This window comes from Jaculus jaculus, chromosome 16 (assembly GCF_020740685.1).
Source record: "Jaculus jaculus isolate mJacJac1 chromosome 16, mJacJac1.mat.Y.cur, whole genome shotgun sequence".
In the NCBI taxonomy this organism is placed as follows: domain Eukaryota; kingdom Metazoa; phylum Chordata; class Mammalia; order Rodentia; family Dipodidae; genus Jaculus; species Jaculus jaculus.
In genome coordinates this window covers 53868223-54012401 of record NC_059117.1, presented here as the reverse complement: position 1 = coordinate 54012401, position 144179 = coordinate 53868223, and the positions used below count along the sequence as shown (strand labels likewise).

The window sequence follows — 144179 nt, the reverse complement described above, 5'->3', positions numbered from 1 at the left end:
TCTCTCTCTCTCTGTTGCTCTCAAATAAATAAATAAAAATTTAAAAAAAAACTGTTACAAAAAAAGTGTTCAAAATCCTGATTCTACAGTAACTTAAACTGCCTTCAGAGTCTCTAATTCTAAATTAAATATGCTCTGTTTTTATGGTGTAGTATTTTATTAAGACTTTCCATCATCTACAGGTCAGTAGGGTTATATTGATATATAAAATAAGGTCAACCAGACTCAGGAACCATTGTAGAAGAGGTGGCAGAAAGAACGTAAAAGCAAAAGGAAGGGGAGGAGTGCTTACAATACTGTCTTCCAGACACAAAGTAGCCTTGATCTTCATGACTCCACAGTGGCTGATGCTTCCTACACAAGACCTGCATAATAGGAGGAGAGACATGAGGACATCAAAGGAGAAGAGAAACTAGTTGGAAAGAGGAAGGGATTCAGTAGAGGGGAATTTTAAAGTGGAGGGTGATGGGGGAGGATTATGATTATGGTATATTGTTTATATGTATGTGGGTTTTCAATTACAAAGCATTTTAGAAAGTATCAAAGAATAAAAATAAGTCTGTCATATATGAAGTCAAAATAATAATAATAATAATGTCAAAATAATAATAGTAATAATGTCATGTGTGGTAGCACATGCTTGATATTTCACCACTCAGAAAGAGAAGATGGTAGAATCTTGAGCCTTAGGTCAACCTGGGCTACACAGTAAAACTCCATCTCAAAAACCAAATCAGAGGTAGGATGATCACCATGAGTTTGAGGCCAACTTAGGGCTACAGAGTGAGTTCTGGGTCAGCCTGGGATAGCGTAAGGCCCTCCTCAGAAAAATTAAAATAATAATCAATATTTTCATCATTACTATTACTAAAAGAAATCTACATGTTTAACACAATCACTATCAAAATTTAAATGACTTCACTCAAGTATTAAAAAAATTTTAAGGGGGCTGGAGAGATGGCTCAGCAGTTAAGGTGCTTGCCTGCAAAGCCAAAGGACCCAGATTCAATTCCCCAGGACCTACATAAGCCAGATGCACAAGGTGGCACATGTGTCTGGAGTTGGTTTGCAGTGGCTGATGGCCCTCTTGTGCCTATTCTCTCTGTCTCTATCTGCCTCTCTCTCTCTTTCTCTAATAAATAAAATTTTAAAAAAGAAAAATCTCAAACTAGGAGATGGCTCAGTGGTCAAAGGCACTTGCTTGCAAAGCTTGAGAGCCTAGGCTCACGTAAAGCCAGATACACAAAGGGGTGCATGTGTCTGTAGTTGGTTTGCAGCGGGAAGAGGCCATGATAGGCCCATATTCATTCATTCTCTCCCCCCGGCCCCCCTTCCTTCCTTCCTTTATTTTCTTGCAAATAAATAAATATTTTTTAATGTGCAGTTCATATGAAAAAGTTAGAGAATAATAAAAAAGAAAGAGAAAACACTTTGAATAAAAGCACCAAGAGGAGGGATGAGAGGAAGGGGTGGGAAGACGGTTAATCACAGTTTGAAATGTTATGAATAATCTATGTGGAAACCTAGTTCTTTGCCAGCTAATAATATCCTGTGGAGGTGGATAATGTTGTGCCCAGAAGCCATAGATAGTTATTAGATAATTTTAGTGCCAGGCATGGGATACCTTCCAGCGTGTTTTTGGCCAGGGAGGGCCCTGACACCCCCCCCCCCCGCCAAACATTACAGGCTATTGCCAAGGCTCTTGGTGGCCCAATCAGAACTAAATGGTGAGATCCTGTTGCTGAGGACTCCATGTGTGGGGCGGCAGGTCACTGGGAATTCAAGCTGGAGCTGAGCTGGAAGCTTCTTCCCTGGTGACTAGCTGTCAGGATGCTGGAAAGAGCTGTTGGAGGAGAAAAGTCATCTGCAGTGTTGCAGTTACCTTGTCCTTGCTGGGGCAAACACCAGAACCAGAAGTGGCCTATGGGAGGAAGGAGTTTCTATCAGGCTTATAGATTCTATTTTGAGATATTGATTATTATTTTAATTTTTCTGAGGAGGGCCTTACGCTATCCCAGGCTGACCCAGAACTCACTCTGTAGCCCTAAGTTGGCCTCAAACTCATGGTGATCATCCTACCTCTGATTTGGGTTTTGAGATGGCCTATGGGAGGAAGGAGTTTCTATTCAGGCTTACAGGGGAAGCTTCGTCATGGTGGAAGCTGGCTCACTTCATACATCCACTGCAGAGAAGCAGAACCAGTAGTCAGAGCTCAAGCTGGCTCTCTATATACACCGAGAAGAGCTGGACTCAAGGTCCACCCCCCAGTGACACACCTCTCCCAATGGGGCTCTGCCTGCTGGAGGCTTAAGAAGAATGCTTAGTCTTAATCAAAAATACCTCAGGCCGGGTATGATAGCACACGCCTTTAAACCCAGCATTCGGGAGGCAGAGGTAGGAGGATCACTGAGTTCAAGGCCATCCTGAGACTACATAGTGAATTCCAGGTCAACCTGGGCTAGAGCATAACCCTAACTTGGGAGAAAAAAAAAATCTCAGGCTGCGGGGCACATGCATTTACATTCAAACCACCATAAACAGTGCTGACCAGTGTTGGACTCTGCAAGCTCCACATCTTGCCAGCCAGGCTAAATGTACCAACTGGTGCAGTGGTGGCATGTTTGTTATGGGAGGAACCAGCTGCTCTCTGATTGGACTTGAGACCAACCTCATGGTAAGGAATTCATGCCTGGTATTGAAAACCTAATCAAAAGCCTAGGACTGGGCTGGAGAGATGGCTTAGTGGTTAAGCACTTGCTTGTGAAGCCTAAGGACCCCGGTTCAAGGCTCAATTCCCCAGTACTCACATAAGCCAGATGCACAAGGTGGCACGTGCATCTGGAGTTCGTTTTCAGTGGCTGGAGGCCCTGGTGCACCCATTCTCTCTCTCTCTCTCTCTCTCTCTCTCTCTCTCTCTCTCTCTCTCTCTCTTTCAAATAAATAATTAAAAAATAAAAAAGCCTGTGGCTGGGGAGGTCATAAGCTCTAAGTGGAAAACCACTTCTGTTGTCTGGCTAAACAAATATATTATGCCTATCAAAGTGCTCTCTAAATACTTATGCTTATGCCCATATATTAATGCTGCTCTCAGTTTTGGTTAGAGAAGCTTCTCTTTTCAGATGACAATGACTGACCACTAGGGTGGCTCAAAACTCACCAAAGGACTGAGAAGTGACAGTGGAGTGTTCATCACTAAGTAAGACATCTCTACCCTACATGGCTCAGGGACCATTGAGAAAGAGGTGGCAGAAAAATGTAAGAGCCAGAGGAGGAGGAGGAGTGCTTGAAATACTGTCTTCCACATAGAAAGTGACCTTGGCATTCATAACCTCACAGTAGCTGATGCTCCCTACATTTTGCAGTCAGGTTCACATTGCTGGCAGAAATCACCCAACCAAGAGCAGCTTTGGGGGAAAAGGGGTTTCTTTTGACTTATAGACTCAAGGGGAAGCTCCAAGATGGCAGGGGAAAATGATGGCATGAGCAGAGGGTGGACATAACCCCCTGGTCAACATTAGGTGGACAACAGCAACAGGAGAGTGTGCCAAACACTGGCAAGGGGACACTGGCTGTAACACCTATAAGCCCACCCCCAACAATACACCGCCTCCAGGAGACGTTAATTCCCAAATCTCCGTCAGCTGGGAACCTAGCATTCAGAACACCTAAGTTTATGGGGGACACCTGAATCAAAGCACCACAATACACAAGACCTGTATGATGGGAGGGAAAATGGTGACATCAAAATAGAAAAGAGACTATTTGAAGGCAAAAGGAAGTCAGTGGAGGGGGATATGGGCAGGGAAAGAGCATGGCGCGAAGGGATTTATGATCATGGAATATTGTTGATAGAAGTTGTCCAAAAAAAGCTTTTTAAAACCTGATAAGGATCTCTGCTTCCATAATGATTATATTCTAGTGGGATAAGACAAATAATCAAATAAATAAGCAAACAAAACAGCCCGCTAGATTCTATTCAGCGCTACAGAGAAAGCATGGCAAAAAAAAAAAAAGAGCGAGAGACCAACAATTACATTCCTCTGTTTTTAACACTTAACACAACAACATAATTTCTGTGATATTAACATGATGAAAATCAAATTTTATTAAATAGATAGGCCACAATTGACTCAACTATTCTCCCCTCACTAAAAATTGACACTCTAACTTTTCACTTTTTAAGTTATTTTGTAGTTACTTTTCACCGCGTCTGGTCTTTAGAGCAGGAATTGGGGCTTTGTTGATGCTCTTGTTTTAGGGAGGAATGATTGGTGATTCTGGGATTCAAACCCACAGTCTGGTAAATGCTGGGGAAGCTCGCTACCTCTGAGCTACATCTTCCCAGCACCTCTATGCAAGTTGTTCTTTTTTTTTTTTTTTTTTAATCAATTCACTTACAGGGATGAATTCATCTTGGATCTGTCCAAAGAGCTACCTGTCCCATGCTGGGATGAGCATCCACACCAAACACAGTTGAGAGGAGGAAGGGATTCGTTTCAAGCTTACAAACCCAGAGCAAGTTCCATGGATGGTGAAAAAGCTGTCTCCCTTTCACAGACCCAAGCGGAGAGAAAAAGTGCAACAAGGAAAACACCAGCACGCGCGCACACACACACACACACACACACACACACACACACACACACACCAAAAAGCCGCAAGCAGCAGGGAGCCAGGCAGAGCTCAAACTTCTCTGCACACCTTGGGGCTGGAAATCAGATCTGTCCCCAGAGACACTTTAGGGCTGAACCCAAGGAGGATCCATCCCCAGTGACGCCTCCTCCAACCGGGTGGCTGAAGACCGTTTGTTTTTGTTGCATTTTTTTAATTTTTTTTTTTTGTTTATTTATTTGAGAGCGACAGGCAGAGAGAGAGAGAATGGGTGCACCAGGCCACCAGCCTCTGCAAACGAACTCCAGACACGAGCGCCCCCTTGTGCATCTGGCTAACGTGGGTGGGGAGGATCGAGCCTTGAACCAGGGTCCTTAGGCTTCACGGGCAAGCACTTAACCGCTAAGCCATCTCTCCAGCCCAAGTTACAAGTTTTAATAAAACTATGGGGGACACACATTTAAACTACCACACACGCAGAATGCGTGACACTCAGCGAATGCTCTCTGAATGAGTGTACAGAGTCTAATGATAAATTAGAAATTAACTGTAGAATGACCAGTTCTTAGGTCATCCAATATTCTGGACTGCTGTATTCTGACCTGACCTGAGAGCACAGTGTAACCTGCCTCACACTACACGAGGCTGACTGCATGGACAGGTCGGAGCGCCCACACCTTCATCCTACCTGCAGAGATGGAGAGCTTTCAGACTTACAGTTACTATTATTCCACCACTAGGAGAAAAGGGGAAATCTGTTTCAAATGACTAAAGACGATTAAGTGACATGAATGCTTTATTTTATTATTTTTTTTATTTTTTGAGGTAGGGTTTTGCTCTAGCCCAGGCTGACCTGCAATTCACCATGTAATCTTAGGGTGGCCTCAAACTCACAGCCATCCTCCTACCTCTGCCTCCGGAGTGCTGAGATTAAAGGCATGTGCCACCATGCCTGGCTAAGTTTTTTTACTTTTTGAAAGAGAGAAAGAGGCGAAGAGAAAGAGAGAGAGAATGGGTGTGCCAGGGCCTTTCAGCCACAGTGAATGAACTCCAGATGTGTGCGCCCCCTTGTGTGCATGTGCAACATTGCACGTTTGTGTCACTGTGCATCTAACTACATGAGACCTGGAGATTCAAACACACATTCTTAGGCCTCACAGGCAAGTGCCTCGTCTCTCTAGCCCCATGAATGTTTCTAAATGAGTAAATGTCTAGGCTGGAGAGATGACTCAGTGGTTAAGGCACTTGCCTACAAAGCCTAATAACCCCAGTTCAATTCTTCAGTACCCACATAAAGCCAGATATACAAGGTGCATGTATGTATCCGGAGTTCATTTGCAGTGGCTGGATGTCCTGGTGTTCTCTCTCTTCCTCTCTCTTTATCCCTCTATCTATCTATCTCTGCCAAATATGGTGATGTATGCCTTTAGTCCCAGCATTCAGGAGGCAAAGGTAGGAGGATTGCTGTGATTTCAAGACCAGCCTGAGACTACATAGGTAATTCCAGATCCACCTGGGCTAAAGTGAGGCCCTACCTTGAAAAACAAAAACAATTAAAATAAAAATTTAAAAGTGATCCAGGCATGGTGGCGCACACCTTTAATCCCAGCACTCGGAAGGCAGAGGTAGGAGGATCGCCATGAGTTCAAGGCTACCCTGAGGCTACATAGTGAATTCCATGTCAGCCTGTGCTAGAGTGAGACCATACCTCAGAAAAAAAAAAAAAAAGAGTGAATATCTTTCTCTCTGACTGTCTCTTTCTGTGTGTGTTAAATTGCCGGGTAGGGAACAGGGAGCATATGTGGAGGAGACAAGCACTGAAGGTCTTTAAACAACCTTCTTGATTATCATGTGTCAGAGATAACTTACCTGTATTTACTTGGCCAAATCTCCATGGGGTGCCTACCATCCTCCAGGCATGCTAGCAATCACTGGGAGAAATAATCATGTCTTGTTGTTTAGAAGTAGACATGGGGGCTGAAGAGATGGCTTAGTGGTTAAAGATGCTTCCTTCCAATGCTGTGTTCAATTCCCCAGTACCTACATAAAGCCAAATGCACAAAGTAGCAGACACGCCTGAACTTTGTTTGAAGTAGCAAGAGGCCCTAGTGGGCCCATTCATTCTCTCTCTCTCTCTCTCTCTCTCCTTTCATAAATAAGTCAATAATTTTAAAAAGAAGAAGAGGGATAGAGAAATGGCTTAGTGGTTGAGGCACTTGCCTGCAAAGCCTGAAGAGCCAGGTTTAATTCCCCAGCACCCACATGAGCCAGATGCATAGGATGGCACGTGCATCCAAAGTTTGTTTGCAGTAGCTGGAGGTTCTGGCTGCCCATTCTCTCTCTCCTTCGCCCCCTCCTTTCTCTCTCTCTTTCTCTCAAGTAAATACAAAAAATGTTTTTAAAAACAAGTAAGTAGTGGTGCTGGAGAGGTGGATCAGCTGTTAAGGAGCTTTCAGGCAAAACTAATGGCCAGGATTTAATTCCCCAGGACCCACATAAGTATGGATGCACAAATTGGCACATGCATCTCAAGTTCATTTGCTGTGGCAGGAGAACCTGGTACACTCATTCTCCCCCCCACCCCCATGCACGCACACACACACACACACACACTCACACACAAATAAATAAAGTATTTTAAAGAGGAGTAAAAATGGAACGGATGTAGACACTGGGGAAGGACAACGACCCACTACCATATCAGCAAACAGGATGGAAAACTGTGATGAACGCTATCGCAGAGACAAAGGGGGAGGGGCATTCATTTGAAGGGGGTCAGGTAATGACTTCAAGAACGGTACCATCTGCTATGAAAAGACATCAGATCTGAGAGAGGTACTAGGGAATCAAACCTGGGTCCTTAGGCTTTGCAAGCAAGTGCCTTAACCACTAAGCCATCTCTACAACCCGGAGAAATTCCTTTTGATGGTCTCAGACTAGATGGTGATTCGTGTTGAGCATTCCCTGCTCACCTTTTAATTTTGTTGATAACAGTAATCATACCTGGATTAGGTGGAGTGTCGATTTATATGTAAAAGCACGTTATGGACCAGAGAGAAGGCTCAGCACTTAAGGCACCTGCCTGCCAAACCTAATGACCTGGGTTCCACTCTCCAGTACCCACATAAAGCCAGATGCACAAAGTGGCACATGAGTCTGGAGATCATTTGCAGTAACTAGAGGCCATAGTGTGTCCATTCTCTCCCTGTCTCACTCTCTGTCTCTGTCTGTGTATCTCTCTCGGTGTCTCTGTGTGTGTCTGTCTGTCTGTCTATCTCTCCTTGTTTCCCTCTCTTTCTCTCTCTCCCTCTCTCTCTCTCTCTCTCTCTCTCTCTCTCTCTCTCTCTCTCTCTCTCCCTCTCTCCTTGCAAATAAGTAAATAAAATACTTAAAAAAAAAAGAGGAAAAATCACTTTGACAGTATTTCCAGAGTAGCTAGGAATAAGATTCATGTGTTTCCTTTAAACTAAAAAGCACCCAAGCATCTAATGATCACACTAAAATTCTAATTTGTAAGTGTTGATAGGTTCTCAGAAAAGAGAAAAAAAAATCAAGAGTCTACATAGGTTTTTAAAGGACCATATCACTTCAGCACTTGTAAAGTAAGTCTTACAAGTTAGGTCTTTTGATATTTTCTTAATGAAGAAAAATGTCATTAGAGCCTCTTTAAACAGTTCAGACTCATTCAAGTTATTAAACGGGTCAATGAGTTAATTATCACAAAGTTAATGTCTAAAACCGATGTGCTCTGGCAAACATAATCTACAAATTCATATGAATAAAAATAAACTTTCTGGGGCTGGAGAGATTGCTTAGCAGCTAAAAGTATTTGTTTGCAAAGCCTGATGGCCTAGGTTTGATTCCCCAGTACCCATGTAAGGTCAGATGCACAAAGTGGTGCGTGTGTCTGGAGTTCATTTGTTTGCAGTGGGTAGAGGCCATGACTTGCTAATAGTCTCCCTCTCTCTCTGTCTCTCTCTCTCTGTCTCTCTCTCTCTCTTCTCTTCTCTCTCTGCTTACAAACAAATTTTTAAAAATTGAAAAAAGTCTCCCTCTCTCTCTCAAATAAATAAATAAAATATTTAAAATAAATAAATTATCTGCCATATTCAACAAATGCATTTTCCCATAAAAATACTCAATTTTGGCCAACAAGTCAGTCCTAGGCTTGTCAAAATAAAAATTTAAAATTGGAAGGAATATTTGAGTATAGAACTTTTAGGAGTAGACAAATTCACAAAAGATAAATATTGATGAATCTGAACAGTACAGTAAGTCTGAGTGCTATAGTTACCTTCTCATTGCTAGGACAAACACCTGACTGAGAGCAGCTTGTTAGGGGAAAAAGATTTATTTTGGCTTACAGACTTGAGGGGAAGCTCCATGACGGCAGGGGAGAACAAGCCCTGAACCGAGGCTGGACATCACCTCCTGGCCAACATCAGGTGGACAACAGCAGCAGAAGAACAAGCCAAGCTCTAGCAAGGAGGAGCTGGCTGTGACACCCCTAAGCCCATTCCCATCAACACAGCCCCTCCAGCAAGGCAGCACCTTCCAAAGCGACAGCAGGTGGAGTGAAGCACGCAGAGACATGAGTTTAGGGGACACATGATTCCAACCACCACAGTAAGCAAATAACTTTTTTCTTTAAATATATATGTATTCATTTGCTTGCAAGCAGAGACAGACAGAGGGGGGAAAGGAGGAGAGGGGATGGGCCAGGGCCTCTAAGCCTTTGCAAATAAATTCCAGATGTAAGCAACACTTTGTGCATGCATCTGGCTCTAGTTGGGTACTGGGGAAACAACCCTGGGACATTAGACTTTGCAGGCAAACACTTTAACCAGTGAACCATTTCTCAGTCCCCAGAAGTAATTTTTTCTATCAATGAAAACAAATATAGTACCTAATAATGGACTCACAGTTCTCACAGTCTCTGGCACTCATAGCTCTCCTCAGACTTATTTCCCTTCTGACCTGACCTAACTGGCCTCGATTTGATCTTTAGCATTTCTATGAAATAAACAAGTGAAACTACATCCAACCAAAATGCTTCATCACTGCAAAATAATTACTATTTGAGGGAAAAGAAGCCTAAGAGGGGAAGAAAATCTTTATAAACCATAAGACAATAACAAGCACATGAAGAACCAGCCAGGTATGGGGGCGCACGCCCGTAATCCCAGCACTCGGGAGGCAGAGGTGGGAGGATCACCATGAGTTCGAGGCCACCCTGAGACTGCATAGTGAATTCCAGGTCAGCCTGGGCCAGAGTGAGTCCCTATCTTGCAAATATCACCCCCTCCCCCCACCGCCAACAAAAATAAAAGAAAAGAAGAACTAATAACCCGGCGGCTAGGGACATGATTTAGTGGTTAAGGCTCTTGCCTGAGAAACCTGAGGACCCATTTCAGACTTTCCAGGTCTCACATAAGTCAGGCACAAGGCGACACAAGCGTACAATGTTACACATTCATACTAGGTGGCACACCCATCTGAGTTCAATTACAGTGGCTGGAGGCCCTGGCATGCCAATTCTCTCCCTCTCCTTTCCTCTCCTCTCCTCCTCCTCTTCTTCTTCTCCTTCTTCTTCTCTTTCTCTCCCCCTCTCTCATTAAAAATAAAAAGGCCAGGTCTGGCAAGATAGCTTAGCAATTAAGGCACTTGCTTGTGCGGCCTAAGGACCTATGTTCGACTCTCCAGGTCCCACAGTAGCCAGACACACAAGGTGATACAAGCATGCCAGGTCACACATGCACACAAGGTGGTACACATGTCTGGAGTTCAATTATAGTAACTGGAGGCCCTGCTGTGCTAATTCTCTCTCTCCCTCTCTGTCACTCTCTCACAGTTTTATAAAAAGGCCAGTCTATTGGGTTTGCTTCAAAAAATATATATACAAGCTGAATTGAAGAGGCTTTTTTTTCATAGAAGACATACAAATGGCCAACAAGTACATAAAAATTGGGATTTCAGGGCTGGAGAGATGACTCAGTGGTTAAGGCACTTGCAACAAAGCTTAATAACCTGGGTTTGATTCCCCCAATGCCCACATAAAGCCATATACGCAAATTACCACATGTGTCTGAGTTCATTTGTAATGGCTGAATGCCCATTCTCTCTCTCTGATTACAAATAAATAAATAATTTTTATAAAGCTTGAATGGCTGGAAAGATGGCTCATTGGGTAAGGCACTTTTCTGCAAAGCCTAAGGACCCAGATTCAATTCCTCAGTACCCACATAAAGCTAGATGCACAATGTGGTACATGTCCATAGTTGGTTTGCAATGGCTAAAGGCACTGGAGTACCTATTAGTGCTCTCTCTCTCTCTCTGTCTCTCTCTCTCTGTCTCTCTCTCTCTCTCTCAAATAAACAAATGAACCTAGGATGATGCTGATGGCAGTGAAAGATTGGTTTCCAGGTGTCTATTTGAAGACACAAGAACTGCTCATAAATTGGTGGACATCAGAGATAAAGTATATCAAAAGAAAGAATCAAGGGTAATTTCTATATGTCTGCACATGTAGTGGATATTTCATGACCAAAAAATAAATAAATAATGTTTATGGGCCAGGCATGGTCCTTTAATGCCAGGACTTGGGAGCCAAGGTAGGAGGATCGCTGTGAATTTGAGGCCACCCTGAGATTACATAGTGAATTCCAGGTCAACGTGGGCTAGAGCAAGACCCTATCTCATAAAACCAAAAAAAAAAAAAACAAACAAAGTTTACAGGGCTGGGGAGGAGATGGCTTAGCAGTAAGGCCCTTTCCTGTGAAGCCCAGATGAAGCTAAGCCAGGTACACATGGCGGCACAGGCATCTGGAATTTGTTTGCAGTGGCTACAGACCCATTATCTATCTCTCTCAAATAAACAAGATATTTTTTAAATGTTTACAGAAGCCAGGCACGGTGGTGCACACCTTTAATCCCAGCACTCAGGAGGCAGAGATGGGAGGATCACCATGAGTTCAAGACCACCTTGAGACTACATAGTGAATTCAAGACAGCCTGGGCTAGAGCGAGACACTACCTCAAAAAAGAAAAAAAAAAAAGTTTACAGAAGCATGGGTTGGACGGCACAGAGAACAAAGATTTCAGAACACATTAAATCTGAAATATAAGTGCATAGCCAAGTGTAAATGCCAAGCATGGAACAGATAAAATAGCTGGAGGAATAAACTTGAGTACATCTGAATGTAAAGTTTTTGAAGCCATGGGAATGGATGAAATATCTCAGTGAAAATGCTGGAAGAGAAAGAGAGGATTTCCTGCCGACCCAAGAAAAAACTCAAAATGTGAAGCAAATGATCTAAATCTGTGTGCTTTTATTCTACCAAATATGTGGCAATGAACCAGGCTGGAAACCACGATTGTAATTTTTTTCCAGGGACTGGAGAGATGGCCTAGCAGTTAAGGAGCTTGCCTGCAAAGCCTAAAGACCCAGGTTTGATTGCCCAGTACCCACATCAAATAAGATGTACAAACAGACACATGTATCTGGAGCTAATTTGCAGTGGCTGGAGACCCTGGCACATCCATTGTATCTGTCTCTTGTTTATCTCTCTCTGCTTGCAACTAATAATTTTTAAATAATAATAAAATAATAAATAATTTTAATTAATTTTTTCCAATAAAATATCTGTCAACGTACTTCTGTTATGTTTCAGTTAGTCCCAAGGATGTTATAAAAGGGAATATAATTCTCTAAAAATTCAGTAAGGATAATTACAGAAGATGTGTTGGGGGACATTAAGAAAGAGAACACAATGCAAAAAGATGGTGTGTATTGTAACTAGATTTTTTTTTTTTTTTCGTTTTTCAAGGTGGGGTCTCTCGCTAGCCCAAGCTGACCTGGAACTCACACTGTAGTCTCAGGTTGGCCTCGAACTCAGAGCTATCCTCCCACCTCTTCCTCCCAAGTGCTAGGATTAAAGGCATGTGCCACCACACTGGGCAGATTTCTTAGAATAGGAAAGATAAGTAATTGGAGTGACATCAACAACATGAATTACCTTGACTTTTCTCTTTTTACAAACTATTTTATTTATTTATTTGAGAGACAGTATGTGTGATAACAGGTACGCCAGGGCCTCTAGTCACTGAAAATGAACTGCAGACACACGCGCCTCCTTGTGCATCTGGCGTATGTGGGTCCTGGGGAATGGAACCTTCGGTCCTTAGGCTGCACAGGCAAATGCCTTAACCACTAACCCATCTCTCCAGCTCTCCCTTGACTTTTCACCAGCCATCTCAGAGCAGGTAATTAAACCAGTGCTTTTGAGATATCTAGTCTTGTTTGTTTCTAGAGGCTTGTCCCAGACATCTTGAATCTTGTTAGTGTCAGAAGGAATCATGAAAGAGCTGACAGGAATTCTCAGGTGGAACAATAATCACGGTAGGAAAGTATAACGCTACTTATAACGACAGGGCTCTGCAGAGGAGAACTCCTGCCTTCCGGCGAGGGAGTCTTGACCTTTGCTGAGGCGGAGCACTTGTACATGCCAGGCCAGGAAGACATATCTAACGATTATCTGTCACCGGATGGGGAATCATTTTAAGAAATGTTTATATCTTCATCCAAAGAGATTTTTTGAAAAAACAGTGAAAACTTTCTTAAGAAATAAATACTAATGCCAGGATGGAGAGATGGCTTAGCATTTAAGTCACTTGCCTGAAAGCCAAACAACTTGGGTTCAATTCCCCAGTACCCACCTAAAGCCAGACTCACAAAGTGACACATACGCCTGGAGCTCATTTGCAGCAGCTGGAGGCCCTGGTACATCTGTTCTCTCTGTCTCTTTTCTCCCTCCCTCCCTCCCTCTCTCTCTCTCTCTCTCTCTCTCTCTCTCTCTCTGCTTGCAAATAAATAAATAAAATTTTTAAAAGAAATAAAAAGTATTAAAGGGCTAGAGAGATGGTTCAGCAGTTAAAGACGCTCGCTTGCAAAGCCTGATGACATGATTCCCCAGTACCCATGTAAAGCTAAATGTACAAAGTGGTACAAATGTCTGGAGGTCGCTGGCAATGGGTAGAAGCCCTGGTGTGCCCATTCATATTCTCTCTCTTCTCTCTCTCTCTCTCTCTTTTTCTCTCAAACAAGTAAATGGATAAATAGATGAATTTTTAGAAGACTACATATTAAAATAACCTATTTAAATGTTACATGTGAGCTGGAGACATGGCTTAGCAGTTAAGGTGTTTTCCTACAAAGCCAAAGGACCCTGGTTCAATTCCCCAGGGCCCACATAAGCTAAATGTATAAGGTGGAGCATGTGTCTGAAGTTCATTTGCAGTGGAGAACCTGGTGCTTCCATTCTCTCTCTCTCTCTCCCTCCCTCTCTCTCTCAAATAAATAAATTAAAAATAAAATATAAAAATAAATGCTACATGCCAGGGGAATACCTACAACTTCTAATGAATAATAAAGTAGCATAAAAGGTGGTTTCAAGCTAGGCATAGTGGTGCAACCCATAATGCCAACAGGAAGATGAGGCAGAAGGATCTTGAATTTGAAGGCCATCCTAGGCTACATACAGGAAGCTCTGTCTCAAAGGAACCAAAAAAAATTTTGTTTCAAAAAATTTCTTTCCAGGATATAAATAAATCATATGGAATCCTACTTTTTTGGACAATGGAACACTCAGGAGGCATATATTGTTGCTAGAAAATTTTCAGTGCCAGATATGGGATACTTTCCAGTGAAATGTTGGCCAGGGAGGTCCCTATTGCCTCCAAAACATTATAGGCCATTGCCAACGTCCTTGGTTTCCCACCAGGAGTAGATGGTAAGACCCTATTGCTGAAGACTATACATACTTCGGCTGCAAGACCACTGAGAAATCCTGCTGGAACTGAACTGATAACCTCCTCCATGTAGACCAGCTGACAGAAAGCTGGAAGAAGCCATTCTGCATGCAGTTCAATGGGAGAAAGAGAAATCACCAGTGAAGATACTCAACAGTGGACACTGCTAGCCTTATATTTGGCCAGCCAGGCCAAATGAGCCAACAGGTGCAATAGTGGCATGTCTGTTGTGGGGGAAATCAACTGCTTTCTCATTGAACTGGAGGCCCTCTCCATGGGAGGGAATACATCCCTGATACTGAAAACTTAAAACAGGGGTAGTGATGAGCTCTAGGGGTGAAACATCTGCTGCTATCTGGCTAAATGTATATACTGTGCTTATCAAACTTCCCAGTAAGCACTTCTGTTAATGTTCACACCCTTATATTAATTATACTCTCACTTTTGGTAGAGAACCTTCTCTTTTCAGATGGCAGTGACCTTGGGACGACACAGAAGGTATCATGGTGATGGAAAGAAGTGACCGCAGTGCTCAGTACTGCAATATCTGTATCACACCCTCCAAGGCTCAGGGTCTAATGCAGAAGAGGTGGCAGAAAGAATGTAAGAGCCAAAGGAAGGGCAGGACTCCATACAACATGCTCCCTCCAGACACAAAATGGCCTGGATATCCATGGCCTTACAGTGCCTGACACTACCTACACAAGACCATCATAAAAGGAGGAAAAGATCATGACATCAAAATTAAAAGAGAGACTGATTGAGATGGGGAGTGGATATGATGGAGAATGGAGTTTTAAAGGGAAAAGTGGGGGGAGGGGGAGAGGGAGGGTATTACCATGGGGTATTTTTTATAATCATTGAAGTTGTTAATAAAAATTTGGAAGAAAAAAGAAGTTTCTTTTCTTTCTTTTTTTTTTTATTTTTTTATTTATTTATTTGAGAGCGACAGACACAGAAAGACAGATAGAGGGAGAGAGAGAATGGGCGCGCCAGGGCTTCCAGCCTCTGCAAACGAACTCCAGACGCGTGCCCCCGCCCCCGTGCATCGGGCTAACGTGGGACCTGGGGAACCAAGCCTCAAACCAGGGTCCTTAGGCTTCACAGGCAAGCGCTTAACCGCTAAGCCATCTCTCCAGCCCAGAAGTTTCGTTTCTAAATAATCGGTTAGGACTGGAGGGATGGCTTAGTGGTTAAGGCACTTGCCTGCAAAGCCAAAGGACCTAGGTTCAATTCCCCAGTTCCCACGTTAGCCAGATGCACAAGAGGGCACACACATCTGGAGTTCATCTGCAGTGGCTAGAGGCACTGGCGCACCCATTCCCCCCCTCTCTCTCAGATAAATAACTAAATAAAAATAAAAATACTAAATAATCTGTTAAAGAGAATTCAATAGAAGATGATTTAGAGGTGGTGCAGGAAGGGGGCTGAGAGGAGATTATAATAATAATATATTTTCTGTGTATATATATATGGAGACTGTCAATGAAGAGTTAAAAGGGGGTAGGCTGAAGATATTGCTCAGTGGTTAAGGTGTTTGCCTGCAAAGTCTAATGACCTGAGTCCAATTCCCCAGTACCCACATAAAGCCAGATGTACAAGGTGTTTATTTGCAGTAGCTAGAGATCCTGAGGTGCCTATTCTTTGTATCTGTCTCTGTCTCTCTGTCTCTCTGTGTCTCTCCCTGTCTCCAACCCCCCATAAATAAATAAATAAATATTTTTTAAGTTAAAAAGGGTGTCTGAAGGGATGGTTTAGCAGTTAAGGCACTTGCTTATGAAACCCAGGCCCCAGGTTCTATTCCCCACTTCCTATGTGTGGTGGTTTGATTCAGGTGTCCCCCATAAACTTAGGTGTTTTGAATACTAGGTTCCCAGCTGATAGATATTTGGGAATTAACACCTCCTGGAGGCAGTGTATTGTTGGGGGTAGGGTTATGGGTATTATAGCCAGTGTCGCCATACCAATGTTTGGCAGACTCTCCTGTTGCTATTGTCCACCTTATGTTGGCCAGGGGGTGATGTCCGCCCTCCGCTTATGCCATTGTTTCCCCCTGCCATATTGGAGCTTCCCCTCAAGTCTGTAAGCCAAAATAAACCTCTTTTTCTGCCCACAAGCTGTCCTTGGTCAGGTGATTCCTGCCAGCAATGTGAACCTGACTGCAACACCATGTAAGCCAGAAGCAAAAGGTGGTACATGTGGCTGGAATTCAGTTTACAACGGCTAGAGGCTGTGGCATGTCCCTCCCACCTCAAATAAGTAAATAAAATAGTGAGGTAACCCAGGCCCAGGAAGCCAAGCATCTCATGTTCTCTCTCATATGTGGATCGTAGCTTTTGTTTGTACTTGTATGTGAATTGCAGTAAAACTCAGTCGTAGAGGCCAGTAAGCTAAAAAGGGGCTATTGGGGCGGAAGAAGGGGGTCATACGGGGATGGTATGGTATGTATGTAGTAAAGGAACAGATTACTGGAGGTGGAAAGGCCTGAGTGAGGGCCAGGAGACGAGATTAAGTAAAGGTAAGGTGGGGGAGGGCTAATCAAAATCTAACGGTATGAATAAGTCATATGTAAACCCACTTTTTTTAAACAAGGGCACACCAGAAGCCATAGATTGTTACTAGAAAATTTTCAGGATAGTGAGAAGATGGTGGCATAGGTACCACGCCACAGCGGCGTAGGGGGGGAAGGAAAAAAAAAAAAAAACAGAATACACACTTTTACTAAAAAGTGAGATGTATAGAAAATGGAAACAGCAGCGGAGAAGTAGGAGAGATCCAGAGCACCCAGAGCCCGCACGCCAGCAGAAGCGCCCCCGGCGGGCGGGCCCTTGCCACACTGGCGGCGCTCGGCTTGAGCCACAGGAAAAGCCAGTGAGGGGATTTTCCACTCACGCCAGAGCTCTCCGCAAACTCAAGAAACGTGAATGGAGATGGCAGTGAACGATGGAGGAGCAGATCACCAGGTAGAAGAACACGTGGAACAGTGGGCAAACTGAGCAGTATCAGCTCCCTCCCCTCCACACCGCCAGTGCCCAGCCCCCGAGAACAGCACGGGTGGTCCGGACCCAGCCCCGGGTACTGAACTGACAGAGCACCAAACAGGGACCCGATCAAGAGCTCAGCTGAGGGCTGGAGAGATGGCATAGCGGTTAAGCACTTGCCTGTGAAGCCTAAGGACCCCGGTTCGAGGCTCGGTTCCCCAGGTCCCACGTTAGCCAGATGCACAAGGGGGCGCACACGTCTGGAGTTTGTTTGCAGAGGCTGGAAGCCCTGGCACGCCCATTCTGTCTCTCTCCCTCTATCTGTCTTTCTCTCTGTGTCTGTCGCTCTCAAATAAATAAATAAATTTAAAAAAAAAAAAAAAAAAAAGAACTCAGCTGAATCGCTCCTTGGCCTTTTGGCTAAAATCAAGTGTGAAGAGCGCAGCTGAGACCAAAATCATCCCAAAAGGTAACTGGGATTGCGCCAGGTCAGTACCCACCTAATAAACCTGGTATATATGCCTGAACCAGAAGTGCTAATTGCACTTTCCATATCAGGATAAATTATATGTTAAATCAGATTGATGGTCAAATTTGCCATTCTTAAATAAGCTGTAATTTGGGCTTGTTATTTGTTGCTTCTTGAGTTATAGTGGCTTTGTTTACTCTTCAGTTATACATTAGGGAAGGGTCTCACCTGGTCACAAGTTGATGTGAGCTGTCATTCCTTGATAGTGGACATTGTTTAGTTAAATTTCAGAATCTGCCTATATTTTGTTCCTCTTAGCCTACTTGAATACTCTCATAGCAGGCACACCCAACACCTAGAGTCACTTTTGTACATACTCTGAGAGTCTTCAAAGCCACACCTAGTGCCTTAAGCTCCTATCCTGAAGATATATAACAACAGATTGATTGATATATCTCATAATACACAGCTAACTGGAAAATCCAATCATTAAATAATCCAAGATGCAAAAATATATACATTATAACACAAGAAACACCAAAAATCAAGACAATATAAACCCACCAAAAATTATTAATGCAACAGAAATGACCTCTAGTGAGAACGAGTTAGAGGAAATGCCTGAGAAAGATTTCAAAAGAATGATTATAAATACGCTCAAAGAACTCAAAAAACAATTCAAAGGAAGCAAAGAAGACACAGAACACCAATTTAATGAAATAAAGAGGTCAATACTAGACATAAATAAGGAAATAGAAATAATAAAGAAAAACCAGTTAGAATTACTAGCAATAAATAACACAGTTAATGAAATAAAAAAAATTCTGTAGAAAATCTCACCAGAAGAATGGATGAAGGAGAGGACAGAATATCTAAGCTAGAAGACCAGGTAGCAGATCTAACACAGTCCAGCAAAGAGAAAGAAAAAATTATAGAAAAGTATGAGTGGGAATTTCAAGATATTTGAGACACTATGAAAAGATCAAACATAAGAATTCAGGGCATAGTAGAAGGAGAAGAATTTCACTCCAAAGGCATAGTTGGCATCTTCAACAAAATCATAGAAGAAAACTTCCCCTAAATTGTGAAAGAGGTGCCAATATAGATACAGGAATCCTTTAGAACACCAGCCAGACAAAACCTGGAAAGAACCTCTCCTCACCATATTATAATCAAACTACCTACAAACCAAAGAAAAAATATTGTAAGCAGTCAGAGAGAAAAATCAGGTTATCTACAAAGGCAATCCTATCAGGATTACAGCAGATTACTCAAAACAAACTTTAAAAGCCACAACAGCATGGAGTGATGTATTCCAAGTTCTGAAAGATAACAACTGTCAACCAATGTTACTTTAACCTGTAAAGCTATCCATTCAAATAGACGGAGAAATAAGGACATTCCATGACAAAAGCAGGGTAAAGGACTACTTGAAGACAAAACCAGTTCTACCAAAAATACTTGAAAGAATCCTCCATGCTAAAGAAAAAAAAAAGCACACATATAAGGAACTGGGAAGAAACAAGCAATACTCAAATACTATTCAACACAAGCGAGCAAAGGTAAAACTGGAAAAACTACAAAAAACAATGGCAAAGATGAATGCAAACCTTTCAATAATATCTCTTAATATCAACGGCCTCAATGCCCCAACCAAAAGACATAGGTTTGCAGACTGGGTTAAAAATCAGGATCCTTCAATTTGTTTCCTCCAAGAAAGACACCTTTCTACAAAGGATGTACACTATCTTAGGATGAAAGGTTGGAAAATGGTGTTTTGAGCAAATGGACCTAGAAAACAAGCAGGGGTTGCTATCCTAATATCTGACAAGGTAGACTTCAGTCCAACATTAGTTAAGAAAGATAAGGAAGGCCACTTTCTATTGATTAAGGTCACACTCCAACAGGAGAACATTACAATCCTAAATATATATGCACCTAACATGGGGCCCCCAAATTCATCAAACAAACGCTATTAGAACTAAGATCACAGATAACACCAAACACAGTGGTAGTGGGTGACTTCAACACCCTACTCTCATCAATTGACAGGTCATCCCGGGAAAAAATAAACAAAGAGGCATCTGGACTAAATGAGGTCATAGAAGGAATAGACCTAACAGATATCTAAAGGACATTTCATCCAAATGCTGCAGAGTATACATTCTAGTCAGCAGCACATGGAACTTTCTCTAAAATAGACCATATATTAGGACACAAAGCAAATCTTAACAAATACAGGAAAATTGAAATAATTCCTTGCATTTTATCTGACCACAATGGGATCAAACTGCAAATCAATAGCAAGAAAGGCCATAGAGCATACACAAAATCATGGAAATTAAACAACACATTACTAAATGATGAATGGGTCAATGAAGAAATCAAGAGGGAAATCAAAAATTTCATAGAGTAAAACGATAATGAGAACACAACATACCAAAATCTCTGGGACACAATGAAGGCAGTCCTAAGAGGTAAATTTATAGCTTTAAGTGCATATATTAAGAAATTAGAAAGATCACAAGTAAATGACCTAATGCTTCACCTTAAAGCCTTGGAAAAAGAAGAACAAGGCAAACCCAAAATCAGCAGGTGGGAAGAAATAATAAAGATTAGGGCAGAAATTAATGAAACAGAAACTAAAAAAACAATCCAAAGAATCAATGAAACAAAGAGTTGGTTCTTTAAAAGGACAAACAAGATTGATAAACCCGTAGCAAATCTGACCAAAAGAGAGAGAGAAGAGACACAAATTTATAAAATTAGAGATGAAAAAGGTAACATCACAACAGATGCCAGAGAAATTCAAAAAACCATAGGGACATACTATAAAAACATATACTCCACAAAGTATGAAAATCTGGAAGAAATGGATGATTTCCTTGATTTATATGACCTACTTAAATTAAATCAACATGAGATTAATCACTTAAATAGACCTACAAAAAGCATGGAGATCCGAACAGTTATCAACAATCTCCCAACTAAAAAGAGCCCAGGCCCAGATGGATTCACTGCTGAATTTTACCAGAACTTCAAGGAAAAGCTAACACCATTGCTTCTTAAGCTTTTCCAGGAAATAGAAAAAGAAGGAATTCTACGAAACTCCTTCTATGAAGCCAGCATCACTCTGATACCAAAAACAGACAAAGATAGAACAAAACAAGAAAAGTACAGACCAATCTCCCTCATGAACATAGATGGAAAAATTCTCAACAAAATATTGGCAAACAGAATACAAGAATATATCATAAAGATCATTCACCCTGACCAAGTAGGTTTTATCCCAGAGATACAGGGATGGTTCAGTATACGCAAATCTATAAATGCAATACATTATATAAATGGATTGAAGGATAAAAATCACATTATCATCTCACTAGAAGCAGAGAAAGCATTTGACAAAATCCAACATCCCTTCATGATAAAAGTCCTACAGAGACTGGGAATAGAAGGAACATATCTCAATATAATAAAGGCTATTTAATGACAAGCATACAGCCAACATAGGACTAAATGGGGAAAAACTGGAAGCTTTTCCACTAAAATCAGGAACAAGACAAGGGTGTCCACTGTCCCCACTTTTATTTAGCATAGTACTGGAAGTCTTAGCCATATCAATAAGGCAAGAGACTCACATAAAAGGGATACAAATTGGAAAATAAGAAATCAAGTTATCATTATTTGCAGGTAACATGATTCTATATAAAAAGGACCATAAAGACTCTACTAGCAAACTGTTAGAGCTGATAAACACCTACAGCCATGTAGCAGGATACAAAATAAATACACAGAAATCAGTAGCCTTCATATAAGCTAACAACAAACACACAGAGTATGAAATCAGAGAATCACTCCCATTCACAATTGCATCAAAGAAAATAAAGTACCTTGGAATAAACCTAACCAAGGAAGTAAAGAATCTCTACAATGAAAACATTAAAACACTCAAGCAAGAAATTGAAGAAGACACTAGGAAGTGGAAAAACATCCCTTGTTCTTGGATTGGAAGAATCAATAATATTGTGAAAATGGCAATCTTACCAAAAGCAATCTACACATTTAATGCAATCCCCATCAAAATTTCTAAGGCATTCTTCATGGAAATAGAAAAAACAATCCAAAAATTCATTTTGGATCACAAAAAACTTGAATATCTAAAATAATACTGAGCAACAAAAATAAGGCTGGTGGTATCACCATACCTGATCTTAACCTATGCTACAGAGCCATAATAACAAAAACAGCATGGTACTGGCACAAAAGCAGACATGTAGATCAATGGAACAGAATAGAGAACCCAGATGTAAGTCCAGGCAGCTATAGCCACCTGATATTCGATAAAAATGCCAAAAATACTCATTGGAGAAAAGACAGCCTCCTCAGCAAATGGTATTGGGAAAATTGGATATGTATCTGCAGAAGGATGAAAATAGATTCTTCTCTCTCTCCATGCATAAGAATTAAGTCCAAATGGATTAAAGACCTTAACATCAGAGCCAAAACTCTGAAACTGCTAGGGGAAAAAACAGGGGAAACCCTTCAACATATTGGTCTTGGCAAAGACTTCCTGAATACAACCCCAATTGCTCAGGCAATAAAACCACAGATTAACCACTAGGACCTCATGAAATTACAAAGATTTTGTACTGCAAAGGATACTGTGAATTAAGCAAAGAGGCAACCTACAGAATGGGAAAAAATCTTCGCCAGCTGTATATCTGATAGAGAATTAATATCTAGGATATACAAAGAACTCAAAAAGTTAAATAAGAAGAAATCAAACAAGCCAATTAAAAAATGGGCTATGGAGCTAAATAGAGAGTTTTCAAAGGAAAAAATACGAATGGTATATAAGCATCTAAAAAAATGTTCTACGACCCTAGTCATTAGGAAAAGGCAGATTAAAACTACATTGAGATTCCATCTCACTCCTGTCAGATTGGCTACCCTAATGAAAACAAATGATCATAACTGTTGGCGGGGATGTGGAAAAAAAGGAACCCTTCTGCACTGCTGGTGGGAATGCAATCTGATCCAGCCATTGTGGAAATCAGTGTGGAGGTTCCTAAAACAGCTAAATATTGATCTACCATATGACCCAGCTATAGCACTCCTAGGCATATATCCTAAGGACTCATCTCATTTCCTTAGAAGTACATGCTCTACCATGTTTATTGCTGCTCAATTTATAATAGCTGGGAAATGGAACCACCCTAGATGTCCCTCAACTGATGAGTGGATAATGAAGATGTGGCACATTTATACAATGGAGTTCTACTCAGCGGTAAAGAAAAATGAAGTTATAAAATTTGCAGAAAAATGGATGGATCTGGAAAGGATTATACTAAGTGAGGTAACCCAGGCCCAGAAAGCCGTCACACGTTCTCCCTCATATGTGGATCCTAGCTACAGATGATTGGGCTTCTGTGTGAGAAGGAAAATACTTAGTAGCAGAGGCCAGTAAGTTAAAAAGGAGATATAAAGGTAAGAGAAAGGAAGGGAGGAGGGTACTTAATAGGTTGGTATTGTATATATGTAAGTACAATGATTGAGATGGGGAGGTAATATGATGGAGAATGGAATTTCAAAGGGGAAAGTGCGGGGTGGGGAGGGAGGGTATTACCATGGGATATTTTTTATAATCATGGAAAATGTTAATAAAAATTGTGAAAAGAAAAAAATAAAAATAAAAATGAAATTAGTAACCAGGGGAAAAAACAAAAAACAACAACAACGTAATAATAATATAAAAAAAGAAAGAAAAAGAGATCTAGAGAGAAAAACAGCTAGAAGGTAGGGGTGTTTCAAATAAATTTGCCAAATGAACAAGGTGACCCATGTGGCTGGAGTTCACTTACAGTGGCAGGAGGCCCTGGAAGCCCATAGTATCTCTGCTTTTCTCTATCTCATAAATAATAAATATAAATAAATACATAATTAATATAAACAGGCTATGAAGAGTTATTTATGCATGGTTTCACATGGGTAATGGGGAGCCAAACCCAGGCTGGCAGGCTTTGCAAGTAAGCTCCTTTAACCACTGAGCCATTTCCCTGGCCCTGCAAAGTTCTCAATGAAGGCAGCACAGCCCACCTCTTCCTTGCCCCATCTCGCAGTTCCTGTGCTAAGGAGAGTCGTTTGGCTGGAATACCCCACACTGCCATGGCTACCTTCTTCCAGGCTTAGACTGTAAGTTATATGAGCCCCACTTCTTCCAGAGTCCTGACAAAATGTGAAGTTGCTGTTGGGTGGGGATAGGAGATTATTATTATTGCAAGATTCTACCACATGAGTCTCCAATGTGAAGCCATCCTGGTGGGAAGAGAGACGCCATGTGAAGACAGGCCAAGAGGAGAAAACTCTGAGGCAACTGGGAAGATAAGGGAGCATCCAGGCCAGTACTGAGTGAGGGTCCCTTATACACTATAGCCTACCTCGACCTTCAGGTCAACAGACTTGGATGTGTGAGCTCAGCCAAACACACGTGGAGTGGAGATAGGGCTCCTCAGATGAGTCCAGCCAGACATCCTGACCCACAGCACTGTGTGCCATTAACAGGTATTGCTTTATTTTTTTAAGTATTTCTATTTATTTACTTTCAAGGAGAGAGAGAGAGTCTGGGCATGACAGGGCCTCCAGCCACTACAAACAGATACATGTACCACTTTGTGCACCTGGCTTTACATGGGTACTGGGGAATAAACCCTGGTTGTTAGGCTTTGAAGGCAAGCACCTTAGTCACTGAGCCGTATCTCCAGCCCTGAATCTGAGATTCTTGACTTTGCCACAGAAATGAACTTCAGGAAGAGTCAATATGAAGCAGCTTTAGAGTTTATGATGAAGAAAGCTTTAGCCAGGTGTGGTGGCATATACCTTTAATCCCTGTACTCAGTAGGCAGAGGTAGGAGAATCGCTGTGGGTTTGAAGCTGCCCTGAAACTTCATAGTAAATTCCAGGTCAGCCTGGGCTAGAGCTAGACCCTACCTCAAAAAACAAACAGAAAGAAAGAAAGAAGGAAGGAAAGAAAAAAGTTCAGTATAGATGTAAGGATGAGGGTCACTGTAAAGAGAAATCTTCAGGGAAACAGACACTGCTGAGTATGCGCTTCTCAAAGCCACATATATGACTTGGGTGGTTCGGAAGTTTATCTTCAAATGGCTCCTAAGAAACATAAATGAGAGCACGGGACGTTTTCTGAAGTGCAATAGATGGGATGGCAGTGATAGCATAATAGCCGACATCATGGGGTTTGTTGTAGTTCCCTTCTCAGTGCTGAGCCAGACACCCAACCCAAAGCAGCTGGTAGAAGGAAACGATTCATTTCGCTTACAGTCTCGAGAGAAGCTTCATGGTGGCAGGCGAAGCAGGGCACGAGCAGAGGCCCGACGTCACCTCTGCCGCAGCCGGCGGACGAGAGCAGCAGCAGAGGGAGCCCAAGCTCTGGCAAGCCCATCCCCAAGAACACACCTCCTCCACCGAGTCTCCACCTCCCACATGGCCACCAGCTTTGGGCCAAGTGTTCAGAGCACATTTTATGGAGGACATCTGATTCAAACCACCACAGAGCTGCATGGGAGGTTAAGATGTTCTTGTAAAGGTCTTTTTAAAAATCTTTCCTATTTATATATGAGAGAGAAAATATGGGCATACCAGGGCCTCTTGCTGCTGCAAATAAACCCCAGACACTTTGGCCATCTGGCCTTATATGGGTACTAATGAATCAAATCAGGGCCAGCAGGCTTTGAAACCAAGGGTCTTTAACTGCTGAGTCATCATTCCAGCCCCTAATATATATTTTTTTATTTTGTTTTTTTCAAGGTAGGGTCCCACTCTACCGCAGGGTGAACTGGAACTCACTCTGTATTCTCAGCCTGGCCTCAAATTTTCAGTAATTCTCCTGCCTCTGCCTCCCAAGTGCTGTTATTAAAGGCATATGCCACCACACCCAGTTTAAATATTATTTATTTGCCAGCAGAGAGAGAAAATGGGCATGCCAAGTCCTCTTGCCACTGGAAATGAATTCCACATGAATGCACCACTTTGTGCATCTGGCTTTACCTGGGTATTAGGAAATCAAACTGGGGCCATCTTGGTTTGCAAGCAAGCACCGTTAACCATAGCCATCTCTCCAGCCCCTAAGACATTTTTTCTGTAATTTTTTTTGGGAGAGAGAATTAGTACACTGGAACCACCAGCCACAGCAATTAAACTCCAGACCCGTGTGCCATCTTGTGTGCATGTGTGACCTTGCATGCTTGCATCACCTTGTGCATCTGGCTTATGTGGCACCTGGAGAGTCAAACATGGGTCCTTGGGCTTCCCTTGCAAGGGCCTTAACCACTAAGTCATCTCTCAGCAGTGAAAACATAATAGCTGACATCATAGGGTTTGTTGTAGTTCCCTTCTCAGCAGCCCAAGATGCTTTTTAAATTATATATATATATATTCATTTGTTTGTTTGTTTGTTATAGAGAGAAAGAGAGAATGGGCATGCCAAGGCCTCTAGCCACTGCAAACAAACTCCAGTCACATGAGCTTCCTTGTGCATCTGGCTTAAATGGGTGCCGGGGAATTGAACTGGGGTTCTTAGGCTTCACAGGCAAATGCTTTAACCACCAAGCCATTTCTGCAGCCCCCAGGATGCTTTTGTAGTAAAAAAAAAAAAAAAAAAATTAGTCTTATTTTTGACATGCCCAGAAAATATTTGTGAAAAGAGTAAGGCCATATTCAAGTCATATGCACTCTGTCCTTGGGCATGGTAAGTTGCTATTTTAATGTTTGTGTTTGAAAAATATCTGTTTAATAAAGGAACGTTGTCTCTATATCAGTAGCTTTCACAATAAATGTTTATTATTCTGTAATTTTTCCCAACTTGTAAGAAAACAGACTCCAAAATGCAAAACAATTTTCCTTTCCCACATACCTTCAATTTTCCCTGTCTTTCTGTCTTTTTAATGTTTTTCTTTATCTATTTGAGAAAAAGAAGGAGAGACAGAGAGAGAATGAGCATTCCAGTTCCTCCAGCCCCTGCAAATGAACTCCAGATGCTTGTGTCACCTTATGCATCTGGCTTACGTGGGTCCTGGGGAATTGGACCTGGGTCCTAAGCTTTGTGGGCAAGTGCCATCCATACCCACTAAGCCATCTCTTCAGCAGTCTTTTTTTTTTTCCACGAGCCCAATGGACTGGCTGTTTTTCAGCATTTTTTAAAATTATTATTTTATTGACAACTAACATAAGTATAGACAATACCCCATGGTAATTCCCTCCCTCTCCCTACTTTCTCCTTTGCAACTCCACCCTCCTCATATGTTTTCCCTCCTTATCAGTCTCTCTTTTATTTTGATGTCATGATCTTTTCCTCCTCTTATGATGGTCTTGTGTAGGTAGTGTCAGCCACTGTGAGGTCATGGATATGCAGGCCATTTTGTGTCTGGCGGAGTGCACTGTAAGGAGTCCTACCCTTCCTTTGGCTCTTACATTCTTCCTGCAACTTCTTCCACAATGGAGCCTTGGAAGGTGTGACAGAAATATTTCAGTGCTGAGCACCCCTCTGTCACTTCTTCTCAGCACCATGGTATCTTCTGAGTCATCCCAAGGTTGCCATCATCTGAAAAGAGAAGCTTCTCTAACCAAAAGTGAGAGTAACATTAATATATGGCTATGACCATTAAGAGAAGTGCTTACTGGGCAGTTTGGCAAGCATAGTATATACATTTAGCCAGACACCAGTAAACATTACACCCCTAGGGCTCATGACTACCCCTGTAGTAGGTTTTCAGTATCAGGGATATATTCCCTCCCATGGAGTGGGCCTCCAATCCAGTTGGAGAGCAGTTGGTATCCCATATAACAGACATGCCAGTATTACATCCTTTAGATCATTTCGTCTGTCTGGTCAAATTTAAGGCTTGCAGTGTCCAATGTTGAGAATCTTCACTGGTGATTTCTCTCTCTCCCATTGAACTCCATGCAGCATAGATTTTTCCAGCATCCTGTCAGCTGGTCTACATGGAGGAGGTTTTCTGCTCAGCCCCAGCAGGATTTCTTATTGACCTTGTAGCCCAAGTATGTGGAGTCTTCAGCAATAGGGTCTTACCATCTCTTCCTGGTGGGAAACCAAGAGCCTCAGAAATGGCCTGTAATGTTTGGGGGCTATCAGGGACCTCCCTGGCCAACAACTCACTGGACAGTATCCCATCTCTAGCACTGAAATTTTTCTAATGACAATCTATGGCTTCTGAGTGTTCTACTGTCCAAAAAAGTAGGTTTCCATACGACTTTTTCATAGCTTCTTAGATTTTGATTAGCCCTCTCCCCACCTTTCCTTTACTTAGTCTCTCCCCTGTCCTCACTTAGGGCTTTCCACTCCCATTAATCTGTTATCCTACTTACATATACACAATAGCATCCTATTAAGTCCTCTCTCTCTCCTTTTCTATTTCCTTTATCCCCTTTCTAGCATACTGGCCTCTGCTACCAACTTTTATTCCAAGTCTTATAGAAGTCCAATCATTTGTAGCTAGGATCCACATATAAGAGAGGACATGTGACATTTGGCTTTCTGGGCCTGGGTTACCTCACTTAGTATAATCCTTTCCAAATCCATCCATTTTCCTGCAAATTTCATAACTTCATTTTTCTTTACCACTGAGTAGAACTCCATTGTATAAATGTGCCACACCTTTACTAACCACTCATCAGTTGAGGGACATCTAGGCTGGTTCCATTTCCCAGCTATTGTGAATGGAGTAGCAATAAACATGATTGAGCAAGAAACTCTAATATAGTGAGATGAGTCCTTAGGATATATGTCTAGGAGTGCTGTAGCTAGGTCATGTGGTGATCTATTTTTAGCTGTCTCAGGAACCTCCACACTGATTTCCACAATGGCTGGACCAGATTGCATTCCCACCAGCAGTGTAGAAGGGTTCCTCTTTTTCCACATCCCGGCCAGCATTTATGATCATTTGTTTTCATGATGGTAGCCATTCTGACAAGAATGAGATGGAATCTCAAAGTATTTTTAAATTGTATTTCCCTGATAGCTAAGGATATAGAACACTTTTTTAGATATTTGTCTGCAATCTGTATTTCTTCTTTTGAGAATTCTCTACTAGGTTCCTTAGACCATTTTTGTTGTTGTTGTTGTTTTATTTTTATTTATTTGAGAGCAACAGAGAGAGAAAGAGGCAGAGAGAGAGAGAGAGAGAAAATGGGCGCGCCAGGGCCTCCAGCCACTGCAAACGAACTCCAGACACATGCGGCCGCTTGCACATCTGGCTAACATGGGTCCTAGGGAATCGAGCCTCGAACTGTAGTCCTTAGGCTTCACAGGCAAGTGCTTAACTGCTAAGCTATTTCTCCAGCCCCATAGCCCATTTTTTAATTGGGTTGTTTGATTTCTTATCATTTAGTTTTTTGAGTTCTTTGTATATTTGGGATATTAATCCTCTGTCAGATTTCCTCCCATTCTGTAGTTTGCCTCTTTGCTCTATTTGCAGTGTCCTTTGCTGTACAAAAACTTTGTAGTTTCATGAGGTCCAGTGGTTTTATTTCTAGAGTAATTGGGGTTATATTCAGAAAGTCTTTGCAAAGACCAGTATGTTAAAGGGTTTCCCCTAATTTATCCTCTAGCAGTTTCAGAGTCTTGGGTCTGATATTAAGGTCTTTGATCCATTTGGACTTAATTCTTGTGCATGGGAAGAGATAACAATCTATTTTTACCATTCAACAGATACATATCCAATTTTCTCAGCACCATTTGCTGAAGAGGCTGTCTTTTCTCCAATGAGCATCTGTGGTGGTTTGATTCAGGTGTCCCCCATAAACTTAGGTGTTCTGAATGCTAGGTTCCCAGCTGATGGATATTTGGGAATTAATGCCTCCTGGAGGGGAGTGTATTGTTGGGGGTGGGCTTATGGGCTTTATAGCCAGTTTCCCCATGCCAGTGTTTGGCACACCCTCCTGTTGCTGTGGTCCATCTTATGTTGGCCAGGGGGTGATGTCCACCCTCTGCTCATGCCATCGTTTTCCCCTGCCATCATGAAGCTTCCCCTCGAGCCTGTAAGCCAAAATAAATTTCTTTTTCCCAGAAGCTGCTCTTGGTTGGGTGATTTCTAACAGCAATGTGAACCAGACTGCAACAGCATCTTTGGCATTTTTATCGAAGATCAAGTGGCTTTAGCTACCTGACTTACATCTGGGTCCTCTATTCTGTTCCATTGATCTACATGTCTGCTTTTGTGCCAGTATCATGTTATTTTTGTCACTATGGCTCTGGAATATAAGTTAAAATCAGGTATGCTGATACCACTAGCCTTATTTTTGTTGCTCAAAATTGTTTTAGATAACTTGTTTAGTTTCCATGCTTTTTTGTGTGCTCTATAGCTTTTCTTGCTATTTATTTGTAGTTTAATCCCATTGTGATCAGATAGAGTGAAAGGAATTATTTCAATTTTCCTGTATTTGTTAGTATTTACTTTTAGTCCTAATATATGGTCTATTTTAGAGAATGTCCCATATGCTGCTGAAAAAAATGTGGATTCTGCAGCATTTGGGTGAAATGTTCTGCAGATATCTATTAGATCCATTTGTTCTATAGCCTCATTTAAACCAGATGCATCTCTGTTTATTTTTTGCCAGGGTTACCTGTCAATTGATAAGAATGGGGTGTTAAAGTCACCCACCACCACTGTGTTTGGTGTTATCTGTGACCTTAGTTCTAATAGTGTTTGTTTGATGAATTTGGGAGCCCCCATGTTAGGTGCATATATGTTTAGGATTGTAATGTCCTCCTGTTGGAGTGTTCCTATCAATATAAAGTGACCTTCCTTATCTTTCCTAACTAATGTTGGTCTGAAGTCTCCCCTGTCAGATATTAGGATAGTGACCCTTGCTTTTCTAGGCCCATTTGCTTGAAACATTGTTTTCTAATCTTTCACCCTAAGATAGTGTCCATCTTTTGTGGAAAGGTGAGTTTCTTGGAGGCAACAAATTGAAGGATCTGGCTTTTTAAAATTTGTAGTTATTCATTTGCAAGAAAAGAGATAGAAGAGAGACAGACAGAGAGAGAATGGGTGTGCCAGGGCCTCTAGCCACTGCAAATAAACTTCAGATGCATGCGCCTTTCTGCGTCTGGCTTACATGGGCCCTGAGGATTTGAACTTGGGTCCTTTGGCTCTGTAGGCAGGTGCCTTAACTGCTAAACCATCTCTCTAACCCAGTCTGAAAATTTGTTTCTTTTGGTTGTGGCATTGAGGTCGTTGATATTAAGAGTTATTATTGAGAGGTATATATTTATTTTTGCCATTTTTCTTGTTTTGTAGTTCTTCTGGTTTTACCTTTGCTCTCTTGTATTAACTAGTATTTGGGTATGGTTTGTTTTCTCTGTGTTCCTTATGTGTGTGCTTTTCTGTCTCTTTAGCACAGAGGATCCTTTCAAGTATTTTCTGTTGGCCTTTTTTTATGTGACAGAGGGAGAGAGAATTGGTGTGCCAGGACCTTCAGCTACTGTGATTGGATTGCAGATGCATGTGCCACCTTGTGTACATGTGCAGCCTTGCATGCTTGCATCACCTGTGCATCTGGCTTATGTGGAACCTAGAGCAGGCAAGCACCTTAACTGCTAAGCCATCACTCTAGCCCCCTCTTGTGTAAATATTTTATTCATTTATTTGAGAGAGAGAGAGAGAATGAGAACACCAGGGCCAGCAGCCACTGCAGACAAACTCCAGACCACCTTGTGCACTTGAGTACATGAGTACTGGGGAAATGAACTTGGGTTTTTAGAGTTCACATGTAATCACCTTAAACACTAAGCCATCTCTCCAGCTACTTCCCTATCTTTCTATCCTGCCCTCAATACAACATGAATGGAGCTCTAATCTCTTTATGTAAGCTCACCAGTGCCCACTCATAATGGGCCAATTTCTGACAAGATGCTCCTTTAAAATTCTCTATAAAAGATTATTTAAACCAATTTGATTTCTTCAATAGTTGCAACATGACATTGACCTGAAGAGCTGATTCCCTGTTTTTAAGAAGTCTCGACAGTTTCCAATGACAACCAGAAAATCATCTTGTCATCTCAGACCATAAAACCCTTAGCATCCATTCAAATGATGAGCCCGGCAAAGAGAGCCAGAAGTCTACAACATTTTAATCACTGATAATTTCGATTTTGCTGATGAGATTTTTTTTTTTAATATGAAGCACTTGGAGAGGGTTCTAAGGAGAGCTGCCAAGGTAATTAGAACACCCTTACAAACTGGTTTGAAGACAATTCCAGGCTGTCAAAATGTCCATCAGTCTATCCAATCCTACCATTCTCTGGCTACCTCAACCTATTCATCAGATGTCCTCAAGCCTTAATTGAAATTGACAACACAGGGCTAGAGAGATTGCTTAGTGGTTAAGGCACTTGCCTGCAAAGCCAAGGGACCCAGGTTCAATGCCCCAGGACCTACATAAGTCAAATGCACAAGGTGGTGCATATATCTGGAATTCATTTGCAGGGGCTAGAGGCCCTGGTAGGCTCATTCTTTCTCTCCCTTTGCCTCTCTATCTCTCAAATAAAAAATAAATAAAAATAAAACAATATGAAATTGACAACACAATGGTGACAAATATGTGGCCCAGCCCAAGTAGCACATACTAGGTTCATAATATTCTAGAGAACATGACACTAAATGATGGGTCGGAACATTTTTACTCTACCAGCTTCCTGAAAGAGCTCAGGAAGCTGACATGAAAAATTCAGTGAGGGGTCTGGGCCAGGTTTGATTCCCCAGGACCAACATAAGCCAGATGCACAAGGTGACACATGTAGCTGGAGTTCATTTGTAGCAGCTGGATACCCTGACATGCCCATTCTTTCCCTCTCTCTCTCTCTTCCTCTTTTCTTGTCTCTCAGATAAATAAATAAAAATAAAATATTTAAAAATAAGAAAAATGCATTGGGGAGCTGGAGGGATGGCTCAGCAGTTAAGGTGCTTGCCTGCAAAGCCTAATTACCTAGGATGGTTCCCCAGTACCCACGTAAAACCAGATGTACAAGGTGGTGCCTCCATTTGGAATTTGTTTGCTTTGGCTGGAGACCCTGGCATGTCCATTCTGTCTCTCTTTCCTCTCTCTTCTCTCCATTACTCTCTGCTTGCAAGTAAATAAATAAAAATAGAAAAAGAAAAAGAAAAATGCAGTGAGAATAATCCACAAGGTACTACTAGATTTTGCCATTAAAAAACTTATAGACGGGCTGGAGAGATGGCTTAGTGGTTAAGCACTTGCCTGTGAAGCCTAAGGACCCTGGTTTGAGGCTCAGTTCCCCAGGTCCCACGTTAGCCAGATGCACAAGGGGGCGCATGCATCTGGAGTTCGTTTGCAGTGGCTGGAAGCCCTGGCGCGCCCATTCTCTCTCTCTCCCTCTATCTGTCTTTCTTCCTGTGTCTGTCACTCTCAAATAAATAAATAAAAAATGAACAAAAAAATTTTAAAAATAAAATAAATAAAAAAAATTTATAGAGGCAGGATGAAGAGGTGGTTTAGCAGTTAAGGCATTTGCCTGTGAAGTCTAAGGACCCATGTTCTGCTCTCCATATCCCACATACACCAGATGCACAAAGGTGAGGCAAACTCAAGGTCACACATGCCCGCTAACTGGTGCAAGCATCTGGAGTTTGAATTCAGTGGTGGAGGCCCTGACACACCAATTCTCTCATTATCTCTCTCTCTCTCTCTCTCTCTCTCAAAAAAAAAAAAGAAAAGAAAAGAAAATTATAGAGGGAGTGCTGGAGAGATTGCTTAGTGGTTAAGCGCTTGTCTGGAAAGTCAAAGGACCCTGGTTCGAGGCTCAATTCTCCAGTACCCACGTAAGCCAGATGCACAAGGTGGCACACGCATTTGGAGTTTGTTTGCAATGACTAGAGGCCCTGGTGCACCCATTTTCTCTCTCTCTCTCTCTCTCAAATAAATAAATTAAATAAACAAAAAAATACAGAGGAGGGGTGACAAAGTGGAAAGAAAGTCAATTCAAATGTGTATACCTGAGATATAAGAATGTAACTACAGCCTTCATTATGTGCACAGAGTGGGGAAAACAGTGAAATATAGCGGAAAGGAAAAGGAAAGAGGGCTGGAGAAGTGGCTCACCGGGTAAGGTGCTTTCCTACTAACCCTAAGGACTGTGGGGTATGATTCCCCAGTACCTATGTAAAGCCAGGTGCACAAAGTGATGCATGCATCTGGAGTTTGTTTGCAGTGGCTAGGGGCCCTAGCATGCCCATTCTCTCCCTCTCCCTCCTCCCCCCCCCTCTCTTCTTTCTTTCCCCTTGAAAATAAATAAATAATAATAAATTTAAGAAAGGGAAGGGAGAGTGTTAACATATACTCAGTTCAAGTCTATATCAAGTATGCTGCAGATGACATGACATATTCTTAAAAGCCCCAATAAAGGGGCTTTGCAGTGGCTGGAGGCCCTGGAATGCCCATTCTCATTCTCTCTCTCTCTCTCTCTCATAAATAAAAAAATAAAATATATTTTTAAAAACAGGGGGAGAATCTAGAAGAAAGCATCCAGAGCTAATTAATACATTCAGTAAAGTTGCAGGACACTCAAGTTGCAGGAAATCAATAGGTGTGGTGGCACATGCCTTTACTCCCAGGGCTTGGGAGACAGAGGTAGGAGGATCACTGTGAGTTTGAGGCCAGCCCGGGACTACATAGTGAGTTCCAAGTCACCTGGGCTAGAATGAGTGAGACCCTGCCTTGAAAAAGAACAAAATTAATTAATTAACAAACCAAAAAAAAGTAGCTTTCCTATAAACCAATACTTAACTCACAGAGAAAGAAATCAAGAAAACATACCATTTGCAATAGCTACAAAAAAGTTTAAACACCTCAGAACAAAAGAGAGATTTGAATGAAAGATGTTCAATAGGCAAAGCCAAGAAAATGCAAAACCCTGTGGTACCATTTCCTAGCTATGTGATCTCTGGCAACTTACCTCACCTCCTGTAGCTTCAGAAAAAAAATGAGAACAACTTTTGCCTAGCTCATGGGATGGCACACAGATGGCAAAGTGACTCAGAAAAAAAAAAAATGCTTAGCACTGAGTTCTGAATAGAGAAGAGCCTGACAACTGTAAACTTGACTGAAGTTTTTAAATCCATATTTATTTATAAGCAGAAAAAGACAGATAGAGAGAGAGAGAATGAGCAGGCCAGGACTTCTACCCACTGCAAACAAACTCTGGATGCATACACCACTTTGTGCATCTGGCTTTATGTGAGTAGTAGGGAATCGAACCTGGGTCATCAGTCTTTGCAGGCAAGTGCCTTAACCACTGAGCCATCTCTTCAGCCCTCAAATGATTATTGATTCCCAATCTATGTCCATTAAGTTAGGAAGATCAGGATTTTACTAAATTACAGATAATATGATGTACTACCTGGAGCTGGTTTCAAAGTATTCTAGTTTAAATAGGAGAGTGAAGAGACATTAGCAGGAAAAAATGGAACCAGAAAATGGTGGTACCTGTTGAAACTGGGTGAAGGATGTATACAGCATTCATTATATAATCCTCTCTCTGTTTGCACGATTCTAATTTTTCTATTATAATATAAATGACTACATCAACAGTCATAACCAGCACTGGACGCTGCAAGATGAACAGCCAGCCAGGCCAAATGTATCACCCGGTGCAACGGTGGCGTGTGTGTTATGGGGGAAACAATGCTCTCTGATTGGACTTCAGACCTGCTCCACAGGAGGGGATTCATGCCTGGTACTGAAAACCTAATCAAAAGCCTATAGCTGTGGATGTCATAAGCCCAAAGGTGGCATTATACCCACCAAACTGCCCTCTAAACACTTACATTCATGTACTTTTATTAATGCTGCTCTCACTTTTGGCTAGAGAAACTTCTCTTTTCAGATGGCAGTAACTAGCAGGGTGACTGAAAGCTCACCAAAGTGCTGAGAAGTGAAGTGGAATGCTCAGCACTAAGTGAGACATTTCTATCACACACCCCAAGGCTCAGGACCACTGGCAGAAAAAATGTAAGATCCAAAGGATGGGGAGAACTGTTTACACCAGGTACAAAGTGGCCTTGATATCCATGCCTCACAGTGGCTGACACCATCTATACAAGAACTGTATGTAATTGGAGGGAAGAAATGATGACATCAAAACAGAAGGGAAACTAGTTGGAAGAAAGAAGGGATTCAATGGAGGGAGGATTGGGGAGAGAGAAAGAGAAAGTTAGCGGGGTGGGATTATGATGCTAGTATATTGTTTACATTTATGGGCATAGTCAATACAAAAGTAAAATAAAAAAAAGTGTACCCAAAAGAAAAGCTGCAGAGTTCTACCAAACTTTGAAGAAAGCTCTAATACTAACAAACTGTTCCCCACAAAAGAAAGGGAAGTAACAGACTGGACAGCACCTAAAGGTACTTGCTTGCAAAGCCTTATGACCCAGGTTCAATTCCTTAGTATCCACATAAACCAGATATATAAAGTGGTACATACATCTGGAGTTTGTTTACAGTGGCAAGAGGTGTGCCCATGCAACTCCCCACACCCTCTCTCCAAATAAATAAATAAAATTGTTTTTCAAAAAAGAAAGGGAAAGGGGTTAGAGAGAAGGTTTAGCATTTAAGGTGCCAGAAAAGGCTAAGGACCCTAGTCCAACTCTTCAGATGTTATGTAAGCGAGATGCACAAGGCAATACAAGCATGCAAGATTGCACGTATGCACAAAGTGGTGCATGAATCTAAAGTTCAATTACAGTGGCTGGAGGCCCTGGTATGCCATTTTTCTCCCTCCCTCTCAATCTCGCCCTCTCACATAAAAATAAAAACCAGTCTGTTGAGCTTGCCTCAAAAAGGGCAGGACTGGAGGGATTGCTTAGTGGTTACAACACTTACCTGCAAAGCCGAAGGATCCAGGTTCAATTTTCCAGGTCCCATGTAAGCCAAATACACAAGGTGGTGCATGTTTCTGGAGTTTGTTTGCAGTGGCTAGAGGCCCTAGAATATCCATTCTATTTGTCTTGCTCGCTCTCTCTCTCTCTCTCTCTCTCAAATAAATAAAAAATAAATTAAATTAAGTTTAAAAAAATAAAAGGGAAATCTGGGTGTGGTAGAACATGCCTTTAATCCCAGCACTCAGAAGGCAGGGGTAAGAGGATCAATGAGAGTTCAATACCACTCTGAGACTAGTTAGTGAATTCCAGGTCAAACTGGGCTAGAGCAAGATCCTACCTCAAAAAAACAAAAAAGAAAGAAAGAAAGAGAAAAAGAAAAAAGAAAGAAAGAAAGGCAGGCAGGCAAGCAAGCAAAGCAACACTATTATACTCATTTGATGAAATCAGAATAACCTTCACACCAAAACTGGATAAACACATAACATTTGTTTAGAGCAAATGAACTCCAGATACATGTGCCACTTTGTGCATCTGGTTTTATGTGTGCTGGGGAACTGCGCTCTAGTTGTTAGGCTTTGCAGCAAGTGCCTGAACTGCCGAGCCATCTCTCCAGTCCCTGTTTATCTTTTAATGCCTAAATTCCCTCAAAGCTACTTAGTTAGGGCTGGAGGGCGCAGGAGAAAAGTGACTATGACACTTCTGGTCTCCCTCCAACATGTACAGTGCTTGAAAGTTGTATTTCTCATCTTTACAACACCAAGAGGTCTTCTAAATAACCATGTTCACCCTCTTTGATCAGTGCTGCTTTTGCTCTTGGTTAGCGATTCTACTTTTTACAAATAACAGTAAATACTGAGGAGACCCAGAATCCATCAGTACAAGAAAAGAAAGAAGCCAGGCATGGTGGTGCATGTCTTTAATCCCAGCACTCGGGAGGAAGAGATAGGAGGATCGCCATGAGTTCAAGGCCACCCTGAGACTACATAGAGGATTCCAGGTCAGCTTGAGCTAGAGTAAAATCCTACCTTGCAAAACCAAAAAGAAAAAGAAAAAAGAGAAAGAAAGAAAGAAAGAAAGAAGGGAGGGAGGGAGGGAGGGAGGGAGGGAAGAAGGGAGAGAGAGAGAAAGAAAGAGAAGAAAGCTAACTGTCTATCATGAAACAAGTCATCTCTATCACTCCCACCAGGATCCAGGAGGCATTAGGGAGGAAGTGGCAGATTAAACGCAAGTGCTGCGCTCACCGCCAGCCTGACAACCTCCTCCAGGGAGGTGGTGCTAGACACGGAGGAGACTCAAAACTTATCAAAGCAGATAATTAGAGTCTGATGAGAGCTCAGCCCTAAAGAAGACTCAAAACACACCCTCCAAGGCTCAGGAGATATTGCACTCATTCTCTCTCTTCCTTCCTCTCTCTCTTTCTCTCTTTAATTAATAAAAATAAAATAAAATAAAGAATAATATTTCATAGCCAAGGAAGAAAATGAAGAGATATGATCTAGCTATAACACTTTGGGCATACACCAAAGGACCCCAAGTCAACATACCACAAAGACAGTTGTACATTCCCATTTATTGCCACATTAGTCACAATATAATCAGGAAACAGAAGCAGTCAAAATGTCCAAACACATAAAGAAAATGTGATACATTATAGGAGAACATTTTTAATTTGATTTTTTTTTTGAGGTAGGATCTCACTCTAGCTCAGGCTGACCTGAAATTCATCTTGTAGGCTCAGGGTGACCTTGAACTCATGGCAGTACTCCTATCTCTACCTCCAGAGTGCTGAAATTAAAGGCATGTGCCACCATGGCTGGCTTTAATTTGATTTTTTATTGATTTATTTACAAGGGTGAGAGAATGAGTTAGAGACAGAAAGAATGGGTGCACCAGGGCCTCTAGCCACTGCAAATGAACTCCAGATGCATGTGCCCCCTTGTGCATCTGGCTTACGTGGGTCCTGGGGAATCAAACGTAGGTCCTTTGGCTTTGAAAGCAACCACTTTAACCACTGAGCCATCTCTCCAGTAAAACTTTGATTAGCCATAAAGAAAAAGTATGACTTTCGAAGGAAAAGAGGCAAATGAAAAACCATTCTATTAAGCAAAAGAAGTCAGTCGGAGAAAGTCAAATACCACATTTTCACATGTGGAATCTACAGTGAGAATTACAATGTGTGTGTGTGTATGTGTGTGTGCATTTATGTAGTTGTTTCTGTAAATCACAAAGCTAGAAAGGGGAGGATAAGAAGGGAGGAAAAGATATAAAGAAGGTAGGAAAACAGAGAAAGGGGACTTCTGGTTAAGATGGTGGTATAGGAACCACACCAAAGCAGTCTAGGGGAGAAAAAAAGCCAAAAAAAAAAACCTGCAAAATACACTCTTCTACTAAAAAGTAAAGGTGTATAAGGAATTATCAACCACAACAGAGAAGTAGGAGAGATCCAGAATTTCTAGAGCCCACAGACGCAGGCAGAAGCAGCTCCAGCAGTGGCGGGGTCTGCATGACTGCAGTCACCAGGCTTGGCCTAAGCTGCAGGAAAAGCCAGGTGAGCGGATTTTCCATTCAGACAAGCTGCCTCACAAATTCAAGAAACACGAAGGGGAAGATGGCATGGGACAGTGGAGCAGCTCATAAGGAAGAGGATGGCATGGGCCAGCAGGAGAACAGACACCCTCCACAGCTTCCGCTCCCCTGCCACCAGCACAAGTGCGGGCGAGCACCAGAGACCGAGGGAAGGGCGCCCACGTGCACAGCACCTGGCACAGGCCATCAGAGCAGTGACCCACTGACCCAGCCAGGTCACCTAAGCCCATAGCACAGCAAGGAGGGACCCAGGGGCATGCAGCATAGTTGAGACCAAAGCCATCCCAAAAGGTAACTGGGATTACACCAGGTCAGTACCTGACAAAAAAGCCTGGTATACAGGCTTGAATCAGAAGTGATAATTGCACCTTCCATGTCAGGGTAATTTGTGTTAAATCTGATGGACGGTCAGATTTGCCATTCTTAAATAAACTGTATTTTGGGGCTTGTCATTTGTTTCTTCCTAATTTATACTGCCTTTGTCTCCTCTTCTGTCATTTGTTGGGACAGGATCTCACTTGGTCATAAGCTGACCTTGGACCCTCTACAGACCAGAAATCTAAGCCTCCTAGTTGAAAGAATTAAGAGTGTGGGGCAGCCGGGTGTGGTGGCACATGTCTTTAATCCCAGCACTCAGGAGGCAGAGGTAGTAGGTTCACCATAAGTTCAAGGCCACCCTGAGACTACATGGTGAATTCCAGGTCAGTCCAAGCTAGAGTGAGACACTACCTTGAAAAATTGGAAAAAAAAAAAAAACAAGAATGTGGGGCAACACACATCTTTAGGGACTTTGACTTTGTTAGAGGATCTGTTTGTCATAATGCATATCCTTGCATAAATAATCTGGTGGTTTTCATTGAATATGTATATTGTTTAATCAAATTTTTTAAATTGTCTGTATTTTGTTCTACCAAGCCTACTAAAATACTCTCATAGCAGGCAAACCAACACCTAGGATCACTTATGTGGTTACTCTGAGTCTTAGAGCCACACCTAATACCTTAATATCCTACCCTGAAGATATATAATATCACATTGATTGATACATCTAATAATACTGCAGATAATTAGAAAACCCAAGCATTAAATTAATCCAAGATGGAAAAATTTCTACATTATTATTATATATTATGTATTATATATTATTATATAATACTATATACAATAAACACAAAAAATCAAGACAATATAAGTTCACCAAAAATTATAAATCCATCAGAAATGACCTCCAGTGAGACTGAGTTAGAAGAAATGCCTGAAAAAGGTTTCAAAAGAAGGCTGGAGAGATGGCTTAGTGGTTAAGTGCTTGCCTGTGAAGCATTAGGACCCAGTTTGAGTCTCCATTCCCCAGGACCTACATAAGCCAGATGCACAAGATGGAACACGCATCTGAAGTTCATTTGCACTGGCTGGAGGTCCTGGCACACCCATTCTCTCTCCCTATCTGCCTCTTTCTCTGTCTGTCACTCTCAAATAAATAAATTTTTAAAAAAAAGATTTCAAAAGAATGATTATAAATATGCTCAAAGAAATTAAGGAAGAAATCAAAGTAATTAAAGAAGACACAGGCAACCAATTTAATGAAATAAGGAGGTCAATACAAGACATGAATAAGAAAATAGAAATAATAAAGAAAACCAGTCGGAAATACTAGCAATGAAAAAGACAGTAAGTCAAATAAAAAGCTCTGTAGAAAATCTCACCAGTAGAATGGATGAAGGAGAGAACAGAATATCTAAACTAGAAGACCAGGTGGCAGGTCTAATACAGTCTAAAAAAGAGAAAGACAAACTAATATGAAAGTATGAATGGGAATTTCAAGATATTCGGGACACTATGAAGAGATCAAACGTAAGAATTCAGAGTATAGTAGAAGGAGACGGCATAGTAGGTGTTTTCAACAAAATCACAGAAGAAAAAAATTCCCCAAGTTGGGAAAAAGATGCCAGTGAAGATGCAGGAAGCCTTTAGAACACCAAACGGACAAAACCTGGAAAGAACCTCTCCTTGCCATATTTTAATTAAAAAACCAAACACACAAATCAAAGAAAATATATTGAAATCAGTTATAGACAAAAATCAAGTCACATACAAAGGCAAGCCCATCAGGATAACAGCAGATTACTCAACACAAACTTTAAAAGCCAAAAGGGCTTAGAATGATGTGTTCCAAGTTCTGAACGATAACTGTCAACCAAAGATACTTTATTCTACAAAGCTATCCATTCAAATAAACAACAAAACCAGGCTAAAGGAATACTTGAAGACAAAACAAGCTCTATAGAAAATACTTGAAAGGATCATCCATGCTGAAAAGAAAGAAAAACACACATATAAGGAAACTGGAAAAAGCACACCATACTCAAATACTAGTTACTACATGAGAGCAAAGGTAAAATCAGAAGAACTACAAAACAAGAAAAATGGCAAAAAATAAATACAAACCTTTCAATAATAACTCTTAACATCAATGGCTTCCATGCCCCAACCAAAAGACACAGGCTTGCAAACTGGGTTAAACAGCAGGATTCTTCAATTTGTTGCCTCCAAGAAACTCACCTTTCTACAAAGGATGGACACTATTTTAGGGTGAAAGGTTGGAAAACGGTGTTTCAAGATAATGGGCCTAGAAAACAAGCAGGGGTTGCTACAATAATACCTGACAGGGTAGGCTTCAAACCAGCATTAGTTAGGAAAGATAAAGAAGGTCACTTTATATTGATTAAAGGAACACTTCACCGGGTGTGGCGGTGCACGCCTTTAATCTCAGCACTTGGGAGGCAGAGGTAGGAGGATCATCGTGAGTTCGAGGCCACCCTGAGACTCCATAGTGAATTCCAGGTCAGCCTGCTGTAGAGTGAGACCCTACCTCGAAAAACCAAAACAAAAAAACAAACAAATAAACAATAAAGGAACACTTCCAGTTTCATCAAACAAACACTATTAGAACTAAGGTCACAGATAACACCAAACACAGTTGTAGTTGGTGACTTCAACACCACACTCTCATCAACGGACAGGTAATCCTGGCAAAAAATAAACAGAGATGCATCTGGATTAAATGAGGTCATAGAACACATGGACCTAACAGATATATACAGGACATTTCATCCAAATGCTGCAAAACACACATTCTTTCAGTAGCACATGGAAAATTCTTTAAAATAGACCATGTATTAGGACACAAAGCAAATCTTAAAAAGATAGCCGGGCATGGTGGCACATGTCTTTAATCCCAGCACTTGGGAGGCAGAAGTAGGAGGATCACCATGACTTTGAGGCTACCCTGAGTTTACTCAGTGAAATCCAGGTCAACCTGAGCTAGAATGATACCCTACCTTGAAAGACAAAAACAAACAAACAAAAAAATCTTAACAAATACAGGAAAATTGAAGTAATTCCCTATACTCTAACTGATCACAATGGGATCAAACTACAAATTAATAGCAAAAAAAGCTATAGAGTGGGCTGGAGAGATGGCTTAGAGGTTAAGGCTTTTGTCTGAAAAGCTAAAGGGCCTCGATTCAGTTCCCAGGACCCACATAAGCCAGATGTACAATGTGGCACATGCATCTGGAGATGATTTCCAGTGACTAGAGGCCCTGGAGTGCCCATTCTCCCTCTCTCTCCCTCTCTGTCTCTCTTTCTCTATCTCTCTGACTCTCTCAAATAAATAAATAAAAGTAAAAAGCTATAGAGAATACCCAAAATCATGGAAACTAAACAATGCACTACTAAATGATGAATGGGTCAATGGAGAAATCAGGAAGGAAATCAAAAACTTCATAGAATCAAGTGATAATGAGAACACAACATTCCAAAACCTTTGGGGCACTATGAAGGCAGTCCTAAGAGGGAAATTTATAGTTTTAAGTGCCTACATAAAGAAATTAGAGGGCTGGAGAGATGGCTTAGCGGTTAAGCGCTTGCCTGCGAAGCCTAAGGACCCTGGTTCGAGGCTCGGTTCCCCAGGTCCCACGTTAGCCAGATGCACAAGGGGGCGCATGCATCTGGAGTTCGTTTGCAGTGGCTGGAAGCCCTGGCGCACCCATTTTCTCTCTCTCCCTCTATCTGTCTTTCTCTCTATGTCTGTTGCTCTCAAGTAAATAATTTTTTTAAAAAAATGAACAAGAAATTAGAAAGGTCAAAAGTAAACAACTTAATGCTTCACCTTAAGGCATTGGAAAAAGAAGAATAAGATAAACCAAAAAATCAGTAGATGGGAACAAATAATAAAGATTAAGGCAGAAATTAATAAAATAGAAACCAAAAAAAAAAAATCGAAAGAAACAATGAAACAAAGAATTGATTCTTTGACAGGAAAACAAGATTGATAAAGAAAGAGACACAAATTAATAAATTTAAAGATGAAAGAGGCACCATCACAACAGATATCAGAGAGATTCCAAAAATCATAGGCACATACTATAAAAACATATACTCCACTAAGTTTGAAAATCTGAAAGAAATGGATGATTTCCTTGGTTTATATGACCTACCATAATTAAATCAAGATGAGATTAATCACTTAACTAGACCTATAACAAGTATGGAGATCCAAGCAGTTATCAAAAATCTCCCAACTAAAATAAGTCCAGGCCCAGATAGATTCACTGGTGAATTTTACCAGACCTTCATGGAAGAACTAATACCAATGCTTCTCAAACTTTTCCATAAAATAGAAAAAGAAGGAATCCTACTGTTGCAGTCCGGTTCGCACTGCTGGTAGAAATCACCCAACCAAGAGCAGCTTCTGGGAAAAAGAGGTTTATTTGGCTTACAGGCTCGAGGGGAAGCTCCACGATGGCAGGGGAAAACGATGGCATGAGCAGAGGGTGGACATCACCCCCTGGCCAACAGAAGATGGACCACAGCAACAGGAGGGTGTGCCAAACACTGGGATGGGGAAACTGGCTATAAAGCCCATAAGCCCACCCCCAACAATACACTCCCTCCAGGAGGCATTAATTCCCAAATATCCATCAGCTGGGAACCTAGCATTCAGAACACCTAAGTTTATGGGGGACACCTGAATCAAACCACCACACCTACCAAACTCCTTCTATGAACCCAGCATCACCCTGATACCAAAACCAGGCAAAGATAGAAAAAAAAAAAAAAGAAAAGTACAGACCAATCTCCCTCATGAACATAGATGCAAAAATTCTCAACAAAATATTGGCAAACAGAATATAAGAATATATCAGAAAGATCATTCACCCCAACCAAGTAGGCTTTATCCCAGAGATGCAGAGATGGTTCAACATATGCAAATCGATAAGTATAATACATTATATAAATACACTGAAGGACAAATATCACATGATCATCTCATTAGATGCAGAAAAAAGCATTTGACAAAATCCAACATCTTTTCATGATAAAAGTCCTACAGAGACTGGGAATAAAAGGAACATATCTCAACATAATAAAGACTATTTAAGACAAATCTACAGCCAACATAATACTAAATGGGGAAAAACAAAAATCAAGAACAAGAAAGGGGTGTCCACTGTCTCCACATTTATTTAGTACAGTACTGGAAGTCTGAGCCACAGCAATAAGGCAAGAGACACATAAAAAGGATACAAATTGTAAAGGAAGAGATCAAGTTATCATTATTTGCAGATGATATGATTCTATACATAAAGGACCCTAAAGACTCCATCAGCAAACTGTTAGAGCTGATAAACACTTATAGCCATGTAGCAGGATAAAAAAAATTAACACTCAGAAATCAGTAGCCTTTCTATATTCTAACAACAAACACACCGAGGATGAAATCAGAGAATCACTCCCACAAACAGTTGCATCAAAATAAATAAATAAATAAAGTATCTGGGAATAAATCTAACCAAGGAGTGAAGTATTTCTACAATGAAAACTTTAAAACACTCAAGTTAGGAATTGCAGAAGACACTTAGAAATGGAAAGACATCCCTTGTTCTTGGATTGGAATAATCAAAATTATGGAAATGGCAATCTTACCAAAAGCAATCTACACATTTAATGCAATCCCCATCAAAATTCCAATGGCATTCTTTATGGAAATAGAAAAAAACAATCCAAAAATTAATTTGGAAACACAAAAGAATTCAAATACATAAAACAATTTGAGCAAAAAAATAAGGCTGGTGCTATCACCATGCCTGATTTTAACCTATATTACAGAGCCATAGTAACTAAAACAGCATGGTACTGGCACCAAAACAGACTTGTAGATCAATGGAGCAGAATAGAGGACCCAGATGTAAGTCCAGGTAGCTACAGCCACCTGATTTCAACAAAAATGTCAAAAATACTCATTGGAGAAAAGACAGCCTCTTCAGCAAGTGATGCTGGGAATAGTGGATATGTATCTGTAGAAGGATGAACATAGATTCTTCTCTCTCGCCATGCACAAGAATTAAGTCCAAATGGATTAAAGACCTTAACACCAGACCTGAAACTCTGAAACTGCTAGAGGAAAAAATAGGAGAAACCCTTCAACATATTGGTCGTGGCAAAGACTTTTTGAATATAACGCCAGTTGCTCAGGAAATAAAATCACTTTTCAACTGTTGGAACCTCATGAAATTACAAAGCTTTTGTATAGCAAAGGTCACTGTGAATAAAGCAAAGAGGCAACTTACAGAATGAGAGAAAATCTTTGCCAGCTATACATCTGACAGAGGATTAGTATCCAAAATATACAAAGAACTCAAAAAACTAAATAAGGGCTAGAGAGATGGCTTAGCGGTTAAGTGCTTGCCTGTGAAGCCTAAGGACCCCGGTTCGAGGCTCAGTTCCCCAGGTCCCACGTTAGCCAGATGCACAAGGGGGCGCACGCATCTGGAGTTCATTTGCAGAGGGTGGAAGCCCTGGCATGCCCGTTCTCTCTCTCTGTCTTTCTCTCTGTGTCTATTGCTCTCAAATAAATAAATATTTAAAAAAAAACTAAATAATAAGAAATCAAACAAGTCAATTTAAAAATGAGCTAAGGGGCTGGAGAGATGGCTTAGCAGTTAAGCGCTTGCCTGTGAAGCCTAAGGACCCCGGTTCGAGGCTCGGTTCCCCAGGTCCCATGTTAGCCAGATGCACAAGGGGGCGCATGCGTCTGGAGTTCGTTTGCAGAGGCTGGAAGCCCTGGCGTGTCCATTCTCTCTCTATCCCTCTATCTGTCTTTCTCTCTGTCTGTCGCTCTCAAATAAATTTAAAAAAATAAATAAATAAATGTTAAAAAAATAAATAAATAGAAATAAGGGAGACTTCCGGTTAAGATGGCAGCGTAGGTACCACGCCAAAGCAGCCTAGGGGGGAAAAAGACCAAAAAAACTCAGCAAAATACACGTTTTTACTAAAAAGTGAGGTGTATAGGAAATTGAGGCGGCAGCGGAGAAGTAGAAGAGTTATAGAGCATCCAGAGCCTGCACAGGCGGGAAAAGCGGCTCCAGCGGCTCAGGCAGCTCGGCCAAACGCCGCAGCCGCGGCGCAGCAGAAAACCGCCAGACCAGCTCGAGCCGCAGGAAAAACCAGGTGCGGGATTTTCCCCTCACACCGCGCTCTCCGCAACTCGGGAAACGTGAGGGGAGAGCGGCAGCGAGCAGGGGAGGAGAAGACCGCGAGGTAGAAGAACACGTGGAGCAGCGAGACAACCAGAGCAGCCGCGGCTCCCTCCCCTCCCCCACCGCCTGAGCCCAGCTCCAGCGAACACAGCAGCGGCCCGGGACCCGGCCACGCCAACTTGGGCTGACAGCAGGACCCAAGCAGGAGCAGAGTTCGGCAGCAACTTCAGCGGCTCCAGCACCAGTACCAGTGGCCCCAGCAGCAGCGGACCCAGGAGCGGCAGCGGCGGCAGATCCCGCAGCAGTGGCTTCGGGGGGAGCAGCGGCGGTGGTCACGGCAGCGGCAGCTTCAGCAGCGGTGGGGGCTCCAGTGGTGGCAGCTATAGGAGCAGCAGAGGCAGCAGCAGCAGCTCGGTTTGCCCCATAGGAAAAGCAAGTGCCCAGCACCAGAAATCAGAACAGCAGCCCGACGACCCAGGCAGCAACTTGACTGAGACCAAAATCACCCAAGGTAACTGGGATTGCACCAGGGAAGGGTCTCACTTGGTCACAAGCTGACTTGGATCCCTCAACAGACCAGAAATCTAAACCTCTTTGTTGATAGAAGATCTGGTCATTATAATAACTACTCTTGCATACATACTCAGGGCTGTTTTTGATTGAATGTGTACAGTGTTTAGTTAAATTTTAGAATCTACCTGTATTTTATTCCACTCAGCCTGCTTGAATACTCCTATAGCAGGGAATCTCAACCCCTAAGAACATCTTTGTAGATACTCTGAGAGTCTTAAGAGCCACACCTAATACCTTAAGGTCCTACCCTGAAAATATATTACATCAAATCAATTGATACAGCTAAGAATACACAGCTAGCTAGAAAATCCAAGCATTAACTTAATCCAAGATGCAAAAATATATACATTATAACACAAGAAACACTAAAAAGCAAGATGATATAAATCCACCTAAAAGTATTAATGCATCAGAAATGTCCTCCAGAGAGAAAGAGTTAGAGGAAATGCCTGAGAAAGAGTTCAAAAGAATAATTATAAATATGTTCAAAGAGGTCAAAGAACACATGAAAACAATCAAGGAAGAAATCAAAGAGGAAATCAAAGAGGAAATCAAAGGAATCAAAGAAGAGGCAGGACACCAATTTAATGAAATAAACAAGGCAATACAAGACATAAATAGGAAAATAGAAATAATAAAAAAAAACCAGTCAGAATTACTAGCAATGAAGAACACAGTTAATGAAATAAAAAACTCTGTAGAAAATCTCACCAGTAGGATGGATGAGGGAGAGGACAGAATATCTAAGCTAGAAGACCAGGTGGCAGACCTAATGCAGTCCAACAAAGAGAAAGACAAACTTATAGAAAAGTATGAGTGGGAATTTCAAGATATTCGGGACACTATGAAAAGATCCAATATAAGAATTCAGGGCATAGTAGAAGGAGAAGAACTCCACTCCAGAGGCATAGTAGGCATCTTCAACAAAATCATAGAGGAAAATTTCCCCCAAATTGGGAAAGAGGTGCCAATACAGATACAGGAAGCCTTTAGAACCCCAGCCAGACAAAACCCAGAAAGAACCTCCCCTCGCCATATTATAATCAAACTTCCAAACACACAAACCAAAGAAAAATTATTGAAAGCAGTTAGAGAGAAAAATCAAGTTACCTACAAAAGCAAGCCCATCAGGATTACAGCAGATTATTCAACACAAACTTTTAAAGCCAGAAGGGCTTGGAGTGATATATTCCAAGTTCTGAAAGATAACAACTGTCAACCAAGGTTACTTTATCCTGCAAAGTTATCCATTCAAATAGATGGAGAAATAAAGACATTCCATGACAAAATCAGGTTAAAGGAGTATTTGAAGACAAAACCAGCTCTACAGAAAATACTTGATAGAATCCTCCATGCTGAACAAAAGGAAAAGCACACATATAAGGAACCTAGAAAAAACAAGCTATACTCAAATACCAGTTAACAGAAGAGAGCACAGGTAGAACCAGTAACACACACACACACACACACAAAAATGGCAAACATAAATACACACCTTTCAATAATATCTCTTAATATCAACGGTCTCAATGCCTCAACGAAAAGACATAGATTTGCAGACTGGGTTAAAAAGCAGGATCCTACAATTTGTTGTCTCCAAGAAACTCACCTTTCTACAAAGGATAGACACTATCTTAGGGTGAAAGGTTGGAAGACAGTGTTTCAAGCAAATGGGCCTAGAAAACAAGCAGGGGTTGCTATCCTAATATCAGACAGGGTAGACTTTAGTCCGACGTTAGTCAAGAAAGATAAGGAAGGTCACTTTATATTGATTAAGGGCACACTCCAACAGGAGGACATTACAATCCTAAACATATATGCACCTAACATGGGGGCTCCCAAATTCGTCAAACAAACACTATTAGAACTAAGGTCACAGATAACACCAAACACAGTGGTGGTGGGTGACTTTAACACCCCACTCTCATCAATTGACAGGTCATCCAGGGAAAGAATAAACAGAGAAGCATCTGGACTAAATGAGGTCATAGAAGGAATGGACCTAACAGATATATACAGGACATTTCATCCAAAGGCTGCAGAATATACATTCTTTTCAGCAGCACATGGAACATTCTCTAAAATAGACCATATATTAGGACATAAAGCAAATCTTAACAAATTCAGGAAAATTGAAATAATTCCTTGCATTCTATCTGACCACATGGAATTAAACTACAAATCAGTAGCAAGAAAGGCTATAGAGCATACACAAAATCATGGAAACTAAACAGTACACTACTAAATGATGAGTGGGTCAATGAAGAAATCAAAAAGGAAATCAAAAAATTTATAGAGTCAAATGATAATGAGAACACAACATACCAAAATCTCTGGGACACAATGAAGGCAGTTCTAAGAGGTAAATTTATAGCCTTAAGTGCCTATATTAAGAAATTAGAAAGGTCGCAAGTAAACGACCTAATGCTTCGCCTTAAAGCCTTGGAAAAAGAAGAACAAGGCAAACCAAAAATTAGTAGAAGGGAAGAAATAATAAAGATTAGGGAAGAAATTAATGAAATAGAAACAAAAAGAACAATCCAAAGAATTAATGAAACAAAGAGTTGGTTCTTTGAAAGGATAAATAAGATTGATAAACCCTTAGCAAATCTGACCAAAAGAAAGAGAGAAGAGACACAAATTAATAAAATCAGAGATGAACAAGGCAACATCACAACAGATTCCAGAGAAATTCAAAAAATCATAGGGACATACTACAAAAGCATATACTCCACAAAGTATGAAAATCTGAAAGAAATGGATGATTTCCTTGATCTATATGACCTACCTAAATTAAATCAAAATGAGATTAATCACTTAAATAGACCTATAACAAACATGGAGATCCGAACAGTTATCAATAATCTCCCAACTAAAAAAAGCCCAGGCCCGGATGGATTCACTGCTGAATTTTACCAGACTTTTAAGGAAGAGCTAACACCATTGCTTCTTAAGCTTTTCCAGGAAATAGAAAAAGAAGGAATCCTACCAAACTCCTTCTATGAGGCCAGCATCACCCTGATACCAAAACCAGGCAAAGATAGAACAAAAAAAAGAAAATTACAGACCAATCTCCCTCATGAACATAGATGCAAAAATTCTCAACAAAATATTGGCAAACAGAATACAAGAGTATATCAAAAAGATCATTCACCCTGACCAAGTAGGCTTTATCCCAGAGATGCAGGGATGGTTCAACATACGCAAATCTATAAATGTAATACATTACATAAATGGGTTGAAGGACAAAAATCACATGATCATCTCATTAGATGCAGAGAAAGCATTTGACAAAATCCAACATCCCTTCATGATAAAAGTCCTACAGAGACTGGGAATAGAAGGAACATATCTCAATATAATAAAGGCTATTTATGACAAGCCTACAGCCAACATATTACTAAATGGGGAAAAACTGGAAGCTTTTCCACTAAAATCAGGAACAAGACAAGGGTGTCCATTGTCCCCACTTTTATTTAATATAGTTTTGGAAGTCTTAGCCATAGCAATAAGGCAAGAGACACACATAAAAGCGATACAAATTGGAAAGGAAGAAATCAAGTTATCATTATTTGCAGATGACATGATTCTATACATAAAGGACCCTAGAGACTCTACTAGCAAGCTGTTAGAGCTGATCAAAACCTACAGCAATGTAGCAGGATACAAAATAAATACACAGAAATCAGTAGCCTTCATATATGCTAACAACAAACACACAGAGGATGAAATCAGAGAATCACTCCCATTCAAAATTGCATCAAAAAAAATAAAATACCTTGGAATAAACCTAACCAAGGAAGTAAAGAATCTATACAATGAGAACTTTAAAACACTCAAGCGAGAAATTGCAGAAGACACTAGAAAGTGGAGAAACATCCCTTGTTCCTGGATTGGAAGAATCAATATTGTGAAAATGGCAATCTTACCTAAAGCAATCTACACATTTAATGCAATCCCTATCAAAATTCCAAAGGCTTTCTTCATGGAAATAGAAAAAACAATCCAAAAATTCATTTGGAATCACAAAAAACCTCGAATATCTAAAATAATACTGAGCAACAAAAAAGAGGCTGGTGGTATCACCATACCTGATTTTAACCTATACTACAGAGCCATAGTAACAAAAACAGCATGGTACTGGCACAAAAACAGACATGTAGATCAGTGGAACAGAATAGAGGACCCAGATGTAAGCCCAAGTAGCTATAGCCACCTGATATTCGATAAAAATGCCAAAAATACTCATTGGAGAAGAGACAGCCTCTTCAGCAAATGGTGTTTTGAAAACTGGATAAATATCTGCAGAAGGATGAAAATAGATTCTTCTCTCTCGCCATGCACAAGAATTAAGTCCAAATGGATTAAAGACCTTAACATCAGACCGGAAACTTTGAAACTGCTAGAGGAAAAAGTAGGGGAAACCCTGCAACATATTGGTCTTGGCAAAGACTTTCTGAATACAACCCCAATTGCTCAGGCAATAAAACCACAGATTAACCACTGGGACCTAATGAAATTACAAAGATTTTGCACCGCAAAGGACACAGTGAAAAAAGCAAAGAGGCAACCTACAGAATGGGAAAAAATCTTCGCCAGCTATATATCTGATAGAGGATTAATATCTAGGATATACAAAGAACTCAAAAAGTTAAATAATAAGGAATCAAACAAGCCAATCAAAAAATGGGCTATGGAGCTAAATAGAGAGTTCTCAAAGGAAGAAATACGAATGGCATATAAGCATCTAAAAAAATGTTCTACGTCACTAGTCATCAGGGAAATGCAGATTAAAACTACATTGAGATTCCATCTCACTCCTGTCAGATTGGCCACCATCATGAAAACAAATGATCATAAATGTTGGCGGGGATGTGGAAAAAAAGGAACCCTTCTTCACTGCTGGTGGGAATGCAATCTGGTCCAGCCATTGTGGAAAACAGTGTGGAGGTTCCTAAAACAACTAGAGATTGATTTACCATATGACCCAGCTATAGCGCTCCTAGGCATATATCCAAAGGACTCATCTCATTTCCTTAGAAGTACATGCTCAACCATGTTTATTGCTGCTCAATTTATAATAGCTGGGAAATGGAACCAGCCTAGATGTCCCTCAACAGATAAGTGGATAATGAAGATGTGGTACATTTATACAATGGAGTTCTACTCAGCGGTAAAGAAAAATGAAGTCATGAAATTTGCAGAAAAATGGATGGACCTGGAAAGTATTATACTAAGTCAGGTAACCCAGGCCCAGAAAGCCAAGCGCCACATGTTCTCTCTCATATGTGGATCCTAGCTACAGATGACTGGGCTTCTGCGTGAGAATGAAAATACTTAGTAGCAGAGGCCAGTAAGTTGAAAAGGAGACATAAAGGGTGGAGAAAGGAAGGGAGGAGGATACTTAATAGGTTGATATTGTATATATGTAATTACAATGATTGTAATGGGGAGGTAATATGATGGAGAATGGAATTTCAAACGGGAAAGTGTGGGGGTGGGGAAGGAGGGAATTACCATGGGATATATTTTATAATCATGAAAAATGTTAATAAAAATTTTTTAAAAAAATAAAATAAAATAAAAAATAAAAAAAATAAAAATGAGCTAAGGAACTAAATAGAGAGCTCTCAAAGGAAGAAACACAGATGGCATATAAACATTTTAAAAAATGTTCTTCATACCTAGCCATCAGGGAAAAGCAGATTAAAACTATGTTGAAATTCCATCTCACTCCTGTCAGAATGGCTACCATCATGAAAACAAATGACCATAAATGATGGCTCATTCAGCCTGGCCGACCAAATTTAAGGCTTGCAGTGTCCACTGTTGTTTATCTCCATTCATGATTTTTCTCTATCCCATTGAACTGCATGCTGCATAGCTTTTTCCAGCTTTCTGTCAGCTGGTCTGCATGAAGGAGGTTTTCAGCTCAGTTCTAGCAGGTTTTCTTGGTGACCTCGCAGGTCAAGTATGTGGAGTCTTCAGCAATGGGGTCTTAGCATCTATTCCTGTTGTGAAACCAAGAGCCTCAGCAATGGCTTGTAATATTTTGGGGACATCTGGAATCTCCCTGGCCAACAACTCACTGGATGGTATCTCATCCCTGGCACTGAAATTTTTCTAGTAGCTTCTGAATGCTTCATATGTCTTATTCAGAATATATTGAGTTTTTATTAGCCCTCCCCCCACCTTTCCTTTACTCAATCTCTTCCCCTGACCTCACTTAGGCCTTTCCATCCCCAGTAGTCTGTTCTTCTACTGACATATACACAATCCCATCCCCTTAAATCCTCCCCTCTCCTCCCTCCCCTATAGCCCCTTTTCTAGCTTACTAGCTTGTGCTACTGAGTTTTATTCCAACTCACATACAAGCCCAAACATTCGTAGCTAGGATCCACATATGAGAGAGAACATGTGACGTTTGGCTTTCTTGGCCTAGGTTACCTCACTAAGTATAATCCTTTCCAGGTCCATCCATCTCCTACAAATTTCATAATTTCAGTTTTCTTTACTGCTGAATCGAACTCCACTGTGTAAATGTACCACATCTCCATTATCCACTCATCATTTGAAGGACATCTACACTGGTCCCATTTACTATTTAATGTAAATAGAGCAGCAATAAACATGGATGTGCAAGTATCTCTAAAGTAGCATGATGCAATTTCTTGTTCTTAATTGGATTAAAAAAATAACTAATGACTAAGATTATATTGGATGACTTCAGCATTTGAAAATATCAGTGACATACGAGAATGATTGGAGACACTCTATTATAAGGTAAGTACACATTCAAGAAACTAAGCCTTAATTAAGGTGGGACTTAAATTGGCTTAATACATATACTAGAAAATCCAAGGCAATGATGAAATGGGTTATAAAAAGAAATATAATTGTTGTACTGAGAGAAGAAACAAAATGGAATCACATAAAATGCTCAATTAGCTAGAGAATGTTGGGCATTTTCTTACACCAGAGAAGATAATAAAAGGGATGAATGAAGACGCAAATAAAGGCTGGAGAGATGGCTTAGTGGTTAAGGCACTTGCCTGTGAAGCCTAAAGACCCAGGTTGGATTCCCCAAGACCCACAAAAGCCAAATGCACAAGACTCGAGTGTGTGTCTTGAGTTTTGCAGTGGCTAAAGACCCTGGCATGCTCATTCTCTCTATATATCTATCTATCTATCTATCTATCTATCTATCTATCTGGCTCTTTCTCTCTCTCTCAGATAAATTATTTTTAAAAAAGAAGTAAATAAGGGGTGGAGAGATGGCTCAGCAGTTAGGCATTTGCCTGCAAAGCCTAACAATCCAAGTGCAATTCCCCAGTACCCACATAAAAGCAAATGCACATAGTGGCTCATGTATCTAGAGTTCCTTTGGGGTGGTTGGAGGCCCTGGCATGCCCATTCTTCCCCCAACTACCCCCGCTTAAAAATAAATCATAAATAAATAAAATTTCAAAAATATTTTTGAATATTGATAAGTCAAGAATTGATATGGGGACTGGAGAGTTGGCTCAGCAGTTAAGGGCACTAGTTTCCAAAGTCCAATGGGCCAAGTTCAATTCCTCAGTATCCACATAAAGTCAGATGCACAAGGTGGCACATACATCTAGAGTTTGTTTGCAGTGGCATGAAGCCCTAGCGTGCCCATACTCACTCTTTCTGTCTGCCTCGTTCTATATCTCAAATTTTAAAAAGTAAATGAATAAATAAATGGGTTTTTTTTATTGTTAGCCGGGTATGGTGGTGCATTCCTTTAATCCCAGCACTCAGGAGGCAGAGGTAGGAGGATCACCTTGAGTTCAAGGCCACCCTGACACTACATAGTGAATTCCAGATCAGCCTGGGCCAGAGTGAGACCCTACTTCGAAAAAAAAAAACATGTTACGATAGCAGCACTTAGTGGCGCTCACCTTTATTCCCAGCACTCGGGAGGCAGAGGTAGGAGGATCACTTTGAGTTCAAAGCCAGCCTGAGACTACGTAGTGAATTCCAGGTCAGCCTGGGCTAGAGCGAGACCCTACCTAGAAAACAAAAAACAAACACCATGTTATGGCATATGAGATTATTCCCGGAGTGATGGAGAAATACCCACATGTGCTGGGGTGGAAGGAAGTGCATTCACCTCCATGCCCAAGGTGACACTCAAGCCCTGTGATTCCAGGTAGAAGAAAAGCCATACACTCCAGCTTCCGCTCAGGAAACACTTCGTGGTCTCAAATGCACTTTTTAATTCACTCTTCCGGTAGCAGCAAGCTAATGGGCTAATGTGGGAATGACTTGAGACCCTGAGTGTTTTAAAGGAAATCTGTTCGCTGATGTATTCATTTGCAACTGAGAATGTCTTATTGCTGGCAAGATGGATATTATTTAAACCAGGTTTTTTAATTATTTACTCATTTGCTTGTTTATTTAACAGAGAGTGAGAAAGAGGCAGATAAAGACAGAGAATGGGCTTTGCCAGGGCCTCTAGCCACTACAAATGAACTCCAGATACATGTGCCACTTCATGCATCCAGCTTTAAATTGGGTACTGGGGAATCAAACTCAGGTCCTTAGGCTTTGCAGGCAAGCAGTTTAGCCACTGAGCCATCTCTTCAGACCCAGGTGTGTGTGTTTATTTTAATGACCACACATGCATTGGATTGTTCCTAGGGTTTCAGAAAGAAGTATTGGCAGGGCTGAAGAGATGGCTAAGCAGTTAAGGTGTTTTGTCTGCAAAGCCAAAGGACCCAGGTTTGATTCCCCAGGACCCACGTAAGCCAGATGCACAAAAAGGCACACACATCTGGAGTTGGTTTGCAGTGGCTGGAGCCCTGGCATGCCCATTCTCTCTCTCTCTTTCCCTCTCTCTCTTTCTCCCTCTTTCTCTCTGTCAAATAAATGAATAACAAATAAGAAGTATTAGTAATTTGTGTGATGAGAAATTGCCACTAAGCTGAGAAATAAATGAGCCTTAACTAGATGTCACTGTTTTATTTTTACAAGGTTATTATGAATGTTTCATCAGACTTGTTCTGTTTAACCTCTAACTAGCAAAACTCTTCATGTCAAGCCATAGAGGCCATGACATAAAATTACTCTTTATTGGCCCACAAAAATATTGCCAGCAAGTTTTTCAGTTTGCTAAATATGTTGTGGACAGAAAGTATGAAGTTGGGCTGGAGAGATGATTTAGAGGTTAAAATGCTTGCCTGCGAAGCCTAAGGACCTAGGTTCAATTCCCCAGTACTACATAAAGCCAGATGCACAAGGTAGCCCATGCATCTGGAGTTCATTTGCAGTGGCTACAGCCCCCGATGTGCCCATTCTCTATCTGCATCTTTCTCTCAAATAAATAAATAAAATAAAAAATTTTTAAATATTGATCAAGGGCTGGAGATATGGCTTAGCGGTTAAGCACTTGCCTGTGAAGCCTAAGGACCCCGGTTCGAGGCTCGGTTCCCCAGGTCCCACGTTAGCCAGATGCACAAGGGGGCACACGCGTCTGGAGTTCGTTTGCAGAGGCTGGAAGCCCTGGCGTGCCCATTCTCTCTCTCTCCCCTATCTGTCTTTCTCTCTGTGTCTGACACTCTCAAATAAAAAAAAAAAAATTAAAAAAATATATATTGATCAAAGCCAGGTGTAGTGGCACATGCCTTTAATCCCAGCACTTGGGAGGCAGAGGTAGGAGTGGCTGGGAAAATGGCTCAGCGGTTAAAGGCACTTGCTTGCAAAACCTGCCAACCTAGGTTTGATTCCCCAGTACTTACGTCATGTACATAAAGTAGTTCAGGGCTGTGGAGCTTGTTGCAGCAGCAGGAGGCCCTGGCGCCCATTCTTCTCCTCTCTCTCTCTCTCTCTCTCTTTCTCTCTCTCCTTCATAAATAATATCTTTTTAGAGACAGAGGGGGAAGGAGGGAGAAAGAAACATTATTGCTTAAGTGAGAATACTTGGAAATGTATTTATATCTCACTTGAATATTTCACACTTCTTTGCTTTCGCCGAGATGTTGTTTCTGCTCGATGCAGGCGCACACACCAACAATCCCAGCGCGAGAGGCGGAGGCAGAAGAATCAGCACAAGTTCAAGGACAACCTGGTCCACAAAGGGAGTTTGGGAGCAGCCAGAGCTACATACCAAAACCCTCTTTCAATAGAAAGAGAAAGATAGAAAAAGAACATAGACATTTCCCTGCATCTTAAAATTCAATTTTTTCCCCAGACGAATTCCCACCAGAAAGAAAGAAAGAAGGAAAGAAAGAAAGAAAGAAAGAAAGAAAGAAAGAAAGAAAGAAAGAAAGAAAGAGAGAGAAAGGAGAGAGGGAGGGAGGGAGGAAAGAAACCACAAGGCTGGAGAGATGGTTCAGCAGCTAAAGGCACTTACTTGCAAAACCTGCTATCCTGAGTTTGACTCCCCAACGCCCACATAAAGCCAGATGCACAGAGTGGCACGTGTCTGGAGTTTTTGTTGCTGCTGCAGCGGTGAGAGGCCCTGGAGTGCCCCTTCTCCCCCCCTCCCTCTCTCTCTCTTTCACTCTCTCCCCTCCCTCCCTTTTTCTTCCTCTTTCAAATCAAATAAAATATTTTTTAGGTGAGATGAAAATTTGACATTTCCCTGAATCTTCCTATTTGAATTTTTTTTCCCCATACTATCACCAATACAAGAAGAACCCAGCCTAGGTTTTGCAAAGTTCGGTGCTAAACTGTCCAGTTTAGAAGATTCTCTTTTTTTATCAGAAAGTCTTAACTGACTACTCTGTAGTCAGGGAAGGTACATTGGTAAGTTTGGAGATGCTAGGGTTCCCCCTAACGGTGAAAATAGGGAGCCATGTTTATTTGGAGAACTTTTCCAGGGGGATTTAAGCAAGGCCGAGAAGCAGTAAGCGGTCATATAGGTGAGTGCATGGAGGGAGGGGAGGATACAGGGAAGGAAGAAGGGAGGGAAGGAAAGAAGACACGATAGCAAAGCCGCCTACGAATAGAAAGCATTTTTGAGGCTGGAGAGATGGCTTAGCTGTTAAGGTGCTTGCCTACAAAGCCTAAGGACCCAGGTTTGATACCCCAGGACCTAAGTAAACCAGATGCACATGGTGGCACATGTGTCAGGATTTTGTTTGCATTAGCTAGAGGCCCTGGTGTACCCATTCTCTATATGCCTCTTTCTCTTAAATAAAGTTTAAATTTATTTTTAATATTTTATTATTTATGGATTTATTTATTTGACAGAGAGAAAGAATGTGTGCCCCAGGGCCTCCAGCCACTGCAAATGAACTCAAGATGCATGTGCCCCCTTGTGCATCTGGCTAATGTGGGTCCTGGGGAATCAAACCTGGGTCCTTTAGCTTTGCAGACAAATGCTTTAACTGCTAAGCCATCCCTCCAGCCCTTAAATTTATTTTTAAATTGTTTTTTAATTTTTTATTTATTTTTTATTTGAGACAGAGAGAGAGAGAATGGGCACACCAGGGCTCCAAACGAGCTCCAGATGCATGTACCACCTTGTGCATCGAGCTTACATGGGTCCTGAAGAATCAACCTGGGTCCTTAGGCTTTGCAGGCAAGCACCTTAACTGCTAAGCCATCTCTCTAGCCCTAAATTTAAATTTAAATTTAAAAAAAGCACTGTGGCCTGGAAAGATGGCTCAGTAGTTAAAAGCACTTGCTTGCAAAGCCTGACAACCAGGGTTCAATTCCCCAGTACCCAGGTAAATCCAGATGTACAAAGTGGTGTATGTGAATGGAACTTGTTTGCAACAGTAAGAGGCCCTGATGCATCCATTCTCATTCTTTCTCTCTCTCTTTCAAAGGAGAGGTTTCTCAGTGGTTAAGGGGCTTGTCTGCAAAGCCAAAGAACGCAGGTTCAATTCCCCAGTATATACATAAAGCCAGATACACAAAGTGGCACATGCGTCTAGAGTTCATTTGCAATGCCTAGAAGCCCTGGAGTGCTCTCTCTCACTCTCACTTGCTAGCTTTCACTCTTGCCTTTCTCTCTCTCAAATAAATAAATAAATTATATATAGAGAGAGATAGATATGTACATACACAGACACACACAAGGGGGAGTGAGGAAGGGAGAGAGGGAAGAAGGAAAGGATGGAGGAAGGAAGGAAGAAACAGAGGGAGGGAGGAGGGGAGAGGAGGGAAGGAAGGAAAGGAAAGGAAAGAACAAGAAAACAGGAGAAAATATCTACAGAACACATATTTGATTCAGAACCTGTACTGAGAATAGACTTTTTAAAAAACTCTGTGTGTGTGTATATGTGTGTGTACGTGTGTGTGCATGTGTGTACATGTGGGATGTGTGTGTGGATGCGTGCATGTGTGTGTGTGTGTGTGTGTAGATGTGTGTGTGGATGTGTGTGTGTGTGTGTGTGTGTGTGTGTGTCAAATGTCCTTCTCTAAAGCTCCTGTGCTTTCCTTGAGACAGGATTTCTAGATATTTTGTTTGTTCTTTTGTTTTCTCAAGGTAGGGTCTCACTCTAGCCCAGGATGAGCTGGAATTCACAATGTAGTCTCAGGGTGGCCTTGAACTCATCACGATCCTCCAACCTCTGGCTCCTGAGTGCTGGGATTAAGGGTGTGCGCCACCACAGGATTTCTCACTGAATCTGGTGCCTGCGCTACTTTCCAGCTAGCCTGGCTGACGAGTGAGCCTTACTGCTCCTCCGTCTCTGTTCGGGGACACGGTATGCGCAGCCATGCTTGCGTTTTTATGTAGATTCTGAGGATCAAACTTGTGCTTGTGCAGCAAGCACTCACACCCCTGAGCCACCTGCCCAGCCCCCAGGAAATATAAAGAACTCTTCAATCACCACAGGGGGAGCTAGAGAAATGGCTCAGTTATTAAGGTGCTTGCCTGCAAAGCCTAAGGACGTGAGTTCGAGTCCCCAGAACCCATGTAAAGCCAGATGCACAAAGTGACATATGCATCTAGAGTTTGCTTGCAAGAGGCCTTGGCATGCCCATTCTCTCTCTGTCATTCCTCACAAATAAAATTAATAAGAACGCAATAGGAAAACAAAACAAGCCAATAAGAACGCCAAATAAGCCAGGCGTGGTGGCACACGCCTTTAACCCCAGCACTCAGGAGACAGAGGTGGGAGGATCATCGTGAGTTGGAGGCCACCCTGAGATTACATAGTGAATTCTAGGTCAGCCTGAGCTAGAGTAAAACCCTACCTCGAGAATAAAAAAAAATAAAAAATAAAAGGCAAAATATTTGAACAGAAACTTCACCGATACATATATTTACGGGAGCTGGAAAGATAGCTCAGCGGTTAAGGCGCTTGCTTAAATACATATTTGTGGCTATCAAGTTCATGATAGGATACTCACCATCATTAGACCATCATTAGCTATGACAAAAATGCCGTTAAAACCACAATGTGCTATTACTGCACCATCTAGTGGCCAGGAATGTAACTGCTACGATGGCATAGGCAAGAACAGGAATTTGGGGACTTTTCAGTTCCTTTATATCTTTCTTGCTTTTTTAGTTTTTTTATTTTTCAAGGTAAGGTTTCATTGTAGCTCAGGGTGACCTGGAATTCACTATGTAGTCTCAGGATGGTCTCAAACTCTCGATGATCCTACCTCTGCCTCCCAAGTACTGGGACTAAAGGCATGCATCTGGCAAGACTTTTGGTTTCTTATAAAGTAAAATATTTATACTATACAACCCAACAATCATACTCAGATATTTCCCCAAGAAAAATGAAAATTCGTATTTACAAAAAAAAAGCTATCCATGACAAATATTTTAACTGGTAAGTAGATAATCAAATCAGTAATAATGTATTGGGCTGGAGAGATGGCTTAGTGGTTAAGGCTCTTGTCTGCAAAGCCAAAAGACCCAGGTTCGATTCCCCAGGACCCATGTAAGCCAGATACACAAGGTGGTGCTGGAGTTCATTTGCAGTGGCTGGAGGTCTTGGTGTGCCCATTATCTCTATCTCTCTCACACACACAAATAAATAAGAAAAAATTAAAAAATTAATAATGTGTCAAGATATATTTAAAAAGGAATGTATTGCTGGGGCTAGAGAGATGGCTCGGTTGTTAAAAGTGCTTGCTTGCTCCCAGAGTTCAATTCCCCAATTCCCACATGAAGCCAAATGCTCCAAGTGCTGCCTGCATCTGGAGCTTGTTTTCAGTGGCAGAAAGTGCTGATATACCCATTCATTCTCTCTCTCCCAAATAAATATTTGTTTTAATTTGGGTTTTTTTTTGTTTTTATTTGAGAGAGACAGACAGAGAGAATGAGGCAGAGACAGACAGAAAGAGAAAGAGAGAGAAAGAAAATGGGTGCACTAGGGCCTTTCAGCCACTGCAAATGAACTCCAAATGCATGAGCCACCTTGTGTATTTGGCTTACGTGGTACTGGGGAATCGGGCCTCAAACCAGGGTCCTTAGGCTTCATGGGCAAACACTTAACTGCTAAGCCATCTCTCCAACACTTAAATATTTTTTTAAAAGAATGTATTGCTGATCCGTATTCAATAGTATCAGCGACTCTCAAATCAAAAGAAGTCAAGCCAGGGTGTGGTGAAACACACCTTTGACCCCAGCACTTGGGAGGCGGAAGCAGGAAGATCACTGTGAGTTTGAGGCCATCCTGAGACTACATAGTGAATCCCAGGTCAGCCTGAGCTAGAGTGAGACCCTACCTCAAAATAAAAAAAAGATAGATAGATAGAAAGAAAAGAAGGAAAGGAAAGAGAAAAGAAAAAAGTCATCCTCAGGGTTGGGGAGACGGCTTAGTGGTTAAAGAGTTTTCCTGCAAAGCCGAAAGGCCCATGTTCGCTCTCTCTCCAGATCCCACATAAGTCAAGGTGACGCAGGCCCAGGGTCACATATGTGCAGTAGGTGGCACAAGCATCTGGAGTTCAATTGCAGTGGCTGAGACTCTGGTATGCCTATTTTTTTTTTTGTTTGTTTGTTTAGTTTAGTTTTGTTTTTAGAGGTAAGGTCTCACTCTGGTCCAGGCTGATCTGGAATTAACTCTGTAGACTCAGCGTGGCCTTGAACTCACAGCGATCCTCCTACCTCTGCCTCCCGAGTGCTGGGATTAAAGGTGTGCGCCACCACGCCCAGCATGCCTACTCTCTCTCTCCCTCTTTCTCACGCTCTCTCTCTCTCTCTCTCTCTCTCTCACACACACACACACACACACACACTTAAAAAAAAAAGCACGTCATTTTCAAATGATACATTCCATTAGTTATATTAGCCAGGGTTCTCTAGAGAGGAAGAGAACCAATAGAATGAATTGTGTTAAAAAGGGAATTTAAGCATGGTGTGGTGGTGCAGTTCCAAGTTCCAAGTCAGCCTGGGCTAGGGAGAGACCCTACCTTGAAAAAGAGGAGGCGCTAGAGAGGTGGCTCAGCAGTGAAGGCACTTACCAGTTTCAATTCCCAGAACCCATGTAAAGCCAGATGCACAAAGTGGCCCATACATCTGGAGTTCATTTGCAGTGGTTAGAGTCCCTGGCATGTCCATCTGTCTTATTCCCTCCTCACCCCAGCTTACAAAATAAATAAAACTTTAAAGAGAATTTATGGAATCAGTCCACCAATAGGCATCTGCAGGCTTGAGGGTCCAGGAACCGGGTTGCTGCTCGGCTGGAGGCCTCAGCAGTCCCAACCCAGCCCTGAAGGCCAGGAGGCGTCCTGGAGAGCCGCTGCTAGACCCTCAGTGCGTGCTGAGGCCTGAGGACACGCAAGTCCAGTGCTGAGGAAGGGTCGCTGAGCAGGGGGGTTCTTTCCTCTCAGAGCTTCCTGACATAAAGCCCCCCATCCAGGAGGGCCGCCCACTCTGGGGGAAGGACTTCCTCCTGCAGTCAGAGGAATGTCTGCGGATTCCTAACCAGTATCAAGTTGACAACAGAATTTAACCATCGCATCAGTCCATACATACGGCCTCATGAAAGCAGAGCTCCCTGCTACAGAAGGCTGCTCACCATTGGCATATGTGGCCACGGGGGGAGTGGAAGCCAGGGTAGGGTGCCAGGCTGGGCTGGCATTTTGTCAGGTCAGCACTCCGGCCTCCATCAAACCTGATGGAAGACGGTCTGTAACAAGGTGGTTAAGGTAGTAGAGATGCCCAGTGTTCCCGCTGATCCAGCCAACCAGGTGGGGAAGTGTGACCCTGGCCTGGCCCCCGCTGCCTGTCGCCCTGCTGTGATGTGGATCCCAAAGATGCCAAAGCTGCCATTGCCATCATCAAGCCCAAGCACAGCGTCCAGTTTGGAAACTAGTGTTCCACTGGCTTCCAGGTTGGCAGTAATGACTAGCCTCCCAATGTAGTCTCTCTTCTATTTTGATGTCATCTTATTTATTTATTTATGAAAGAGGCAGAGAGAGAATGGGCATGCCAGGGCCTCTTGCCACTGCAAACAAATTCCAGACACATGTGCCTCCTTGTGCATCTGGTTTATGTGGGTACTGGGGAATTGAACTGAGCCATCTCTCCAGCCTGACCTAAGCCCATTTGATTGACGTTTATTGAGCTAGATATTAACATAGCCACTATCTCCACAATCATCAACACAAACCAATACATCGATTAGGGGTTCAACATCACATCCATTTTCAATAGCCACTGCTTTATCCAGATTAAATGTCTTTCCGAGGTCAGAAATCCTGTGAATGACAGGTTTATTATTCATACCTAATAACCCCAGTTTGCTCCACAGGAGGGGGTCCAATTGGTGCACCAAAATGTCAACCAATCTGCAGTGGGAATCAGTGTAAGGACTGGCAGACTGTGTTCTGCTGGAGACTGATTTACTGCAAATTAAAATCAAGGAACCTGCACGATGTATCCAATTAGACACCGTTTGGCAAAAGGAGGGCATCATTGGAGCAAACAGAAAAGAGCGTCATGAATGGGGAACCGCTGGAGTCAGGCAGCTTGATTGAAATTGCAGCTCTTTCTACTTGATTTATTTGAAGGTAAGATGAGTCACAAAGTGTTCATGTGCCACGTGAAAAATAAAATGCCCAACATCGCATACCTGGTCACACTCTGAGTCCCTGCGGCCACATGCAAGTGGTTCTCTCCGGCAGGCACAGCTGCAGCGAACGTAGTTTCCTTCATGCTACTCGCTTTTCACCAAGGCCTGGGCAAACCTGACTGCCGTCCACATTAGCTGGGTTCATAAATTAAATGCAATGCACAAGTGGGTGCATGCATCTGGAGTTCATTTACCATGGCTAGAGGCCCTGGCATGCCCATTCTCTCTCTCTATCTGCTTTTATCTCTCTCTAATCAATAAATAAAGTATTTTTTAATTATGAAGAGGGCTGAGGAGATGGCTCAGTGGTTAAAGGCACTTGCTTGCAAAACCTGATGTCCTGAGCTCAATTCCCCAGAACCCACTTAAAATTTATTTTTATGTATTTAATTGCAAAAAGAATGAGAGAGAATGGGCACACCAGAGCCTCTTGTCGCTGCAAACAAACTCCAGGTGCAAGTGCAACTCTGCATCTGGCTTTACATGGATACTTGGAAATAGGACTATGACCAGCAGGGTTTTCAAGCAAATGCTTTGAAGCTCTGAGCCACCGCCCCAGGTCTTAAAGGCTGTTTCTTTAGGACTGCATTTAAAAAAAAAAAAAAAAAGAGGAAGGATGGTAGCTTTTTTGTTTTTTGTTTTGTTTTGTTTTGTTTTGTTTTTCTGAGGTAGGGTCTCACTGTAGCTCAGACTGACCTGGAATTCACTATGTAGTCTCAGGGTGGCCTCGAACTCTTGGGAATCCTCCTACCGCTGCCTCCCAACCAAGTGCTGGGATTAAAGGCCTGCACCACCACACCCGGTTTTGTTTTGTTTTGTTGACGTAGGGCCTCAGGCTAGCCCAGGCTGACCTGGAATTCACTATGTAGTCTCAGAGTGGCCTCAAATTCACAGCAATCCTCCTACCTTGGCATCCCAAGTGCTGAATTTAAACGCATGCACCACTACACCTGGCATGGAAAAAGTTTTGAGTGATCAATAAGACATTAAGAAAGACAACCTAGGGCTGGAGAGACAGCCCAGTGGTTAATGGCATTTGCTTGCAAAGTATGTCAGCCTGGGGTCAATTCCCCAATATCCATATAAAGCCAGATCCACAGAGTAGGGGATGCATCTAGAGTTCATTTGCAACGGCAGCAGGCCCTGGCATGCTCATACGCTCTTCTCATCTCTCCTCTCTTGTCCTCTTCTCTCTCACAAATAAACAAATTTTTTTTTTCAAGACAGAGAGAAAGAGAGAATTGGTGCATCAGGGCCTCAGCCACTGAAAAGTGAACTCCAGACACTTGCGCCACCTAGTGGGCATGTGCAACCTTGCGTTTGCCTCACCTTTGTGTGTCTGGCTTACATGGGATTGGGAGAGTCGAATTTATGTCCTTAGGCTTTGCAGGCAAGCACCCTAACTACTAAGCCATCTCTCCAGCCAAAACTATTTTTTAAGAAAGAAAGACAACCTGCCAGACATAGTGAACCAGGCCTTTGGTCTCAGGCCTTGGGAGACACAAGTAGATGAATCACCATGTATTTGAGGCCAGCCTAGGGTTACAGAGTAAGTTCCAGGTCAACCTAGGCTAGAGTGACACCCTGAATCAGAAAATTTTAAAAAGAGTGGGAGCTGGGAGATGGCTCAGCCGTTGAAATTCCCCAGTACCCAAGGAAAGCCAAATGCACAAGGTGGTGTAAGAATTTGGAGTTCACATAAGCCAGATGCACAAGGGGGCGCATGCATCTGAGTTTGTTTGCAGTAGCTGGAGGCCATGGTATGCCCATACTCTCTCTCTTAAATTATTATTTGTTTTATTATTTATATGTGTGCATTATATTTATTATTTATACTAATTAAATTAAATATTTAAAAAATATTTTAAGGACTGAGAGATGGCTCAGCAATTAAGACACTTGCCTGCAAAGCTTAAGGACCTGAGTTTGATTTCCCAGTTCCCATGTAAAGCCAGATACACAAGGTGGCACACGCAGTCTAGAGTGTGTCTGCAGTGGCTAGCGGCCCTGGTGTGCCCATTCTCTCTATCTGCCCCGCTCTCTCTTAAATAAATAAACAAACAAATAAAATACTTCAAACATATTTTAAGCCAGGTATGGTGGTACACACCTTTAATCCCAGCACTCGGGAGGCAGTGGTAGAAGGATCACTGTGAGTTTAAGACCAGCCTGGAACTATAGAGTGCAGTAGAAGAAATTGAACAAGGAAACCAGGCGCAGATGCTGCTCTAAAACACAGCTTCCGTTGTCCAAGCTTTGCCAGGGAGACAGCGTGAGCTGAGGCTCCTCCCTGTCTGCGCAGCCGCGCCTGCTCCTGTGTTATCTGCTCAGTGCGGCCACAGACACAAACACCCCAACAAGCAGCCTTCTCTTCTACGTTTGTCCTTTCTTACCACTGACTGATGGCTGAGGAACTTTCTGTTTGTGTCCCCAAGTCATGTAACCTTAGAAACTTGGAACCTACCAGTAGTGTAAAGAATTCACAGTGATGTCAGACTGCCTGCCGTATTGTCTATAAAACCTCTGAGCTGTCAGAGCTCAGGACTCAGGCTTTGGAAAGCTATTCCCCTGAGCCCATGTTGGCATGAATATATTTTATGATTCTCCACTGAATCTCTGCTGCCATCTCTATGTGACTCAGTTTCCCATAACAGAGTGAGTCCCAGGTCAGCCTGGGTTAGAGTGAAACCCTACCTTGAAGAAAACAACAGGGCTGGAGAGATGGCTTAGCAGTTATGGCACCTACGTGCAAAGCCTAAGGACCCAGGTTCTATCCCCCAGTACCCACATAAGCCAGATGCGCAAGGTGGTGCATGCATCTGGAGTTCATTTTTAGTGGCCAGAGGCCCTGGTATGCCCATTCTCTCTCTGCCTCTTTTTTTCCCCTGCCTCTCTCTCTGTCTCTCTCTGTCTCTCTGTCTCTCTCTCTCTCAAATAAATAATAAATAAACACCACAAAAAAATGTAGAAGGCAAAATTTTACAAACTTGATGTCACAAACCATGGAGTGAGTGTTCAGGCCTACTAAACATTAACCTAACTTGTGGTATCATTCTGAATTCTGAGCATGGTGAAGTGGAAGGCTGGCCAAGCACTTCTCAAGTTCTTGGATACTTCTTAATTGGCAACAAGATAAATTTTCAGAGCTGAAGAGATGGCTCAGCAGTTATGGCACTTGCCTGCAAAGCCAAAGGCCCAGTACCCACATAAAGCCAGATGTAACACATGTGTCTGGAGTTTGGTTGCAGTGATTAGAGACTCTGGTGTGACCATTCTATCTCTCTCTCTCCATACATAATAAATAAGTTTTTATTAAAAAGACACATTTTAGGAGGACGCTGACAGTTCAAGGCCAGTCTGAAGAGTACATAGTGAATTCCAGCTCAGCCTGGGCTACAGCAAGACCCTACCTCAACGACCCCCCACCACCAAACAAAAAAGTCAATTGGTGGCTGGACAAATGGATTGCTCAGTGGTTAAAATCACTTGTTGGCAAAGCCTGAAGGCCTGGATTTGATTCCCCAGGATCCACATAAACCAGATGCACAAAGTGGCGCACGCATCCGGAGTTCGTTTGCAGTGGCTGGAGGCCCTGGCACACCCATACTCATTCTCTATATATATGCCTCTTTCTCTCTGTGTCTCTCTAAAAATAAAAATAAAAATGTTAAATAAAAAAGATGAATTTTAAAATCCAAGCTATTGATTTATTAAGCCTATCCATGTACAGGCACACATGTCGTGCCAGAGCGCTTGCTGGATTCTAGTGTATACCAAGACCACAACATTTTCAGCGGACCCAGACTGACGGGTTCTGGTGTGTAGAGGACGTCACACGGCTGTCTTACACTTGGTCCGCTCAGCATGCTTCAGCTCATCCAACACATTTCTGATGGTCTCCACGGACACTTCTCCTCGGTGGTGCTTCCCTGCTGCAAGATTCCACACATTTTCGAATTCTTCTTCAGAAAGCTTAAGTCCAATGTTGGATAGTATCCCTGCAATCTAGACAAAAAAAGCATTTAAGGCCAGAACAATATTCACGCAAGATTTTAGAAAGGGGGGAGGGGGCGAGATGGTTTGCTGGTTAAGGCGCTGGCCTGTGGAGCCTAAGGACCCACGTTCGACTCTACAGGTTCCATGTAAGCCGGATGCACAAGGTGACAGAAGCGGGCAAGGCTGCATGCGCACGCACGTCCCCATGTCCAATTGCAGCGGCAGGAGGCCCTGGTGCTCCGATTCCCTTTCTCTCTCTTGCTTTTGCTCTCTCGCATTAAAAAAAATAATGCCAGGGTTGGAGGGATTGCTTAGTGGCTAAGGCTTAGTGGTTAAGGACCCATGTCTGACTCCCTAGATCCCACACAAGGCATGCACACAAAGGTGAGGCAAGCGCAAGGGTGCCCATGCCCACTACGTCATGCAAGTGGCTGGTGTTCAATTGCAGTGGCGGGGGCCCTGGAGCACCAATTATCTCTCTGTCTCGGTCTCTGTCTCTGTCTCTCTCTCTCTCTCATGCGCGCGCTTTCTCTAAAAACAAAATTCTAAAGGTTAGTCTGTTGGGCTCGCCTCAAAAAACAAAAGAGAACTGGAGCTGAAGAGATGGCCAAGTAGTTAAGGCGCTTGCCTATGAAGACTAAGGACCCAGGTTTGATTCCCCAGGACCCATATAAGCCAGATGCACAAGGTGGCTGGATGCCCTGACATGCCCATTCTATAAAAAAAGAAAGAGAAGGAAGAAAGGGAGGAAGGGAGGGTGGAGGGAAGGGGAAATTATACTTAGGAGAATAAAGAAAGTTTGCTGGCATCTCACAACCAAATAGCATTTTCATCAGGAATCCTTAAGAAAGGCTGGACAGATGACCTAGTGGTTAAGGTGCTTGCTTGAAAATCCAAAGTACCCAGGTTCAATTCCCCAGAACCCATGTAAGCCAGATGCACAAAGTGGCGCATGTGTCTGGCGTTTGTTTACAATGGGTAGAGGCCCTAGTGTGCCTATTCTCTCTCTGCCTGATTCTCTCCTCTCTCTCAAATAAAAATAAAATATATTTTTTAAAAAAGAATCCTTAAACTGGGCATGGTGGTACATGTCTTTAATCCCAGCACTTGGGAGGCAGAGGTAGGAGGATTGCTGCAAGTTTGAGGCCACCATGAGACTACATAGTGAATTCCAGGTCAGCCTGGGCTACAGTGAGACCCTATCTTGAAAAGCCAAATAAATAAATAAATGACTCTTTAAAAAACAGCCTAGTAACAATAATAATAGTATTAGATGAAAATATCCGTCTTTGTGGGAGACTGTCATTTGCAAACTTTTCATACCTCTGCCTTTGACCTGCTCTTGAAGACGTCTCTCTCAAACACTCCCTTCTGGGAGAAGATGGAAGGATGGAGCAGAGAGTAAGCATTTCCATCTTCGCCATAATTGGTCCGGTCACTGATGCGACGAATCCGCGGAGCAGGGATATCAGACCGGAGGGTTGGAACGCCACAGACGGGATGACCTAGGTCACGGGACAGGAAAGGACAGGCATTCTGATACAAGGCTGCAGACTGCAGCAGCCACCAGCCATGTGGCTGCTGGACGCTTGAAATGTGGCTGGTCTGAACTGTGAAACGCTGTGAGAGTCAAGTTCAAAGGCCTCCATAGAGAGAAGGACGTGACCCAGCACAGCCCTCACACTCATCTCTACTTCCTTCGACACTGGGAAACTGAAGCAGGACATATACTTGAGCCCAGAAGTTCAAGGATAGCCTAGGCAAGCCAGGGACATCCTATTTCAAAGAGAGAGTATTGCCAGGCGTGGTAGCGTACACCTTTAATCCCAGTACTTGGGAGGCAGAGGTAGGAGGATCGCCGTGAGTTCAAGGCCACCCTGAGACTACATAGTGAATTCCAGGTCAACCTGAGCTAGAGTGAGACCATACCTCAACAAAACAAAAAAGGGGCTGGAGAGATGACTTCGCAGTTAAAGCACTTAACCTAGTGACCCAAGTGCGATTCCCCAGGACCCATGTAAAGCCAGATGCACAAAGTGGCACATGCATCTGGAGTTCATTTGCAGCAGCTGCAGGCTCTGACATGCCCATTCACTCAAGTCTCTCTTCTTCTTTTCCCTTCCTTTCCCTTCCCTGCCCTTCCCTGCCCTTCCCTGCCCTTCCTCTCCCTCTCCCTCTCCCTCTCTCTGTCTCTCGCTTGCAAATAAATAAGTACTTTAAAAGAACTGTTTGGCCATGCGTGGTGGCACACGCCTTTAATCCCAGCGCTCAGGAGGCAGACGTAGGAGGATCGCTGTGAGTTCCAGGCTGAACAGTTAAGGCGCTTGCCCAGAAAGCCTGATGACCAGAGTTTGATTCCCCAGGACCTACATAAAGCCAGATGCACAAAGTGGCACATGCCTCTGGAATTCATCTGCAGTGTCTGGAGGTCCTGGCATTTGCTCGCTTGCTCAGCAACCCCCCCCCCCGCCCCCAAGGAATGGTGGCACACGCCTTTAATCCCAGCACTTGGAAAGCAGAGGTAGGAGGATCACCATGAGTTTGAGGCCACCCTGGGACTAAATAAGGACTACAGACCCTGCCTTGAAACAAAGAACCTCACAAAGCGACACACTTACAGAGCGAAGGGACGGCCCCCACCACTGCATTGATCTCAGAAGATGTTGTCGTATAGTGCTTAGAAACCTTGTCGCTTGGTCTCAGCAGTGTTCGGACGGTCATTTCTGAGCAACCTGGTGCTTTTAAGACAATGTCTTCAGGCTTTATCAGGAGAATTGGTTCCATTTCTTCCGCATTAGCCTCAGCAGGATTAGCACAATCTGGTTTTCTTCCTTGAAGGAAAATGGGAGAGAGGGTCTGGGAGATGACTCAGTGGTTAAAGGTACTTGATTACAAAGCCTGTTAGTGCACGCACACACACACAAGCGCATGCCTTCTCTCTCATAAATAAATAAAAAGAAAAATGAGGGGCTGGAGAGATGGCTTAGTGGTTAAGTGCTTGCCTGTGAAGCCTAAGAACACCGGTTTGAGGCTCGATTCCCCAGGACCCACATTAGCCAGATGCACAAGGGGGCGCACGCGTCTGGAGTTCGTTTGCAGTGGCTGGAGGCCCTGGCGCGCCTATTCTCTCTCTCTCTCTCTCTCTCTCTCTGTCTCTCTCTCTCTCCCTCTTTCTGTCACTCTCAAATAAATAAAGAAAGAAAATAAACAAAACAAGAAAAATGAGACGGGGGCAGGATGAGCACAGGAAGATCTTACTATGCGGTGTTTACCGTGAGTTACTAAGACGTGTTTGCTGAGAAACCATGAAGTCTCGTCCCCTACGTGGAAACTGAACTGTTATGGACCAGCCACTGATAACACCCCACTGTGGAACACCAAGCTCAGGCCAAGGTCAGACAGCAGCTGACTGGAACATGGCCCAGTGGGTCCTTCTGCTGTTCCAGGAACACCTTTCCATTAGGAGAGACCAAACACACAAAATGCTTGAGGAGAGGAGAGGAGAGGAGAGGGGAGGGGAGGGGAGGGGAGGGGGAGGGGAGGGGGAGGGGAGGGGAGGGAGGGAGGGGAGGGGGGAGGGGGGAAGGGGGAGGGGGAAGGAGGGGAGGGGAGGGGAGGGGGAGGGGAGGGGGGAGGGGGGGAGGGGAGGGGGGAGGGGGGAAGGGGAGGGGAGGGGGGAGGGGAGGGGAGGGGAGGGGGGAGGGGGGAGGGGGGAAGGAGGGGAGGGGAGGGGAGGGGAGGGGGGGAAAGGAAAAAGAAAATACTGTTACTCTCTCTGTTTCTGAGAGGGTCTAAAATAGAACTGTTGTCTTTGAAAAATTTTGTCAGGTGGGGGAAATCTGCTACTGTTCTAGTGGGCAAAAGAAACCGGTGTCCCAGACACAGTAGGAGCTCACATTGTCAGCAAAGACCAGCTTCTGATTTGGCCTTACAGAAACACATAATGGGGGATGGAGAGTGAAAACAGTAATTAATTATCTCATTTTTTAGAGTAGAGACATTGCAAAGGGAAATAAAACTGTAAACAACCTTTAAAAAACAAGTTAATCCTTGTGATCAAGTTCTGCAGACGGAAGTAAAGGAGGCCTCGTTACAGACCAACTAAATTATGATCACATCCGAAATAAGCCTCAGTAGCCGCAAGGCTGGGGAAAACTTTCACCCAGCCGGGTCTTACAAAACTGCAAATTGGTCCAATCATTTAGAAAAGCAAAATGAAAATACAGTTACTTCTGGGACAATAATAATATTCCTAAGAAATGAGGCATAATTAGAAACAGAAAGCTTTTTGAGAGGTGATAATCATAGCATTACCCAAATTACTTTTTAAAGATCTGGAAACAACCAAAATTTCAAAGAGTGAAGAAAAGGTTTAGTAAATCAAACTGCATATATAAGACGGAACTAAAAAAGTTTACAGAAGCCTTAAAAAAATCTCATGTGGGAGGGAGGGGATTATCATGGTTGTCTATAATTACGGAAGTTGTCAATTAAAAAAATGTTTCAGGGCTGGAGAAATGGCTTAGCAGTTAAGGCATTTGTCTATGAAGCCTAAGGACCCCGGTTTGATTCCCCAGGACCCACTTAAGCCAGATGCACAAGGGGGCATTCATTTGCAGTGGCTGGAGGCCCTGGGGCGCCCATTCTCTCTCTCTGCCTTTTCTTCTGTATCTCTCTCTCTGAAATAAATAAATAAAATAAAATCTTTTTTAAAAAAATTCTTTATTCCAGGGGAATTTAAAAACTAAATTTTTTAGAACATTGGTTGGTGGACTAGTTTGGGTTTTGTTGTTGTTTTGGCTTTTTGTTTTTTTCAAGGTAAGGTCTCACTCTAGTTAGTCCAGGCTGTTCTTGAATTCACTAAGTAGTCTCAGGGTGGCCTCAAACTCACAGTGATCCTCCTACCTCTGCCTCCCCACTGCTGGGATTAAAGGCATGCACCACCACACCCGGCTTGGTTTTGGTTTTGATTGATTATTTATTTGCAAGCAGAGAGAGAGAATGGGCACCTGCCAGGGACTCCAGACTGATATGCCACCTGTGTATCTCGCTTTATGTGGAATCAAACCAAGGCAAGATTTTGCAAGCAAGAGCCTTTTACCACTGACCTATCACTCCAGTCTTAGTTTAATTTTTTATTTATTTATTTATTTATTATTATTATTATTTTTGGTTGGGGGCAGAAGTTTCAGAGTAAGGTCTCACTCTACCCCAGGCTAACCTGTAATTCACTCTGCAGTTCCAGGCTAGCCTCGAACTCACAATGATCCTCCTACCTTTGCCTCCCTTGTGCAGGGATTAAAGGTATGTGCTGCCACACCTGACTTCTGGCTAAATAGTTTTTATTTATTAATTTGCAAGCAGAGAGATGGAGGGTGGAGAAAATAGGTGCACCAGGGCCTCGCTGCTGTAAACAAGTCCAGACACATGCGCCACTTTGTGCTTCTGGCTTTATGTGGGTGCTGGGAAACTGAACATGGGCTGTCCGGCTTTGCAGACAAGCGCCTTAACCACTGAGCCATCTCTCCAGCAAGAGGACTGGAGACCCGAGTTAAAAGTTTATTTTTTTAAAAAAAAAAAAAAAAAAAAAAAAAGTTTATTTTTTTTCTTCGAGGTAGGATCTCACTCTAGCCCAGGCTGACCTGGAATTCACTATGTCATCTCAGGATGGCCTCAACCTCAGGATGATCCTCCCATCTCTGCCTCCCAAGTTCTGGAATTAAAGGCATGCACCAGTTATCCTCTGACCTCCATACATACACCGTGGTAGGTACATGCCCAAACACACAAACAAGCACACACACAAATAAATAAATACACTAAAAACAAAAACATATAGCTGGGCATGATGGCGCACACCTTCAATTCCACCACTTGGGAGGCAGAGGTGGGAGTTCTCTGTGGCCAGCCAGAGACCACAGAGTGAATTCCAGGTCAGCCTGGGCTAGAGTGAGACACTACCTTGAAAAACCATTCAAAACTAAGATAAAATAAAATAAAATAAATAAAATTTTTAAAATGACACTGTAGAAAATGACTACCAGAATTAGGACCTCTTGAACCCTGACTGAATACAATTAGCAAGATTGTGAACTAAGATGAGGCTGCCCCGTTCCCCAAATTCCGCAGCCTGTCTTCCAATCCCATTTAATCCAGCTGACAGGAAAAGAAAAAAAAAACTGTTGAGCTGGAGAAGTTGCTCAGTGGTTAAAGGCTTGCAAAGCCTACCGGCCCAGGTTTAACCCCCCAGTACTCATGCAAAGCCAGATGCACAAAGTGATGCATGTATCTAGAATTTGTTTGCAGTGGCAGGAGAGCCTGGTACTCTCTCTCATTCTCTCTCTCTTTCTCTCTCTCCCCATGCGAATAAATAAATTTTTAAAAATCAAATACCAGAGTCAGGCGTGGTGGTATATGCCTTTAATCCCAGCATTTGGGAGGCTGAGGGTAGGAGAATTGCCTTGAGTTCAACACCACCTTTAGATTACAGAGTGAATTCCAAGTCAGTCTGTGCTAGAATGAGACCCTACCTTAAAAAACAAAAATAAATAAAAATAAAAAATAATTTTTTAAATCAAGTATCGGGGGAAAAAAACACAAATACCAGGATGGAGAGATGACTCAGTGGTGAAGGCACTTGCCTGCAAAGCCTAATGACTCGGGGCTCAATTCCCCAGCACCTGTGTGAAGCCGAAAGCACAAAGTAGTGCATGCATCTGGAGTTCATTTATTCTCTCTCTCCCTCTATTTCTCTCTCTCTTTCTCTCTTTCTCACATAAATTAATTAAGTATTAAAAAAAAACCAGGGCTGGAGAGATGACTTAGCAGTGAAGCGCTTGCCTGTGAAGCCTAAGGACCCCAGTTAGAGGCTCGGTTCCCCAGGTCCCACGTTAGCCAGATGCACAAGGGGGCGCACGCATCTGGAGTTCGTTTGCAGAGGCTGGAAGCCCTGGCGCGCCCATTCTCTCTCCCTCTCTCTATCTGCCTCTTTCTCTCTCTGTCTGTTGCTCTCAAATAAATAAATAAAAATAACAAAAAAAAATTTTTAATCCAATACCTTTAATAACGACCCTCGTTTCATCCTCCGTGAGAAGCACCTTGTCTTTCCAGTTAAGGAAATTGGCAAACTCTAGGTAGTTGATCAGGCCATCGTTATCCACGTCACAGTAGTCAAACAGCTGGTCCAGGAGCTCTGTGTCCAAATGCAGGTTGGCCTGCTCACAAGATTCCTGCAGCTCCTCCTTATCTATCATCCCGTCTCCCTTCTGTGGGCCAGGAGCACAGAAAGGATGAGATGAGCACCGGCTCAAAGGGGCCAGAGCTACTATTTAGATGAACATCCAAAGGGCCCCGTGAAGGGCCAGAGAATTGGCCCATTAAAGGTACTTCTGTGCAAAGCCCAACTGCCTGGGTTCAATTCCCCAGGACCCACATTAAGCCAGATGCACAAGATAGTACATGCATCTGGAGTTTGTCTGCAGTGGCTAAAGGCCCTGGCATGCCTATTCTCTCTCTCTCTCTCTCTAATACATAAATAAATAAGACGTTTTTTAAGAAGGGGAAGGAGTAGAGAGATGGATCTGTGGCTAAGGTGCTTGCCTGCAAAGCCTAACCACCTGACTTCAATTCCCCAATTCCCACATAAAGCCAGATGCACAGTGGCATGTGCATCTAAAGTACATTTGCAATGACTGGAGGCCCGGGCATGCCCATTCTCTAAATAAATAAACTAATTTTTAAAGGGAGTCCCAAGCTGGAGAGATGGTTCAGCGATTTGGGCACTTGCCTGCAAAGCCTAACAGCCTGGGTTCAATTCCACAGTACCCATGTAAAGCCAGGTGTATAGGGTGGTGCATACATCTGGAGTTAGTTTGCAGCGGCTGGAAGCCCTGGTGTGCCCATTCTCCCTTTCTCTCTCTTCCTCTTTCCCTCTCTCTGGATCTGCTTACAAACAAATAAATAAAAATATTTTTTAAAGGGGGCCCGAGAATGGAGAAAAGAGGTTTTAAGGGAGGGAGTGGGGAAGGCCACAGAATGCATGAGGCAGGGAAGTGACAAAGGGAATACTGGTTCACACAGTGAGGAGGGGAGATGTGGGGCATGGGAATCAGCCAGATCAGTGTGGGTTAGGAAGTACCATAAGCGGGTCGGGGAGATCGCTCAGCAGTTAAAGTCACGTGCGTGCAAAATCTGCCGGTCCTGGTTCAATCAGCTACCCAGGAGCAATATAAAGACAAACGCCCGAAGTGGCCCGAGGATCTGGAGTTCTTTGCAGAGGCCCGGCCCTGCGTGCTCATGGTCACTACTGCTCTTCTCCCTCTCCCTCAAACAGGAAGACAGAAACGCCATAAGGGTGTATCACACTTTGTAGCTGTTAAAAAATAATGTTTACTTGGGCATGGTGGTGCATGCCTTTAATTTCAGCATTCAGGAGGCAGAGGTTGGAGGATCACTGTGAGTTCGAGGCCAGTTTGACACTACATAGTGAATTCCAGGTCAGCCTGAGCTAGAGTGAGACTCTACCTGGAAAAAAAAAAAGAAAGGAAAGGAAAGAAAAGGAAACAGCTGGGTGTAGTGGTGCACTCCTTTAATCCCAGCACTTGGGAGGCAGAGGTAGGAGGATTTCCTTGAGTTCGAGGCCACCCTGAGACTATAGAGTGAATTCCAGGTCAGCCTGTGCTAGAGCAATACCCTACCTCGAAAAACAAAAAACAAATAACAAAAAAAAAAAGGAAGAAAAAAAAGGAAAGAAAATTAAAGAGAAAAAGAAAAATTAAGGGAATATGAAAGAAAAACCACTGAGGGCAGCCACGAATGAATCATCGAGCGGTACTGGGGCTCTCCCTGTCCAGAACTGGGTTTACAGTGGTATTGGAGGTGATCCCTGTAGACACCAAATAACGCAGACCCAGTGGGTTCTAGACCAACTATTGCAGCCCTGAAGTAATTCTGTAAGCCTCCAGGCATGGTGGTGCACCCTTTAATCCCAGCACTCAATGGCAGGGGTGGGGGGCAGAGGCAGGAGGATCACCAAGAGTTTGAGACTACATAGTAAATTCCAGGTTGGTCTAGGCTGGAGTGAGACCCTACCTCACAAAAGCAAACACAAACCAAAACAAGTAGTTTTTAAACCATATATTGGAATATCACTGAACTTAACATATATTCTTTTATCTTGACAGTGGGTTTACCACTGGCCTGGACTGGTGTGGGCTCCTTTGCAAAACTCTCTGTTTTATGCCTAAGCCAAAGTCAACACCAAAGTCCAAACCAGATACCTTTGTCTGAAAAACAATGTGATGGGTGGCAACGAAATCAAGAGAGCCACGAAGCAGAAACAGATGCTATCAATCATATATTTTTTATTATTTTATTTGAGAGAGATGCATTGGTGGTCCAGTGGTAGAATTCTTGCCTGCCACGTGGGAGGCCTGGGTTCAATTCCCAGCCACTGCATCTCTTTGTATGTCTGAAATAATTTCGAGGAAAGCTAACAATCTCTTTCTATGTCTGAGACAGAGAGAGGCAGATAAAGAGAAAGCAAATGGGTGCGCCAGGACCTCTAGCCACTGCAAACAAACTCCAGACATATGCACCACCTTGTGCACCTGGCTTATGTGGGTACTGAGGATTCAAACCTGGGTCTTTAGGCTTTGCAGGCAAGCACCTTAACTGTTAAACCATCTCTCCAGCCTCCAAACATATTATTTGTGTGAGCTCAAAACAATGGTGTCTAGATCACTGGGTAGCTTACAATCACCATGACACTCAGAACTCAAAGTAGAGTGGGGGAGGTGGGTGTCTCATGAACCCAGCTGGCCTAGACTCACGATGCAGCTGAGAATGGCCTTGAACAACGCAGCTGACTTGCACTTCTGTTTATTTATTTGAGAGAGAGAGAGGCGGATGAGAGAGAAAGAGAGAGCTGGTGCACCAGGACCTTTAGCCACTGCAAACAAACTCCAGCCCTGACTTGCACTTCTAAAAGCATGTTTCAGGTGATGATGCTAGGGATTATAGGCAAGATGGCCCCTGTTTTGTAGGCAGCTAGTCAAGGCTACAGGACAACCTCCCTCCCCCCCCCCAAAAAAAAGCCCTGACTCATGTTGACTCTCCAGGATGTTGGCTGGCCTATACAAATAACCAGTCCTCTGTCTAGCTCACCAGCCTATCAGAAGCCCCCACAGCCATCCCAAATAACCAATCTAACCACTTCCACTTGATACTTAATATACATCCTCACGGTAAGGCCATTAAAAGCACTGACCCAAGTCATTCAATGGCTACCTGTTGTACTCAGATTCACACTGCTTTCAGAAATCACCAGATCAAGGGCAGCTTGTGAGGAAAAAAAGGGTTTATTTTGGCTTATAGACTGGAGGGGAAGCTCCAGGATGGCAGGGCGCAACAATGGCATGACCAGAGGGTGGACATCACCTCTGGGGCAACATCAGATGAACAACAGCAGCAGAAGAGTGTGCCAAAAACTGACAGCGGAAAACTGGCTATAACACCCATAAGCCCGCCCCAATAATACATCACCTCCAGGAGGCGTTAATTCCCAAATTGCCATCAGCTGACGACCTAGCATTCAGAACACCTGAGTTTATGGGGACACCCGAATCAAACCATCACACCACCCATTTGAGACCCCTCCTGGTTTGGAAGGTGCTCTGTTTTGCTAATAAACCCTGTTTAACTTGCTCTTCTGTCAAGTCTGCACTTGAGAGCCACTGGCTTGGACAGTTAGTGACCATCCATCTAGTCCTCCAGTGTCAGGCATGGTGACCCCTAAGCAAAGCTCGATCATACCTGAGCAAGGCTCCATCCCTCTCAAAGCCAGTATAAGGGCTGGAGAGATGACCTAGTGGTTAAGGCGCTTGCCTGCAGAGCCTAACAGGTTCAATTACCCAGGACCCATGTAAGCCAGATGCACAAAGTAGTGCACTCATCAGCAGCTGGAGGCCCTGGCACACTCATACATCCTTTCTCTGCTTGTAAATAAATAAATATTTCAAAAACATTTAAGGGCTGGAGAGATGGCTTAGATTAAGGTGCATGCCTGCAAAGCCTATGGACCTAGGTTCAATTCCCCAGTACTCACATAAGCCAGATGCACATGGTGGTGCATGTGTCTGGAGTTTGTTTGCAGTGGCTAGAGGCCCTGGCATGCCCATTCCCTCCCTGCCATCCCTCTGAAATAAATAAAAATATGAAAAAAAAGAACAGGACTGGAGAGACAGCTTAGTGGTTAAGGCACTTGCCTGCATAGCCTAAGGACCCAGGTTCGATCTCTCTCCAGATACCACCAGATACCACATAAGCCAGACACACAAAGGTGAGGCAAGTGCAAGGTTGCACATGCCCACTAGGTGGCACAAGCGGCTGGCATTTAATTGCAGTGGCTGAGGCTCTATAAGCCAGTTCTCTCTCTCTCCCTCTCTCTCTCTCTCTCTCTCTCTCTCTCTCTCTCTCTCTCTCTCTCTCTCTGTCTCTCCCCCCCCCCCATGCTCTTTCTCTAAAGAAAAGAAAAAAAAAGAAAACAATACAAGGGCTAGAGAGATTAAAGGTGCTGCAAAGCCTGATGGCCCATGCTTGGTTCTTCAGTACTCTCATCAGGCCAGAAGCACATGGTGGTGCATGTGTCTGGAATTCATTTGCAGTGGCAGGAAGCTCTGGAGTGGCCTTCTCTCCACCCCTCCCCTGTCTTTTTATCTGGTTGTGGATAATTAAAAAAAAAAAAAAAAGCCACAGGCACAAAACCAATAACATCACAGATAATAAACAGCCCAAACCCCAGCAGAGCTGTGAGCTGGGTCGCTTGGCTTTCTCCTGCTCCAGGCGTCTTCAGAGCACATGTAATCGCTGCCTCTTTCTGGGGAAGTCCTGTTTTGTTTAGCTGTGAAGATTTTATTTTGGTTGTTGCTTTGGTTCTGGTTTTTAAATTACTTGCAAGCAGGAGCTGGAGAGACAGCTTAGCGGTTAAGGCATTTGCCTGAAAAGCCAAAGGATCACGGTTCGACTTTTCAGGACCCACATTAGCCAGATGCACAGGGGGCACATGTGTCTGGAGTTCATTTGCAGTGGCTGGAGGCCCTGGGGAGCCATTCTCTCTTGCTCTCTCTCTCTCACCCTCTTTCTCTCTCTCAAATAAATAAATAAAATATCTTAAATTATTTGCAAGCAGAGAGAGATAGAGAAGAAACAGTCCTCCAGTCACTGTAAACGAACTGGACGTCCACGTGCCACTTTGTGCATCAGGCTTTTATGAGGACACTGGGGAATCAAACCTGGGCCATTAGGCTTTGCAGGGGAGCGCCTTAACCACTGAGCCATCTCTCCAGCCCCGGGTTCTGGTTTTTTGAGGTAGGCTTAGCCTAACTTGAATCCTCCTGCCTTGGCCTCCCAAGTGCTGGGGTTCAGGAGAGCAGCACCACGCCCTTCTGGAAGCACTATTTGTAACCATTGCTACTGCCCTTGCTGCAAACACGTCCAGCAGAGCTCCTTCCCAGCATGCATTGGGATGTCAGCTAACAAACTGCCTGAAAAAAAATTTTAATAAGTTTTATTTATTTGCAAACAGAGAGGGACAGCAAAGGGAGGGGTAGTGAACCAGGATGTCTAGTCACTGCAAACCAACTACAGATACAGGTACCACTTTGTCAATCTGGCTTTACGTGGGTACTGGGGAATCGAACCCAGATTGTTAGGCTTTGCAGGCAAGTGCTTTAACCACTGAGAAATCTCTCCAGCCTTTCCTGAAAATGACAAGATGCTCTAACATACCGCTGCTACTCTAATTATGGTAGACTCTTCTATATTTTGTTAATGTTTCTTTTTTTATTAAGAATTTCCATGATTGCAAACAATATCCCATGGTACTGCCCTCCCTCCCCCCACTTTCCCCTTTGAAACTCCATTCTCCATCATATCCCCTCCCCCTCTCAATCATTGTCTCTTTTATTTTGATGTTATGATCTTTTCCTCCTCTTATGATGGTCTTGTGTAGGTAGTGTCAGGCACTGTGAGGTCATGGATATCCAGGCCATTTTGTGTCTGAGGGGAGCACATTGTAAGGAGTCCTACCCTTCCTTTGGCTCTTACATTCTTTCCGCCACCTCTTCTGCAATAGACCCTGAGCCTTGGAAGGTGTGATAGAGATATTGCAGTGCTGAGAACTCCTGTCACTTCTTTCCAGCACCATGATGCCTTCTGAGTTATCCCAAGGTCAATGCTATCTGAAAAGAGATTCCTTCTATTCCCAGTCTCTGTAGGACTTTTATCATGAAGGGGTGTTAGATTTTTGTCAAACGCTTTCACTGCATCTAATGAGATGATCATGTGATTTTTGTCCTTCAGTCCACTTATATAATGTATTACATTTATTGATTTGCATATGTTGAACCATCCCTGCATCTCTGGGATAAAGCCTACTTGGTCAGGGTGAATGATCTTTCTGATATATTATTGTATTCTGTTTGCCAATATTTTATTGAGAATTTTTGCATCCATGTTCATGAGGGATATTGGTCTATACTTTTCTTTTTTTGTTCTATCTTTGCCTGGTTTTGGTATCAGGGTGATGCTGGCTTTGTAGAAGGAGTTTGGTAGGATTCCTTCTTTTTCTATTTTGAGAAAAAGCTTAAGAAGTAATGGTGTTAGTTCTTCCCTGAACGTTTGGTAAAATTCAGCAGTGAATCCATCTGGACCTGGACTTATTTTAGTTGGGAGATTTTTGATAACTGCTTGGATCTCCATACTTGTTACATTGTCTATTAAAATAATTAATCTCATCTTGATTTAATTTAGGTAGGTCATATAAATCAAGGAAATAATCCATTTCTTTCAGATTTTCATACTTAGCGGAGTATATGTTTTTATAGCACGTCCCTATGATTTTTTTAATTTCTCTGTTATCTGTTGTAATGCTGTCTTTTTCATCTCTAATTTTATTAATTTGTGTCTCTTCTCTCTTTCTTTTGGTCAGATTTGCTGAGGGTTTATCAATCTTGTTTATCCTTTCAAAGAGCTAATTCTTTGTTTCATAGATTCTTTGCCTTTTTTTTGTTTCTATTTCATTCATTTCTGCCCTAATCCTTATTATTTCTTCCCATCTACTGATTTTTGGTTTGCCTTGTTCTTCTTTTTCCAAGGCTTTAAGGTGAAGCATTAGGTCATTTACTTGAGACCTTTCTAATTTAATATAGGCAAAACAGCTATAAATTTCCCTCTTAGGACTACCTTCATTGTGTCCCAAAGGTTTTGGTATGTTGTGTTCTCATTAGCATTTGACTCTATAAATGTTTTGATTTCCTTCTTGATTTCTTCATTGACCCATTCATCATTTAGTAGTGGATTGTTTAGTTGCCATGGTTTTGTGTAGGCTCTATAGCTTTTCTTGCTATTAATTTGTAGTTTGATTCCATTGTGGTCAAATAGACTACAAGGAATTATTTCAATTTTCCAATATTTGTTAAGGTTTGCTTTGTGTCCTAACATATGGTCTATTTTAGAAAATGTTCCATGTGCTGCTGAAAAGAATGTATATTCTGCATCCTTTGGATGAAATGTCCTGTATATATCTGTTAGGTCCATTCCTTCTATGACCTCATTTAGTCCAGATGCCTCTCTGTCTAATTTTTGCTGGATGACCTGTCAATTGATGAGAGTGGGGTGTTAAAGTCACCCACTACCACTGTGTTGGTGTTATCCATGACCTTAGTACTAATAGCATTTGTTTGATGAATTTGGGGGCCCCCATGTTAGGTGCATATATGTTTAGGATTGTAACATCCTCCTGTTGGAGTGTGCCCTTAATCAATATAAAGTGACCTTCTTTATCTTTCCTAACTAATGTTGGACTGAAGTATACCTTGTCAGATATTAGGATAGCAACCCTTGCTTGTTTTCTAGGCCCATTTGCTTGAAACACCAGTTTCCAACCTTTACCCTAAGATAGTATCCATCCTTTGTAGAAAGGTAATTTTCTTGGAGGCAACAAATTGAAGGATCCTGCTTTTTAACCCAGTCTGCAAACCTATGTCTTTTGGTTGGGGAATTGAGGCAGTTGATATTAAGTGATATTATTGAAAGGTGTGTGTTTATTTTTGCTATTTTTTTTGTAGTTCTTCCAGTTTTACCTTTGCTCTCTTGTATTAACTAGTATTTGAGTATTGTTTGTTTTTTCCAGGTTCTTTTTTTTATTTATTTAAGTTTTATTAACATTTTCCATGGTTATAAAAAAATATCCCATGGTAATACCCTCCCTCCAGGTTCTTTTTTTTTTTTTAAATATATTTTTTGTTCATTATTTATTTATTTATTTGAGAGTGACAGACACAGGGAGAAAGACAGATAGAGGGAGAGAGAGAGGATGGGCGCGCCAGGGTTTCCAGCCACTGCAAACGAACTCCAGACGCGTGCGCCCCCTTGTGCATCTGGCTAACGTGGGACCTGGGGAACCGAGCCTCGAACCGGGGTCCTTAGGCTTCATAGGCAAGCGCTTAACCGCTAAGCCATCTCTCCAGCCCACCCTCCAGGTTCTTTATATGTGTGCTTTTCTTTCTCCTCAGCATGGAAGATTCTTTCAAATATACTATAGAGCTGGTTTTGTCTTCAAATATTCCTTTAACCTGCTTTTGTTATGGAATGTCCTTATTTCTCTGTGTATATGAATGGATAGCTTTGCACGATAAAGTAAACTTCGTTGACAGTTGTTATCTTTCAGAACTTGGAATACATCACTCCAAGCCCTCTGGCTTTTGTGTTGAGTAACCTGCTCTGATCCTGATGGGCTTGCCTTTGTAGGTAACTTGATTTTTCTCTCCTACTGCTTTTAATATTTTTTCTTCGGTTTGTATGTTTGGTAGTTTGATTATAATATGGTGAGGAGAGGTTCTTTCCAGGTTTTGTCTGGCTGGTGTTCTAAAGGATTCCTGTATCTGCATTGGCACCTCTTTCACAATTTGGGGTATGTTTTCTTCTATGATTTTGTTGAAAATGCCTACTATGCCTTTGGAGTAAGATTCTTCTCCTTCTACTATGCCCTGAATTCTTATGTTTGATCTTTTCATAGTGTCCCAAATATCTTGAAATTCCCACTCATACTTTCCTATTAGTTTGTCTTTCTCTTTGTTGGACTGTATTAGATCTGCCACCTGGTCTTAGATATTCTGTCCTCTCCTTCATCCATTCTACTGGTGAGATTTTCTACAGTTTTTTATTTCATTGACTGTGTTCTTCATTGCTAGTAATTCTGACTGGTTTTTCTTTATTATTTCTATGTCCTTATTTATGTTCAGTATTGACCTCTTTATTTCAGTACATTGGTTTCCTGTGTCTTCTTTGATTCCTTTAATTTCTTCTTTCATTCCTTTGATTTCCTCTTTGATTTCTTTGAGCATATTTATAATCATTTTTTGAAATCTTTCTCAGGCATTTCCTCTGACTCATTCTCACTGGAGGTCATTTCTGATGCATTAGTACTTTTTGGTAGATTTACATTGTCCTGATTTTTGGTGTTTCTTGTCTTATAATATACATATTTTTGCATCTTGGATTAATTTAATGCTTGGATTTTTCTAATTAGCTGCAGTATTATTAGATGTATCAATGTATCAATCAATCTGATGTTACATATCTTCAGGGTAGGAGCTTATGGTGCTAGGTGTGGCTCTCAAGACTCTCAGAGTATCTACAAAAGTGACCCTTGATGTTGGGTTTGCCTGCTATGAGAGTATTCAAGTAGGCTGAGTGGAACAAAATACAGGCAGATTCTAAAATTTTACTAAACAATATACACGTTCAATGAAAAACAGCATAGAGTATTTATGCAAGAGTAGATACTATAACAACCAGATCCCCTAACAAAGTGACTGTCCCTTAGGCTGTGTGTTGCCCCACACTCTTAATCCTGTCAAGTAGGAGGTTAAGATTGCTGGTCTGTTGAAGGTTCCAAGTCAGCTTGTGACCAAGTGAGACCCATCCCTGGTGTAATCCCACTTACCTTTTGGGATGATTTTGGTCTGTTATGCTGCGCTCCTGTTTGGGTTCCTCTTTAGTGAGCTGTGGGTTCAAGTAGGCTGACTGGGTCGCTGGATCACTGCTCTGGCCACCAGTGCTGGGTGCTATGAGCTCCCTTCCCCGAGTCTCTGTTGCTTGTGCTGGCGGTGGGGAGGGGAGGCTATGGATGGTGGCTCTGCGTCTCCCGCTGGCCCTCCCGATCCTCTACCTCACGCTCTCCGTTGCTCACGGTAGTCCTACCTTCAGGTTTCTTGAGTTTGCATGGAGCTCCGGTGTGAGTGGAGAATCCCCTCACCTGGCTCTTCCTGCTGCTCAGGCTGAGCCTCGCCGCTGTGGCCCTGTGGCCCTGTGGCCCTGCTGGAGCCGCTTCTGCCGCCTGTGTGGGCACAGATGCTCTGGATCTCTCCTCCTTCTCAGCTGCCATTGGTAATTTCTTATACACCTCACTTTTTAGTAGAAGAGTGTGTTTTCCGGGGGTTTTTTGGCTTTTTCTCCCCTAGGCTGCTTTGGTGTGGTTCCTATGCCACCATCCTAACCAGAACTCTCCTCAACATTTCTTTTAAATTTTCTAAAATTTATTTGACAGAGAGAGAATGGACACTCCAGGGTCTCCTGCTGGTGCAAATGAACTGCAGATGCATGTGCCATTTTGTGCACCTGGTTTTACATTGGTGCTGGGAAACTGAACCCAGGCTGTCAGGTTTGGCAAACGAGTACCTTTAACCACTGAGCCATCTCCCCAACCCAACTTTTTTAAACTTTTCATTGACAACCTGCATACATATAGCCTGTACGCCACGCTCGTGATCCGTCCCCGCTTCCCTCCCTTCCCCACCTCCCTCCACTAAGTCCTTCTTCTTTCCGACTAGTCTCTTTTGTTTTGCTGACATTGTTTTTAGATTTTGAATTCCTTAAGTGGAATGTCTACATACTATGGAAAGAATATTGCTTGAAGGATTATGGCTACTCAATAAGTGATAGAATTAATTTGACAAAACTATAGAATTCATTTTGGAAACTTCAGGGTTTATCTGTCCTATGATGGAGTTTTGGGGGGTTCTGTTCTTTTCTTTTCATTTCTTTTTCAGGTAGGGTTTCGCTCTAGCCTAAACTAACCTGCAATTCATTTTATAGTCTCAGGCTGGCCTCAAACTCACAGTGATCCTCCTGCCTCAGCCTCCTGAGTGCTGGGATTAAGGCTGTGCACCACCACAGACTAGTTTATCTGCTCTATTTTAATTTTTTTCTATTACATTAAATTTGTGCATCATCAGTTTCAAATTCAAATATCTGAAAAATATCCTACAGCTGTACCTCTTATTACCTTCTCAGTAAATATCTCCTTTAGGATACTGAGCATCACATTGTACATATTAAAAGTCAACCATTTAAGAGGCATATCAGCATTAAATAACTCTCACTAATTTCCTCCCTGCTTAATTTAATTTTATCACAAGGAATCTGCCTAGTGGTTTACTCAGCAAATTAACAGCTATTAGATAATCGTATTTCCTATGACTGCGTTTAAAATAAATCATTCAAAGCAAAGTACTTTTATTGTGAAAGGTTCTCTTATTCATGTCACAGCTTGGTACATCCCCTCCAACATCATATCCATGAGAAATAAGTAAAATAAATATAAATGACATCAAAATTGAAGAGGGACTGGTTGAAAAAAATGGATTCAGTGGAAGGGGGGTGAAAGAGGAGAGACAAAAGAAAGAAATGGTTGAGGATATTGACCAAAATTCATTATGTCTGTATAAAAATCTTGTCAAGCCAGCCTTTAATCCCAGCACTTGGGAAGCAGAGGTAGGAAGATCACTGTGAGTTCAAGGCCACCCTGAGATTACCAAGTGAATTCCAGGTCAGTCTGGGTTAGAGCAAGGCCCTACCTCAAAAAAAAAAAAAAGAAAGAAAGAAAGAAAGAAAACACTTGTCAGAAGGGTTGGGAAGATGGCTCAGTAGTTAAAAGCACTTGTTTGCAATCCCTGCTGGACCAGGTGCACAAAGTAGTTCATGCATCTGGAGTTTATTTGCAGTAGCAAGAGGCTCTGGCACACCCATACCCACTCTTTTTTTTTTTTTGTCTGCCTCTTTCCCTCTCTCTCTCTCTCTCTCTTTCTCTCTCTCTCTCTCTCTCTCTCTCATATTAATAAATTAATTTAAAAATCATCTTAGAATTAACTACAACTGCCCACTGGTTTCAGTAAAACACACTTGCCGGTCATGGTGGTGCATGTCTTTAATCCCAGCACTTAGGAGGCAGAGGTAGAAGGATTGCTGTGAGTTCAAGGCCAGCCTGAGACTACACAGTGAATTCCAGGTCAACCTGGGCTAGAGTGAAACCTTATCTCCAAAAAAAATTGAAAACAAAAACCGACAGGTAGGGCTGGAGAGATGGCTTAGCGGTTAAGCGCTTGCCTGTGAAGCCTAAGGACCCCGGTTCGAGGCTCGGTTCCCCAGGTCCCACGTTAGCCAGATGCACAAGGGGGCGCACGCGTCTGGAGTTCGTTTGCAGAGGCTGGAAGCCCTGGCGCGCCCATTCTCTCTCTCTCCCTCTATCTGTCTTTCTCTCTGTGTCTGTTGCTCTCAAATAAATAAATAAAATTTAAAAAAAATATATTTAAAAAAAAAACCAACAGGTAAATAATTGAGTTTTTAACATGCTTTTAAAAATGTTTCATGTTTATTTATTTATTTGAGAGAGAGAGGATGGGTGTGCCAGGGCCTATAGCCACTGCAATCAAACCTGGCTTACATGGGTACTGGGGAATCAAACCTGGGTCCTCAGGCTTTGCAAGCAAGTACCTTAACTGCTAAGCCTTCACTCCAGCCCCATACTCCTTTTATTTCCCCTGTGTTTTTATTTTTTAATTTATTTTAATCTTTTAGAGAGGGAGAGAGAAAGAGAGGGGGCGAAAAAGAGAGAGAGAAGTGGCATGCCAGGGCCTCCACCACTGAATTGAATGAATTCCAGACACTCATGCCACCTAGTGGGCATGTGTGACCTTGCACTTGCCTCATCTTTGTGTGTCTGGCTTACATGGGATCTGGAGAGTAGAACATGGGTCCTTAGGCTTCACAGGCAAGGGCCTTAGCTGCTAAGCCATCTCTCCAGCCCTTTCTGTGGTGTGTTTGCTTGTGTTTGTGAGACAGAGCCTGCCTGACTCTGCAGCTCAGTCTGGCCTTCAACTCCATATTACTGAGGCTAGCCTTGAACTCTCTCTTTTTTTTCTAAGGTAGGGTCTAGCCCAGGCTGCCCTAGAACACACTAGCAATCTTCCTACCTCTGCCTCTGATAGGGTAAAAATGTGTGTCACCAGCCCTCAGAATCATGCATGTCAACTTGGTGTGGTGGCACACACTTTTAATCCCAGAGCTCAGGAGGCCAAGGTGGGAAGATCACTGTGAGCTCAAGGCCAGTCTGGGACTACATAGAGAATTCCAGGTCAGCCTGGGCTAAAGTCAGACCCTACCTCAAAAACAAACAAACAAAAAACTGCATTTCAAACACATTTTCAAGCAGTGCTGATAATGGCAGAGGCCCACACTTTGACAGCAACTAATTGACACCATGGTTAGCACATCCTTCTTTTTAAAAAATATTTTGTTTGGTTATGCTTTGATTTGTTGTTTTATTTATTTGAGAGAGGGGAGCAGATAGAGAGAGAAAGGGCACATCAGGGCCTCCAGCCAATGCAAAAGAACTCCAAACACATGTGCCACCTTGTGCCTCTGGCTTACTTGAGTACTAGAGAGTTGAACGTGGATCCTTAGGCTTCTCAGGCAAGCCCTGAGCCATCTCTCCACCCCAGGAAATCCTTCTTAAAGGCCAAATGACAATAAGGACATCCGTTGCTTCCTAGGTCTGCATCTAAGCAGAATCAAAGCCACAGGACATACAGAAAATGACATGCTGCACTTCAAGTAAACGTGCAAAGACAAATGGACGTGATGTGGAAGCCCAGGCTGACCCCTGACCTGTTCTGGTCTATGGGGCTTTGTTCCCCATGCTGAGCCCCCCGCCCCCCCCACCACCACCACCAAAGCTCTGCTCCAGTACTGGCCTTGTCGTAGTGCCTGAAGGCAGCCAGCAAGGTGTCAAAGTTTTCGTGATTAAACTTCTTCAGGTGATGGCGAATTGCGGAGACCTGGGCTCTCTGCCGGTCCTTCCCGCGAAGACACTCCCCTGGAAGTCTATGGTGGATGAGGTCACCGGCACCTATTGAAGGAAGAAAAATAGTATCCTGGGAATTTTAACTCTGTTCATGATATCTCCCTCCTGAGAGACCTAGCAACCTCTATGAATAGAAAACAAATAAATAGGCCTGGAGAGATGGCTTAGCAGTTAAGGTGCTTACCGGTAAAGCCTAAGGACCCAGGTTCAATTCTCCAGGTCCTACATAAGCCAGATGCATAAGATGGCACATGCATCTGGAGTTCCTTTGCAGTGGCTAGAGACCCTGGTGTGCCCATACTCTCTTTCTCTCCCTCTCTCTGTCTCAAATAAATTTAAAAAATTTAAAAAGGAAAAGAAATAGGGCTGGAGAGATGGCTCAGCAGTGGTTAAGGCATTTACCTGACAAGCCTAAGGACCCAGGTTCGACTCCCTAGTACCCATGCAAGCCAGATGCACAAGGTGGTGTATGCATCTGGAGTTCATTTGCAGTGGCTGGAGGTCTTGGCCTGCCCATTCTGTCTCTCTTCTCTCTCAAATAAATAAATAAAATATTTAAAAAGAAACAGCCAAAAACTTGTATATCATCTGATACTGTTGGTTTTTGGAGATGGGATCTCATGTAGTTCAGACTTACTTACTTGCAAGAAGAGAGAGAGAGCCGGGCGTGGTTGCGCACGCCTTTAATCCCAGCACTCGAGAGGCAGAGGTAGGAGGATCGCCGTGAGTTCAAGGCCACCCTGAGACTACAGAGTTAATTCCAGGTCAGCCTGGACCAGAGTGAGACACTACCTCGAAAAACCAAAAAAAAAAAAAAAAAAAAAAAGAAGAGAGAGAGAGACTAGACAGAGAGAGAGAGAGGGAGGGAGGGAGAACAGGCATGCCAAGGCTTCCTGCCACTGCAAACAAACTCAAGATGCATGCACCACTTTGTGCAATGGGCTTTATACAGGCACTGGGGAATTAAACTCAGTCCATCAGGTTTTGAATGCAGCATCTTTAACCACTGAGCCACCTCTCCAGCCCTGAGATTTCTTTCTTCAATGGAAATAAAGCTTTATTTAGTACACTGCCAGAGGCAGCAAAAACACCACATGCAGCACTTTCAAGGGATCTTGATTTTGGGTTTTTCTTTCAGGTAGGATCTTATTGTAGCCCAGGCTGACCTGAAAATCACTCTGTAGTCCTAGGACGGCCTCAAACTCGCAGTGATCCTCCTACCTCCGCCTCCTGAGCGAGGGCTGGGATTAAAAGCATGTACCACCATGCATAGCTATTTTCTGGAGATTTTTTTATTGTGTTTATTTGTCTAGAAGAAAATTTGGGGCTGGAAGGATGGCTTAGCAATTAAGGCACCTGCCTGCAAAGCCAAAGAACCCAGGTTCAGTTCAGTTCCCCAGGACCCACATTTAGCCAGATGCACAAGGGGGCGCACATGTCTGGATTTCATTTGCAGTGGCTGGAGGCCCTGGCACACCCATTTTCTCTTTTTCCCTCCCCCTCTCTGTCAAATAAATAAATAAATAAATAAAAATAAAATATAGAAAAGAATCTGTACACTTACCATACTCCTCTGGAAGGAAGCAAGCTCCAAATGTGTAGTCTGAGGGGACATTCACTGTGTCTGCAATGCTGGCAAGGAAAACAGTCTTTTAGGGAACATACACACCACACATCATCCCTGGAGTTTAAAATACATTTGGCATTGGTCTTTAGGAGCCAACACTTTCTCCTATGGACAAGTTAGGGAGATCAAAGGAAAGTTCTCCACAAGATCTTCCGTGTGAGAGTTTTTGTATTAACAGTGGCTGAGCATGCTTTCACTGCCGTCACTGAAGCACCTCTCACCAAAAACAAGAAAATACTCTCGAGCAAAATCACCAAGGTATGTAGTTACATATCTGGTGTCCTAGGAATAGAGCTTCCTATAATTCTTCTGGGCTGGGGTAATGGCTCATCAGTTAAGGCACTTGCCTGCAAAGCCTGATGGCCCACGTTCAATTCCCCACTACCCAGGTAAAGCCAGATGCACAAAGAGGCACATGCCTGTGGAGTTCCTGTGCACAGGCAGAAGACCCTGACATGCTTTTTCTCTCTCTCTCCATACATACATACATACATACATACATACATACATACATACATACATCTATCCATCTCTGTTTCTCAATAAAAAAATAACTCCTGGACTTGAGAAATGGGTCAGTGGCCAAGGCACTTGCCTGCAAAGCCCAACAACCCGGGTTCAATTCTCCAGTACCCACATAAAGCCAGATGCACAAAGTGGCATATGCATCTGGAGTTTGCTGGAGGTTCTTGTGTGCCCATATTCATTCTCTTTCTCTCCCTCTTCCTCTCTCTCTCTCTCTGTCCCCTTACAAATAAATACATAAATATATTTTTAAAAAATGAATCCTCCCACTTCTCCAAATGCCTGCTCCATCTTTCCGAGCTCCCTGTTCCCGAGGCCCACATGCTGAGGTCCTCCTTACTGAGCAGACATGACGTGGAAGAGCACAAATGAACGTTTACCACAGGGTATTTTTCAATTTGAAGCAAAGGCCCCTGCAACACCAAGTCAGTGGTGAACTTACGGATCTAAATCTCTTCCAAGTTTATGTTGAAACTTTTCTTTGAAGTCGTCAAATCTCTGGGATACAACTTTAGCTCCTCTTTTCCTGAGAAATTAGAACATTGCTAGGTATCTTTATTATGTAAAATATTATTGGCTGCAAAATATACTGTGGGGATGGACTGGAGAGATGGCTCAGTGGTTAAAGGCACTTCATTGCAAAGCATGACGGCTCAGGTTCAATTCCACGGTACCCACATAAAGTGAGATGCAGCAAGTGGCACATGCCTCTGGAGTTTGTTCACAGGGCTAGAAGCCCTGGCACCCCCACACTCACTCCTTGTCTCCCCCTCCCCTCCTGTCTCTCAACGAAATAAATAACAGCACTTGGGAGGAAGAGATGATCCATGTGTCTAGAGTTCATTTACAGTGGCTAGAGGCCCTGGCATACTCATTCTATCTGCCACTCTCCCTCTCTCAAATAAATAAAATAATTTTAAAAATAAAAACCAAAAACAAAACAAAAATGAATTGATAAATAAATACATAAATCAAAGTAGAAATGGGACTAGTTGAGAGCAAGAAAACCAAAAACAAAACAAAAAATGAATTAATAAATAGATACATAAAACAAAGTACTTCAAAGTAGAGATGGGACTAGATGAGAGGAAGAAGGTCTTCAGCAGGAAGGAGGAGGACAAGAGAAGGTCATGGGATTAAATATGATTAAAATAAATGATGTACATGTATAAAAACTGCCCAAGGGGCTAGAGAGATGGCTTAGCACTTGCCTGCAAAGCCAAAGAAGCCGGGTTCGATTCCCCAGGACCCACATAAGCCAGAAGCACAATGGGGCGCATGTGTCTGGAGTTCATTTGCAGCAGCTGGAGGCCCTGGCATGCCCATGCTCACTCGTTCTCTCCCTCTCTCTCCCTTTCTCTCTCTCTCTCCCCCCCCCCATAAGTAAAGAAAAATAAAATATTAAAAAAAACTCCCCAAGCCAGGCAAGGTGGGCCACGACTTTAACCCCAGCACTCAGGAGGCAGAGGAAAGAGGACTGCTGTGAGTTTAAAGCCAGCCTGAGACAATGTAGTGAATTCCAGGTCCACTGGCGCTAGAGTGAGACCCTACCTCTGAAAAAACCTGCCCCCAAATGGAACTCCACCAGTCACTGCCACTACCAAAGGAAGAAGGCTAAGACTCCAAAGAAACAGCCCTTGAGGGAGTGGCTCATTGCTCATCTGAGCTCTTTTTTTTTAATATTTTTATTTACTTATCTGTACACAGAGCCAGAGAGAAGAGACACAAGCAGAGAGAGAATGGGCGCACCAGGCCTCTAGCCACTGCAAACGAACTCCAGACACATGTGCCATTTTGTGCATCTGGCTTTATGTGGGTACTGGGGAATCTAACCCAGGTTGTTAGGCTTCACAGGCAAGTGCCTTAACTGATCAGCCATTTCTCCAGCCCCTAGTCTGAGCCTTGAAATGACAGATGGTAGTTTAAGAGAACAATTTGAGAAATAAAGCCTGCCTGTGTTTTGACTTTATTGGCTACACTCTGTTTAAAGGCTCTCGGGAACCAACTGTGCTTTCATTTACTGGGGAAGAAAAAGAAAACAGTTCCTTAGCAGCTTTTTAAACATGACTTTATTATTTTTCTGTTTGGTTTTTTGAAGTAGTATATTGCTCTAGCCCAGGCTGACCTGGAACTCACTATGTAGTCTTAGGGTGGCCTCGAACGCATAATGATTTTCCTACTTCTGCCTCCCAAGTGCTGGGATTAAAGGCAGATCCACCATGCCTGGCTTAAGCATGACTCTTGAGAAGTGCACGTCCTGGAGTGCATACTTGCCTTTTGCTAAGCACCAGTTCTCCTACCAAGCCCTATGCTGCAACCTCAGCTCAAATCTCTTCTTGGGGCCAAGGGGATGGTTCGGTGGTTAGAGTTGCTTGTTTGCAGTGTAGAGAGATGACTCAGTGGTTAAGGCATTTGCTTGCAAAGCCTAATGACCCTGGTTTGATTCATCAGTACCCACATAAAGCCAGATACACAAAATGCGCATGCATCTGGAGCTCTTCTGCAGTGGCCAGAGGCCCTGGCATGCCCATTCCCCATCTGTCTCTTTCTTTCTGTTAATCTCTGCTTGCAAATAAATAAAAGTATTTTTTTAATATTTTAAAAGAAAATGGTAATGATAGCTGTATTACCAGGACTAGGAGATTTTGTTTCGCCAATTTTTTTTAATTTATTTATTTATTTATTTATTTATTTATTTATTTATTTGAGAGCGACAGACACAGAGAGAAAGACAGATAGAGGGAGAGAGAGAGAATGGGCGCGCCAGGGCTTCCAGCCTCTGCAAACGAACTCCAGACGCGTGCGCCCCCTTGTGCATCTGGCTAACGTGGGACCTGGGGAACCGAGCCTCGAACCGGAGTCCTTAGGCTTCACAGGCAAGCGCTTAACCTCTAAGCCATCTCTCCAGCCCCTGTTTTGCCAATTATTTGTTATGTAACTATAACATCCATGTTAGTGATTAAATAATAGTTTCTTTTGACAACCATAAAATTATAACACTATTATTTAATAATATTTGAATTAATAAATTCCCTATAGTTTCGATAAGACTAAAAACAATGAACATTAGAGTCTTCACATTCTGTTTGCTTTATTTTATTTTATTTTTATTTATTTGCAAGCAGAGAGAGAGAGAAGAGAGAGAGAAAAAAAATGGGCACACCAGGACTTTTTGCTACTGCAAAGGAACTCCAGATGCATGAGCCATTCCTGTGCATCTGGCTTTACATGGGTGCTAGGGAACTGAATCTGGGCCATCAGACTTTGAAGGCCAGCACCACCTTTAACCACTGAGTCATATCTCCAGCCTCTCCATTTGTTGTTTCTTTTTTGGGGGTAGAGAGGGTGTTCAAGGTAGGGTCTCACTCTAGTCCAAGCTGACCTGGAATTCACTATGTGGTCTCAGGGTGGCCTCGAACTCACGGCGATCCTCCTACCTCTGCCTCCCGAGTGCTGAGATTAAAGGTGTGCACCACCACACCTGGCTCTAAAATATATATATTTTAATAAAAACAACAAATGGGCATCCCAGCACTCGGGAGGCAGAGGTAGGAGGATCGCTGTGAGTTCGAGGCCACCCTGAGACCACATAGTGAATTCCAGGTCAGCCTAAGCAAGAGTGAGAGCCTACCTGGGAAAACAAACAAAAGATGTATTTTATTTATTGACAAGCAGAGAACTACAGAGAGAGAGAGAGAACACCAGGGCCTCCAGCTGCTGTAAATGAACTCCAGAAGCATGAGCCACTTTTGTATCTCCAGCCCCTCTATTTGCCTTTAAAAGTTTTTCCCGGGCTGGAGAGATGGCTTAGTGGTTAAGGGATTTGCCTGAGAAGCCTAAGAATGCATGCGCGCATTTCCAGGTCACCAGACGCAAGCATGCAATGTTGCACTTGTGCGCATTATCTGGCCTTCTACTGCAGTGGCTGAAGACCCTGGCTCGCCTATTCTCTCTCTCTCTCTCTCTCTCTCTCTCTCTCTCTCTCTCTCTCTCTCTCTTACATAAATTAAAAATAAATAAATAGGGGCTGGAGAGATGGCTTAGCGTTTAAGCGCTTGCCTGTGAAGCCTAAGGACCCCGGTTCGAGGCTCGGTTCCCCAGGTCCCACGTTAGCCAGATGCACAAGGGGGCGCACGCGTCTGGAGTTTGTTTGCAGAGGCTGGAAGCCCTGACGCACCCATTCTCTCTCTCTCCCTCCATGTCTTTCTCTCTGTCTGTCACTCTCAAATAAATAAATAAATAAAAATTTAAAAATAAAAATAAATAAATAAAAAGTATTTCCTGTACTATTGAAACAGGGCTGAATTAACGTCTGGAGAAGAGTGACACCTTGTGGAGAAACAGAAAAACTAGAAAGTAATTCATCTCATTTGCTGAGATGTGTAGAAAAAGTAAAGTCTGATAAAACAGTGGCAGTTTAAGGACCAAAATGTAGATAAGCTGGACATGGTGGTGCACACCTTAAATCCCAGCACTTGGGAGGCAGAGGTAGGAGTATCACCGACTTCAAGGCCACCCTGAGACTCCATAGTGAATTCCAGGTCAGCCTGGGCTAGAGTAAGACCCTAGGTCAAAACAGAAACAACAACAACAACAAAAAAAAAAATGTATATAAATAGGAGTTGCAGGATGGATTGACTGAGCAGTGGTTAAGGCACTTAGCACCTGCCTGTTTAAGGACCAGAGTTCAACTCTCCAGTACCCACATAAAGCCAGATACACACAGTGGCACACACATCTGGAGTTCCTTTGCGGTGGCTGGAGATCCTGGCATGCCCATATTCATTCCCCCACCCCTCTTTGAGGTAGGGTCTCACTCTAGCTCAGGCTGACCTGGAATTCACTGTATACTTTCAAGGTGGCCTTGAATTCACAGCAATCCTCCTACCTCTGCCTCCCAAATGCTGGGATTAAAGGCGTGTGCCACCATGCCAGAGCTAATAATAATATTTTTAAAAAATGAAAAACAGAGCTGGGCTGCAAAGGTGGCTCTGTGGTTAAGGCACTGGTGCACCCATTCTCTCTTCTTTTTGCCCCCCCACCAGCTTGCAAATAAATAAATAAATAAAAACTTTAAAAAGAGTTGACAGTGAAAATCATCTATAAGGACTGGAGGAGAAGCTCCACTGGTAGAAAGAGAGCTTACTAGCACTCAGGAATCACTGGGTTCACTCCCCTACACCACATAAACCAGGATCGGGGAGCGTGCCTGTTAATCCCAGCACTTGGGAGATAGAGACAGGAGTATCAGGAGATGAAGCCATCCTCTGTTATAAAAGTTCAAGGCCACTCTCGACCACATAACAAGTTCCAAGCCAACCAGTCTCTGCTACAAAGAAAGATCCAGTCTCAAATATTAAAAGAAAAAATTAGGGCTGAAGAGATGGCTTAGTGGTTAAGACACTTGCCTGAGAAGCCTAAGGATCCAGGTTCAACTCCCCAACGCCCACATAAGCCAGATGCACAAGATGGCACACGCATCTGGAGTTCACTTCCAGTGAATGGAGGCCCTTGCATGCCCAATCATTCCCTCTCTCTCTCTCTCCCTCAAATAAATAAAAAGAAAAAAAAATAAAATAGCCAGGTGTGGTAGCTCATGCCTTTAATCCCACCGCTGGGGAGGCCGAGAAAGGAAGATCATCACTGTGAGTTCAAGGCCAGCCTGAGACTACATAGTGAATTCTAGGTCAGCCTGGACTAGAGCAAGACCTTACCTCAAAAAAAAATTTTTTGTTGTTGTTTATTTTTATTTATTTATTTATTTGAGAGCAACAGAGAGAGAGACAGACAGACAGACAGACAGACAGCAAGAGAGAGAATGGGCGTGCCAGGGCTTCCAGCCACTGCAAACGAACTCCAGATGTGTGTGCCCCCTTGTGCATCTGGCTAACATGGGTCCTGGGGAGTCGAGCCTCGAACCAGGGTCCTTAGGCTTCACAGGCAAGTGCTTAACTGCTAAGCCATCTCTCCAGCCCCCCCAAAAAAATTTTTAATTAAAAAAAAGGTTAGGCATTTTAGTCCCAGAGCCCAGGAGGCAGAGGTATAAGGGTCACTGTGAATTTGAGGACACCCTGGGGCCACAGAGTGAGTTCTAGGTCAGCTTGGCCTAGAGTAAGGCTCTGCCTAGAAAAATCCAAATGCCACAAAAAAATAAAATTACAATTAAATGTAGAGGGGATAAAAGAGTATAACCTGATATAATACATATAACAAAACATATATATGTATATCTAATGGGGGTTGTGGATTAGTAGTCAAAGAGACACTGGTCTGCAAAACCGACACCCGAGTAAAGAGGAGAACAGAAAGTGGCTCATGCATCCAGAGGTCACTGGCAGTAGCAAGAGACTTTGAAGCACAGACAGAGAGAGAGAGAAATAAATAAAAGTTAAAACAAAATTAAATTCAAAAACCCAAAAGCAAAGTCAGACGTAGCGGTTCACATCTTTAAGCATTTTTTAATTTACTTGAAAGCAGAGAGAAAGAATGAATGGACACACCAGGGGCTCCAGCCACTGCAAACGAACTCCAGATGCTCACGCCAGTTTGTGAATCTGGCTTTACGTGTATACTGGGGAATTGAACCCGAGTTCATGGGCATTGCAGGCAAGCACCTTAACTGCTGAACCATCTCTCCAACCCCGTGGTGCACGTCTTTAATCCCAACTCTGGGGAGGCTGAGGTAGAAGGATTGCTGTACGTTCAAGACCAGAGTGAGTTCGAGGCGAACCTGAGTTAGAGTAAGACCCTGTTTCAAAAAGCAAACAAAAATTTTAATTTCAAAGAGGATTGGAAAAAATAAAAAAGGTTTGGGAACTGGAGAGATGGCTTAGTGGTTAAGGCGCTTGCCTACAAAACCTAAGGACCCAGGTTCAATTCCCCAGTACCTACATAAGCCAGGCCACTTCTCTCTCATATAAATAAATAAATTTTTTAAAAGGGTTGGGCCAGGTGTGGTGGCACACGCCTTTAATCCCAGCACTCAGGAGGCAGAGGTAAGAGGATCACCCTAAATTCTAGGCCAGCCTGAGACTACACAGTGAATTCCAGGTCAGACTGGGCTAGAGTGAGACCCTGCCTTGAAAACGAAAAAAAAAGGTATGCAGAGCGTGGTGGCACACATCTTTAATACCAGCACTCAGGAGGCAGAGGTAGGAAGATCGCCGTGAGTTCGAGGCCACCCTGAGACTCCATAGTGAATTCCAGGTCAGCCTGAGCTAGAGTGAGACCCTACCTCGAAAAAAAAATGTTTGGAAAGGGCTCAGCAGTTAAAGTCACTTGCTTGCAAAGCCTGATGATAACAATTCAATTCCACAGTACTCACATAATGCCAGATGCACAAAGTGGTGCATGTATCTGGAAGTTTTTTTTTTGTAGTGGCAAGAAACCCTGGTGTACCCAGACTCACTAATAAATTAAACTTTAAAAAAAAAAGAAGAAAGAAGAGTTGGATAGATGGCTCAGTGGTTAAATGTACTTGCTTATCAAGACTGCAGCCCAAGTTCAATTCCATAGTACCCATGGAAAACCAGATGTGCAAAGAAATGCATGGTTTTGGGGTTAATTTGCAGCAGTACACCCATTCTCTCTCTCCCTCCTCCCCCACCCCTCTCTTTGCAAATAAATAAAATATCTGCAAGGATTTTTTTTTTTTTTTTTTTTTGGTTTTTCTAGGTAGGGCCTCACTGTAGCTCAGGCTGACATGGAATTCACTACATAGTCTCAGGGTGGCCTCGAACTCACGGCAATCCTTCTACCTCTGCCTCCCCAGTGCTGGGATTAAAGGTTGGAAGAATTTTTTCCAAGTCTAATAACTAACAAGTGGAACTATCCTGTGCCTGAACAAGGGATCAGCACACTTACATCTGGAGTTCATGGAGCCAATATAAGCTTCTTGCCATGGTCCGTCCATCATTAAAATGTGGCGTTGGGGCTCCATACAAGTTAAACCTATGGAAACTTGATGGGTTATATTTTCGGTTCTTTGCTTCTCCTGTGAGGGTAGAGCAGAGGAGGAAGACTTAAGCAATGCAATCTTATCTTGCCCAAGGCACACTATGTTCTCAGTGACATTGACCCAGAGTGGGACAGAAGAAAACTGTCTGTCACAGGGAATAGGAGGAAAAAGATGATGGCATCAAGATACAAGAGAGAGCCGGGCGTGGTGGCGCACGCCTTTAATCCCAGCACTCGGGTGGCAGAGGTAGGAGGATCGCCGTGAGTTCAAGGCCACCCTGAGATGACAGAGTTAATTCCAGGTCAGCCTGGACCAGAGTGAGACCCTACCTCAAAAAAAAAAAAAAAAAGATACAAGAGAGACTGATTGAGAAGGGGAAGGGACATGACAGAGGGTGGATCTGTGAAGGGGAAAGTGGGGGGGAATTACCATGGTTTATTATCTATAATTATGGAAGTTGTCAAGAAAAAAAGTTAACAACAAAAAAAAAGAAACAAGAACCCTGTCAGAGGGATTACACAGACCACTCTGCAGATGATAAGCGCATCCCCCGCATGAGCTGGGAGACTGGTGGGAAACTCCACACAAGAGCCTCTTGTTCCTTAATGATCAGAGAGTTATGCCTGTCATCCAGCACTCAGGAAGCTGAGACGGGAGCCCAGCCCCAGGCACACAGTGAGTTCCAAGCTTGCCTGGACTGTGTAGTGAAACCATGTCTCAAGAAGTCAAAAACAAGGGGGGGGCTGGAGAGGCGGCTTAGTGGTTAAGGCACTTGCCTGCAAAGCCTAGGGACCCAAGTTTGATTCTCTAGGACCCACGTAAGCCAGATTCACAGAGTGGGGCAGGTGTCTGGAGTTCATTTGCAGTGGCTGAGGCCCCGGTGTGCCCATTCTTTCTCTCTCTCTCTCTCTCTCTCTCTCTCTCTCTCTCTTCTCTCTCTCTCTCTCTCTCCCCCTCCCTCTCTCTGTCTCATAAATAAATAATTTTTAAATTTTTATTTATTTGTTTGAGAAAGAGAAAGAGGCAGAAAAAGAAAGACACAACACAGAGAGGGAGAGAGAAAGGCTCTCAGCCACTACAAACAAACTCCAGACACATGCGTTACCTTGTACATCTGGCTTACATAGGTCCTGGGGAACTGAACCAGGGTCTTTTGGCTTTACTGGCACATGCCTTAACCACTAAGCAATCTCTCCAGCCCAAATAAATTTAAAAAGAAACAAGAAAAATGCCGGGTGTGGTGGCACATACCGTTAATTCCAGTATTCGGAGGCAGAGGTGGGAGGATTGCCATGAGTTCAAGGCCAGCCTGAGACTATATAGTGAATTCTAGGTCAGCCTGGGTTAGAGAGTAAGACGCGACCTTAAAAAAACATAAGGGCTGAAGAGATGCCTCAGCTGTTGAAGATGCCTGATTGCAGAGCCCTCTGGCCAGGGTTCGATTCCCCAGTACTCACACAGTGTCAGATGCACAAGTAGAGCATGTGTCTGAAGTCCACTGGCGGGGTGAGAGGCCCTGTGTGTTCATATTCACACATGTTCTCTGTGTGTGTGTCTCATTATTTATTGGAGAGAGCTAAAGGAGCAGATATATATCCAAAGAACAGTTGTGCCACTGCAAACAAGCTTTAGACAAATGCACCACCTTGTACATCTGGCTTACATGGGTTCTGGGGAATTGAACCTGGGTGCTTAGGCTTCGCAGATAAGCATCTTAACCACTAAGCCATCTCTCCATCTCAATAAAAATATTGTTAAAAGCCCCAAACTATCATCCTTACAAGAAAAATAAAAACAGATTTTGAATTAGGCATGGTGGCACATGCTTTAAATCCTAGATCTCAGAAGGCTGAGGTGGGAGTCAGAGGCTATCCTGCAGTACAGAGGAAGTTCCAAGACATCCTGGGCTACTGTGAGAACAAAACTCCCCTCCCCAAAGTAGACTTTCATGCTGGGATTTCAGCTCAGTGGCTGGATGCTTGCCCAGCATTTGTAAGACCTGGATTCAGTCCCTGGCATTGTGGGACTGCGGTGGATATTAGGAACTGGGGATATAGCTCAATGGTAGAGTTTGTCTAGAATACACAGGCCCTGGGTTCAAGTCCCAGCATTGCAAAAGAAAAATAGACTCTGTGACTTTCTGTAAAAATCACAAATGAACCCAGGAGTGGTGGCTCATGCCTGTAATCACAGCATTGGGGAGGTCTAGGCTAGAGGATCAGGAGCTCAAGGCCAATTTGGTCTACAGAGTGAGATCCTGTCATTAAAAACAAACAACAACAACAAAAAAGTCTCCAGGCTTGGTGGCCAAATAACACAGACCCAGTGAATTCTAGATCAATTATTGCAGCCCTGAAATAGTTCTGTAAGCCACCGGGTATGATGGCACACACGTTTAATCTCAGCACTCAGGAGGCAGAGATAGGAGTATCACTGAGTTGGAGGCCATCCCGAGACCACAGAGTGAATTCCAGGTCAGCCTGGGCTACAGTGAGACCCTACCTCAGAAAAGTAAATGAAGGTAATTTCAGCCCTGCTATTGTCCACTAGAGAAAATTTTTAAAATATTTTTATTTCTTTTCAAGGAGAGCCAGAGAGAGAGAGGATGGGCGTCCAGGGCATCTTGCCACTGCAAACACATGTGCACCTCTTTGTGCATCTGGCTTTATGTGGGTGGTGGGAAGTCAAACCAGACTTTGTAAGCAAGTGCCTTTAATGGCTGAGCGATCTCCCCAGCCCATATTTAAAAATATTTTATTTATTATTTACAAGGAGAGGAGGTGGGTAGAATGGGCACACGAGGGCCTCCAGCCACTGCCAATGAACTCCAGAGGCATGGGCCACTTTGTGCACCTGAGTTTACATAAAGTACTAGGGAATTGAACTCAGGTCATTGGGCTTTGCAGGCAAGTGCCTTAATTGCTGAGCCATCTCTTCAGCCCTATTTTTTTTTTTTCTAATCTACACTAATTTCCTTCAGACTGTTAAATGTTTAGAAGATTAACTGGGTGTGGTGCATGCCTATAATCCAGTCTTGGGAGGTTGAGAGCAGCTTTGCCCTGTGTTTGAGGCAAGCATAGTGAGTTCCAGGCCATACTAAGAACCTGTCTCAACAAGAAAGGAAAGGGCTACAGAGATGGCTTAGTGGCACTTGCCTTCAAAGTCTAAGGACCTAGGTTCAATTCCCCAGTACCCACATAAAGCCAGATACACAAAGTAGCACATGCATCTGGAGTTCTTTTGCAGTGGCTAAGGGCCCCGGTGCACCCATTCCCCACCTCCCACCCCATCTCTCTGTCTCTCTCTCTGCTTGCAAATTAATAAATGAAATTTAAAAGATGGGCTGGAGAAATGGTTTAGCAGCCAAGACACTTGCCTATTAAAGCCTCTATGAAGCCTGAGAACCCAGGTTCTATTCCCCAGGGCCCACATAAGACAGATGCACAGGGTGGCTCATGCATCAGGAGCTTGCATTTGCTGGAGGCCCTCTGTATCTCTCTCTCTCTGTCTTCCTCCCTCTCTCTCTCTAAATAAAATACATGAATAAAAACTATAAAAGAAAAGAGGGGGCTGGAGAGATGGCTCAATCATTAAAGGCATTTGCTTGCAAAGCCCGCCAGTCCGGGTTTGATTCCCCAGTATCCATGTTAAGCAGACGCACAAAGCAGCACATGCACTGGACTTCCTCTGCAGTAGCAAGAGATGCTGGCATGCTCACACTTACTTTCTTTTTTGTTTTCTGTCTCTCTTTCTCAAAGAAATAGATAAAATATTTTTAAGAACGAGCTGGGCGTGGTGACAGGTATCTTTAGTCCCAGCACTTGGGAAGCCTCCATGGTAGGAGGATCATTGTGAGTTCAAGGCCAGCCTGGAAGTACAGAGTGAGTTCCATCCAGATCAGCCTGGGCCAGAGTAAGACACTACCTCAGTGTGGGGGGGAGCCCACAAAATGATTATAGGTTATATACAAACAAATCACATATTCATTGTCTTTTTTTTTTTTTTTTTGAGATAGAGTCTCAATAACTCAGGCTGGTCTTAAACTCATGGCAATCCTCCTGCCTCAGTATCCTGAGCATGAATATTACAAGCAGGAGTCATTAGTCCCACTTTCAACTAATCACTTTCACAAGCCAGAGCCAAAAGGAGGGAGGAGGACTAGGGAAGCAGAAGCTGAGAGATAGGGAAGGAGTCAAGGGCATGAGAAAAATGGAGCGTCATGCAAGCCTGCCAGAACACAGTGGCAGTGTGACCGGGAGGTGGGGATGGTCTCGGGCCTGGGAACATGTGAAGTGGTGCACAAGCCAGGAGAGAGCAGTAGCGATGAAAGGAGAGAGAGAAAGACTCCACATGGGGCTTTTTCCAGACCTGTGTCAGGGCCCCGTTCTCATTTCTCTATTCTATTCTATTCTTTCTACTTTCTGTTCTATTCATGTGTGTGTGTGTGTGTGTGTGTGTGTGTGTATCAGAGAGAGAGTGAGAGAATGGGCACACCAAGGCCTCCAGTCAGTGCAAACAAACTCCAGATGCATGTGCCACCATGTGCATCTGGCTTACATGGGTCCTGGGGGATCTAACCTTAGACTTCCCAGGCAAATTCTTTAACCACTAACCAATCTCTCTGGCCCCTATTCCTCTTTTGTCTGTTTGTTTGTTTATTTTTTCAAGGTAGGGTTTCACTCTAGTTCAGGATGACCTGGAATTCACTATGTAGTCTCAGGGTAGCCTGGAACACTGGGGGATCCTCCTACCTCTGCCTCCTGAGTGCTGGGATTAAAGGCATGCGCCACCACGCCTGGCTATTTTTGTTTTGATTTTATTTTAGTTTTGTTTATTTATTTATTTATTTGAGAGACAGAGAGGTAGGTGTGAGAGACAGACAGAGAGAGAGAGAGAGAGAGAGAGAGTGGGCACGCCAGGATCTCCAGCCACTGCAAACAAGCTCCAGATGCATGTCCCACTTTCTGCATCTGGCTTACATAGGTCCTAGGGAATCAAACCACGGTCCTTTGGCTTTGCAGACAAATGCCTTAACCCACTAAGCCATTTCTCCAGCCACCCCCATTTTTTTAATATTTATTTATTTATTTATTTATGAGAGAAAGAGGCAGATAGCCATTGCAAATAAACTCTAGACGCATATGTCACCTTGTGCATCTGGCTTTACATGGGTACTGGGGAATCAACCCTAAGTACTTAGGCTTTACAGGCAATCATCTTAACCACTGAGCCATCTCTCCAGTTCTCATTTCTCTATTCTATCAAGACCAGCATCAACGTTGTCTTCAATTCTGGTGTATTTTACAGAGCTATAAAATTCAATTTCTTTTATTTATGCTATGGAATAATTCTAGTAGGGCTGGAGAGATGGCTTAGAGGATAAGACACTACCTTGCAAATGGTGTGGGTTCAATTTTCCAGTACCCATGTAAAGCCATGTGTACAAAGTGGTGCATGCATCTGGAGTTTGTTTGCAGCAGCAGGAAGCCCTAGCATGACTATTCTCTCTTGTCCCTCTCTCTCTCTTTCTCTCTCTCTCTCTCTCCTTGAAAATAAATAAATAAAGATATTTAAAATAAAAAGAATAATTTGGGGCTGGGGAAGTGGCTTAGCAGTTAAGGCATTTGCCTGCAAAGCCTAAGGACCCTGGTTCCATTCCCCAGGACCCATGTAAGCTAGATGCACAAGGTGGCATATGCATCTGGATTTCAGTTGCAATGGCTAAAGGCCCTGGTGTGCCCACTCTCTCTTTCTCTCTGTCTGCCTCTACTTCTCTCTCTCTCTCTCTCTTTGTCAAATATATATATTTTTTTAAAAGGAATAATATGATTAGCATGATGCCATTAGACATATTTCTACATTTTTTTGAGGTGGGGTCTCAATCTAGCCCAGGTTGACCTGGAATTCACTACATAGTCCCAGGCTGGCCTTGAACTCACAGCAATCATCCTACCTCTGCCTCCCAAGTATTGGGATTAAAGGTGTGTGAGTATGCCACCATAGTAAGTTTATATGGTTTATTTGTTCACTTGTTTGTTTTTCTAGGTAGGGTCTCACTCTAGCCCAAGCTGACCTGGAATTTGCTATGTAGGACCAGGGTGGCCTTGAATTCATAGCGATCCTCCAACCTCTGCATCCCAAGTGCAGGAGTTAAAGGTGTGCGCCACCACTCCCAGCAAATATTTTTATTGATTTGCAAGCAGAGAGAAAGACAGAATGAGAGTGGGCACACCAGGACCTAAGGCCACTGCAAACAAACTCCAGACACATGCACCACTTTGTGCATGTGACTTTACATTGCAACTGGGAAATCAAAGCCAAGCCATCAGGCTTTGCAAGCCAGCGAGCTATCTCCCCCGCCCTCTACATTTCTCTTCTTGTTTGATCACAGCCTCGCTATGCAGCTAGGATGACCTTGAACTTGAAATCCTTCTGCTTCAGCTTCCCAAGTGCTGACTTCATAGTCACGGGTCACTTTGCCTGGATATTTCCATCTTATTTCTTTTAAACAACTTGATTTTATTTATTTGTGAGCAGAAGATTGACAGAGAAAGAGATAGGGAGAGCCAGGCATGGTGACACACACCTTTAATTCCAGCAGTGGGAAGACAGGAGCAGGAGGATCACCACAAGTTCGAGGCCACCCTGAGACTCCGTAGTGAATTCCAGGTCAGCCTGGGCTAGGGGTGAGAGCCTACCTTGAAAGAACAAGAAGAGAGAAAGGGAGGGAGAGTGTGCCAGGCCCTCTAGCCACTGCAAATGAACTCTAGATACATGTGCCACTTTGTACATTTGGTTTGAGTGGATACTGGGGAATCAAACCCAGCCCATCAGGCTTTGCCAGCTGGTGCCTTTAACCCCTGAGCCATCCTTAGCCCCATATTTCTATATTGTAGACCTTAAAGGCATAAGTAAATGCATGCAGAGAGCCCCAGGTTCATGTCATTGAAGAAATTAGCATTTATTGATCACCTAGTATTACAGTCAGGCATCTAGCATTATAAACATGAATTCCTGTCCTTCCCTTGACAGATCTGTCCCACTTTACATCGGAGGAGACGCTTTACATCGGAGGGGACGTACCTGCAGAATAGTCGTTGTGAGTAATGACGTACAAATCGTGCCCTGCCTTGTCTTCTTCACACACTTCCGCAAAGGATTTTGCTGGATTCACGATGTCTCTAGCAGAGAATTCTGAAGGAAGAATCAATGAAATCAGTAATTCGTTTTGTTTTGTATTTTTCTTTTTTTTTAATTTTTTTGTTTATTATTTATTTATTTGAGAGTGACAGAGAAAGAGGGAGAGAGAGAATGGGTGCTCCAGGGCCTCCAGCCACTGCAAACGAACTCCAGACGCGTGCGCCCCCTTGTGCATCTGGCTAACGTGGGACCTGGGGAACCGAGCCTCGAACCGGGGTCCTTAGGCTTCACAGGCAAGCGCTTAACCACTAAGCCATCTCTCCAGCCCTTGTTTTGTATTTTTCAAGGCATGGCTAACCTGAGATTCACTATGCTGTCTCAGGCTGACCTTGAACTCACAGCAATCCTCCTACCTCTGCCTTCCTAGTACTGGGACTAAAGGTGTGTGCCACCATGACCAGCTGTATTTTTATTTACTTATGTTAAGAACAGAGTAAGAGGGCTGAAGAGATGGCTTAGCAGTTAAAGCGCTTCCCTCTAAAGCCTGAGGAGCCACGTTCCACCCACCCGGTCCCTCATAGGCCGAAGCCACAATGTGACGCCAGTGCGCAAGGCCACACATGCACACAAAGTGGCGCACAGATCTGGGGTTCCCTTGCAGTGGCTGGGGGCCCTGGCACGCCAGCTCTCCCTCTCTTTCCTACCCCCTTCTTTCCCTCTCATTAAAAAAAGGGGGCAGGGTGCAATAGTGACAAGTCTGTTATGGAAAACCCAACCACCCTCTAATTGGACTGGAGGTCTGCTCCATGGGAGGGAATACATCCCTGATACTGAAAACCTACAACGGGATAGTCATGAGTCCTAGGGGTGTAACGTCTGCTGCTGTCTGACTAAATGTATATACTATGCTTATCAAACTGCCCAGTAAGCACTTCTCTTAATGTTCATAGCCTTATATTAATGCTACTCTCACTTTTTGTAAAGAATCTTCTCTTTTCAGATGGCAGTGACCTTGGGATGACTCAGAAGGTATCATGGTGCTGGAAAAATGTGACCGGAGTGCTCAGTACCGCAATATCTCTATCACACCTTCCAAGGCTCAGGGTCTATTGCAGAAAAGGTGGTGGAAAGAATGTAACAGCCAAAGGAAGGGTAGGACTCCTTACAAAGTGCTCCCCCGACACAAAATGGCCTGGATATCCATGACCTCACAGTGTCTGGCACTACCTACACAGACCATCATAATAGGAGGAAAAGATCATGACATCAAAATAAAAGAGAGACTAATTGAGAGGGGGAGGGGATATGATGGAGAGTGGAGTTTCAAAGGGAAAAGTGGGGGGGGGAGGGAATTACCATGGGATATTGTTTACAATCATAGAAGTTGTCAATAATAAATAAATAAATAAAAGGGGGCAGTATATTGGGCTTGCCTCTAAAAAGAAAATGCAGAGTAAAAGAGACAGAGTGGGCTGGAGAGATGGCTTAGCGGTTAAGCGGTTGCCTGTGAAGCCTAAGGACCCCGGTTCGAGGCTCGGTTCCCCAGGTCCCACATTAGCCAGATGCACAAGGGGGCGCACGCATCTGGAGTTCGTATGCAGAGGCTGGAAGCCCTGGCGTGCCCATTCTCTCTCTCCCTCTTATCTATCTTTCTCTCTGAGTCTGTCACTCTCAAATAAATAAATAAAATTAAAAAAAAAGAGAGAGAGAGAGTATGGGCATGCAAGGGCCTCCTGCCGCTGCAAACAAACTCCAGACACGTGCACCACTTTGTACATCTGGCTTTACCTGGGTTCTGGAGAATTGACTCCCACTCATTAGGCTTTGATAGCAAGCACCTTAATGGCTGAGCCATCTCCCTAGCCCTAGATCATTTTGATCTTAGTTTATTCGCATGTCTTAGGGCCATACAGGCAAATCTGAATTGCAAGTTGGAAATGCTGGCGCACTGTGGGATGTGACATGCTGCTGAAGTGCATATGCTGAGAGATGAGAGAAAATCCCTGAACCAGAAGAAATTCTTTTAACTGCAGGCTTCTAATTCTGTATAAAATGGATCTTGGGGACTGGAAAGATGGCTCAGCAATTAAAGCACTTGCCTGCAAAGCCTAATGACCTGGGTTCAACTCCCCAGTACCCTTAAAGCCAGACCCACAAAATGGCCCACGCTCTGGAGTTCAGGCTCCTGAGCTTCCTACCCCAGCCTCTGGAGGGCTGGTATTCTAGGCATGCGCCACATCATAGCCTGGATGTGCCAACTCTCCCACAGGTTCATGGGTAATGTGCCCTCTCCCACAGGCTCATGGGTAATGTACCACCACTCCCACAGGTTCATGAGTAATGTGCCACCTCTCCCACAGGCTCATGGATAATGTGCCACCTGTCCCACAGGCTCATGGGTAATTGCCACCTCTCCCAAAGGATCACAGGTAGTGTGCCACCTCTCCCACAGGCTCATGGTCTTCAACATTTGGTTCCCCCTCAAATGACACTGTTGGTTGGTCAATTTTTTTTTAATATTTTATTTATTTGCAAGCAGAGAGACAGAAAGAAGAGAGACAGTGTATGGGTGTGCCAGGTACTTCAGCCTCTGCAAATGAACTACAGATGCTTGCACCACCTTCTGTGTCTGGTTTACCTTGGTACCGGGGAACCAAACTCAGGTCATTAGACTTTGCAGGGAAGCACCCTAACCACTGAGCCCCAGCTTCTGTTGGTCATTTTTTGTCACAGTGGCCAAACAGTAACTAACCCATCACCATGCACAGTTTACCTAATAATTAGTACTTTATTTGTGAGTGTGAGGTGCAAGGGTTAGTCTCATGTAGCCCAGACTTGCCTCAGATTCACTGTGTAGTCAAAGATGACCTTGACCTCCTGATCCTTCTGCCTCTCCCTCTTGAGTGCTGGTATCACAGGCTTGCCTACCTTCAGTTTAGCCAGCGTCATGGCACACACCTTTAATCCCAGCACTCAAGAGGCTGAGGTACCAGGATCGCTGTGAGTTCAAGGCCAGCCTGGTCTAGAGAGAGACCCTACTTTGAAAAAACAAAATAGAAGATGGGCTAGCTGGAAAGAAGAGGGTGTTCACTGGATAGGAGATGAAAACCCGGGAAGAAAGGGTGATGGTGAGAGGGGATGAACAGGGCACACTGTGTATGGAGGTTGGCAATAAAAATGAAAGCATAGGGGTTGGAGAGATGGGTCAGCAGTTAAGGCGCTTGCCTGCAAAGCCTAATGACCTGGGCGTGATTCCCCAGTACCCCCATAAAGCCAGTTGCACAGGGGCTCACGCGTCTGGAGTTTGTTTGCAGCAGCTGGAGGCCCTGGTGCACCTGTCTTCTCTGTCTGTCTTCTATTTCTCTCTGCTTGCAAATAAATTTTTAAAATTTTTTTTTTAGAAAAGAGGGCTGGAGAAATGGCTTATGGGTTAAGGCACTTGTCTGCAAAGCCAAAAGACCCAGGTTCAATTCCCCAGGACCCATGTAAGCCAGCTGCACAAGGAGGCACATGCATAAAGCTCATTTGCAGTGGCTGGAGGCCCTGGCACACCCATTCTCTCTCTTTCCCACTCTTTCTCTCTCTCCCACTCTTTCTATCTCTGTCTGTCTCTCTCAAATAAATAAAGAAAACTAAAAACTTTTTAAAAAAAACAGAAAATAAAGAGGGCTAGAGAGATTGCTTAGCAGTTAAGGCACTTGCCTGTGAAGCTTAAGGACCCAGGTTTGATTCTCCAGTACCAACATAAGCCAGATGCACAAAGTGGTGCATACATCTAGAATTCATTTGCAGTGGCTGGAGGCTTTAGTGTGCCCATTTTCTCTCTGTGTCTCTCTTTCTCTCTCTCCCTCCCTCCCTCTCTTACTCTCCCTCTCTTTCTCTCAAATAAATATTTTAAAAGAAAGAAAGAAAGAAAGAAAGAAAGAAAGAAAGAAAGAAAGAAAGAAAGGAAGGAAGGAAGGAAGGAAGGAAGGAAGGAAGGAAGGAAGGAAGGAAGGAAGGAAAAAGGAGGGAGGGAGGAAGGGAAGGGAAGGGAAGGGAGGGAGAGAGGAGAAGGAAGGTGTGTTTGGGACAGAGGATATGGCTCAGTGCTTGCAAGCCTACGAGCCAGAGGTTCGATTCCCCAGCTCCCATATAAAGCCAATCTCAAAGTGGTAAATGCATCTGTAATCCCAACACATGGGTGGCATTGGGATGCACAGCCAAGAGGATCTGGGAGCTCAAAGGCCAGATAGACTGGCACACACAAAGGAGGTAAAAATTGCATTAGCCGGGCGTGGTGGTGCATGCCCTTAATCCTGACACTCGGGAGGCAGAGGTAGGAGGATCGCCAAGAGTTTGGGGCCACCCTGAGACTACATACTGAATTCCTGGTCAGCCTGAGCTAGAGTGAGACTCTACGTCAAAAAAAACCAGAGAAGAAAGAAAAATTGTATTAAAAGTTGACCTTGTTAGAAGAGGACAAACACCCCACCGGCCCCAAGTTCCTCCTCAGACCTCCCCATGCGCTGCGGCACCGTGCGCCGCACAGACACGCGCTTGTAGATAACTTCTCGCTGCTGGGACAAAACGCCGGACCAAAAACAGTTGATCAAAGGAAAGTTTTTACTCTTGGCTTACAGTCTGGAGGAGAAGCTTCATGACGGCAGGGCAAGCGTGGCATGAGCAGAGGCTGGACGCCACCTCTGTGTACCTCAGCTGCTGGAAAACAGCAGCAGGAAAGTGAGCTGAACTCGCCGAGGAGGAGCTGACTATCACGCTCCTAACTAAGCGCACCCCCGACAACACACCTCCCCCAGCAAGGCTTCACATCCCAAATTGCCAACAGCTGGGGGCCAAGCATTCAAAATACATGAGTTTAGGAGGGGACATCTGATTGAAACACACACATTCATCATACACATGCAATTAAAAGCATTTTTACAAAAAGATGTGCTGGGGGCTGGAGAGATGGCTTAGTGGTTAAGTGCTTGCCTGTGAAGTCTGAGGACCCCAGTTCAAGGCTCAAAATACCAGGACCCACATAAGCCAGATGAACAAGGTGGCACATGCATCTGGAGTTTGTTTGCAGTGGCAGGGGCCCTGGTGCACTCATCCTCAATCTCTCTCCCTCTCTCTCTCTCTCCTGGCAAATGAATAAATAAAATATTCAATTAAAAAAGATGTGAGGTCTGGGCGTGGTGGTGAACACCTTTAATTCCAGCACTTGGGAGGCAGAGGTAGGTGGATCGCCATGAGTTCGAGGCCACCCTGAGACCGCCTAGTGAATTCCAGGTCAACCTGGCCTAGAGTGAGACCCTACCTCGAACAACAACAACAAAAAGATGTGGGGCTAGAGAGATGGCTTAGCAGTTAAGGCATTTGCCTGTGAAGCCTAAGGACCCAGGTTCTATTCCCCAGTACCCATGTAAGCCAGATGCACAGGGTGGTGCATGCATGCAGAGTTTGTTAGCAGTGGCTAGAGGCCCTAGTACGCTCGCTCATGCTTCCCCCCACTCTCTCTCTCCCTGTCTCTGTATCTCTCTCAAATAACTGAATAAATAAAATATTTTTTAAAAAAGGGGCTGGCAAGATTGTTCAGTGGTTAAGGGACTTGTCTGTAAAGCCAAAGGACCCAGGTTCAATTCCCCAGGACCCACATAAGCCAGATAGATGCACAAGGTGCCACATGTGTCTGGAGTTCATTTGCAGCAGCTAAAGGCCCTAGAGCACCCATTCTCTATTTCTCTCTCTATCCCCTCTCAGATAAATAAATTTAAATATTTTAAATAATTTTAAAAAATAATAAAAGATGTGCTCTAATCCCCTCAAAATCAGAACAACAGTTGACTGCATTCTCTGCCCTGTCTTTTGTTAATATGCAGATATGCAAGGGCGTTGGTTTGACCCCCAGCAACCAAGGAAAACACAGGCACATACACCCCCCCACCCGTGCGCGCACGTGTGCGCGCGCGCGCACACACACACACACACACACACACACACACACACATCCAGGAGCCCATAGCCTTTCCCCACTGTTCCCATTGTTTTTCTAAGTCTCTCTGTTACTTCCTGATATCTGTTACTTCCTCTTCACACAGACACTCAAAGGATTTTAGGCTCAGAAAGTAACCATCTCGGGCCAGAGAAATTGTTCAGTGGCCGGGCATGGTGGCACATACCTTTAATCCTAGCACTCGGGAGGCAGAGGTAGGAGGATCATTGTGAGTTCAAGGTCACCCTAAGAATGCAGAGTGAATTCCAGGTCAGCCTGGGCTAGAGTGAGACCCTACCTGGAAACCCCCAACCCCCCAAAAAAGAAATGTCTCAGTAGTTAAGGCACTTGCGTGAAAAGCCTAATGACCCAGGTTTGATTCCCCAATACCCATTTAAAGCCAGATACCCATATAAAACACAAAGTGGCACATGCAACTGCAGTTTGTTTGCAGCAGCTGGAGGCCCTGGCATGCCCATTCTCTCTGAATCTCTCTCTTCTTTCTCTTCCTCTCTCTCTCTTGCTGCTTGCAAATAAATAAAAATATTTTTTTAAGAAAAAAAGAAAGAAACCCTCTTGCTTTATTCTTTTTTTTTTTTTCCTGAGGTGGGGCCCTGCAGTGCATCTGGCTTTGCTTGAGTACTAAGGAATCAAACTCTGGCTGACAGGCTTTGGAAGCAAGTGCCTTAACCATTGAGCCATCTTCCAAGTCCCTACATTTCATTCTTGTTGGTTTGTTTTAAGGTAGGGTCTAGCTCTAGCCCAGGCTGACCTGGAATTCACACTGTAGTTCCAAGCTGACCTCAAGCACTCAGTAATCCTCCTACCTCTACCTCTCAAGTGCTAGTACTGAAATTAAAAGTGTGAACAGGGCTGAAGAGATGGCTTAGCGGTTAAGCGCTTGCCTGTGAAGCCTAAGGACCCCGGTTCAAGGCTCGGTTCCCCAGGTCCCACATTAGCCAAATGCACAAGGGGGCGCATGCGTCTGGAGTTCGTTTGCAGAGGCTGGAAGCCCTGGCGCGCCCATTCTCTCTCTCTCCCTCTATCTGTCTTTCTCTCTGTCTGTCGCTCTCAAATAAATAAATAAAATTTAAAAGTGTGAACAATCATTTATGCCACCACAAAACCCACATTAGTGACAACTTTCATCCAGTTCCCACCTCTTCCCACCTGCACCTTCACTACCTCTGATAATCCGGCTCCCAAATGTCCTGTTGAGTACGTCCAGTCCTTTGGGTAATCCTGGTGTCTGATCATGAGATTTTCCTAGGGGTGCTCGCTGATTGCTAGCATATAAGGATTCTTTTTTGTCTTTAAGTTTCTGTTGAAATGCAGTAATAGGCTGTGGGTTTATCAATGTGTTTGCCTAAAGAAACGACATAGTGCACAGATGCATCAAAATAAGCAATAGATGTGTATATGTATATGTATATATATATATATATATGTATACACACACATATGTGTATGTGTATATATATACATATATATATACACATATCCATATATATATATACACATATACATACACACACACACACATACACACAAACACAAACATATCTGAAACCTAAAACCCTAACCAATACCTAGGAAGAGTAGAAAATGTAGAAAAAATGTTTTGGATCCAGGCATGGTGGCACACGCCTTTATCCCAGCACTTGGGAGGCAGAGGTAGGAGAATCATTGTGAGTTCGAGGCCACCCTGAGACTACAGGATGAGCTCCAGGTCAGCCTGGGTTACAGCAAAACTCTATCTCAAAAAACAAAAAACCTTTAAAACACTGTTTTGGTGCTGGGGAGATGGCTCAGCAGTTGAAGACAAGTGCAAAGCCTGCTGGCCTGAGGTCAACTCCTCAGTCCCCACATCAAGCCAGGTGCACAACGTGGTGCTGCATCTGGATTTAGTCTGTAGTGGCAAGAGGCCCTGACACCCGTATGTTCTCTCTCTCCCCCTCTCCCTCATCACAAATACCTACACAATAATATTTTTAGGAAAAGAAAAACTGTTTCTTTTCTTTTTTTGAATATTTTTTATTTTTATTTATTTGATAGAGAAAGGGGGAGAGAGAGAGATAACGGGTGTGCCAGGGCTTCCAGACACTGCAAATGAAACTCAGACACTTGTGCCACCTTGTGCAGCTGGCTTACCTGGGTCCTGGGGAATTGAACCTGGGTCCTTTGGCTTTGCAGGCAAGTGCTTTAACCACTAAGCCATCTCTCTAGCCCTCTTTTCTTTTTTATTTATTTATTTGAGAGAAACAGACATAGAAAGAGGCAAAGAGAGAGAGAGAATGGGCACACCAGGACCTTCAGCCACTGCCAACAAACTCCAGACGCATGCACCACCCTGTGCATCTGACTTAGGTGGGTTCTGGGGAATTGAGCCTTTGAACCCAGGTCCTTAGGCTTCACAGGCAAGCACTTGACCACTAAGCCATCTCTCCAGCCCAGAAAAATGTTTCTTCATCATCATTCTCTTTGCTCATCTTCCAATAAACTAAGAACTGAAACCACAAAGCTACCTGAACAAGAATATTGATCCAGGCCTGATGGTGCATGCCTGCAATCCCAGCTAATGGAGAGGGAGCACTGAAGCAGGAGGATCATAACTTCAAGGCCTGTCTGGGCTACAGAGAGAGTTCAAGGCCAGGCTGAGTAACTTAGTAAGATCCACCCTGCCTCAAATAAAATGTTGAAAAAAGAACCAGGCTGGGCATGGTGGTGCATGCCTTTAATCCCAGCACTCTGGAAGCAGAGGGAGAAGGATCGCCATCAGTTTGAGGCCACCCTGAGACTACATAGTGAATTCCAGGTCGGCCTGGGCTAGAGTGAAACCCTACCTCAAAAAAAAGAAAAGGCTGGTGGGATGGCTTAGCGATTAAGGCACTTGCCTGCAAAGCCAAAGAACCCAGGTTCAGGAGATAAACACAGAGAAAACTCAACTCCTACCAAATCAAAGAGATCCAGACACACAGAAGCCTCCAAGACCTCATCACTGAAATAGACCTAAAATGAGCCCAACATGGCTCAGGGAAATTCACAGAAGAGGTGGCAGAAAGATACAGCCATAAGTTGGGTCATTATGCACAGAGACTTTACCTCTCCCCCATAAGGATGGTCAACCCCACAATCTTCGTGGGGGGGATGACAGGGAGAAAGCTAATGATGGTACCATCATGGCTGTATACACACTATGTACATAACTAATAAAAATAAAAATAAAAGATTGAGGGGCCATGGGCCACAGCTCATCAGAGAGGTAAAGGGGCTAGGAGGCTTTCTCTCCATACTGCCTTTGTGAGGACTCCTCTTTCCCACGTGGATGAATGCATGATGCTCATTGGTGGCCTTGTTGATGAGCTGGTCTCCCTGCTTCTTTCTTTTTTCTCTGAAATCCACCGACAAGCCGAGCCGGACACTGGCCCCTGCCTGTGCCACCGGATCGTGGTTTCACATGCACATCCTCTAGACTGTAAAAGCAATCCTAAATGACCTGCCTGGTTATGGTGCTGTGAAAAATGTGATAAATAAATAAGGCATGGGGGTGTGGTGGTTTGACTGTTAAATAAAAGAAAACAGGTTCAATTCCCCAGGACCCACATTAGCCAGATGCACAAGGGGGCACACGCATCTGGAGTTCATTTGCAGTGACTGGAGGCCCTGGCGCACCTATTCTTTCTCTCTCCCTCTTTCTCTGCCAAATAAATAAATAAAATATTATTTAAAAAGATAGCCGGGTGTGGTGGCACATACCTTTAATCCCAGCATTTGGGAGGCAGAGGTAGGAGGATCAGCATGAGTTCAAGGCCACCCTAAGACTACATAGTGAATTCCTGGTCAGCCAGGACTAGAGTGTGACCCTACCTCAAAAAAAAAAAAAATAAAGATAAAGGTTTGGGGATATAGTTCAGTGGCTGTGCACTTGCCTAGTATGTCTGAAGCCCTGAATTCTCTCCCAACTACCAATTTTTTTTAAATAATAATAAAGTATCAAAGGACTTTCAATGAGACTAAGAGGTTTATGGAAGGAAAATGCCAGGTTACTGACTGAAATACTCACAAAAACTGGGAATGACACAAGGACCAAGTGGTTTCCAGAAGATTTCTCCAAATACATACATCAGACCAAGTGTGACACAGGACCATAATTCAAGCACTTGAGAGGCTGAAGCAGGAGGATTTCCATGAGTATAAGGTCGACCTGTGCTACAAAATGAGTTTCATGCCAATCTGCACTACAGAGTGAAAATGGGGAAAGAAAAAACATAGATGAGCCGGGCATGGTGGCACACGCCTTTAATCCCAGCACTTGGGAGGCAGAGGTAGGAGGATCGCCGTGAGTTCAAGGCCACCCTGAGAATACATAGTGAATTCCAGGTCAGCCTGGCTTAGAGTAAAACCCTACCTCAAAAAACAACAACAACAACAACAAATACACATGGAAGATGATAGATAGCTAATAGATGCCAGATGGGATAGGGATAAACAGCTGATGGAGGGAGAGAGGCTACAGACGTGCACAGATGGTGAGTGGCAAATGGCGCTGTGGTGCCCACCCGTAATTCTAACTCGTGGGAACAGAAGCTGGGAGGCAAGGCAGGAGGACTAGGAGTTCAAGGTCATCCTCAGCTACATAAAGTTTAAGGCCTGCCTGAACTACAAGAAACCCTATCTCAACAATAAACAATCAAGGACTGGAGAGTTGGCATAGTGGTTAAGGCACTTGCCTGCAAAGCCAAAGGACCTAGGTTCGATTCCCCGAGATACACGTAAGTCAGATGCATAAGGTGGCACATACATCTGGAGTTCATTTGCGACAGCTGAAGGGCCTGGTATGCTCATTCCCATAGTCTCTCTCCTTCCCTCCTTCTCTCTCTCTCAGTCTCCTCACAGATAAATAAAAATATTTTAAGGGGGTGGAGAGATGGCTCAGCAATTAAAGCAATTAAAGGCATAAGCCTGACAGCCAAGGATCAATTCCCCAGTGCCCACAAAAAAATACAGATGCACAAAGTGGCACATGTGTCTGGAGTTCCTTTGCAGTGGCAAAGGGCTCTGGCATACCCATTCTTTCTCCCTCTCCCTCCAAAGAAGTAAATAAAATATTTATTTAATATTTTAAACATTTTGAGAGAGATAGAGACTGGGCGTGGGTGTACCGGGGTCTCCCGACACTGCAGGCATGCTCCTGATCACACTAGGCATCTGGTTTTACACTGGTACTGAGGAACCAAACCTGGGGCCGTAAGGCTTTGCAAGAAAGCACCTGTAACTGCTGAGCCCTCTCTCCAGCTACAATAAAAATATTTTTTAAATAATAATAAATTAAAACAATCATCCAGGCATAGTGGCACACACCTTTAATGCCAGCACTTGGGAGGCTGAGGTAGGAGGATCACCATGAGTTTGAGTCCAGCCTGAGACTACAGAGTGAATTCCAGGTCAGCCTGGGCTAGAATGAGACACTACTTTGAAAAAACAAAACTTAAAAAGCAGTAAACAATCAACACATGAGCTAGCTGTGGCCCACGCCTTTAATCCCAGCACTTGGGAGACTGTGGCAGGAGTAGGGTCACTATACGTTCCAGATCAAAGACAAAGAAAGATGGTTGGTTGGTCGATCAATCAATCAATCAATTGGGGGCTGTGGGTAAACTTGAATGGTACAGTGGCCAGCATGTACACAGCACTGGGGTCCTTCTCCAACACCACCAAAAATGCATCATAGATTACGATAGATGCGTAGACAGGTAGATGGATGGAGGGATGGATAGATTGATAGATTGATTGATTGACTGATTGATTGATAGGTAGATGATACATAGATAGATAGATAGATAGATAGACAGATAATACGTGATAGATAGATACATAGATAGATATAGGTGATAGATAGATAGATAGATCAACAGACAGACAGATATAGGTGATAGATAGATAGATAGATAGATAGATAGATAGATAGATAGATAGATAGATAGATAGACAGACAGACGATAGATGGATAGGAGATAGCTGGAGATGATCTTCTGAATATAGACTACCCACGCAGTCAGTATCAGATCCATTCTGACTCCATGCCTACTCAGCATCTATAGACACCTTCTACAGGGCCTCCAGGCAAGGGAGGCCAACCTGCCCTTTGCATTCCCTATCAAGGCAGACAGCACTTCTCTTTACCGGGGGAAAAGTAGAACAAAGCTTTCCTCTTCTAATCTGAGTAGAGAATAAATGGTGTGCAGTTTGGACCATTAATTCATTCAAGCTTTGGCTAGTGCTTGCATTGTCTCATTGCTCCAGATTAATGCTGGTTTGTTTTGTTTTGTTTTGTTTTTGAGGCAAGCCCAACAGACTGCCTTTTTATTTTGTGTGAAGATTTGTTTATTTAAGACAAAAAGTGAGTTCACAGTGATGTTTTTAATATACATGTGATATCTACATCTTGTGTCTTTGGTTTTGTTGTTGTTTTTTTTTTTTGAGGTAGTCTTGCTCTAGCCCAGGGTGACCTGGAATTCACTATGTAGTTTCAGGGTCAGACTGCCTTTTCTATGTGAGAATGAGAGTGAGAGAGAGAGAGAGAACTGGTGTGCCAGGGCCTCCACCCACTGCAATAAAACTCCAGAGGCATGTGCCCCCTGTGCCCATGTGCTTGCCTGCTTGCATTACTGTGTGTCTGGCTTACATGGAACCTGGCGAGTTGAACATGAGTCCTTCACAGGCAAGCAATTTAACCACTAAGCCATCTCTCCAGCCCAGATTAATTCTTTTTGATATTTTATTTATTTATTTGCAAGCCGGGGCGGGGATGGGGAGAATAGACACTCCAGGACCTCTAGCCTCTCAATGAACTCCAGACACATTCACCTCTTTGTGCATCTGGCTTTACGTGAGTACTAGGGAATTGAACCCAGGTCATTAGGCTTTGCAGGCAAGCATCTTAACCACTGAGCCATCTCTCCAGCCCTAGATTAATGCTTTTAAGAGAGGACAGGGTGAGAAAAGGGTGGGAGGAAGTGGACAGGAGATTGATATGGATGAATTGAAGAGATTCAAATGTTCAGGATCACCTTGATAAAATAAAAAAAAAATTAGTAAGGAAAGAAAGAAAGAGGGCTGGTGAGATGGCTTAGCAGTTAAGACATTTGCCTGCAAAGCAAAAGGACCCAGGTTCAATTCTCCAGGTCCACGTAAACCAGATGCACATGGTGGAGCATGCATTTGGAGTTCGTTTCCAGTGGCTAGGGGTCCCAGTGCACCCATTCTCTCTCTCTCTAATAAATTTTAAAAAAAAAATCTCAATTTAAAAAAAGGAAAAAAAAAGAAGAAAGAGAAGTTACCGGTATTGAAATTTTAGATGGTATCCCATGTGTCAAGTAGGGTGCAATTTGAGGATCACTGGCTCTCCCATAAAACACTCTTTCAGCCCCAGGAGGTGGATATCTAAAGTTGTAATACTTTTTTGCCTCAGGTGGAGTAATCAGCTGCAAAGAGAAAAGAAAACAGAACTGTGGAGCAGGACTTTTAAAAATCAACAGAAGCAGGCGTGGTGGCACACACCTTTAATCCCAGTACTCAGGAGTTTGAGGCCACCTTGAGACTGCATAGTGAATTCCAGGTCAGCCTGTGCAAGAGTGAGACCCTACCTCAAAATACTAAGATAGATAGATACATACATACATACATACAAACATACATACATACATACATACATACATATATACATATACATACATACACATTTACATATATCAACAGACCCTAGCTCACACATTCATTTCATGAGTATAGTCAGGGCAAGGGGCTTACACACCCACACAATGAACTGTCCCCTAGCATTTGTTTATAGGTACAAATAAAGCATTTTAAAAGTTACAGTTTAGCCAGGTATGGCAAGGTACACCTTTAATCCCAGCACTTGGGAGACAGAGGTAGGAGAATCACTGTGAGTTTGAAGCCAGCCTGACACTACATAGTGAATTCCAGGTCAGACTAAGATAGAGTGAGACCCTACCTTGAAAAAAATGTTTGAAGCTCGATGTGGTGGCTCATGCCTATGATCCCAGCACCCATGAGGTAGGAGAACCACCAAGTATTCAAGGCCAGCCAGGGATACCGAGTGATTTCCAAGTCAGCCTGAGCTAGAGTGAGACCCTATTTCAAAAAAAAAAATAAAAAGCTATAGTTTGAAAACCAGGGAGTAAGTCAGGTATGATAGCACATACCTTTGATACCAGCACTCGAGAGACTGAGGTAAGAGAACCACCATGAGTTCTAGGCCAGCCTGGAATGCAGAGTGAATTCCAGGTCATCCTGGGCTACAGTGAGAACTGCCTTATGTGGGGAAAAAAAAAAAAAAAAAAGCCTGGTATGGTGGCACACGCCTTTATTCCCAGCCCTCAGAAGACAGAGGCAGGAGGATTGCCATGAGTTTGAGGCCACCCTGAGACTCCATAGTGAATTCCAGGTCGCTCTGGGCCAGACTACGACCCTACCTTGAAAAAAAAAAAAACAGAAAGAAAGAAACAAGGGAGCATCCAAGTTAGAAATGATGATCTCATGATTCCTACCAAAATAAGATGAATCTTTTAAAATAATAAGTAGCATTAGAGAGATGGCTTAGTGGTTAAGGTCCAAGTTCTATCCTCCAGGTTCCATGTAAGCCAGATCCACAAGGAACATGTATCTGGAGTTTGTTTGCAGTTCTCTGTCTTTCTCTCCCTCTCTCTGTCTCTAATTAATAAACAAAAATAAAATGATAAGTAAGTAAATGCAATCCTAAAGGGTCTTGCAGACAAAAAGAAAAAAATGTAGACCTGGAATTTTCACTTTCCCGGACAAAATCAATGGAAGTCTTCAAAATACAGTAACAATTCCAAATTGACCACATTAAATCTACACAACATTCCCACGAGATGTTGAGCATGATCAATTTTCAGTATTTATAGTCAAGGAACAAACAGAAACCCAAAGGCATGGGGGAAGTGCTCACCCTGGGAAGCGGCTCAGTCAGGCATGTGGCCACTCTGTGTCCAATAGGCTTCAGTTTTCCTGCCTTAAGGGAGAGAAAAAGGAATATTCATCATTTCCAAGTGCAAAGCATTTTTGAGTTTCTATTTATTTATGAGAGAGAGAGAGAGATTGGATGCACCAGGGCCTCCTGCCACTGCAAGTGAACTCTAGACACAAGTACCATCTTGGGCATCTGGCTTTATGTGGGTCCTGGTAGGACCAAACTTGGGCCACCAGGTTTTGGAAGCTAGCACTTTAACCAGTGAGCTATTTCTCCAGCCCATTTTTGAGGACTTAAACACATTATTTATTGGGAACTTCTGGGTAAGGGGTTGGCATAGTAGCCATGCCAAAGGAGCCTGAGGGCAGAGTAAGCACAAAAACCACAAAACGCCCTCTTCTACTGAAAAGTGAAGGTGCATAAGGAATTATCAACCACAGCAGAGAAGCAGGACAGACGCCGCACTTCTAGCCAGCAGGAAACCAGCCAGAATTGGCTCCTGCTGTGGCACCAGAGGCCCCGATCCTGGTGCCCACCTGCCCAGCCTAACCCAGAGCCCCAGGAGCAGAAGCCAGGTGAAGGGACTTTGCCTCTCACATCAGCCTCCTGGCCAAGTCAAGAAACCCAATGGGGAGGATAACAGGAACCAGTGGAGCAGCAGATAATTAGAAATTAACTCAAGTTGCAAAAATCTCTACATTACAATACAAGAAACACAAAAATATCAAGACAATAAAATTCCACAAAAATTATAAATCCACCAGAAATGTCAAAATACAGTGACAAAATGACAAATCAGAAACACTAGAAATGCAAAACAGAGTATATCAAATAGAAAACTCTGTAGAAAGTCTCACCAGTCGAATGGATGGAGAAGACAGAATATCTAAACTAGAAGACCAGGTGGCAGATCTAATACAGTCTAACAAAGAGAAAGACAAACTAATAGGAAGGCATGACTGGGAATTTCAAGACATTTGGGAAAGGGTAAATAAGATTAACTCTTAGCAAATCTCACCAAAAGAAAGAGAGAAGAGACAAAAAATTAATAAAAATTAGAGATGAAAAGGACACCATTACAACAGGTACCAATGAAATTCAGAAAATCATATGGACGTGCTTTAAGAATGTATACTCCACTAAGTTTGAAAGTCTGAAATAAATGGATGATTTCCTTGATTTATATGACCTACGAAAATTAAATCAAGATGAGATAAATGCCCCAGCGTGGTGGCACTCACCTTTAATCCCAGCACTCAGGAGGCAGAGGTAGGAGGATGGCCATGAGTTTGAGGCCATCCAAGAATACATAGTGAATTCCAGGTCAGCCTGAGCTAGAGTAAGGAACTGCCTAAAAAAAAAAAAAAAAGATGATATTAACCATTTAAATAGATCTGCAACAAGTATGGAGATCCAAGCAGCTATAAAAAAAAAAAAAAATCTCCCAACTAGGGCTGGAGAGACGGCTTAATGGTTAAAGAATTTTCCTGCAAAGCCTAAGGACCCCAGGTTCAATTCCCCAGGACCCACATATGCCAAATGCACAAGGGGCGCATGTGTCTGGAGTTCATTTGCAGGGGCTAGAGGCCCTGGCATGCCCATTCTCTCTCTGTCTGTTCCCTCTCTCTCTCTCTCTCTCTCTCTCTCTCTCTCTCTCTCTCTCTGCTTGCAAATAAATAAAAATTTTTAAATGCTTTAAAAAAAAAAAATCTCCCAACTAAAACAATTTCAGGCCCAGATGTACTCACTGGGGAATTTTACCAGACCTTCATGGAAGAACTAACACCAATACTTCTCAAACTTTTCTGTAAAATAGAAAATGAGGGAATTCTACCAAACTCCTTCTACAAAGCCAGCATTGCCATGATACCAAAACTAGACAAAGACAGAACAAAAAAAAAAAAGAAAATTACAAACCAATCTTGCTCGTGAACATAGCTGCAAAAATTCTCAACAAAATATTGGGAAACAGAATACAATATATCAAAAAAATCATGCATGTCAACTAAGTAGTTTTATCCCAGAGATACACAAATGGTTCAATATACACAAATCAATAAATATAATACACTATGTAAATGAACTGAAGAACAAAAATCACATGATTACCTCAATATATGCAGAAAAGGCATTTGACAAAATCCAATATCCATTAATGGTAAAAGTCCTAAAGAAACTGGGAATAAAGGGAACATATCTCAACATAATAAAGGCTATTTACAACAAACCTACAGCCAACATAATACAAAATAGGGAAAAACTTGAAACTTTTCCACTAAAATCAGAAACAAGACAAGGTTGTCCACTGTCCTCTCTTTTATTTAATATAGTACTGGAAGTCTTAGCCATAGCAATAAGGCAAGAGGCAAACATAAAAGGGATACAAGAACTGAAAAAAAAAGAGGGAGAGTGGAGAGATGGCTTAGCCATTAAGGGCACTTGGCTTCAAAGCCTAAGGACTCAGGTTCAATTCTCCAGGTCCCATGTAAACCAGATGCACATGGTGGCACATGCATCTGGAGTTTGTTTGCAGTGGCTAGAGGCCCTGGTGTACCCATTCTCTCTCTTTCTCTCTATGTCCCTCTCTCTCTGTCTCAAATAAACATAAATAAATAACAATGTTTATATAAAGGGATACAAATTAGAAAGGAAAAGATCAAGTTATCATTATTTTTAGATGATATGATTCTATACCTAAAGGACCCTAAAACTCTACCAGAAAACTATTAGATCTGATAAATACTTTTAGCAACATATCAACATATAAAATAAACATATAGAAATCAGTAACCTTCCTATATATTAACAGCAAACATGCTGAGGATGAAATTAGGGAATCACTCCCATTCACAATTGCTTCAAAAAATAGATAAAGTATCTGGGAATAAACCCAACCAAGAAAGTGAAGGATCTCTACAGTGAGAACTTTAAAACACTCAAGACAGAACTTGCAGAAGACACTAGGAAATGGAACGACATCCCATGATTTTGGATTGGAAGAATCAGTATTGTGAAAATGTTAATCTTACCAAAGGCAATCCACACATTCAAGGCAATCCCCATCAAAATTCCAATGGCAGTGCTTGCTTCGGCAGCACATATACTAAAATTGGAACGATACAGAGAAGATTAGCATGGCCCCTGCGCAAGGATGACACGCAAATTCATGAAGCGTTCCATTAAAAAAAAAAAAAATCCAATGGCATTCTTCACAAAAATAGAAAACACAAACTTAAAATTCATTTGGAAGCCTAAAACTCCTCAAAAAGCCAAAACAATTTTGATCAACAAAAATAAGACTGGTGGTATCACCATACCTGATTTTAACCTATACTATAGATCCACAGTAACAACAGCGTGGTACTGGCACAAAAACAGACACACAAACCAAAGGAGCCGAATAGAGGACGCAGATGTAAGTCTGGGTAGCTATAGCCACCTAATCTTAAACAAAAATGCCAAAAATACTCATTGGAGAAAAGAGAGACTCTTCAAAAAATGGTGCTAGGAAAACTAGATATCTATATGTAGAAGGATGAAAATAGATCCTGATCTGTCTTCATGCACAAAAATTAAATTCAAGTGGATCAAAAACCTTAATATCAACCTGAAACTCTGAAACTGCTACAGGAAAAATTAGGGGAAACTTTTCAACATATTGGCATAGGCAACAACTTTCTGATTATGACCCCAGTTGCTCAGGAAATAACCACTAATCAACCACTGGGACCTCATGAAATTACAAAGTTTTTGTACAGCAAAGTACACTGTAAATAGAGCAAAGAGGCAATCTACAGAATGGGAGAGAACCTTTGCCAGCTATAGATCTGACAGAGGATTAATATCCAGGTTACACAAAGAACACAAAAAAACTAAATAAGAAATCAAACAACCCAAATTAAAAGTGGGCTGGGCTGAACAGATGGCTTAGCGGTTAAGCGCTTGCCTGTGAAGCCTGAGGACCCCGGTTCAAGGCTTGATTCTCCAGGACCCACATTAGCCAGATGCACAAGGGGGCACATGCGTCTGGAGTTCGGTTTGCAGTGGCTGGAGGCCCTGGAGTGCCTGTTCTCTCTCTCTCTCTCTATCTGCGTCTTTCTCTCTCTCTCTCTCTGTCGCTCTCAAATAAGTAAAAAAATTTTAAAAAAAAATTTTTTTTAAGTGGGCTGGAAAGATGGCATAGTGGTGAAGGAGCTTGTCCACAAAGCAAAAGGACCTGGTTTTCTTCCCCAGGACCCACATGAGCCAGACACACAAGGTGGCACATGTGCCTGAAGTTTGTTTACAGCAGCTGGAGGCCCTGGCACACCCATTTTCTTTCTCTTTTTTTCTCTCTCTGTCTCTATCTGCTTCTTTCTCTTGCTCTCAAATAAATAAATAAGCTGGGCATGTTAGTGCACACCTTTAATCCCAGCACTCGGGAGGCAGGGGTAGGAGGACTGCCATGAGTCTGAGGCCACCCTGAGACTGCATAGTGAATTCCAAGGCAGCCTGGGCTAGAATGAGAACCTACCTCCAAAAACCTAAATAAATAAATCAATAAATAAAGGGCTAGGGAACTAAATACAGAGTTCTCAAAAGAAGAAATACAGATGGCCTACAAACATCTAAAAATATGTTCTACCTCCTTAGCCATCAGGGAAATGCAAAATAAAACTGCTTTGAGATTCCATCTCACTCCTGTCAAAATGGCTATCATCAAGAAAACAAATGACAATAAATGCTAGCAAGGATGTAGAAAAAGGGGAACCCTTCTACACTGTTGGTGGGAATGTAAACTGGTACAGCCATTGTGAAAATTAGAGTGGAGTTTCCTGAGACAACTAAAAATAGATTTACCATACAACATGGCTATATCACTCCTAGGCATATATCTTAAGGACTCGTCACACTCCTTAAAGATATTTGTAAATCCATGTTTATTGCTCTATTCACAATAGCTAGGAAATGGAACCAGCCTAGGTGTCCCTCAACTCATGAGTGGATAATGAAGATGTGGCACATTTATACAATGGAGTTCTATTCGCCGGTAAAGAAAAATGAAATTGGTCTTGGCAAAGACTTTCTGAATACAACCCCAATTGCTCAGGCAATAAAACCACAGAGTAATCACTGGGACCTCATGAAATTACAAAGATTTTGCACTGCAAAGGATACTGTGAATAAAGTAAAGAGGCAACCCACAGAATGGGAAAAAATCTTCGCCAGCTATATATCTGATAGAGAATTAATATCTAGGATATACAAAGAACTCAAAAAGTTAAATAATAAGGAATCAAACAAGCCAATCAAAAAATGGTCTATGGAGCTAAATAGAGAGTTCTCAAAGGAAGAAATACGAATGGCATATAATCATCTAAAAGAATGTTCTACGTCACTAGTCATCAGGGAAAGGCAGATTAAAACTACATTGAGATTCCATCTCACTCCTGTCAGATTGACTACCATATGAAAACAAATGATCATAAATGTTGGTGGGGAGGTGGAAAAAGAGGAACCCTTCTGCACTGTTGTTAGGAATGCAGTTTGGTCCAGCCATTGTGGAAATCACTGTGGAGGTTCCTAAAACAGCTAAAGATTGATATACCATATGACCCAGCTATAGCACTCCTAGGCATATATCCGAAGGAATCATCTCATTTCCTTAGAAGAACATGTCCAATCATGTTTATTGCTGCTCAATTTAGAATAGCTGGGAAATGGAACCAGCCTAGATGTCCCTCAACTGATGAGTGGATAATGAAGATGTGGCACATTTATACAATGGAGTTCTACTCAGCGGTAAAGAAAAATGAAGTTATGAAATTTGCAGAAAAATGGATGGATCTGGAAAGGATTATACTAAGTGAGGTAACCCAGGCCCAGAAAGCCAAGTGCCACATGTTCTCTCTCATATGTGGATCCTAGCTACAGATGATTGGGCTTCTGCGTGAGAAGGAAAAAACTCAGTAGCAGAGGCCAGAAGGTTAAAAGGAGATATAAAGGGAAGAGAAAGGAAGGGAGGAGAGTACTTAATAGGTTGGTATTGTATATATATGTATGTAAGTAGAATGATTGAGATGGGGAGGTAATATGATGGAGAATGGAATTTCAAAGGGGAAAGCGGGGGGGGGAGGTATTACCATGGGATATTTTTTATAATCATGGAAAATGTAAATAAAAATTGAGAAAAAAAAGAAAAATGAAATTAACCAGGTGTGGAGGTACACACCTTTAATCCCAGTACTTGGGAGGCAGGCAGAGATGGGAGGATTGGCTTGAGTTCAAGGCCACGCGGAGAATACATACTGAATTCCAGGTAGAGTGAAACCTTACCTCAAAAAATCAAAAAATAAAATAAAAGAAAGAAATTATGAAATTTTCAGGGAGATGGATGGATCTGGAAAGGATTATACTTAGTGAGGTAACCCAGGCCCAGAAAGCAAAGTGCCACATGTTCTCCCTCATATGTGGATCCTAGCTACAGATGAGTCATCCCAAGGTCACCATCTGAAAAGAGAAGCTTCTCTAACCAAAAGTGAGAGTAGCATTAATGTAAGGGTATGAACATTAAGAGAAGTGCTTATCAGGCAGTTTGGTGAGCATAATATATACATTTAGCCAGACAGCAGCAGATGTTACACCCCTAGGGCTCATGACTACCCTGTTGTAGGTTTTTAGTATCAGGGATATATTCCCTCCCATGGAGCCGGCCTCCAGTCCAGTTACAGACAGGTTGATTGCCCCCATCACAGACATGCCACTGCTGCACCTGTTGGCTCATTTGACCTGTCTGGTAAACTTAAGGCTTGCAGAGTCCACCTTTGTTTATCTCCACTGATGACTTCTCCCTCCCATGGAACTGCATTTAGCATGTGTTTCCAGCTTTCTGTCAGCTGGCATATAGGAAAGAGGATTTCAACTCAGCTCCAGCAGGACTTCTCAGTGACCTTGCTGCCCAAATATGTGGAGTCTTCAGTAACAGGGTCTTACCATTTATTCCTGGTGGGAAACCAAGGGCCTTAGCAATGACCTGTAATGTTTTGGGGCATCAGGGATCTCCCTGGCCAACAACTCACTGGAAGGTATCCATCCCTGGCACTGAAATTTTTCCAGTAACAATCTATGGCTTTTGTATGCAGCATTGTCCAAAAAAAGTAAGTTTCTATATGACTTATTCATACCCTCTTAGATTTTGATTAACCCTCTCCCCACTTTTCCTTTACTCCATCTCTTGCCCCAACCTCACTTAGATCTTAACCCTCATAATCTATCTGTTCTTCTACTTACATATATACAATACCATCCTCATTAAGTCTCCCCCTCTCCTCCCTCCCTTATATCCCCTTTCTAGCTTACTGGCCTCTGCTATTGAGTTTTATTCCCACTCACATACAAGTCGAAACATTTGTAACTAGGATCCACATATAAGAGAGAACATGCGGCACTTGGCTTTGTGAGCCTGGGTTAATTCAGTAAGTATAATCCTTTCCAAATCCATCCATTTCCCTGCAAATTTCATTTTTCTTTACCGATGAATAGAACTCCATTGTATAAATGTACCACATCTTCATTATTCACTCATCAACTGAGAGACATCTAGGCTGGTTCTATTTTCTAGCTATTGTGAATAGAGAAAAACATGGATGTGCAAGTATCTCTAAGGTAGTGAGACCAGTCCTTAGGATATATGCCTAGGAGTGCTTTAGCTTGGTAATGTGGTAAATCTATTTTTAGCTGTCTCAGGAACCTCCACAATGGCTGGACGAGATTGCATGCCCACCAACATTGTAGTAGGGTTTCTCTTTTTCTGAATCCTCACCAGCATTTATTGTCATTTGATTTCTTGATAATAGCCACAAGAGTGAAATGGAATCTCAAAGTCATTTTTTTTGTTTTGTTTTTGTTTTTGTTTTTTTCAAGGTAGAGTCTCACTCTAGTTCAGGCTGACCTGGAATTCATTATGTAGTCTCAGGGTGGCCTTGAACTCATGGTGATCCTCCTACCTGTGCCTCCTGAGTACTGGACTAAAGGCATGCACTACCACGCCTGGCTCTCAAAGTAGTTTTAATTTGCATTTCCCTAATGGCTAAGGATGTAGAACATTTTTTTAGATGTTTGTCGGCCATCTGTATTTCTTCTTTTGAGAACTCTGTTTATTTCCATAGCCCATTTTAAATTGGGTTTTTTGATTTCTTATTATTTAGTTCCTGGATATTAATCCTCTGCCAGATGTATAGCTGGCAAAGATTTTCTCCTATTCTGTAGGTTGTCTCTTTGCTCTATTCACAGTGTCTTTTGCTGTACAAAAGCTTTGTAATTTCATGAGGTCCCAGTGGTTGATTAGTGGTTTTATTTCTTTAGCAACTGGAGTTATATTCACAAGGTTATTGTGTACACCAATATGATGAAAGGTGTCCTTACTTTTTCCTCTAGCAGTTTCAGAGTTTGGGGTCTGATATTAAGGTCTTTGATCCATGTGGACTTAATGCTTATGCATGGAGAAAGACAAGGATCTATTTTCATCCTTCTACATATAGATATCCAGTTTTCCCAGAACCATTTAAGAGGCTATCTTTTCTCCAATGAGTATTTTTGGCACTTTTGTCAAAGATCAGGTGGCTGTAGCTGCCCGGACTTATATCTGGGTCCTCTATTCTGTTCCATTGATCTATGTAACCGATTTTGTGTCAGCACCATACTGTTTTTGTTACTATGGCTCTGTGATATAGGTTAAAGTCAGGTATGGTGATACCACCATCCAAAAAAGTTACTTTAAAATTTTTATTTATTGGGCTGGAGGGATTGCTCAGTGATGAAGGCACTTGCCTGCAAAACCTAAGGACCTGGATCTGGTTCCCCAGGAGCCAATACAAAGCCAGATGCACATGCATCTGCAGTTCATTTGCAGTGGCTAGATGCCTTGGAGGACCCATATTCTCTCTCTCCCTCTCTCTCTCTCTCTCTCTCTCTCTCTCTCTCTCTCTCTCTCTCTCTCTCTGTGTGTGTGTGTGTGTGTGTGTGTGTGTGTCAAATAAATAAGTAAATAAAATTAAAAAGAGGAAGGTCTACATTTTTTTTCCACATGCATCTGATGTTTGTTTGCAGTGGTAAGAGACCCTGGCAAGCCCATTCTGTCTATCTCTCTCTCTCTCTCTCTCTCTCTCTCTCTCTCTCTCTCTCTCCCTTCCTTGCAAATAAATAATTTTTAATTACTTTATTTTATTTTTATTTATTTGTAAGAGAGAGAGAGAAAGGCAGATAAGGAGAGAGAAAGAGTGGGCACTCTAGAGCCTTTGGCCACCACTAATGAACTCCAGATGCATGCACTACCTTGTGCACCTGGCTTATGTGGGTCCTGGGGAATCAAACCTGGGTCTTTTGGCTTTTTGAGCAAGTGCCTTAATTGCTAAGCCATCTCTCCAGCCCTTTTTAAAACAGAAAAAAAGGGGGGCTGGAGAGATGGCTTAGCAGATAAGACACTTGCCCTAAATGCCAAAGTACCTAGGTTCGATTCCCCAGGACCCACATAAGCCAGGTACACAAGGCGGCACATGCATCTGGAATTCATTTGCAGAGGCTGGAGGCCCTGGTGTGCCCATTCGCTCTATCTGCCTCTCTCTTTTTTAGTTTCTCAAATAAAATAAATAAATGAGGGGAAAGGGGCCAGGTGTAGTGGTCCACGCCTTTAATCCCAGCACTAGAGTGGCAAAGGTAGGAGGAGCCCTGTGAGCTCAAGGCCAGCCTGAGACTACGTGATGAATTTCATGTCAGCCTGTACTGGAGCTAAGACTCTACCTCAAAAAACAACAGAAAAGGAGGGGGGATGGATCTTGTCATACTGACTGCTGCTCCACAGACATTGCCCCTGGATACTACACAAGGATGGTCAGGAAATGCAAGCATGAACATGCTCCCACATTTATGTTGCATTTATGTTACTTCTCTACTATTCTGGCTAGTCAGATGTGTGTAGAGCCATATATATATACATATATGCATATACTTATACCTATACATATGCATACTAATGCATATATCATGAGTTTCCACTGATTCTTCCATTTGCAATCCAATTCAAGGTTCATTCTAGAATCAGTAGCCTTCATATATGCTAACAACAAACACACAGAGGATGAAATCAGAGAATCACTCCCATTCACATTTGCATCAAAAAAAATAAATAAATAAAGTACCTTGGAATAAACCTGACGAAGGAAGTAAAGAATCTCTACAATGAGAACTTTAAAACACTCAAGCGAGAAATTGCAGAAGACACTAGAAAGTGGAGAAACATCCCCTGTTCCTGGATTGGAAGAATCAATATTGTGAAAATGGCAATCTTACCTAAAGCAATCTACACATTTAATGCAATCCCTATCAAAATTCCAAAGGCTTTCTTCATGGAAATAGAAAAAACAATCCAAAAATTCATTTGGAATCACAAAACACCTCGAATATCTAAAATAATACTGAGCAACCAAAATAAGGCTGGTGGTATCACCATACCTGATTTTAACCTATACTACAGAGCCATAGTAACAAAAACAGCATGGTATTGGCACAAAAACAGACATGTAGATCAGTGGAACAGAATAGAGGACCCAGATGTAAGCCCAAGTAGCTATAGCCACCTGATATTCGATAAAAATGCCCAAAATACTCATTGGAGAAAAGACAACCTCTTCAGCAAATGGTGTTGGGAAAACTGGATATGTATCTGCAGAAGGATGAAAATAGATTCTTCTCTCTTGCCATGCACAAGAATTAAGTCCAAATGTATTAAATACCTTAACATCAGACCTGAAACTCTGAAACTGCTAGAGGAAAAAGTAGGGGAAACCCTGCAACATATTGGTCTTGGCAAAGACTTTCTGAATACAACCCCAAATGCTCAGGCAATAAAACCACAGATTAATCACTGGGACCTCAGAAAATTACAAACATTTTGCACTGCAAAGGACACAGTGAAAAAAGCAAAGAGGCAACCCACAGAATGGGAAAAAATCTTCGCCAGCTATATATCTGATAGAGGATTAATATCTAGGATATACAAAGAACTCAAAAAGTTAAATAATAAGGAATCAAACAAGCCAATCAAAAAATGGGCTATGGAGCTAAATAGAGTATTCTCAAAGGAAGAAATACGAACGGCATATAATCATCTAAAAGAATGTTCTACGTCACTAGTCATCAGGAAAAGGCAGATTAAAACTACATTGAGATTCCATCTCATCTCACAGATTGGCTACCATCATGAAAACAAACGATCATAAATGTTGGCGGGGATGTGGAAAAAAGGAACCCTTCTACACTGCTGGTGGGAATGCAATCTGGTCCAGCCATTGTGGAAATCACTGTGGAGGTTCCTAAAACAGCTAAAGATTGATCTACCATATGACCCAGCTATAGCACTTCTAGGCATATATCCGAAGGAATCATCTCATTTCCTTAGAAGTACATGCTCAACCATGTTTATTGCTGCTCAATTTATAATAGCTGGGAAATGGAACCAACCTAGATGTCCCTCAACAGATGAGTGGATAATGAAGATGTGGCACATTTATACAATGGAGTTCTACTCAGCGGTAAAGAAAAATGAAGTTATGAAATTTGCAGAAAAATGGATGGATCTGGAAAGGATTATACTAAGTGAGGTAAACCAGGCCCAGAAAGCCAAGCGCCACATGTTCTCTCTCATATGTGGATCCTAGCTACAGATGATTGGGCTTCTGCGTGAGAAGGAAAAAACTCAGTAGCAGAGGCCAGTAAGTTAAAAAGGAGACATAAAGGGAAGAGAAAGGAAGGGAGGAGGGTACTTAATAGGTTGATATTGTATATATGTAAGTACAATGATTGTGATGGGGAGGTAATATGATGGAGAATGGAATTTCAAAGGAGAAAGTGGAGGGGGAGGGAGGGAGGGAATTAACATGGGATTTTTTTTTATAATCATGGAAAATGCTAATAAAAATTTTTAAAAAAAAAGATTCATTCTAGGACTAGGGAGATGGCTCAGTGGTTTGCAAAAGCACTTGTTTGCAGAGCCTGCCTGTCCAGGATCAAATCCCAGCACACACACATATATGCGACTCTTTTTACCCAAAATCTTTGGGTTTTTTAAAATATTTTATTTATTTGTTTATTTTTATTTTGTACTTATTTATTTTGGTTTTTCGAGGTAGGGTCTCACTCTAGCTCAGGCTGATCTGGAATTCACTATGTAGCAGCCTCAGGGTGGCCTCGAACTGTGGTAGCGATCTTCCTACCTCTGCCTCCTGAGTGCTGGGATTAAAGGAATGTGCCACCACACCCGGCTTATTTATGTATTTTATTTGAGGGAGACAACGAGGGGCAGAGAGAAAGAGAGAATGGGCATACCAGGGACTCTAGCCACTGCAAACGAACTTCAGACGCATTTGAGGCAGCTTGTGCATCTGATTTACCTGAGTACTGGGGAACTGAACTCAGATCCTTAGGCTTTGCAAGCAAGCACTTTAACTACTAAGCCATCTCTCCAGCCCCTTCGTTGTGGCTTTTATTAAAGTAAATATTTTTACTAATTTATTTGCAAGCAGAGAGAGAGAAAGAGAGTGGCCATGCCAAGCCCTCTAGCCGCTGTAAATAAATTCCAGACCCATGTGCCACTTTGTGCATCAGGCTTTACTTGGGAACTAGGGAACTAGACCCGGGTTGTTAGACTTTGTAGGCAAGTGCCTTAACATCTGAGCCTTCTCTCCAGCTCTTTGTGGTTTTTGAAGAACTCTCCAAAAATCTCTTGTCAGGCCACTATTAGAAAATTTCTCTGCTGAGCTAGTTCCATCCCAATTAATGTGTAAGTGGGGGAGAGTAATGAGTCAGGTCTTACGTAGCCCAAGCTGGCCTCAAACTGTTAGTGTAGCTAAGAGTGACCTTGAACTTCTGATCCTCTTGTCCCTACCTCCCAAATATGGGGATTATAGACTTGAACCTCTGTGTCTATGGACCAATGGCTATTTCAACAGATGGAATGGTCTGATGGCCCTCATGGATTCATCAGAGAATACCTTTACTTTGTAAGAAATATGAGAGAGGAGCTGGAGAGATGGCTCAGCAGTTAAGGCACTTGCTTAGGAAGCCCAAGGACCCAGGTTCAATTCCCCAGTACCCATGTAAAGCCAAATGCACAAAGTGGCGCATGCATCTGGAGTTGGTTTGCAGGGGCTGGAGCACCTGGTATGCCCATTTTCTCTCTCTCTCTCCTTGAAAATAAATAAAATATAAAAATAAATAAATAAGATAGGTATGGTAGTGCACGCCTTTAATCCCAGCACTCAGGAGGCTGAGGTAGGAGGATTGCCATCAGTTACAGGCCACCCTGAGACTGCATAGTGAATTCCAGGTCAGCCTGGGCTAGAACGATATTGTACCTCTAAAACCCAAAATAAATAAATAAATAAATAAGAAATATGGGAGAGGGAAAGGGGGCTGTGCTTTCTGTCGAAAGCTTAAAAAGAGAAACTCAATTGTGGAAGAATGTCAAGCTTTCCTTGAGACCAGAAGTTAACAACCCAAAGGTTCTATTTCTGTATTTGACAAAAAGTCCCTCAAGCTTTCATTCTTTTAGGTTTCCCCTAGAAACTGCACCTTGTGGGGTTTTTTTAAATATTTTAACCAATCAACGTGAAGCTTCGAGGATGAGCTCTGATCAATCAGAGTGAAACAGGGGACAAAATACTGGGATAAAATACCCAGGGGACTTCCTGTTGGGCAGGCTTGCTTGCCTGAGCTGAGAGCAAGCGCCCTTCTGCAGAAGGAAGCATGGCCTTGCCAATGTGCTGTGGCTTTTGTGGTCATTCTAGGACCCCAGACTCCTTTCTTTCTTTTTTCTTTTTAATATTTATTTATTTGAGAGACAGGGGTGGGGAGAATGGGCATGCCAGGGCCTCTAGCTGCTGCAAACAAACTCCAGAAGCATGTGCCACCAGGTTCTGGGGAGTTGAACCTAGGACCTTGGGCTTTTCAGGCTATCACTTTAATCACTAAGCTGCCCAGACTCATTTCTAACAATTTGCAACCCAACAGCTTCTTTGAGCAGCACCTCGAACCATCCTGGTGCCCAGATGACCTGTGTCTCCCTCCCTCCCTCAGCACTCCCAGGAGATAAGCTACAAAGTCCCTGAATGCAAAACTTTTGATTTTTTTTTTTTTTTTTTTTGAGAAGGAGGTCTAATTTTGTAGCACAGGCTGGCCTTGAACTCAAGGTGACCTTCCTCTGGCCTCAGTGTTCAGAGTGCTGGCATGATAGGCACCTGCAGGCATACCCCATCATTTCTAGCTGCTTAGCAACTCTTCTCTGCCTCACCCGGCCACCCATCCCACCCCCATCTCAGGTAGAGTTTCACTGTAGCCCAGACTGACCTGGAGCTCACTCTGTTGTCCCAGGCTAGCCTTGAACTCACAGAAATTATCCAACCTCTGCCTGACTGCTGGGATTAAAGGTGTGGCACCACTTCCCCAGGCTTAATTAAATTGTTTTCATTTGTTTGTTTTTATTTTTCTTGGTAGGGTTTTGCTGTAGCCCAGGCTGACCTTGGAATTCACTGTGGAATCTCCGTCTGGCCTTGAACTCACAGAAAGCACTCCTCCTACCTATGTCTCCTGAATGCTGGGATTAAAGGTATGTGCCACCATGCCTGGCATTAACTATAAGCTTTTGAAAGAAAGGAGGAAGGTGTGAGCTGTGATGGATATAGAGGTTCTAGAACTATCTGTTTTGGAAACTGGGGTGTGTGTGAGAGAGAGAGATAGGATCAGGAGTACAAACCTGCAGAACACTCCAGAAACAGGAAGCAGGCACAGAGAAATGGGAGCACCTGGGGAAATCCAGTGACAGAACGAGAAAGCAAAATGAGTCAAGATGGAAGAACGCCAGGAGTCCCAAAGGTAGGAAGTCAGCAGACCCAGACAAAACCACAGAAGCCCTGGCTTCACTGTGCAAGGTCTTTTATCCCCACAACATCTTAGGATCATGAGTTTGAGGCCATCCTGGGCTACATAACAATGTAGAGGTCAACCTGGGCTAAACATGACACTCCTAAGTACCCCACTCTCAGACCTGCCTCTCCTCTATTCTTTCCCAGTTTAATCGTCCAACTTGTCTTTCATTTCTCAAAACTATGTTTGTGAAAATATATATATATGTATATGTGTGTGTGTGTATGTATGGTTATATATATATATATACATATGTTTGTGGGGCCGGACTTGGTGGTGCATGCCTTTAATTCCAGCACTTGGGAGGCAGAGTTAGGAGGATAGCTGTGAATTCAAACCCATCTTGAGACCACATAGTGAATTCTAGGTCAACCTGAGCTAGAGCAAGACCCTACCTTGCAAAAAAAAAAAGTTTGTGGGCTGGAGAGATGGTGTAGCAATTAAGGCACTTGCCTGCAAAGTCTAAGGACTCAGGTTCGATTCCCTAGTACCCACGTAACCCAGCTACACAAGGTGGTACATGCGTCTGGAGTTCATTTGCAGTGGCTACAGGCCCTGGCGAGCTTATTCATATTTTTTTCTCTTTCCCTCTTTGCAAATAAATAAATAAATATTTTTTTAAAAAAAAGATACAAAACTGGGCGTGGTGGTGCACATCTTTAATCCCAGCACTCAGGAGAGAGAGGTAGGAGGATTGCCATGAGTTCGAGGCCACCCTGAGACTCCATAGTGAATTCCAGGTCAGCCTGGACTAGAGTGAAACCCTACCACAAAAAGCCAAAGAAAAAGAAAAAAAAAATTACAAGGTGGGCCAGAGAGATGGCTCAGCTAGAAAGAGAGCTCGGGAACTTGCTTGCAAAGCCTGATGGTCCCAGGTTCAATTCCCTAGTACCCATATAAACCCAGATACATCAAGTAGCACATATGTCTAGAGTTCATTTGCAGTGGCAAGAGGCCCTAGCCCATTCTTTCTCTCACTTGCTTGCAAAGTCTCATGGCCTGAGTTCAGCTTTTCAGTACAGTGATAAAAGGCCCTGGCATGCCTGATACTATATGACTCTTTTTTAAAAAAAGTATTTATTTGTAAGAAAGAGAGTAAGGGAGGGAGAGCATGAGCATGCCAGGGCTTCCTGTGGTGTCAAATGAACTGCAGACATGTGCCACTGCACAAGCCTAGGCTGTCAGGCATTTCAAGCAAGTGCTTTTAACCACTAAGCCATCTCCCCAGAATTCTGACTCTTGAATTAAAAAAAAAAATTAGGAGTTGGAGAGATATCTCAGTGGCTAATGGTGCTTGCTTGCAAAACCTGATGGCCTGGGTTTGATTCCCCAGTACCCACGTAAAGCCAGATGCACAGAGTGGCACATGCATCTGGATTGCATTTGCGGTGGCAGAAGGTCGCCCTTACCCACCCACTCTCCTCTCTCTTTCTTTCTCCTGCCTGACTTTTTCTGTCTCTCTCTCTCAAATAAATAAAATATTTTAAAATTTTTTAAAGAGTTCAAGTACAAGTGGGCATGGGGCTCACACCTTTAATCCCAGCATTCAAAACACTGAGGTAGGAGGACCACTGTGAATTTGAGGCCAGCCTGGCCTACAGAATGAGCTCCAGGTTTCCTCTCTCTCCTCTCTCCTCTCTCCTCTCTCTCTCTCTCTCTCTGTCCCCCTCTCTGCTTGAGAATAAATTTAATTAATAAAAATATAACCTCAATGGCATCTTTGTGACTTGTCTCCACAAACCCAAATAAGTCTCACCACCATACCATCTTAATAATATCATCTATAGATACTTTCAAAATATTTTATTTATTTGAGAAAGAGAGAGAAGAGAGAATGGGCGGAGCAGGGCCTCTAGCCACTGTAAAAGAACGCCAGGTGCATGAGCCACCTTGTGCATCTGGCTTAAGTGGGTACTGGGAAATCAAGCCTGGGTCCTTAGGCTTCACAGGCAAGTGCTAAGCCATCACTCTAGCCCCGTCATCTAAAGAGACTTTCTAGGGAAAATACTAGCGGGGAGGGGGTGGGACAAACACACAGAAACTTACGCTTGGCCACCATGGCATCCGATCAAAACATTTCCCAGCGTATATAGGTCTGATGCAGGACGGGTGGTCCATTTCTAGTTTCATGATCTCAGGCTCCTTTTTCTCTTCAGGGAGTTGGGCAAACTGGCACTGGGGTGGGCCTATCACTGAGTCCATCGGAGGCCCTGCCCTGGTGCCTTCATCCGGCTCCCCAGCTGCCGGCAGCCCCACGTCCACCTCCACGGGAGGCCTTGCCTCTGTGCAGGGTTTCGTCACCACGCAGGTGGGCTCTTTGTCCAGGGAGCCCTGTCTGAGGTCCAAACCTAAAACAGGCTGCTTTTCCACTAAAGCCTCCACCCCGTCGGGGCCACCACCAGCCATAGGGCCCCTCCTGCTCTCTGAACACCCAGGGGTGTGCACGTCCAGGGGGCTTGCACACCCAGGTCCCAGGGGAGGCTGTGTGGTCCTTCTACAGGGACACCGAGCTGGACGACACTCATGTTCTGACCCCACTCGGCCCGGTGGCACACCCAGAGCTTTTGTCCCCTGCAAGGCTGAGATCTTGTCGTCTGCCAGATGCCCCTTCCCCATGAGGGTCCTAGGAATAGTCTTTCTTTGGGATCCTCCCACTTGAAGGCCCTGGCCCAGTGGAGACTTCGTTTCTGGTGAGGGCACCCCCTCCTCACATTGACCCACCAGGGCGCTCTCTCTCCATCTGGGGTCATCTCGCCCAAGTCCCGCTCCCAGCCCCAGCTCCGTGGGAGATTTCGTTCCCCCTGGGATCCTCCTGTCTCCCGAGTCATCCTTTCGTTCGGGGTGGAGTCCAGCCTCCAGGCTCAAGGGAGATGTCCCCTCGGGTGTCCTCACGGGCTCTAGGGAAGTTTGCAAAACTCTGGGAGACCCCGCCCTCACGAAAGAACACATTTCCACTCGGACTCTCGGTCCACCGCTGCTTGCCCTACTCCATTCGCCTGGCAGGAAAAGGAGATGGAGTCTGTTTACCGGTTACCTGGGAAACCGGGAGCTGGGGGCGGGGCTTGGCGGGAAATTCAACCTGCAGCCATCCCCGCCCAGCTCTCATTCATTGTCCCTCTCGGTCTCTTCCTTTCTTTTCCTTTCTAAAATGTTTTTGTATATTTATTTATTTATTATTTGAGAGTGAGAGAATGGGCGCTCCAGCACCTCTAGCCTCTGCAGATAAACTCCAGATACATGCGCGCCACCACGTGCATCTGGCTTATGTGGGTTCTGGGGAATCGAACCTAGATCCTTAAACACTAAGCCATCTCATCTCTCCAGCACTCTTTTTTGTTTGTTTGTTTGTTTTTTTAATGGATTTTTTTTAATTGATTTGAGAGCGACAGACACAGAAAGACAGATAGAGGGAGAGAGAGAGAATGGGCGCGCCACGGCTTCCAGCCTCTGCAAACGAACTCCAGACGCGTGCGCCCCCTTGTGCATCTGGCTAACGTGGGACCTGGGGAACCGAGCCTCGAACTGGGGTCCTTAGGCTTCACAGGCAAGCTCTTAACCGGTAAGCCATCTCTCCAGCCAGCCCTTGTTTGTTTTTTCAAGGTAGGGTCTCGCTCTAGCTCAGACTGACACAAGGTAGCCTCAAAGCCACGAGGAAAATCCTATCTTTGCCTCCCAAGTGCTGGAATTAAAGGTGTGCCACCATGCCCAGCCTAAAACGTTCTTCTTAAAAATATTTTTACTTATTTGCAAGCGGGGGGGGGGAGAGGAAAGAGAGAAAGAGAGAGAGAGAAAATGGGCACTCCAGGGCCTTTAGCCACTGCAAACAAACTTCAGATGCATGTGCCACTTTGCGCATCTGGCTTTCTGTGGGTACTGGGGAATTGAACCTAGATGGTTAGGCTCTGCACGCGAGTACTTTAACCGCTAGGCAATTTCTCCAGCCCAAAATTTTCTTTTTTTTAAGATTTATTTTTATTTATTTATTTATCAGAGGGCCTAAAGAGATGGTTTGGTGGTTAAGTGCTTGCCTGTGAAGCCTAAGGACCCTGGTTCAAGGCTCAATTCCCCAGGACCCACATAAGCCAGATGCACAAGGTGGCACATGCATCTGGAGTTCTTTTGCACTGGCTGGAGGCCCTGGTGTGCCCATTCTCTCTCTCTATGCCTGTCCCTGTCAAATAAATAAAATAAAATAAAATAAACAAAATATTTATTTATTAGAGACACAGGGGTGTGGGGAGAGAATGGGCACGCCCGGACCTCTAGCCACTGCAAATGAACTCCAGACCCATGCACCACCATGTGCATCTGGCTTACATGGGAACTGGAGAATCAAACCTTGGTCCTTAGGCTTCACAGACATGCTTCTTAACCACTAAACCATCTCTCCAGGCCACAAACTGTCTTTCTTTCTTTCTTTTTTCAAAACTTTCTTTAAAAAAAAAAATGTATATATATTTTAACCAGTGATGTGGTACACACCTTTAATCCCAGCACTTGGGAAGCAGAGGTAGGAGGATCACTGTGAGTTCGAGGCCACCCTGAAACTACTTAGTGAATTCCAGGTCAGCCTGAGCTAGTGATACCCTACCTCGAAAAAACCAAATATAGATAGATAGATAGATAGATAGATAGATAGATAGATAGATACATACATACATACATACATACATACATACATACATAGATTTATTCACATGTGTGGGGGGGAATGTGTGTTGTGCAGGGTCTCCATGCCTGCAAAAGAATGGCAGACATATGCACCACTTTTTGTGTGGCTTTATGTGGGTGCTTGGCAATTGAACCTGGGCTGGCAGGCTTTGCAAACAAGAGCCTTTAACTGCTGAGCCATCTCTCCAATCCTCTTTTTTTTTTTTTTTTTTTAAACAGGATTTCAAGTGGTTTAGAAAGGTTTCAAATTCAATGTACCTCTGAAGGTAGCCTTGGCTTCTTGAGTTTTCTCTTCCTTTCTTTCTTTCTTTTTTTTTCTTTTGGTTTTTCGAGGTAGGGTCTCACTAGCTCAGGCTGACCTGGAATTCACTATGTAGTCTCAGTCTCAGCGTGTCCTCAAAACTCTCAGCGATCCTTCTACCTCTGCCTCCCAAGTGCTGGGTTTAAAGGTGCGTGCCACCATACCTAGCTTAAAATATTTATTTTTAAAAAATAAACTTTTGGGGCTGGAGAGATGGCTTAGCAGTTAAGGCGCATGCCTGCGAAGCCTAAGGACCCAGGTATCCACACCCAGCTCTTTTTAGTTTTTTGTTTGGCTTTGTTTTTTATTTATCTGAGAGTCAAAGAGAGAAAGAGAATGAGAATGGGTGTGCCAGGGGCTCTAGCCACTGCAAATGAACTCCAGACACATGCACCACCTTTTGCATCTGGTTTACCTGGGTCCTGGGGAATAGAATCTGGGTCCTTTGGCTTTACAGACAAGCGCTTAAACTGCTAAGACATTTCTCCAACCCCACCCCGCCTTTCTTTCTTTAATGAGAGAACAAGAGAAAGAGAGAGAATTGGTAAATCAGGGCCTCCAGCCAGTGCAACTGAACTCCAGACACATGTGCTGTGTTCATGTGCAACTTTGTATGTTTGTGTCACCTTGTGTGTCTGGCTTACATGGGATCTGAAGAGTTGAACATGAGTCCTTAGGCTTCGCAGGCAAGTGCCTTAACCACAACCCTGAGACTACAGAGTGAGTTCTAGGTCAGCCTGGGCCAAAGCAAGACCCTACCTGGAAAAACCAAAATAAACAAATAAATAAGAGAGTTCTCCTTTGATTTGTCTCTTGAAAAAAAAAATTTTTTTTCAGCCTCAATTAAAACTATAACTGGGGCCAGTCATGGTGGTGCACACCTTTAATCCCAGCACTCGGGAGGCAGAGTAGGAGTATCACCATGAGTTTGAGGCCACCCTGAAAGTACAGAGTGAATTCCAGGTCAGCCCAGGGGAAAAAAAAACAAAAACTATAGCTGGGGAGCTGGGCATGGTGGTGTACACCTTTAATCCCAGCACTTGGGATACAGAGGTAGGGGGATCGTCATGAGTTTGAGACTACATAGTGAATTCAAGGTCAGCCTGGTCTAGAGTGAGATCCTACCTCAAAAAAAAAAAAAAAAAAAAGAAAAATAAATTCTAAAAAGTAAAAATAAAATTATAGCTAGGGGCTAGAGAGATGGCTTAGCAATGTAGGTACTTGCTTACAAAACCTGTAGACCTGGATTTGATTCTCCCATACCCACAAAAAGCCAGATGCACAGAGTGGTGTATGCATTTGGAGTTCTTTTGCAGTGGCAGGAAGCCCTGGTGTGACCTTTCTCCTCTTTCTCTCTCTCTGTGTGCTTGCAAATAAATAAATCAAAATATTATATATACATATATATATGGCCAAATAAAGATTATATACATATATGTGGTTGTGCACACTTTTAATTCCAGCACTCAGGAGGCAGAGGTAGGACTGCTCTGAGTTCAAGGCCAGCCTGGGACCACAGAGTGTCAGGTCAACCTAGACAACAGTGAGACCCTACCTTGAAAAAAATAACCAATTAATTAGTTAATTAAAACTAGATACAGGGGCTGGAGAGATGGCTTAGCGGTTAAGCGCTTGCCTGTGAAGCCTAAGGACCCTGGTTCGAGGCTCGGTTCCCCAGGTCCCACGTTAGCCAGATGCACAAGGGGGCGCAAGCATCTGGAGTTCGTTTGCAGAGGCTGGAAGCCCTGGTGCGCCCATTCTCTCTCTCTCCCTCTATCTGTCTTTCTCTCTGTCTGTCTTTCTCTCTGTGTCTGTCGCTCTCAAATAAATAAATTAAAAATAAAAATAAAAAAAACTAGATACAGGAGCTGGAGAGATGGCTTAGTGGTTAAGGCACTTGCCTGCAAAGCCAAAGGACCTAGGTTTGATTCCCCAGGACCCACATAATCCAGATGCACAAGTGGGCACATGTGTTTGGAGTTCATTTACAGTGGCTGGAAGCCCTAGTGTGCCCATTCTCTCTCTCTCTCTCTCTCTCTTTCTCTCCCTCTCTCTCGCTCACGCTCTGTGTGTGTGTGTGTGTGTGTGTGTGTGTGCTTGCAAATAAAAACATTTTAAAACAATAATTTTAAAAAAGAAAGGAAATGTAACCATTTATTGATATCTATGCAAAGATTTATTCTTCAGGCACACAAAGGAGAGACATCATAAAGACAAGGTAGACATTATGGAAATTAAGAGTCATTGAGAAACACCAAACTCTGGAAATCTGTGATTGTGGAAAGTTCAAGGCAGGGTTTTTT

General features: G+C 43.1%; 1 protein-coding gene and 1 non-coding gene across 2 annotated transcripts; one reads left to right on the top strand and one right to left on the bottom strand.

The window, feature by feature from the left end:
• Positions 1–68343: 68343 nt before the first annotated feature.
• Efhb (EF-hand domain family member B) lies at positions 68344–139853 on the bottom strand. The gene is made up of 13 exons (XM_045135660.1): positions 138951–139853; positions 121929–121991; positions 120277–120420; positions 114122–114302; positions 106903–107013; positions 99726–99855; positions 92305–92388; positions 91275–91342; positions 89601–89755; positions 75566–75773; positions 71127–71339; positions 69832–70013; positions 68344–68517 (listed from the first exon to the last, which is right to left on the bottom strand). The coding sequence occupies exons 1-13, from the start codon at positions 139851–139853 to the stop codon at positions 68344–68346; spliced, it is 2616 nt and encodes an 871-aa protein (XP_044991595.1).
• LOC123455495 lies at positions 125029–125135 on the top strand. Its single transcript, XR_006633956.1, has one exon. It is a non-coding gene; the product is annotated as a U6 spliceosomal RNA (small nuclear RNA).
• Positions 139854–144179: the final 4326 nt, after the last annotated feature.

What these genes read in the sequence shown, in the direction of transcription:
- Efhb (XM_045135660.1), bottom strand. Translation starts at nt 139,853, where the DNA reads ATGTGTTCTTTCGTGAGGGCGGGGTCTCCCAGAGTTTTGCAAACTTCC. An exon ending in GGATGCCATGGTGGCCAAGC is followed by an intron (nt 121,992 to 138,950) that starts GTAAGTTTCTGT and finishes CTCTCCCTTAAG; the next exon opens with GCAGGAAAACTGAAGCCTAT. An exon ending in CCTTCAGGCACTACGACAAG is followed by an intron (nt 75,774 to 89,600) that starts GCCAGTACTGGA and finishes CCTGGCCCACAG; the next exon opens with AAGGGAGACGGGATGATAGA.